This window comes from Hypomesus nipponensis, chromosome 28, assembly GCF_054491055.1.
Source record: "Hypomesus nipponensis isolate SF chromosome 28, ASM5449105v1, whole genome shotgun sequence".
In the NCBI taxonomy this organism is placed as follows: Eukaryota; Metazoa; Chordata; class Actinopteri; order Osmeriformes; family Osmeridae; genus Hypomesus; species Hypomesus nipponensis.
The window spans coordinates 9612694-9740281 of NC_140388.1; the positions used below are offsets into that span (position 1 = coordinate 9612694).

The window sequence follows — 127588 nt, forward strand, 5'->3', positions numbered from 1 at the left end:
TGGATGAGGAAGAGAGTGATTCTAGAGAGACTTGGACGATGACATTTGACAATGGCAGCAATTAACTTTCGTTCTACGACAAACACATTAACGTGTTTGCTTCCGACTGACCTGTGATCCAACTACCACTATCTGTGGAAGCTGAACGACGTCTGCACCCACAGTGAGGAATACCTCTTGCAGACGATTGATGACGGGAATTAGGGTATCCATTTTTCAGGTCTGGGCTGTAAAAAAGGGGAAATGAGAGGGAAAGAGTTAGCCCCATTTAAGCTTACTCCCCTAATTGTTGCATGTACTTGGTTAAATTGATATAATAGGAAGGATTACCTCACTTATCAAGTTAATTATAAAGGTAATTTGATTAACTCTACAGTCTCGATAATCCAAATATCACTTGATCAACCATAACATGATAGCAGCAGCACGAATCTCGGAATCCTTAAGAGCGCGCTAGACAGCATATGCTGCATGCGGTACCGCTGGAGTATTATTAGTAGAGATGACTATATATTTATTTAGCATGTACACGGCAGCTTGGTATCCGTGATATAAGCACAATTCAAACACAGTGAAGCTGGAAATACCATAACGTACGAGTCATATAGCTAGCTCTAGACTAGCTATCTAGAGCTAGGTGATGTTAGCCTAGTAGATTCAGGATAAAATAGAGGGATGTGCCCAGCCAATTCCAGAACTGTTTCCTTACCGATTGATACACTTAAAATCGCTTTATTTATCCAATCAGACCGTCTTCACTTCATAATTAAGTATTGCTCTGGACTCAGTATGCTATATGGGCACCATCAACCGGTTTGTTGTGCTTCCAGTGTCATTGAAAAGTGGGCAGAGTCCTACGTCATTCTCTTACAAGATGGTTGGTTACACTGTAAGCGTCTTGTACAGTCCACTATACTGATTGGTTGAAGTATCGTTCTATCATTATTTTAACATACTGGTCCACACCCAGTACTCTTTCCGTGTTTGTCTTCTCCTGGTACCAGAACAGCCTTTTACCAACCTTTCTCACAATCAAAAATCTAAATACAATTGAATTAAAATGCTAGTTAGAATAACATTACCATCAACACAGGTTTGTTTGGTTTATTTGTTTGCTTATAAACACAATATTTACATATAATACAATTAATACCAGCAACCAGAGAAAACAAGCATCACAATTCGTTTTTAAGAGATTTTTTGGGCTTTTTCAACTTTATTGTGATATTGACAGAAAATGTAGTGGGCGAGAGGAGATGGAGTATGCCGGGATGGAGTCGAACCCGGTCCCCTGTGTTCAAGCCGTAGCCTATATGGTACAATGAGCCACTGGGCTCCCATCACTAATCCTTTCATCAGACAACAATCATCCAACACTCATAAATAAGAAAGTCCTAAAAAGCCACACCTCCTGGAGTTTGTGTCTAAAAGCCTGACAGCTTCAGATCACCAGTCCAAAAGGGATTTTCTTGTACATCCACTTTCAGAAAAACAAAAACATCCTATCAATTGACAAGGAATGTGTGGATATAAACAAACAGACTGTAATCTGCATGGCGTCTCGGGTTTACAATCAAACCTGAAAGCTATCAGTGTACACTGAAACCTCCATCAGACTCTTGTATTGAAATCATTTGATTGCAGCTCCCTTGCTATGCCCTCTCTGATCCTACTGCTCTCCTGACCATCACAAGACCACATGGGGGGTGCTCTCAGTCCATGTAGGAGGTGTCCATGCCATCGCTGTCTGGGTGGAGCAGGCGTCCAGCCAGGCGCTCTATGTCATCCAGGCTCAGCTGGCGGAGGGCGCGTTCGTAGTCCTGCAAGAGGAGCGAACACCGTTTATCAAGGGGTCGTGTAGTAGTAAGTATCCCTGAATGAATGAATACAACTTTTATTTATTTTTATTAAACCTTTATTTAACCAGGCAAAATCATTAAGAACAAATTCTTATTTCCAGGGGGGAGGGCGAAGGAAGAAAATAAATCTGGTTAAAAAGCACAACGGCACAGAACCGCAGCAATACAGACATACAGGAAAAACAAGCAGGTTAAACAAAACTGTATACAATGTTATACTGGGTTACTTTTGAAGAAAAAATTTGTGACTGGTGTAAAAAGAATCAGCTTAATAAGCCAACGAGTGAAACAAGTACTCCTAAACATGACTTATTTGCTTTTTGAGTGAGGGGTGAGAGGTTCACTGTGCACTTCTCTGGTCATCAGAAATACCTTGATAAGCTGCTCCTGCACCTTGGCTGCGTCTGCAGGGCTGAAGTGTTTTGCCAGGACGGTGGACAGAGTTTGCCAAACTCCACCGGGAGGACTTCTACTGCCGCTAGCTAGAGCCGGCCCACCTACCTTCTCCCCTGCAGGACGAACCACCAGGTTCAGCTTGGCCTCAGGCCCAATGGCATAATCACTCAATCTGTGTTCATCTGTGAAAAGATCATTGAACATTTTGAATAGCAAAATAATATGTCAGATTAGATGCAGCAGCTGATGGATGTGTTATTATGACAGACATCTTGGAGTGTGAAGGTTGGTACCTGCAAGAGCTTTTCCTTTATAAAGCAACCGCTGCTGATTGGCTGGTATATTCAGACGTTCAGACACCAGTTCTTTCACTGTGGAAACTTTTTCATCTTCTGTGACCTACAAGGATGACATAGCCTATAAGATTAAATTAAATGTCTTTCGTTTAAGTGATCTGATCAGATGAACAGCTGAAAATCAGGTTATATTTCACCCTGCAGTACACCCATACACATAATCAAACTACACACGATTTCATGTCCACGTTGTAACATCAGCAGCTTTATAGTTGCCCGATCAATCATTTAGATCGAACTAAACCAAAAACGGTTTACTAATCGGGCCAACCACCACATAATTGAAAGTGACAGTTTGTGAAGCCGTCATTGGACATGTGAATAGCACAATCAATTTAGCCAACCAATGTGTTGACTTCGCTGCATGATGCAGCGAGTTCTTCGCAGTAAAGAATATGCGTGATGATTTTGATACCTTCCAATTTAACTCTCATGGTTTCCAACTCTAGAACAACAGCCCTCGTTAAATGGACAGTCAGTAACACTTTTTCAAAGGTAGTGTAACTAGCTAACTGTAATAAAACAAGACATAGCAATGCATCACCACAGCACACAAGGAGCCACAGTAGTTAGCCTACTGTAGCTAGCTTTAGCTAGTAAACCGACTCTTGTTTACCTGTAGGTTGCATTCCTTTCCTTGAAGCGGTTTTACAGTGATAATCATGTTGCTGTCGTTCCAACCCCTAACAACTAAAAAACTATTAAACGCTATGCTACAACGTTTTAGCAAATATATATATTTTGTTGATTCTCTGTCAACGGCAATTTTCTGTCAGCAATCCATTTCCTATGCTCGTCGTGGACTCGACGTGAGCAGGGCTTCAGTATTGAGATAGTAGCTTCATGGCTAGCTTTGTAAAATGTGATTACTGCCCCCTGGTGTTTGGAATAAGTCTGACACATTGCAGCCCCTGGTATGCATCCTTTGGCCATAAGGCTCGTCCATCCTAGATGGAGTAGACATATAAAGTTAATGTTATGAATTGAAATAGTTTCAGGCCTACGAAAACCACACGGTCACAGGCTCGGGGTAATAATACGTGTTGTTCTATCTACATAGTATTTACATGTTAGTTAACGTATTTAGTTCCATTCATTTATTCTTGTATAAAGTATAATTAAATCATATTTATTCATTGTAAAGATGCACTGGCTTGAGTGGCGGAAAAAGAATCCCCAGAGGAGGTTTGAGACGACCGTCCTACGTCATCGCCGGAGTCTGCTTCGGCATTCAGACCATTCAATAGTAGACTCAGTAAAGCAGGGTGTGTGTCGGCACCTGTCCGCGCGCTTCGGGAGAATACTGTTCTCCGTATGCCAGTGACACACGGTTGGATTTCACGTCGTTACCGTGGCCTCATACAGGTACTGTAAATGATTTTGCTAATAATATAATGTACAACAAACGTGCACAGATATTAAACGTAACATACATCATTTTTTGATTGGATAGATTTAAACTAACTAATCCTTCAGAACATTTTGGAAATAACAGTCGCCTTGCAAAATATTTCATATTTCAATATTTCTTTTCATAATTCACAATAAAAGTAGGCTATTGTATAATTAGTTTGTAATGGTATTCAAGACCATTGGAATAAACTTGTCTAAAGTGGGGATGTAGATAAAACAAAACATCTTCTGTCATAACCACTCCTTAGTAATGGGGACACTTCGAGATCTCCAGTTCGCCCTGCAGCTGAAAATTGAGGAGCTTCGTCAGAGAGACACACTAATAGATGAACTAGAGCTTGAGTTGGATACCAAGGATGACCTCATTCGGAGACTGCAAGGAGAACTAGACCGCTTCAGGGCCACCATCTCACCCCCAGGACACTCTGCATCCAGTTCAGGTAGGCTGACTCAACTCCCACAACAACAAGCATCTTTTGTGGTCTGATACATACATGTATAAATATATATATAAATATATCTATATATATATATATATATATTACGTTGTGTTTAGGATGCTACATACAGGGATGACATATCAGAAATGCATCTTTTTTTTCCACAAAGGAAACTCTTTGTGTGTTTCAGGGTACTCAGAGCAGTCTCAGAGATCAAAGAGGAAGACTATATTTTCAGAGCCTCTAAACGTGGACCCAAAGAAATTTGCAGCGACAACCCAAAACACAACATGCAATATAACCCAGGGGTGAGAAAACCTTGTCTGTCAACTCTGCAACAACCCCCTCCCTCCCCGAAAACACAGTCTAAAAAGCCCCTCAGGCTGATCAAGTGGTTAGTGCCCAAGCTCCAATTCAATAAGATTTTCATTGATCTAGAAAACACTGTGTGACACTTAGCGTAAAGTCTTTTATCCCTTGTTGTCAAACACCAGACACAAAGACATTACTTATTGATTGAACACATTTTCCTCCTGCAGGGTACGGGAGCTGATACAGACAGCCTTTCTGGAGAACAACTTACTGAGACATCTGGAAAGTGGTCAGATCCTGGCTATGATGGACTGCATGTACCCTACCACAGCCGACCAGGGCATCCTTGTCATTCAGGAAGGAGCTAAAGGAAATCTCGCCTATGTGCTCGAAGGTAAGATACGGAGGTGGTAAAAAATGCAGGAATTCATCAAATCTCACCCTCTTTACTTGAATTATCATGCGCTGTGATGGTCCCAAGACTAGCGTTCTTCCTCTTACCTAGTGTATAGTACCAGCTCCAGGCTTTAACTTGAATAATTCATCAGAGCGATTAGTGTTGCCCTTAATGTATACAGCCCATTGGGGTTTTTTAATTAGCTGGCTTAGAGAAGTGCCAAAACGTTTCCCTAGTTACTCAACACCTCTTTCCTTTTCAACCCCCCCTTCCTCTCCCTCCTCCAAGACCTTTTGGTATGCCTCTCTTGTTAATTAAGAGCCTGCTTTCTGGCCCAATGAGAGGAAATGTTAGAATGACCTGTTTGGAAGTGGGGACTGTGGCAGCATGATAAACAAGAGGAACACTGTGTTTGACGGTGAAATGCCGTGCAGATCCAGGAGGAGGGAGGTCGGCCCCACATCCGTTTGACTTTGACTTTCGGGAGACGTCTCCTGTCCTAATCCCCATATCAAATGTAACTGCTGACGGTCGTCCTGTTTGTTTTTCTCGTCAGCCGAGCACCAGGCAGCTCTTTACTGTCGTCTTACGTCCTCCTCTACCTCCCAGACAGCTCTTTACTGTCGTCTTACGTCCTCCTCTACCTCCCACACAGCTCTTTACTGTCGTCTTACGTCCTCCTCTACCTCCCAAGCAGCTCTTTACTGTCGTCTTACGTCCTCCTCTACCTCCCAGACAGCTCTTTACTGTCGTCTTACGTCCTCCTCTACCTCCCAGACAGCTTTTTACTGTCGTTTTATGTCCTCCTTTACCTCCCAAGCAGCTCTTTACTGTCGTCTTACGTCCTCCTCTACCTCCCAGACAGCTCTTTACTGTCGTCTTACGTCCTCCTCTACCTCCCAGACAGCTCTTTACTGTCGTCTTACGTCCTCCTCTACCTCCCAGGCAGCTCTTTACTGTCGTCTTACGTCCTCCTCTACCTCCCACACAGCTCGTCTGATTGTGTGTCTGTCAGTCACACGTTTCAGCGCCAGCGGCGGCAAGCGGGGTGGGGCTGAGCTGAAGTGTGCTGACACCTGCTTGGCAGATTTGCCCCGCCGTTTTAGATTGGCGTTGTCGTCGTCGTCGTCGTCGTCATCGTGGTCGTCGTCATCTGTTTAGATGGGAGTAGGGCAAAGGTTCAATTGGCACGCAAATACGTGCGTGTGCGCACACACACACCCACAAACACACGCACACACACACTGATACATTGTGCTTGCTGTGTTTCTTACAGAGGGGAGGATGGAGGTTACTAAGGATGGTCAAAAGCTGCTCACCGTCGAAGCTGGACAAGTGTTTGGAGAGGCTGTCCTCCTGTACAACTGTTCCTACACATACTCCTTATCAGGTAGCCAGACATGTAGCTGCAGACTGCATGGCCTTGTGTTGTGTGGTCGTTCCACTGTACAACAGCAGTGAATGCTCATAGTGTCTACCTGACGTGTAACCAAAGAATGTCTTGGTGGTAGCAGAGAATTCTTGTCGCAGAGAACCACACAATCTCCGAAGGGCATATTCACAATGGAGTAGATGTGAAGTCAGATAACTTCTGTCGAATTTCAAATCAAAAGAACTTTTCAACTGCCGTAGAACCTTGCAGCTTCAAACGCATCTCTATGATATGCGGGGAATACAAACCACATGTTGCCTTGCTCTGACTCTCTCACTCAGATCTTTTCACCCTACATTTGATCGTCACCTTTATTAAAAACAGAGACAGATTATAAATTCAGATACATTTGATCTGGTCCCGCCGTTCTCTCACCACACACACACCTGAGCTTCACGACAGACCAAATTATAGTTGAGTTGAAAGATGTTCTCAGTGATATTCTCCATGGACGGTGGAAAGTGTGCTATCGTCTTGCTGCGGCGTCTGTGCCGAGACTCATTTGGGAGAGCCCAGTCTACCAGGCCTCTGCTACTCACATCTGACCCGCTTTTTACAAATAAATAGCCTGAGGGGATGGACAGGATCAGCGCAAAGTGAAAAATCAGTTCATTGCTTTTCTGTCCTTTCCTCTTACATCGATTTCTTTCCCTCTCCGCGCGTGATCGTGTCTTTCCGCGCAAGGCCAGTTTCCTGTGTCATTGTGTGCCGTTTGTTTGTCCCGCAGTCGATCTCCGTTTCCAATCTGTTCTCACTCCAGACTCTCTCAATTTATGTGTGTGGCCTTTTTCTTTCCTTTTTTGGGGGGGTTCTTTTCTTCCACATGACCTAACCCCCCCTTTCTTGTTACCGGCTCTTTCAGTGCATCGGTGAACGTTTTTTGTTGTTGCTGTGGTCTGAGTCATTGTAAGTGTGACAAAGGTTGAGGTGAAAAGAATTCTCATGACATTCGCACAGTATAAGACTGTGACAAAAATGCTGCAGCATGAATTCTCTCTCTCTTTCCAGCAATGTGGATGACGTCGGTTCAAAATAAATGTTAATCTGACATGATCTTTTCAATTCAGTAGATAACATTTAGCTGTTGTCAGATTAAGGCAATAATGACAAAAGATGGCCTCGTTTTGAAAATGAGGACAAATGGCAAATGGAAATACCAAATGAGCTGAAATATACAGCACAAACCCCCATTCAGTGGAGAGTTGAAACAGTGGGCTAATGTACCTGATGTGAGCAAACCCTCAGTATGTAGAATGGACCAAGGCAGGATTCACACTGGTTCTGCAGGAAACACCACTGATTAATCTAGGACATTATTAATTTACGACAACTTCTTCAGACATTCCACCTTCTTCCTTTCATATTCCTCACCCTCTATTAAAACTGACTAGAAGAGAAGTTGGATTAAAATGGACGGATGCTTCTTAAACGATTTCTCTTTATCTTCTTTTCCACTTAACCCTGAGAGAGGAAGCACTTATACACGGGGTTTGTAGAGAGCAAGGAAGAGAACACGGTTGTCTTTGCATGCTTTAGTCTCCTGGATGTGAGAATGTGTCTGCATATGCAGTACCTAGCACCAATACTAACCATTAAGTTCAAGAGAAGAGAAAGATCCTGTTGGGTTTCTCTCTCACCATACACACCCATCTCTGAAAGAATAGACCACATTCATCATTTACAATCTCATTCATCTCTGAGTGGATGTCTTGTCAGTAATGCTCAGATTTGAGCAATCTTCTTTGCCATTCCCTTTGACCATGTCTACCTTCCACTCTGTTCCTCTCTCATTCTCGCATTCTCTCCTGTCTCTTTCTCCCACCCCTCTCTCCCTCTCTCTCTCCCTCTCTCTCTCTCTCTCTCTCTCTCTCTCTCTCTCTCTCTCTCTCTCTCTCTCCTCCTCTCTCTCTCTCTCTCTCTCTCTCTCCTCCTCTCTCTCTCTCTCTCTCTCTCTCTCTCTCTCTCCTCCTCTCTCTCTCTCTATCTCTATCTCTCTCTCTCTCTTTGTCCGTCTCTCTCTCTCTCTCTCCTCTCTCTGCCTCTGCAGCTCTAACAAACAGCAAGTTGTGGGTTATCGACCGCGGAAGCTTCCAGAGCGTCATGATCCAGAGTTCCCTCAGCAGCCTGTCTCGTTCCATGGAGCTGCTCTGCAGGTGAACACGCACGTCTGCTGTTGTAGGCCGGACAGGCAGCAAGCCGCCCTCACAAAGCCACTCTGTATTCCAACTGCTGCCCCACAAGGGTTGAAATGTCACGTTGTTGGCCGACAAGCCTTGCTCCCATGATGCACATCCTTCTATTCTGTCTGTGTCTGCAGTGTGTCCTTCCTGCGTTCTCTGCCTGAAGACGTGCTGATGAAAATGGCCGACATGTTGGAGGAGGTACATAACCTTCATGTATTATTGACGTTTTATCTCTCCTGGTCCAGCTACAGGCCCTGTACTGTACATCGGACACGTTGCCCAAACAGAATTCCGCACGCAGATCCATCCCTGTAAACAAGAATATTTACACAACTGCTGGATATACTGCTTTCCCAGTTTGCAGGTGTATTTGTACCGGGGACCTGAGCAAACAGACAGGTCCACCTGGATTCTTACCCGACCTACATCCAGTGAGTAATCTAGATCTCCTCTGACCTGACCACTTAGTCAACACTGTACTTCACAGGCCCACTACACGGAGGGGGATTACATCATCCGGCAAGGAAGCTCAGGGGACACCTTCTACATCATAAGCAAGGGACAGGTGAGATTGAAGATGTGTGGGGCATTTGGGGCACGCTTCTTATAGTGGAGGTCGGTGGTATTAATTGTCAGCGGGGTTAACGTAACCAAGAAAGCAGCACAGATGGGGCCAGAGAGACGCACAAGGTCGTGGGTGCTTAACCTCCTCTGACGCACCGCAGGTCAAAGTGACAGAGAAGAAGACAGCCAGCGAGATGGTTGAACTGTCTACGCTCTCTCAAGGACATTGGTTTGGTGAGAAAGCTCTGAGAGGGTGAGTCAGAGAGCAATTATTTGCTTTCAAGTGCTGTTGTCAGGCTGTGCATAACATCCTACTACAGCATGCAACGTGTAATTTATCACGTAGCTTGAAATCCATAGAGACAAACCTCAAACTAATCCGGTGTGAATGAATAGTTTGTTCAGAAAGAATCCCAGGGAGGTGACAAAGTGAAAGGAGTCTGGAGATTATTCCTTCATCATGACATCCATAACCATCCACCCCAACACAACATCCCAAAACCGGAAATGTTGTTTTGATCATTCCCAGTCACAATAATCATAGCCACACCGATCGTCAATGTCTAGAGTCATAGCTGGGCAACACTTTTACTGTCTGCCTAATATTGATGTTTTTGTCCTGGCTCACCACTCAACGCTATTTCGTTTTGAGAGGCTTTCTATTTGCACCCTTCTCTCTGTCTCCAGAGACGACGTGAGAACAGTGAATGTGGTTGCCGCGGGAGATGTCACGTGCTTGGTAATAGACAGAGAGTGAGTAATTACGTGAGATTTCTGTTGGATGTGTGAGCATATTGCCTGACCATGTTCTCTTCCTCACACCTCCCCCCCCCCTTTCTGCATCCATATCCAGATTTCACAGATAGCCATAACATAAATGCCCCTAACCAAATCACACGGTAGCAAATAGGAAGGTAACATGACCAGAGGTCTGAGTCATGTCGCATTTCCGACTGTTGACCTTCAGACATCTCCTCAGGTCGTTCAGACAGATCATTGGCGGCGTGGTGGACGACAGTAATGACGGCCAGGAAAGCATTGAATCAAAAGTCAAGTAGGTGCATTATTATGTGCAGGGCTTGTTTGAAGCGTTAGCAGACCTACGTGGGCATGGTAGACTAGCGTCTGTGGTTCTGTGTGTGAGCAGGGCCGAGGAGGAGGATGCTGTCCTCTCCAACGCGACACTCAGTGATTTCCAGGTCATCTGCAATTTAGGAGTGGGGGAGATCGGCCACGTGGACCTGGTGAGTCAGGGAGCTGTCAGACACCGTGTCCAATCAAAAGCACGGACTCCTCGCTCCTCTGAAATACAGTCGGATCTGTGATGATTGGCTGCACTGATTATATGCTCTGTCGGTCTGAAGGTGAAGTTACACAAGGGCACCACCAGGGGGCCCTTCGCCATGCGGGTGTTGAGGAAACGCCTCCTGAGGAGCTCTGCGAGGCAGGAGCACATCCTGAGGGAGAAGCACAACCTCACAGACGCTCGCTGTCCGTTCATCGTCAGGTGGGTGGCTGTCGACCAATCCGCGCTCATGTCAGAGGTTTGGCCACGACCTCGTTGCGGCCTGGACGACACGAAATGACGGGACTCGATTTGTTTTTGTTCTCATTCGAATGCACGATAAGGGGTGCCTAATGGTGTGTCTGTTGTTGTGCTGCGTCAAGACTGCATCGTACCTTCAAAGAAGCCCGGTGTCTGTACATGCTGACAGAGGCCTGTCTGGGAGGAGAGCTATGGAGTCTGCTACGAGACAGGTACTCAAAATGGTCCCCCGCGCTTCTGTTCCTGGAGCTGAAACGTAAAAAACGAACGTCACGTTTTTCTCTTCCTCTGGGAGATGATTGATTATATGCAGATGAGCTGCCTTTTTCCCAGGGCCAAGCTAAGGACTGCATGTCTTCTCCTACGTTCCAGAGAGATGTTCGACGACCCCGCCACCAGGTTTTACACGGCGTGTGTTGTCGAGGCGCTCGTCTTCCTGCACCGCCGAGGTGTCGTCTACAGAGACCTCAAGCCTGAGAACGTCATTCTGGACCAGCGTGGATATGTCAAACTGGTATGGATGTACAAGTGTATAAGGAAAAAATCGACCTGTTATTTGTGAAGCTGACCTCTACCCTCCTCCCCTTCCTTTTCCTTCCTAGATGGGACTAGGATGTGCTAAGAAGCTAGGCTTTGGGAGGAAGACCTGGACCATGTGTGGCACCCCTGGCTACCTGGCCCCTGAGGTCATCCTAAACCAGGGTCACAGCCTGTCAGCAGACCTCTGGTCTCTGGGGGTTTTCGTGTTTGAGCTCCTGAGTGGAAGGTGAGATTATTTTCAAGGAGCCTTTCAGTGATCCGGAACATTCCTCCTGCTGTTTACTCCCATCTGCTTGTCAGTAGCCGTTGATGTCCTCTCTATAATCTCACCCACTCCAGCCTCCCATTCTGTGGCCCTGACCACGTGAGGATATTCGCCGCCACCCTTCGAGGCATCGACCTGGTCGAGTTCCCCAAAACGATTAGCAGGAACGCGTCGAGCCTCATCAAGAAGCTCTGCAGGTGACACACCGAAAATTACCTGGGAATACCAGTAATGAAAGTCTGCTATATCAACTTTGGGGGGGACAATTACCTGATATTTTCTCAAAAGCAATTCCTGAGGGGTACACCAAAATTGGCACATTAAAAAAGCACCATCATGTCCATAGTCAGCAAAGCGCTTTCATTGCGTATTATTAATATGATTGAAATTACATAGTAATGTTTACAGTGATTTATTGGGGGGGACCAATCATATTTTCCCCTGGATGGGGGGGGGGGGGTCGTGTGCCCCCCGGGATTTCCGCCTATGGTGAATACTGATCCACAACCACATCCACATCAGTCAAAGAGAGTGAGATGCAGGGTGTTAGTTGTGTGTAGTCATGTTCCTCTGCCTGGTCCGGCCGCTCAGGAACAACCCCTCAGAGAGACTGGGAAACCAGAGGAATGGGGCCAAGGACATACAGAAGCACAAGTAAGATGAAAGCTCGGAACAAAAGCACAGGTATTGAGCCTTGATTCAATTAGCTGAAATGAACTACACTGTTTCTCTTTAGATGGTTTGAAGGGTTTAACTGGGAAGGACTCAACCAAGGCACGTTGGCACCACCCATCATACCCAAAGTAAGACATACTTGCATGTGGATATGATTTGACAATCCACTATTCCTCAGACAGTGCAAATCACTTAACACACTGAAACATTAATTACATTTCCTTTTTTTTCAATCATTATTCTGCCTGAATAGAGAGCACGGACAGTGTGGCAGGATTTCCACACGCGTTTTATGTTGTCTTTCAGCCCAACAGTCATTTGGAAACCAGCAGAATGGATCCTGTTCCAGATAACCTTGAGGAGGAACCATCAGAAGTGGACTCAGACTGGGACAAGGATTTCTGATGGGAAAGATCAATGTGAACAGGATTGAATAACACTGGTGTGGAGCTGTTTGTTAATTTTTTTCCACTGCAAACAGTAACATTGAGGGAATGAGAAAATATGTTATTGTTCAGTTTTAAAGTTGTATCAGCATTTAAAGTCACCAATTTAGAAAGATGTTGTCTGATAGTTTGTCACACTATGTGCATCGTGTGTTTTTTCCCTAACTTATTTGTAGATTTAATAAATATATTATATGAATTTAAGACAGTATTGTTGGATTTTATTTCAATGTTTTGAGTTGTTTAGAATTGTTTAACGTTTAATAACACCTTAATTAATCAAGCTGACGTCGGTCAAAGGGCTGAGGCAAGGGCTGTGTAGCATCACGCGGCACCAGCTTTGGTGTATGCGGGTGGGGTCTAGCTTATTCTGACTCAAGTAGAGGAGAGAAGTTCTAAAGAACATCGGGTGACCGATACTTTATTCAGGTAAGCGTGGGAAAGACTTATGGCAAAGTTTATGTATTCTTAAACTGCGCGTGAAAACGTGTATCTTCTCTTTTTTGAGTATTTTAAATGTTGCTGTCTGTTTCCGATTACAAAATAGGATTTTGTTGCCGCTACTCCGCTACAAGGGAATGCAAGTAGCTCTTGATTCAGTAGTTGTAGCATTCTAGCTCCATTCAAGTTTATGTACGCTGGTTAAGAGAGTTAAGAGAGAACCATCCTAGCTGAGGGATGCGGCAAGAAATGATCAACTTCTAAATCTAATGCATTACTGCTGTTCGGTAAAGATAATGATTCTGACTGATGTTTTGCTAGTGCACATATAAAAGTAGGCTATTTTCTCCTTCAAGACTAGGACGTGAGCACCATTATGTGGTTGCACCACATTTGGCTGCACTATACATTCTTCTCAGTAAGGATAATTGACACGTTCAAAATGTATGTCCGTATGTATTGTTTTTCACTCGGATCTTCAGTCAAGCATCAGAAATCTAAATATAGTGGCTGCTTTGAGTTTGTTTTCACATAATCACGGTGTTGTTTTTATGTTTCTGTTAAAGCACCCCCTACATGTTTTAACTGTCAGGAATACAATTGAAACGAAAGGCAAATAAGACCAGATTGTTGAAGGCAGTGTTGTGCTAAAGTCCTTCAGAGACCACACTCGAATTCACCAATATACTATGTTTGTTTCAGAGTAACCTGCTGATTTTCAGAAAAGTGTTTACAGATGTAAAGTTCTTTAACGGAATTCTAGACAGGTCCATCAGTAATGGATACCATGAGAGTCCTTTGAGCGGTTATGAAAGACACCCTGTGTCCGGTGATTCTGACTGGAGATTTCTGCTACGGGACAGTTAATCTTCCCTGCTCATCAGCCAGCGTGACGCATGAAGCGTCTCTCCTCTTCCCCTCATCAGTGTCCCCTTCACCCAAAACCCTCATTGTGACTGTGTGTGTCCCTGTTCTTCACGCTTCGTTTGGGAATCACAGCCGGAAAACACGAAGTATTTCACTCAGTCCCCTGTTCTCGCGCTCACGTGTCCCCCCCCCCCCCCCAACTCTTTCCAGACCCCTCACTATGCGCATGGAAACGGGGACATTGTCCTGGGTATGGAACTATGAAACGTGGCCTACTTGTCCGCTTCTTCAGGGTCATAGAACAACTTTTCTGTAGAGATTGTTTGCAACTCACATTATCATGTGCTTGTGCATAGTAAGACCATGCGTTTTGTTTTAAAGTAAGGTGCTTTTGATCATTTGAACCTGTAAGCTATGACATCATCCTTTTTAGGAGGGTCTGGGAAGCTTTAATCATATTCTATTGTTCATTTCAGTAGCTGCTGTTAGTCCATGCAGGTCTTCATTCTGAGCACGGATAACTCAAGTCTTGTTAATAAGGTGAAATAAATACGATTAACACACATATCTGAAATGATTGTTATGCAACAGCAGTGTTGCACAACTAAGTTGCCCCAAAAATGCTAACAGTTAAACATGCAGGTAGAGAATAGACAGATTTAGCCCCAAGATCAAGTTGTGTGTTTGCAGCTGTTAAGTTGTATTGCTCCTGTACAAAGGTACCTCTGTTTATGTGTACTAGCAGAAGTGAATTTGCACCGACATGTTAAATGCCTGGGGCTTTTGTGGAGTGTCTGCTTGTTCCCTTTGAACTAAAGGCGTGCACTTTACCACACCTTTATAACTGTGTCCTGAGTCAGGCATGCTGGGAAATTCATTCCAGATGACATGTTTTTCTGACATCCCTAAATGTTTTTTATTTTTCTTGACTAGTTTTAATGTTGCTCAAGAAGGTTGAACAATTACGGTGATGGATTGTTTATGTAGAACTTGGGTAAGCTTAATAAAGCAGATTACTTTACATTCTGACTTTGTGACATCATGACATGCCCCTTAATTTCATATAATTCTGTAGTTTGGACACCACAAAGTGCAAATGAGTGAAATTGGAGAATGTGGATATTGTATACATGCAGTCGTTCTAATAATTTGTTCAGTAACTCTTTTAGGCATTTTCATGTCTCTTTCATTTTGTCTCTTCTGGGCTGTGGTTTAAGTGACAGCAAAGCACAATAGTGGCTGTCGGGCTCTGACAATAACCATAATGAATGGGAGAGAGGGAGGAAAGGATAATGCTTGTCTAGATAAAGAAAGACAGAGAGCGAGCGAGAGAGAGAGAGAGAGAGAGAGAGAGAGGGAGGGAGAGAGAGAGAGAGCGAGAGAGAAAGAGATATTCTTCTCTCAGTGAACCATTATTTTTTAAATATGCCATCTCTTGAAAGCCCACATCTTTGGTCTTTGTTTGATTCAATGAACCATGGGGAACCCAAAGGGCATCTGCAACATTTCAGCAGGTGTTGGTTCCTATTATCATGCAACACTTGGGCTGTTCGGTTAAACATCTATCACTATTCAGATAAATGGAGTGTCTATCTGTTTGAATGCCGGTCATTATTCAAACTTTGTCCATGAGATGACAGAGGCTCATAGATTACACTAAACAGTGTTACATGCTCTGGATAACGTTGCGGCAAAATTATTAGGTTGTAGGAAATGTAGTGAGAACTGTGATGATGGGGTTTGGTGGTAAAAAAATAAATACGTTGAAACAGTGTAAAGTCTAGAGGAGATGGGGGGGAGGAGGGGGGAAGGCATCAGTCTTTGTCTCTTTCACTTTTGGTTGAAGGAAGGTGGGAAGTGGGTGAAAGGTCGAGGGGGGAGAGGGGGGGGGGTTATTTGGTGAAGTGAATTCCATGGAATGAAGAAGAGAATCTCATACGAGCTAAACGTTTTGTGGGAGAAATAGTGATACAAAAGAAATAAATCAAATGCTTATGAATGAAGTGGGTTTCAGCAGTTTGCTGCCGAGATGGATTCACGTGTGTGTTCTTACACGGGTTTGTCTGCAAGCTGTTCCAGACCCGGTCTGGCAGGGGATCATGAGGGTGGATCTGTCCTGTCACCACACTGTCCCTCCCCCTCACCCCATCTCATTACAAAACCTTACTACTGTACGCATCCAAGCTCTTCTCTCTCTCTGTCTCTCTCTCTTTATCTTTCTTCTTCCCTCCCTCCCTCCCTCCCTCCATCTCTGCACAGACTGGTACAGCGTGACTGAAAGTAACCTCAGCGCCTGTTCCTGTTTAACCAATCCCGATGACTTCCCTGGTTCTCCCCCCAACATACACCCCAGACATTCCTCCTCTCCTTTCTTCTCCTCTTTCTTCTCCTCTTTCTTCTCCTCTACCCCCTGCTCTGCAACACCCGGTGTAGTTTTCTTGAACACTGCTGTTAACTGGTTTAGTTTTACTTGGTCTGTTTACTCGTTTTAACTGGTATTTTGTCGACTGTCCTTCAAGATAAAATTAGATTTCACTTTTGGTTCTCCCATCAATGCTTTATGCTCTGGTTTGTGAGCACAATAGGACATTGTTGCATGACTCAGGGACATTCCTGTATGTAATTCTGGCTGCCCCTAGTCTTGTATTACCTATCATGCATTTTTTGGTAATTCACTCATTCTTCCATTTATTTAAGTGCAAGTCTCTTTCTCCCCACCCCTCTTTCCCCCCGTCCTCTGCCCCCCCCCCTCTCTCTCTTTCTTTTTTTTCTCTCTCTCTCTCTCTCTCTCTCTCTCTCTCTCTCTCTCTCTCTCTCTCTCTCTCTCTCTCTCTCTCTCTCTCTCTCTCTCTCTCTCTCTCTCTCTCTCTCTCTCTCTCTCTCTCTCTCTCTCTCTTTCTCTCTCTCTCTCTCTGTCTCTCTCTCTCTCTCTGTCTCTCTCTCTCTCTCTCTCTCTCTCTCTCTCTCTCTCTCTTTCTCTCTCTCTCTCTCTGTCTCTCTCTCTCTCTCTCTCTCTCTCTCTCTCTCTCTCTCTCTCTCTCTCAGCTATGCATGTGCAGGAGTGGTTGCGGTCCCTGCGCTCCAGCGGGGGAGGGGACGCCGCCCAGGCGGAGGACCTGTGGCGTCTTTTCCCCTCTCTCCCCCTGTCCTCGTCCTTCTCCCTGTCCTCCCTCTCGCTGTCCCCCTCCTCTCTGCTGGGCCTGGGGGGCCTGGGGGCCCTGGCCTCCCTCACCGCCTACTGGCTGGTGACTCGGGCCCGCCCCATGAGGCCCCCCTGTGACCTGCAGGCCCAGTCTGTCCCCGTGCAGGTGAGAAGGGATAACCCCACGGTATACAGTGGCATCAATGTGTGTGTGTGTGCATGCGTGTGTATCTGTGTGTGTGTGTGTGTGTGTATATATGTCATATGTGTGTGTATGGGTATATATGTCATATCTGTGTGGGTGTGGGTGTGTATATATGTCATATCTGTGTGGGTGTGGGTGTGTATATATGTCATATCTGTGTGGGTGTGTATATATGTCATATCTGTGTGGGTGTGTATATATGTCATATCTGTGTGGGTGTGTATATATGTCATATCTGTGTGGGTGTGTATATATGTCATATCTGTGTGGGTGTGTATATATGTTATGTCTGTGTGGGTGTGGGTGTGTATATATGTCATATCTGTGTGGGTGTGGGTGTGTATATATGTCATATCTGTGTGGGTGTGTATATATGTTATGTCTGTGTGGGTGTGGGTGTGTATATATGTTATGTCTGTGTGGGTGTGTATATATGTTATGTCTGTGTGGGTGTGGGTGTGTATATATGTCATATCTGTGTGGGTGTGTATATATGTCATATCTGTGTGGGTGTGTATATATGTTATGTCTGTGTGGGTGTGTATATATGTTATGTCTGTGTGGGTGTGGGTGTGTAGATATGTCATGTCTGTGTCTCATAGGGAGAGCCTACCTGGAGGCGCTCAGCTCTCCTGAAGGACGACGCTCTGCTGGAGTTCTACTACGAAGACACCAGGACGGCGTACGACATGTTCCAGCGAGGAGTCAGGATCGCAGGTGAGCCGGCCAGCCCGGTCTGGAAGCCTCATAACAAGCGCCTCCCTGTCTGGTCTGGTATGGGGACTGATTCAGTTCTGCTGGCCCACAGGAAATGGGCCGTGCCTGGGATACAGGAAAGCAGGGGAGGCCTACCAGTGGATCTCCTACACTGAGGTTCCGTACAGTCGCTGGTCTTCTCATCTCTATCACTGTCGATCTCTATCCTTCGAATAGGTGTTCTATCTCTTTTACTCTTACAGGTGTTCTAACACTATTTCCTCTTAGTTTTTTTCATTTTCTTCTATTAGTCAGCTCTGTGGTGGAATCATGAGGAGAGTCTCTTAAAGAGACAGTGTCTTAAGGAGCCCGTGTCTTGATCCGTGTTCCTGTCTAGGTGGCTGAGCAGGCACAGGTTTTAGGCTCTGGGTTGTTGGTCAAGGGCTGCCAACCAAGCCCGAAGCAGTTTGTAGGAATATTCGCACAGAACCGACCAGAGGTACACCCTAACAACACACCCCATCACCCGCTCTGCGTCTTATGATTTAACACCGGAACGACCTCACGGTTCTGTTCAGCTTCTGAGCACCTGTGGCCCGCAGGAGATGAGTGGTGTAATCGTGTCGCTTTGTCTCCCCCTGGTGGTGACAGTGGATCATCTCCGAGCTGGCCTGCTACTCCTACTCCATGGCGGTGGTACCCCTGTACGATACTCTGGGGGTGGAGGCCATGGTGCACATCCTCAACCTGGGTAGGAGACAACACCTCTTCAGAGCAAAGATTTCCCGTCAACATTCGCGTTCGTGTCCAAGACTCCTTGACTCCGAAGCCGCGTAGAAATGCCGCATAGATGCCTGATTTGACAGTCGGTGCCAGGGTCTGACTGTCGCCTGTCTCCTTCACAGCTGAGATCTCCCTGGTGATCTGCGACCGGGAGGAGAAGGCCGAGTCTCTCCTGGGGAAGAAGGAGAAGGGCGTGACCCCCACCTTGTCCTGCCTGGTGCTCTTCAACGACTGCCCCGACGCCCTGGTGGAGCGAGGGAGGAACTGCGGGGTGGAGGTCCTGCAGCTGTCCCAGCTGATGGTGAGGGGAGGAGCCGCCAGCGTGGAGGGGGGAGGAGTCCGAGTCGGGAGGGGGAGGAGCCTCTGTGGATGGGGAGGAGTCAGGGTAGGGGGCTGAGGTTGAAGGGGAGGAGTCGCGGCGGGGAGCATGACAGGAAGGGCCACGTTGAGCTACAGAGCTCTACTGGATCCTTCAGTATTGATCCACCTTTTGGACCATCTGTTTACGGCAAGTAAAGATGTGTCCCTTTGCCGTGATCCTTTGGCGCTGCGCTCATGTTGTCGCTCTGTGTCGTCTCTGCAGGATCTAGGACGACAGAACCTCAAGGATCCAGTGGTGAGCCCACCCCCCCCCCCATTCCCCTTACTTCTGCCATACCAGACTTGAGCTCATGCATGGCTGCTCTGCTGTTGGATTGACCTGTGCTTCTCTCCCAAACCTGGCAACCCCCTCCCCCACGTTGTGTCTCCGCAGCCCCCCAGCCCTCAGGACCTGGCGGTGGTGTGCTTCACCAGCGGAACCACAGGTAGCGCGTTCCACCAGGCCCCTTCGGTGCTCCGCCTCCACGCTAATGACTGACCTCCTCCACGTTAATCACACAGCAAACATTCTCCCCGCTCCGCCCCGACGGATGCCTCTGACAGCCTCTCATTACGCCATGAAAATGATGAGAATGATTGGCCGCGGAGCGCTGCAGCAATGGCCTTCCTCCAAAACTCTTTGTGTTGTTTATTTGACCAGGGAAGCCCAAGGGGGCCATGATCACCCACGGCAACATCGCCTCCAACACCTCCTCTGTTATTAAGATCCTGGAGGTCGGTAGCTCCGCCCCCCTCTGCCGCCCCTCCCGCCTCCCACTGTTGTCACAAATCCATTTCTGAATCTCACTCTCTTTGACTCACGTCTCCCTCAATCTTTTTCTCTCCCTGCTGTGTCCTGTGGCATGATAAATTGGATGTTTGATTGCCCATGTAACTGCTAGATAGTGGGCCTAATTGTCCCTGTTAAAGATATCGCGCTTGTAATTGCCATCGTAAAAAGCTAGATTGCATGTATAATAGCTTGGTGGGTTATCCGTTTGTTCCCGTTTCTCGACCGGCGTTTCCCCAGGGCTCGTTTGTGATCCGCCAAGAGGACGTGTCCATCTCCTACCTGCCCCTCGCTCACATGTTTGAGCGCATGATCCAGGTAGTTATGCCCCCTCTGTGTGTGTGTGTGTGTGTGTGTCTCAGTGTGTGTGTGTCACAGTGTGTGTGTGTCACAGTGTGTGTGTGTGTATTGATCTGTCTGGATCTGAGCATGCGCTGCAGGTGTGTGTGTGTGAGCGTGTGCAGACCAGTGCCTCCTGTGTTCCAGGTGACCATGTTCTGCCACGGCGCCCGCGTGGGCTTCTACCAGGGCGACATCTCCCTGCTCATGGACGACATCAAGACCCTGAAGCCCACCTTCTTCCCCGTGGTTCCTCGCCTGCTCAACCGCATCTATGATAAGGTCAGCCCGCCGGGCCCTCCACCTTCCCATGGAGGAGCACAAACCTGCCTGAGCTGGAGGCCCGCATGCAGTCATGGACTCCCATTCCCTATTGAGCGTGTGTGTGCTTGTTGGGATGCTTACGTGTGTGTGTGTCTTTGTGTGAATATGGGTGTGTTTATGGGTGTGTATATGAACATGTGTGTATATGTATATGTATATGAACGTGTGTGTGTATGGATATGTATATGAACATGTGTGTATATGTATATGAATGTATGTGTGTGTGTGTGTGTGTGTGTGTGTAGATCCTGGGCTCTGTGACGTCTCCTCTCAGGAGAGCGCTGCTGCACTACGCAGTGAGGAGGAAGCAGGCAGAGCTGAACAGCGGGGTCGTCCGAAACAACAGCCTCTGGGACCTGCTGGTGTTCAACAAGATCCAGGTCATCTCATGCGCGTCCCAGTCCAAACACAACCAGAAAGATGCTCTCTCCGTTAGCGCTGTACTCCCCCGACACATCGTTACGTCACTCCACCCGTCTAACTGGCTCCTGGTTGTGTCTGTGTTTCAGGCCAGCTTGGGAGGTAATCTGAGGTTCATCCTCACTGCCTCGGCCCCCATCTGCCCCACAGTGCTGTCCTTCCTCAGGGCCACCCTTGGATGCCTGGTGAGTGTGACGCCGTGTGTGTGTGCGCGAGTGCGTGCGTGAGCTTGAGAGCGAGGGAGCACTCACGTGCGACTGCGCGTGCGACAGGAAGTGTGCTGGCGAGCGTGCGTAACCGTGCTGTAACCCTGGGTGTTGCGGCGGGCGTGTGAGTGCAGATCTTTGAGGGCTACGGGCAGACAGAGTGCACAGCTGGCTGCACCTTCTCCATGCCGGGAGACTGGAGTGCAGGTATGACGCCCCGCCCTGCTAGCCTCATCTCCGAAGCCCCCAGTGTTCCTCTGTCAGCTTCCCTGACCCTCTGCAATCCTCAGGTCATGTCGGAGCTCCCCTGCCGTGCGCCATGGTGAAGCTAGTCGACATCCCTGACATGAACTACTACGCCGACAAAGGAGAGGGAGAGGTGAGGCTGGATCATTTGAGGAAATGCTCGACAACAATGAGTCACTTTTGGTCCGTGTGGCCTGGACAGCTCATTGGTCGTGTCTGTGTTTGCCTTGGGCTGGGGTAGATCTGTATCCGGGGCCACAGTGTGTTCCGGGGCTACCTGAAGGATGATGAGAGGACGGCCGAGGCCCTGGACGACGAGGGCTGGCTCCACAGCGGCGACGTGGGCCAATGGCGGCCGGTGAGTTGGCCCACCGTGGGCGACCGTAGGAGAGAACGGAGTTCCGAGGCCCCGCTCATTCTGCCCTACTGTTGTTTTTAGGCCCGGAAGTCACCAAAAAAAGAACTACAAACATGGAGACAATTCGACAGCGAGCCCCCGGGCTTTTATCTGGGATTTTGAGTTCCGATTTTACAGACTTGATATCAACAACATTATGACAATTCTATTGTGCCTGTGTAGAAGCTTGGTATTACAGTGAAAGTTTCTTTGCTTCTTCTCCTTTTATGTCAGAAGGTACATGTGATTATTGAAGAGGGCTTTCCTCTCTGAAGTGCTCTCTGAAGACTAGCTCTTCTGTCAACAACCTTCTTCCTGTTCTTTCCTCCAGAACGGCACTCTCTGCATCATCGACAGGAAGAAGCACATCTTCAAGCTCTCCCAGGGAGAGTACATTGCTCCAGAGAAGATCGAGAACGTCTACATGCGCTGCGTGCCTGTGCTGCAGGTGTTTGTGCATGGAGACAGCCTACAGGTACCTGGGAGCAACCACCTTCATACTTGGGGCGCACCGATGGGGAAATCACGACTTCGTACCATACATAACAAACCGCCGGCACAAGCAAAGTCACATTGCTATAACGCCTGGTGTTGCTTGTGTGTGTGTTCTGGGTCCTGTGCGTGTCCAGTCTTACCTGATCGGCATCGTTGTGCCAGACCCAGAGGTGCTTACTGATTGGGCCAAGGAGAGAGGCATCGTCGGATCCTATGAGGAACTATGCCTGAACCCAGTATGTGATATCACCCTTATCACCGTAGTCCAAATGCTCAATGAGTGTCTGTCACTAGCTACTACCAAATCATTTGACTCTTGTCCTACATTTACATTTACATACATTTAGTCATTTAGCAGACACTCTTATCCAGAGCGACTTATTGTAAGTACAGGGACATTCCCCCCGAGGCAAGTAGGGTGAAGTGCCTTGCCCAAGGACACAACGTCATCTGGCAACCTTCTGATTACTAGCCCGACTCCCTCACTGCTCAGCCATCTGACTCCCCTTGTCTTACTGCAGGATGTGAAAAAGGCGGTGTTAGAGGACATGACCGTTGTGGGTAAAGAAGCTGGACTGAAGTCATTTGAGCAGGTAAAGAATTTCCACACAACACTATGAACGAAATCGTTTTTTTTTTTCGTCACCGACCCCAAATTCCGCCTGACGCCTGATTTCTCTCCCCACCTGTCCTCGTCCCCAGGTGAAAGACCTGCACCTGCACCCAGACATGTTCAGCGTCACTAACGGCCTGCTCACCCCCACGCTGAAGAGCCGACGAGCTGACATCCGCCAGTGTTTCCAGGAACACATTACAAACATGTACAGCAAGACCTCCACTTAACAGCCTCTCCCACATACAGAACATTCACACACCACTGGCAAACTGTATTGCAGTAATGATGTTTTCCATCGCAGGGCTAAGAGTCTGCTGGATAGTATTAGCAGTAGAGAAGTAGGTACTTTAGCGAATGTGTCGTGTGTGTGAAGTTCACAAAGTGACCTACTGACCTTGGAAAGCCAGACGTCAAGCCTCACTAAAAACTCACCCTGTCAGACAGTTACTGACCCCTCGTCCATCTTGGGAGCGTGTTTCTAGTTTGAAGTCACACACTTGATAGCACAGTGAAGGAAGTCCAGTGTTCCAAGGTTCTTACAGTTTATAGATGAAGAGAAACGACGACATGTGGGACCAAACTCTTGTCCTAGATCTAGCTGCTGGGTGAGTTTAGCACTAGAAATCCCGCTCAGGGACAGACAGCACATGGTACAGGAGATCGATCTGCAGTAACGGCCTAAACCACACATCCGTCCTCCAAGTCAAACCGGTGACTTGTTTTGTACGGTATAATTCTAGAAATGTGGATGTCTAGATAAATAGTAAATGTGTTGTATAATGAACAGACCTGCAGTACTTTAGTAGTTATATCTGCAAGGGAGCTCAACCCCCTTCATTCTTCCCTACTCTGTCCACGGTTATGAGGAATGACACTGATTATGGTCTACATTACATAATTTATGGTACGGAATTTGTAAATGGGATATTATGAAATGTAAATATTGAGATTGGTGCTCTATGCTGCGAAGGCACTACTTAGACTAATTCCAGCTGTAGAAAAAATAAATCACGATCAATGATTTGAATGTGTTTTGAGTGATGTTTCTGACTAACTAACTGAGAAGCATCAGTAACTGGTAAAGAGGAGACATACATTAAAAGAGCATTTCATTTATTGCATGATTGTACATAGAAAATGACAACGCAGCTTGCCTAAAATAAGAAGCTAAAAATATTTCTGATAAGTCAAACAAACAACATAATTAAGCCCACACTACCATTAAATACGCAAACAATAACAACAATGTTAAACCAGTACTACATTTTGGAAAGAAAAAAAAACTGTCATTTAGTAAAATACCTCTGCATAGCGGAACAAAAGGCACAGTTCACAAAAGCGTTTCCTTCAAATGATGCTCTTCAAAACCATGTTTTAGATTTTTTTTTATCAAGAATAAATATTCCTACATTACCAGGTACATAGATTCAGTAGTTTACTAACACCATTTACCAAACATCATCTTGCCTGACAGGAGATTTGGAAGAAAACGGACATTTCGTTTTGGTCCTCAAGCTCTGCCGGCTAAACAGGCCAGTCTTAATTTGATGAGATATGACGATATGTTTGAATTTCAGTATGTAGAAAAAAACAAAAACAAAACTTGACTTTAGAGTTCTAACAACGTGAAGAGGTCCTACACAATCTGCTTGAGCTGAGCAACACGACAAACAATAGAACAAAGAGCCACTTGTGGCCTGTGGAACTGTGTAATGTCTACCACTAGAGGGCGATAGAGCTCAGCTTTTGGAGGGATTTTGTGTTTAATGTCCTTCGACTGTTCAGTCCGAGGACAGGTCAGCTTTCGACCTCTGATAAGGAGGAACAGGGAGGACTTGACGGTTGCTAAGATTCCTTTTTCTCTTTACCTATTAGCAGGTAACAGACAGGGTGAAACGTATCTGGGGACACCGACCTTGGATAGCGAAACAACGTCTCTGAACGGAGAGAGCGGATGGAGAGAGAGAAGTGTGACAGGCTAATTTGTTCTGAAAATAACGTTTTCATTCCGTGGTGTGAAAGACAGACACATTGGCTGAGGAGGACAGCACTCTGCTGATGGCTTAGTACATGTGGCATTTTGAACGTTTTAAGTTGCTGAGTGTTTCTATAAAGGAGAAGGGGGAGGGGGGGGGGAGGAGAAGGGGGAGGGGGGGGGAGAAGGGGGAGGGGGGTGGAGAAGGGGGAGGGGGGAGGAGCGGGGGGACCCCCCCCCCCCCACAAAAAAAAGTCTAAATCAAACAGATCATGACCACAGCTGCTGTCCTGTTTGAACCGTGAGGAGGTCCTGAAGGGGCGGTCCGTCCAGGGCGGTCCGTCCAGGGCGGTCGCCTGGCCCCCCCCCCCCCCCCTCCTCTCAGTCGTCGGCCACGATGGAGAGCGCCCGCAGCTCGCCCAGCCTGGCCTCGTTCTCCCTCTCCCTCTGCTCGTCTGTCAGCCCGGCCTGGTCGATCTGCTCCGTCAGATCACTGAAGATCTGGTGCATCTCTGTGAAGTACACCACCTGAGAGAGAGGGAGAGAGACAGAGAGAGAGACGGGGAGAGAGGGGGAGAGAGGGGGAGAGAGACGGAGAGAGAGAGACGGGGAGAGAGAGGGAGAGAGACAGAGACGGGGAGAGAGAGAGAGAGAGAGGGGGAGAGAGGGAGAGACAGGGAGAGAGAGAGAGGGAGAGAGAGCGAGAGAGAGAGCGAGAGAGAGATGGACAGAGAGAGAGAGACGGGGAGAGGGAGAGAGGGGGAGAGAGGGAAAGAGAGGGAGAGAGAGAGGGGGAGAGAGAGAGATGGATAGACAGAGAGATGGACACAGAGAGAGATGGACAGAGAGAGCGAGAGAGAGATGGAAAGAGAGAAAGAGATGGACAGAGAGAGCGAGAGAGAGATGGAAAGAGTGAGAGAGATGGACAGAGGGGTTATCCTGTTAAACCGGCGGCAGCCTTCGAGAAACAACAGACCAAACGCAGACAGTCAGCGCGCCGCTCCACTGGGGTGCAGCTGGAACCCCAAACACATCCAGGAGACCGCAGCAGCGCTCTGGAACGTGACCACACCCCCCCCCCCCCCCCCCCCACCACCCAACAACAACCTGACCACAATTGACTTACACCAATCAGGGGGCTTGTGGTCCTCCAGCTCGTCACCTTCGCTAATGACCGGCCCTCCTGCCTCCCAGGAGCGGTGGAGGATATCAGACGGCGGAACGCAAAGCCCTCCCAACTCCCGGCCCCTCGGCGGGCAGTGACCCTGCCGTCTCCCTCCCAATCTGAACACGAGGTAGCGAGTGTTCGCTGAAAGCTTTCTTGACACATCCCACCCCCTTCCTCCTACCCCCCCCCCCCCCCCAAGTTCATGAGTCAGGATCTCGGGAGAGTTGCTTTGATGATTAATAGACTTTAATCACATTACAAGACTCCAGAAGAGTGGGCAGAGAACGAAAGTACTGGGAAATACAACCCCTTAAAACCCCCCCCCACACACACACACACACCCCACACCACCTTCATATTTATTCATGTAGCCATGCATACGCTTGTGTGCTCTGACAGGGGGCATCCCTGATCTGTTTGCAGGCGTACGAGTTGAGCTCTGCTCGGCGGTTCAGAGGAGAGGATGGATGCCTGCAAACCCAGTGGCCCCCCCCGCGGTGGGGGCTGGGGCAGAAACAGCCCCCCCCCCCCCCCGCTCACACAGTCCAGATCTTTTCAGTTCGGTGAGAACCATTTCAAACAACGGTGTTGCCGGTCGGTGCTCTGAAGCCCGGGTGTGTTTAGACCCTAAACTCAGCATGAGTGGCCCGGGGGGGGGGGTGTGTGGGGGGGGGTCAGGTTAGCGGTGTCCGCAGGGCGAGGCTCCTCATCGGGGGGGAAATTGGCTTGCTGAAAGGGCCGTCGAAAACGTTGCGGTGATGTATACAAGAGGACTGTCTGGACTGTCCTGGACTGGGGCCGATCCTCTGCAATTACAATTAGCCCAGTAATCATGTGGCGTAGACGCAGCTTTGAGTCGCCGGGGGACCCCCTACTGTACTGAGAGGACATGCTGGACAGCCCCTCAAGTCGTACTTAGGAGACCTCTTGTCAATGTCTTGGTTTGTTTAGACAGCAGGGTCTGGCTGTGACTCACAGGAACCCGAACCACTTCATTCGGCACTCGGCTACTTGAAACACACATACGTGGGAGAAGAGGGCCAGTGATTTTTTGGGGGTATTTGGCGCGATCCCACGTAACGACGCTCGCCTCCGGAGGAGGGCGGACGAGGGGAAGACGAACGAGTTTAACGGCGATGTGACGGAGAGATGGCGTCCAGCGAGAGGAACAACAGACGCTGCTCGGAAGACGGCGTTTTACTTCTTTCATCGTGCGTGCAGGTGGACGAGACAGGCTGGGTCAGTGACGGGGGCTGGAGGGGGCCTGGGGGTTGGCTGGAGGGGCGCTGGAGGGGGCCTGGGGGTTGGCTGGAGGGGGCCTGGGGGTTGGCTGGAGGGGTGCTGGAGGGGGCCTGGGGGTTGGCTGGAGGGGCGCTGGAGGGGGCCTGGGGGTTGGCTGGAGGGGGGCTGGAGGGGGCCTGGGGGTTGGCTGGAGGGGTGCTGGAGGGGGGCTGGGGGTTGGCTGGAGGGGTGCTGGAGGGGTGCTGGAGGGCCCCGGAAAACAATGGGGGGCTTTGTGAGGGAGCAGCCTCTAGAGCCTTCTAGCATGTCAGAGGAGGAGGGCGAGAGAGGTAGAGAAAGAGGAACAGAGACGGAAAGAGAGAGAGTAGAGGGAGAGGAGAAAGAAAGAAGGGAGGAGCAAGATATACAGAGAGAGAGAGAAAGAGAGGGGGGGGGAGGTAGGGCGTAATGAGAGGGAGAGCATGAGATGGACAGCAGTCTGTGGACGCACCGCTGACCACCCAGGAGTGGCTGTAGGAGTGTTCAGTACCTCTGCAGGCCGGGGTCCAGCCTTCCTCTCTGGCCATACACCCCACACCAGCCCCCCAGCCCCCACACCAGCCCCCCAGACCCCACACCAGCCCCCCAGACCCCACACCAGCCCCCCAGACCCCACACCAGCCCCCCAGACCCCACACCAGCCCCCCAGACCCCACACCAGCCCCCCAGACCCCACACCAGCCCCCCAGACCCCACACCACTTCCCTGCCTCCATTCACACTGTGGAGCACCGTGATGAGCTCTCTATACTCATGACTCATCAGAGCCTGACTATCTGGGTTTGTGAGTGTAGGTGTGTGTGTGTGTGTTGGGAGGACGGTGTGCGTGTGTGAGAGTGTAGGCGTGTGCTTCTGTGTGTTTTCGCGTTTGTGTGTGTTCGCGTAGGTGTGTGTGTGTATTGCACCAGCAGTGAGTCAGAGTCTGTATTAACAGATGACTCCACACAGACCTGCCCCCCCCGCCCACAGAGGAGGGGCCATGATAGTGGGTTCCCCCGACGTGTCACTATCAACCCCCTGAGCTGCTACAGCAGCGGCCCGCTGTTCTGTCGAGGCAGCCCCCCCACAGCCCTGCACATCCAGGATGTGCTGCTCTGTCGAGGCAGCACCACAGCCCTGCACATCCAGGATGTGCTGCTCTGTCGAGGCAGCACCACAGCCCTGCACATCCAGGATGTGCTGCTCTGTCGAGGCAGCACCACAGCCCTGCACATCCAGGATGTGCTGCTCTGTCGAGGCAGCACCACAGCCCTGCACATCCAGGATGTGCTGATGTACTGAGTGTGTTTACTCCGGGAGAGATTGTGGGCCCGCCGGGGCACCTGGGTAAAGGACAGACTCCACCTCGGCAGCCCAGGAACGGGGAGACACAGAGGATAGCCTGGCAGGAGCAGATCTGGTCAGCTTCACACAGCTATAAGAGATCTGGGGTTCTGTGTTTGTGTGTTTGTGTGTTAGTGACGACAGGACGTATTAGTCCACCAGGTTAGTTACGGGGGGTGGAGCAGTCTGAGTCTCACACAGAAATACAACTCTCTCTTTAGGTGTGAGGTTATCTTGTTTACTGATTAGGGGAGAGTCTTTGAGAGGAAGAGGAAATGACATCGTAGGGTGGGGTGGAGGGGGGGCATGATCAGCTTGTTAAAGGGAGCCAGACTGTTCAGGTTGGAGCCAGAGACAGACCTAGCTTTCCTGTGATTGGCTCGTCACTGGGGCCTAATCACATTAGGACTGGGTGGAGGAACTGGAACACGCGGCCTGCATAACACTCCCTCTCTCTCTCTCTCTCTCTCTCTGACCTTTGACCTGCAGCTGGGATTAACGCCGGATCCAAACAACACCCATGTACAGACACACGTAAAGACTTGTGGGAATCAACACAGCCTGGATTCGATACCCTTAGAAATACTGTCCATACATGTTCGGGGCTGTGTGTGTGAGTGTGTGTGTGTGCTCACCTGCGCCCTAATGAGAGCCTCGAAGCTGGGCTGGAAGTAGTCGATGCGGCTGTCGTAGAACTTGGGCATCTCGTCCAGCAGCTGCTTGTTCTTGGCTTCGAAGTCCTCCCTGACCGGCCTCAGCTCATCTTTAGCCTGGCGGTGGCCGGAGAAGAGGGCGGAGGGCAAAGGTCAGATGTCAAACCACACCCATCATCACCACCACCACAACAACTCTCATATGCGCCGTGTTTTTCACAACAATGAGAATGAAGCTCTTTTTTTTTTTTTCTCCCTCCAACAGAAAACACTGCGGAGGAGAAGAAGAAAGAGAGAGAGAAAGAGAGAGAGACAGAGAGAGACGGAGCGTGCGGTTCTAATCACGACCGGGGAGTGAGGAGGAGTGGGCTCCGTGGGCAGGGCAGGGCCTGGGCGCTCGCCACCACTGATCTGGGGAGGTCCAAGTGGGCAGTCTGGTGGTGGGCACGCCACTGACACGGCACGATGAATATCAGCACACGTCTGTGTGTCTGTTTCGCTCGGGCCTTTGTGCGTGTGGCGTGTGTGAGTGTGTGCGTGGTGCCTCTTTATGTTCAGGCCTCTCTGTGTGTGTGTGTGTGTGCGTGCGTGTGCGTGCTTAATGACCGATACCGTGTTGGGATGGTCTCTCTGGGAGCGGGGACACTCAGAGGGGGCAGGGCTGTGGAGGTCTCTCTCCCCGCCGTGCCCCCCCGACAGTGCTGCTCTCACTGTGAGTGGGTGGGCGGCACACTGAGGATGTGTGACTATCTGTGTGTGTGTGTGTGCGCTCAGACGCGTGTGTGGGTGCTTGTGTGTTACCCTGTATGCTTCTCTCTCTCTCTCTCGAGCGTATGTTTACGGTACTGAATGATGTGCCTCTGTGCGCTGCCTTTTGAAAACGCTGAAGAGCCCGGTAGCTTGCGTGGGTGAAGCCGCTCACATGCACAGTGTGCATGTGCTTTCCCTATTTTTGTTCACATCCAGTCAGCATCCGTGCCTTGTTCACTTGCTGCTCTTTTTCCCAGAGCACTGACTCAACTGTACGAGATGCTGGGGCGGAGGAGGGGGGGGGTTCTAGTGGACAAACACACACACACACGGAGTCACCTACCTGATGGAGCTTGACCATGTTGGGGCCCGTCTTCTCCTTCTCCTCGTATTTCTCCACCTTGGACTGCAGTCTCTTGTAGTCCTGGAGCGCCTGCTCTCGTCGCTTTACGGCCATGTTGAGGCTGGGGAACACACTGCTGTACCTGGGGGGGCGCACACACACACACACACACACACACACTGATGCTCTGGAACTGAGACAAGACACACGATACTGACACACTTCTGAACCTGACACAAACACACACACGCACACACACAGACAGACAGACAGAGCCAGGGAGACACTCAGCCCCCTCCTCACTGTGTGAGGTGGTTTGAGAGGATAAAGGCTCTGCGTCCTCATCCTGATGTGATCGAGTACGGCCACTTCCACCAGCTGCACGATATACACGACCTTAGCTCAAAAATCTATCATCGAATTACTGGAGTACCAATGACAATTCACGACTATTCATTTGCTGTCAATGACTTCCCTCAAAATGAAAACACACTCTCCCTGTGACTATCCTCGTCCCAGAGACCTAAAAATAGGAAACATTCATCTGTAACTTAGCAACAGGAATCGGCACTTCATACTGGGCCTTCTTTACTGTACTGGTCTCTCGTCTGGTTAGACTGGGGAGAACTCGCCGTACTGCTCTACCGTGTGGTTAGACTGTGAAGCTTAGTACCGCAGGCCCCACACCTCTGTCCTAACCATGCCGTGGAGACGTGATGGACCGATTCAAGTGGAAAACACTGCAGGGGCCAAGTGTACCTGCACCGTACGGTCGCTGTTACACTCAAGGTGTCACTCGTACAATGCTCGACAGCTCCGGGGCTGTCTGTCTATCTGGAGGGAGGGAGGTGAGCTGTGACAGGGCCAGGGCGCAGTCTCAGACAAGCCGGGGATTGTTTTCCCCCGCAGGAAGTGGAGCAGGGAGCGGTCCCGTGCTGACTGAGCCACGTCACAGAGCCCAGCCCTTCGGCCCACGCTGCCTCACTTCGGGACAAAAACGTCACGTCAGCTCAGGTTACGGTGGGGGTGGGTGGCCGTCCTCCCAGCTACTGTCAGGCCCGTCGTCCTCGCATACTTGGAGTGCCAGCGGATGACATAACCGCCCCCCGAGGCACAAGAGCACGTGACGCAATCTGCTGGCTCGCAACGAGACACACAGCGCGCGCTGCCTTGTGGAGACACAAAAGGCCTTTTCCCCTCAGAGCACCTCTACACACACCCCTTCTCTGCACATGTTCACAGGGCACCGAGACACTAATCGCTCCTACTTCACCGGGGAAAAAAAAGAAAGAAGTAATCCGACCCTCCCTGACACGCCTGGTGGACTTCTCTCCCTTCTCTACTCTCTCCTCGCTGACGTCATAACAGCCCGAGACGTGAACCTGGAGGGGGGGGGGGGGGTTTAACCCCCGGGAGACACCCGATACGCAACCCCTCCCCCCTCCCCCCCCCTCCCTCCCCCTCTTCCTGAGTCACGGTGACCTCTGCCTCACTGGCACAGTTTCATGCTGGCGGGCCCCACACTTGGCGTGTGAGCCACCGCAGCAAGCAAGACTGCTGGAGTCAGAGAGAGAGAGCCCCTTTACAGCACAGCAGGGGGTCAGTGTGTGACAGGGCAGAGCCAGGGGGTTTCCCCAGGGTCAGCGCCCGGCTGAGGTCAGACGCTATCCCTCGACGGCCCTGTCCTCGACCGTGGAGTGACCGCTCAGCTAGCTAGAGGGATCCAGGGCTATATTTACACCCCCCTCTGGTCTGGCCCCCGGTCTGGGAGAGGGCCCAGGGCGCACCACTGTCTCTGTGACAGCAGGTCTGGGTGTGGTAGGGCTGGATGGCTGGGTAGAAATAGCAGCTTGGACGTTTGGAGAATGTTTATGACCCCGACGCCGGCCGGCCGGCCAAGCCCCAGTCTGGAACAGAGGCCGAGGACAGCGATGTCGGTCTGCGAGGTCACTCCACTTTACACTGTCGCTAGAAACACACCACCAAAAACTCGCCATGCGGGGGGGGAGTGAACCCTATGACAACTTCCTCCTCCAGTGTGGTGTTGAAAGAAAAGAAGAAGAAAAAAAAAAAAGCTGGGATTATTCAGTCACGAGGCGATAAAAACAATGGTGAGTATGACCGTTAGGGTTAGGGTTAGAATAAAGGTTAAAATAAATAAAAGTTACAAAGTGATTTCAGTCAGTTGTGCAAGAGCTGAGAGAGCCAAAACAAAGAGAGTGTGTGAGAGAGTATGTTTATCTGTGTGTGTGTGTGAGAGAGCCCTTAGTCTTGGTAGTCTCTGTCGAGGGATGGTTGGCCCTGCTGGAACTTGCCTGGCTCTTTGTTTAGCTCAACTAATGTTGATTCAAAAGTTCCAACCATCCCACAGCCCCTCACGCTGGGTACCAGACACTGGAATGAGAGGACAGGCCCAGGTCAACCAATGAGGAAACAATCTTTCCTGTCATCATATAAGACAGTGACCAAAGCGACAGTGATCCTGTCTGGTGATGCCATCTGATAAATAAGTGGAATGTTTGTGTGAGAGATGCCAGCACTGTGGGAAAGGCACTTCCCTCTGTGGCGTGTGTGAGAGGTGGGGCGGGACGGGGGCGGCTGGGCGGGAGGGGGGCGGGCGGGCAGGAGGGGGGCGTGGCAAGAGGGGTGTGGGGCGGGACGGGGGTGTGGCAGGAGGCTGGAGGGGGGCGGGGCGGGAGGGGGGTGTGGCAGGAGGCTGGAGGCTGGAGGGGGGCGGGAGGGGGGTGTGGCAGGAGGCTGGAGGCTGGAGGGGGGCGGGAGGGGGGTGTGGCAGGAGGCTGGAGGCTGGAGGGGGGCGGGGCGGGAGGGGGGTGTGGCAGGAGGCTGGAGGCTGGAGGGGGGCGGGAGGGGGGTGTGGCAGGAGGCTGGAGGCTGGAGGGGGGCGGGGCGGGAGGGGGGTGGCGTGGAGTAGAGCTGGTTTGCCGACTCACGGCTTGGCCAGGGACCTGCTCCTCTGCTCCTGTAACAGCACTGTTTTTGTTTCCTGTGCAGGAGCAACGGTGCAGAACTGGACAGGTCAGGGGGCTGGATAACACGCATGCCTCAAGCCCACGCCCCCCTCCAGCCTCCAGCCTCCAGCCTCCAGCCTCCACCCCTCAGCCTCCACCCCTTCAGCCTCCAGCCTCCAGCCTCCAGCCTCCAGCCTCCACCCCTCCAGCCTCCAGCCTCCAGCCTCCAGCCTCCAGCCTCCACCCCTCCAGCCTCCAGCCTCCACCCCTCCAGCCTCCAGCCCTCCAGCCTCCAGCCCTCCAGCCTCCAGCCTCCAGCCTTCAGCCTCCACCCCTCCAGCCTCCAGCCCTCCAGCCTTCAGCCTCCACCCCTCCAGCCTCCAGCCTTCAGCCTCCACCCCTCCAGCCTCCAGCCCTCCAGCCTTCAGCCTCCACCCCTCCAGCCTCCAGCCTTCAGCCTCCACCCCTCCAGCCTCCAGCCCTCCAGCCTTCAGCCTCCACCCCTCCAGCCTTCAGCCTCCACCCCTCCAGCCTCCACCCCTCCAGCCTCCAGCCTTCAGCCTCCACCCCTCCAGCCTCCACCCCTCCAGCCTCCACCCCTCCAGCCTCCACCCCTCCAGCCTCCAGCCTTCAGCCTTCAGCCTTCAGCCTCCACCCCTCCAGCCTCCAGCCTCCAGCCTCCACCCCTCCAGCCTCCAGCCTCCACCCCTCCAGCCTCCACCCCTCCAGCCTCCAGCCTTCAGCCTCCACCCCTCCAGCCTCCACCCCTCCAGCCTTCAGCCTCCACCCCTCCAGCCTCCACCCCTCAGCCTCCACCCCTCCAGCCTCCACCCCTCCAGCCTTCAGCCTCCACCCCTCGAGCTTCCAACCCTCCAGCTTCCAACCTCCAATCTACAGCCTCCACCCTCCAGCTTCCAACCTCCAGCCTCCACCCTTCCAGCCTCATAAATACCCTGATGTTATTATTCAGTGACCTTGTTGAGTGGATGGAACTCATGGCGGAGAAAGAGGAAGGGGGGGTTGTGAATTACCGTTTTTTTTTGTGTTTATTTCCTGGATGTGTTACACTGAGTGTTAATTAACTAACTAAGTGCAAACAGCAAATAAAAAACAATAATTGTTAGACAGTGACAGACACACTCACTGTAAGGACAAACAGACCCTCCATTAACAGGCACAGGTCTGGGCCCCTTTTTAGAAATCTCTACAAATTATCTTACCAACGACATTAAAATAATAAAATTAAAATAAAGAATAAAATGAGCATTATAGGAACCGAAGAAAACAATTATCAACATTCACTTACTGATGGACTAATGGAATTTTAATGGATGCCTGATGTATGGTGTCTTAATAGACCAGCTTTCTATAGAACACTTTGATATGGTTACAGTTCAATGTGGCTTCATTTCCACACCAAGATTTTGAAACAAGGCCGTTTTAATTCGCTTCCATGCTGGTTGTTTTTGTTGCTTTAAAAAGTTGTTTACACACTCACTACTTCCAGACTTATTTCAAATTCATTTGGGTACTGAGCTCGATCGGTCCCGTTCTGCTAGAACAGCGGCTTCCCACAGTATGTTTGTCCAACGTGGTCTGTATGTGTTTGTATGTCTGTGTGTGTGTCCAGCGCTCCAGCCAATCACGGCCTGCCCTGGCCCCAGGAAGCTGGGCCCACTGCCATATTCAGAGCCCACACATCCGGCCGCCGCCCACCAGGAAGAGGAAATTAGAACCATTCCACCCTGTCACAGTCCAGCACACACACACGCGCACACACACACTACCTTCTGCACTCATGTCCCCTCTCTATGACAGGAGCTCATGGCCGATAAGCTTGTCCTAGTGTAGGAAAGTAGGGCAACAATGTTCCACACAAACACTAGCTGATAAGACACACACCATTATACAGTACAGTAAAGACACACCAGAGTACAGTACACACACACACACACACACACACACACACCTCTAGGGAGGGGCCAAGAGGAGGAAGCAGGGCCTTAACAAGCATTCGGAAGAAGGGTGGGATCCTAGCTCCCGGCCAGGCCACTCCCTCCACCGCCTCTGCTTGTGTGTGTGTGTGTGTGTGTGTGTGTGTGTGTGTGTGTGTGTGCGTGTATGTGTGTGTGTGTGTGAGGGCCAGGCTCCAGGAATGGAATAGCGCTCACTCCTCAGGCGCAGACGGGGGCGAGTACAGGGGAGGGGAGCCAGGGAAGCTTTCCTCCAGACACCACAGCAGCCCCATGCTCTCCCACCGCCTTCTACTGTCCTCCTGCTCCAACACTGGACATCGTCCAGGCCCGGCTCTACTGTTCTAAGCCTGGCTCTACTCTAGACCTGGTTCTAGACTGTTCTAAGACTGGCTCTACTCTAGACCTGGTTCTAGACTGTTCTAAGACTGGCTCTACTCTAGACCTGGTTCTATACTGTTCTAAGACTGGCTCTAGGCCTGGTTCTAGACTGTTCTAAGACTGGCTCTACTCTAGACCTGGTTCTATACTGTTCTAAGACTGGCTCTACTCTAGACCTGGTTCTATACTGTTCTAAGACTGGCTCTAGGCCTGGTTCTATACTGTTCTAAGACTGGCTCTACTCTAGACCTGGTTCTATACTGTTCTAAGACTGGCTCTACTCTAGACCTGGTTCTATACTGTTCTAAGACTGGCTCTACTCTAGACCTGGTTCTATACTGTTCTAAGACTGGCTCTAGGCCTGGTTCTAGACTGTTCTAAGACTGGCTCTACTCTAGACGTGGTTCTATACTGTTCTAAGACTGGCTCTACTCTAGACGTGGATCTATACTGTTCTAAGACTGGCTCTACTCTAGACGTGGTTCTATACTATTCTAAGACTGGCTCTACTCTAGACCTGGTTCTATACTGTTCTAAGACTGGCTCTACTCTCGACCTGGTTCTAGACTGTTCTAAGACTGGCTCTACTCTCGACCTGGTTCTAGACTGTTCTAAGACTGGCTCTACTCTCGACCTGGTTCTAGACTGTTCTAAGACTGGCTCTACTCTCGACCTGGTTCTAGACTGTTCTAAGACTGGCTCTACTCTAGACGTGGTTCTATACTGTTCTAAGACTGGCTCTACTCTAGACGTGGTTCTATACTGTTCTAAGACTGGCTCTACTCTAGACGTGGTTCTATACTATTCTAAGACTGGCTCTACTCTAGACCTGGTTCTATACTGTTCTAAGACTGGCTCTACTTTCGACCTGGTTCTAGACTGTTCTAAGACTGGCTCTACTCTCGACCTGGTTCTAGACTGTTCTAAGACTGGCTCTACTCTCGACCTGGTTCTAGACTGTTCTAAGACTGGCTCTACTCTCGACCTGGTTCTAGACTGTTCTAAGACTGGCTCTACTCTCGACCTGGTTCTAGACTGTTCTAAGACTGGCTCTACTCTCGACCTGGTTCTAGACTGTTCTAAGACTGGCTCTACTCTCGACCTGGTTCTAGACTGTTCTAAGACTGGCTCTACTCTCGACCTGGTTCTAGACTGTTCTAAGACTGGCTCTACTCTCGACCTGGTTCTAGACTGTTCTAAGACTGGCTCTACTCTCGACCTGGTTCTGACCTGGAAGGGCCCGCCCCAGACCACTGTGGAGCAGCTGGTGCGGAGAGAAGAGATTACACTTACTTCTTCAGAGGGTCGATTACAGTTTTCTGGATCTGGTTCACCTAGGGAGGGGGAAGGTTGGAATTAGATGTAATTTTTCAAACACATTTTTTTTTCTTCACCCCCCCCCCCCCCCCAACCCTCCAGTGAATGATTTTATGAATTGTAATGTGTTGTCAAATTGAATTACATCAAGGAGTCAAGTAGAACAAAATAGCTTCTCCAAGTCCCACTCATTATCAGCCCTACACGGCCTCCACACAATCAACAATTGTGTATTTCAAACAGAGCACTCAACATAATAGGGGAGGGGGAGGGGAGCAGGGGAGGTGAGGGGCGTGAGGTGAGGGGGGAGGGGAGGGGGGGGGGAGGCAGAGAAACTTTCTGGAACGTTCCCTCCTTTATTGTACACAAGCCCCGAGGAGAAACCGTGAATATTCATGGAGCTCACGATACAAAAGTATAGTTGCGTCTGGGGACGGACATGAAAGCAAAGCCCCGCTGATTTCAAATCCTGTGGAGGGTGGGCTGCCTTACAAGATGAAAGTTCTTTGCAAACAAACATTTTAACAATAACAGTTTATATTTTCCTGAGTTCTTCTTCTGGTTGCCGGAGCCGACAGGGGAAGGGAAGGAGGAGGTGTGTGAGTGAGTGAGTGTGAGTGTGTGTGTGTGTGTGAGTGTGTGTGAAAAGGGAGGGGGGGGGGGGGGGTTAAATGGAAGTAAATGAACATCTCATCTTCTAGGCCTCAAGCTGAAGACTCCAAAGCTGAAGTTGAAGCGTGATTAATAAAAGTTTACAGTGCATTTACATTGCAGATTCAAGATGACTGCTGGATCCATCCATGTGACAGCTAGCTGTGTTGGCCTGGCTAACGCAGCGTGTCTGGGATCAGTGGAGACAGAGTAGCGGCAGGCGCACATGACAAGTGACAGCTGCATGAGGACTGGGGAAGCAACACCACTAATCACAAGTTCACTCATTATTGAAAGAATAGTCAATCACTACCAGCAGAGTTACTGCACAAAGAATCCGAGCCAAAACAAATGTTTCTCAGAGCGCTAACACACACACACACAAGCCTGTGCAGACACACACACAAACAGCCTTTTACAAAGGCTTGTTTCCAAGCACATAATATGGACGAACGTGGTTTGAGGGAAAACAAGAGCAACGATAACAAATAAGTACATGGGAATTCACGTTCCTTATTTAACATATTCACAACCCCCCCCCCCCCCCTTCCTTCCGACCGTGAGTCAAGCCGCGATGCTACCACTGAGGGAAACGCATGCAGCAAGCAGGGAGAACAGCACCAGCAGACCTGCTGCATGCTGGTGCTCTCTACCCCCTGCCCTTTCAGAGGGAGAGAGAGAGAGAGAGAGAGAGAGAGAGAGAGAGACACAGAGAGACACAGAGAGACACAGAGAGAGACACAGAGAAAGAGAGAGAGAGAGAGAGACACACAGAGAGAGAGAGAGAGAGGCAGAGAGAGAGAGAGAGAGAGAGAGAGACACACACACACAGAGAGAGAGGGGGAGAGAGAGAGGGAGAAATAGAGAGGGAGAGAGAAAGACAAAGAGAGAGAGAGGGAGAGGGAGATAGAGAAAGAGACAGAGAGAGAGAGAGGCAGAGAGACAAAGAGAGAGAGGGGGAGAGAGAGAGAGACAAAGAGAGAGGGAGAGAGGAGCGGTGCTCCTGGGAGGCCTAGCAGAGCCTGAGGCCTGCGCTCCACTAGCAGGCTCCATGAGTGAATCACGGGGCAGAGATCAGCCCTGTACACAGGCCCTCCCAAAAATACACGCAGATCGCAGAGGAAATCAATACCCTCCCCCCTCCCAATCCAAACGGAGCCTCCTCAATCACTCTGCCGCCATCTTCGCTCAGGCTCGGTGCGCCGGGGGGGGGGGAGGGGGAGAGTGCGTGTGTGTGTGGGGGGGGGTCTACGCGCCCTCCTCAGACCCAGAAATAAACACACAGGCCTGGGCCGCTGCTGCCTTCATTATCCCTGCACGTTTTTCATCCTTTTCACTCTCTCTCTCCTTCTCTCTCCCTCTTCCTCGCTCGCTCGCAGGGCCCGGCGGCGCCGCATCTCGTCTTCAGCAGCCGGGGAGAGCAAAGGGTGTCTTGCTCGCTCTCTCTGCTGTCTGCTCCGCTTTAAGAAGAGCCCGCTCGCCCCGCTCAGTCAGTGTGGAGCAGCCAGCTTGGAGGGAGAGCAGGAATAGGTTTGGCCGGCCGGGAGCCGCGGCGCCGGTGCTTCTCCTCTGTCAGGAATCCTGAGGTGATGTTTCTCAGAGCACCGAGCGAGCAGGGAGCGCGTGCGACTGCTCCGTTCGCTCCCCCCCCCCCACCGCCCCCCCCTCGGCGGGCTCGGGGCCGCTTTCCAGAACGGAAGCCCTCGTCCGGCCAGAGGGGCCCACGAGGTGGCCGTGTGAAAGCCACGATAATAAAAGTGAGACTCAACCCAAAAGTTAAGACACGGGAAGGTGTACCGCTGGCATGATCGAGCGGGGAGCCAACGTTTGGACGTGTCTCTGAAGCTGAGCTCAGGCGATGACTACTGGCTTCCAGGGAAAGAGACTGTGTGTTCTGGGCTCCACCATGGCTTGACTATGTCCAGCGCCCCCCAACCCCCCCTCCCCGCAGGAGAGCAGAGCTGAGATTCCACCCTCCAGACTCCCTCCATCCCACACACCGCACCGCTGAACCTGACCCTTTGGTTACTGACCGGTAAAAAAATAAAAAACGGCCGACGTGAGGAGAAATAAATACAAATAAGTGCAGTAACAGATCGACATGGAGCTGCAGCTACCTGACCGTATAACAGGCGGCAGGCGGATGCTGGAGCTCCAGTCGGGTGCGTGGCGATGAGCACCGGCATCCCAGGTTGGTCCGAGGTAAAGGTCACAGGGGTGACGAGCGTAGCCAGAGGGCTCACGGCTCACTGGAGAACAGAGATGTTAATCACAGCCCTCGGTTGAACTAACGATAAACTACCGGCTCAAAACAGAACAGAAACGGAACAGAAATACAGATTGGGAGGGGGGAGGGGGGGGAAATAGGATGATAATCAACCACGTATAGGCAACCGGATGCACTTTTGCTAAAAATCGATGCTTTAAGGGCTGGGGGGAAAAAGGAGTGAAAATGGTTCAAACTGGAGGAGAGGAATGTTTCTGGGCTCCTGCTGAAGGCTCGTCGACATGGCTACAGAGTTACGGCCTGGCCTGGCTGCAGACCAAGCCAGACTCTCTGGAGCAGACCTGCTCAAGGGCCACAGGCTGAAAACCCCACAGAAAAACAGTCCTGACCGCGCTCCGTCCAGACTGCGCAGAGCCCAGTCACTCCAAACGGCGACTGTAAAACATGATGACCACACGTCCAGCATGTCTGAAAGAATGTGTGTCGCTGGATGGAGAGCCTTGAGGTCTCCAGAACGGGTTTCAGAGCAGGAGGGAGTCTTCCCAAGGCTCAGACGCAGGGCCTCGGCATATCCTGGGCCCTCCTCGCCGGCAACTCGCATCGCCACGGAGAACGTTCTGACCTCACGGGACTCGCCCCCCCCCCCCCCCCCGTGCGATGCCTCCCCTGGCTGCCGCGCGCATTTGTTTAGCTCGCAATAACCCGCAGCCACGATTTGAATCAAACAGTGAAGCGCACACGGCACACCAAACAGGAGGAGAAGCGTTAAAGAGGGAGATGGGGTTCTTGGCGGAGAAGGACAGGGGGATGATCAGGGGAGAACCGAAGCCATTAAAAATGAGCGATGACATTCTTGAGCGAGGCTCTTCGATGGTTCGAGTTATTTTAGATGCTAGTGACTCACAGACGCCCCCCCCCCCCCCCCACACACACACACACACCGCTGTGATGAGCAGCTAATAGACCAGCATGGTGAAGGTGCTCTCAGAAGAAGACAAGGCCCCACGGAAGAGGCTTTCTTTATAGTTCACAGGTTACGCAATACTGGCAAAGATGAAAACGACACTTTTGCAAAACAACGGCGCCTTTTGGGCCCGGTGTGTTTGAAGTGTGAGGCTATATGCCTGGCAGGACGCTGAATGTGAGGCTTGTGTGTAGAACAGTGGGAGCTACACAGGGGGGGAGAGAGGAAGAGAGAGGAAAGGAGAGAGAGGAAGAGAGAGGGGATAGAGAGAAAAAGAAATAAAAGGAGAGGGAGAGAGAGGAAGAGCTAAACGAGAGAAAATGAGAGAGAAAGAGAGAGGGATAGAGATAAAAGGAGAGAGAGAGAGAGAGAGAGAGAGAGAGAGAGAGAGAGAGAGAGAGAGAGAGGGAGAGAGAGAGAGAGAGAGAAGGAGAGAGATAGACAGACAGAGAGATAGACAGACAGAGAGATATAAAGAGAGAGAGAGAGAGACAGAGAGTCAGGCATCAGGAGAGAAGGCTGACCTTCTCCAGGTTGAAGGAGTCCATCCTGCGCATGGCTGTGTCCAGGGCCGTCATGGAGTCCAGGAAGGCCTGGTCCTGTTCACACAGAGGGTTACCCAGCAGGTCCCCCGAGATCTTCACTGCTGCCTTGGACATGGCTGAAACACACACACACACACAATGGCGTTATTAATATCATGGTAAATATGGCCTGGGAAAGGAGAAAATTAAGAAAGGGCAGAGAAGGGTTGTTGTGTGTAGAGTGACTAAATCAAAAGGAGATGTTAGAAAACCTAGAGAATACAGAATTTGACAAGTCAGTCCATCGATCATTTCGTTTTCTTTCTTATCAAGTCTTAAAGACATTTATCTTCTTACCTGACACACCTAGTGGAGCAGTGTCATTCGTGAACAATTATGAAAAATGGCTTTAAAAGCTATCAGACAGTCAGACAGTTGAATAGCAAGCAGCATCCCCTCCTGCTACACCAGATGAATGATTGCTAGTGTTATTGGTAGTCTTGTTCTGCGTACTGCTCTAACATGCTGTGCAGGTCGACTGTTTAGTAAAGAGAGGACCTGTGCAACAGATGGAATCCATTAATTATAATGAGGGTCTGACAGCTCTGATGCTTTGATGAGAAGTCCATATTGCAGAGCACAAAGCAGAGGAAGTGAAGATGCTCTTCACCCATCCCCTCCCCCTCCCCCTCCCCCTCCCCCTCCCCTCCCCCCTCATCTCCCCCCTTTCCTTCCCCCATCTCCCCCCATTTCCCCCTCTCCTTCCCCCCATTTCCTCCCCTCCCATCTCCCCCCTCTCCTCTCCTCCCATCTCCCCCCTCTCCTTCCCGCCCGTCTCCACCCGCATACCCCCTCTCCTTTCCTCCTTCGCCCCCTTTCCTCCCACCTCCTCCTCACCTCCTCCTCCTCCTCTCCTGCCTCCTCCACCTCCTGCAGACAGGCACTCTACCCAGGGCAAAGTCTGCTGCTCTTCCTAACACCCAGATCAAACTTGACAGATTCCCCCCCAAAATCTGCTTGTTTACGCAACATGCAGTGTAGATTGAACGTGGAACTATTGGGATGAATCAAGATGATCTAGGCAATGATTGCATGAGTCTCAGCTCAAATGGAACGGTACAATCAATGACACATCACGTCAACATGATCGATGTTCTATCCAGACAAACTGGATTAGCAGAGTCAAATTAAGTTGTCAGTTAAGGTTGTTACAAAAAGGCTGGGTGGAATAGCTGCAATTGTGAAAGAAGCCTGCGTAAGCCCCAGAGGACGATCCTGTCTGTCTGGAGGTGAGGAACACACCTATGTCGGCCTCTGTGCTCTTCTTCATGTCTTTATGAAGCTTCTTTGTCTGGTCCTCCAACCTGAGAGGTCAAAAGAAGGAAATGACATGATCGGAAACATGAAGGTAAAGAGGGGTAGTTACACAGCACACGCGCACAACGTCGTACACAAATCGACCCGTCACATTCTGACATTCTGTTGGCAGACTCCAGAGCAGACACCCATTGGGAGACCACTCTTCCAGGGAAAAACGCTGTCACACCTGGATCCTGGAAGTCGTGACTAATCGGAGTGGGAATGTGAAAAAGACAGGGGGGGGGGGGGGGCCTGGGCCCCAGCCTGATCAAAACCCTCTCATCTGTCCAGCTTCCCCTGACGGCCGTTCAGAGATATCTCCACCCTACCCTGCAGGCTGTACATAAACACACCCTACTACACAGAAACCCGCCTGTCAATGGGATTACACATTCCATTGATTTCATATAAAATACACTATTACGCCATTTTGCTTCATTTTTCTTTGCTAATTAAAAACAACTAGGATTTTTTTCCTTGTTGTCGGCAACTCGATTTAGCCATAAAAGCATTCACGTCTTCAATCATACCTCTGCGTTCATACAAATTACGGGTGTTAAAAATGCCAATTACCAGACCATGGGGGCTGAAACGTGCGCTATTCATTACATCAATTAAGGCAAACGCGGGGCTGTTTAGCAGCTCCCGCGGGGACCGCCATCATATCAGCTCCTAGGGACTGATTGTGGGTGTGGGTGTGTGTGTGTGTGTGTGTGTGTGTGTGTGTGTGGAGGCGAGGCGGGCAGGAGAGTGTGAGGTGCGAGGGGGAGCCTGTCTGGGAGGGTGCCAGGCGAGGCAGAGGTCCGTCATGGCGAGGTGTTAATGGGGGCCCGCTGGAGCAGCTGCTCCTAGCTGGCCTCTGCAGGCTGCCCTCAGCAGTCAGACTCCTCTCCTCACCATCTGCTCTGGCGTACATGCCCGTGTGTGTGTGTGTGTGTGTGTGTGTGTGAAGAAAGAACCAGATTCTATCTCAGGTAGAATCACAGCTAACCGCTCCCCAGCTTGGTGTAAACAGGATTCATTCAGATCCTTATCCAGGAGAGCGCTGAGGTGTTTCTCCTGGCTGCACACTCTCGACTCAGGGGGGTTCGTTCTAGGAGCGTAGCAGGATAGGACACACACACACACACACACCACGGTTCTACAAACCCCCCTGTTCCTTTCCCTGGAAGGTATTCACTTAGCAGGCGCCTTAATCCGACTCCAGAATGAGCCGTTATGGAGGGGGAGGGAGGGAGGGAGGGGGGAGAGATGCCTGTACACGTCCGCTCCAGAAGGTGTGTGGCTCTGTGAAAAGGAGCTCCTCCTACTCACTGGAGCCTGTGGAGCCGACAGCTCCCACTCAGTCTGCAGGGCCCCCGGGGGGCGCGGCCCCCCTCGACCCCCCGCAGGAGAAGACCCCTGGTCGGGCCCTGTCTGCCGAGGCAGTGAGGTAAGGGCTTTGAAAAGCTTCTCTCCTTTCGTTCTCAAATGAAAATGTATGACGTCCACACGTGCCGCCTAACTTCCTGATCGGGCCGGATGAAGACTACAGGATGCTGAGAGAATACACCTAAACACTTTGGTGCCACACACTGTTCTGCCAAGGAGGACTGAACGTGTATACAGCCTTGATTGGAAAAAGGGCAATAATAAGTCCACTTCAACATATGAACTGCCAGATGAAAACAGGCCTTGAATAGTTTTTTTTTGTTTTGTTTTGCTTTTAAACTGTCCCTGTTTATTGGAATTGCAGGGACTTTTGACCACTAATGAGCCACAGAGAAAGACATTTAGCAAGACTTCTTTCAAACTTACTTTTGGAGCTTGTCATACTCTCGTTCGAAGTCTCTTTCAACCTGGAACAGAACAACACCACCACATTACCGAGAGGGTATTTGGTACCAGCTTACAGTCATGTTGAAAGACAGTGTTGACAGACACACATACACCACCCCCCCCCCCTCTCCTTGCCAGACGGCCCTGATTGTACTGGCAAACTGCGGTTCCAGTAGGTAGGTCCTGTGTTTAGCGTTTTCCACGGTCATCAGGGCAGCAACGTAAACACGGACGCAGGGCCCGTCCGCTGGTCCGGGGACGCCACAGGAAGCAGTGAGCCCGCGCTGACAGTGTCGCCGGCCCACAGACACATTACTGGGGAAGTGGTTTCCACCCCAGCCGGCGCGACACCCACTCACCGGCCCTTTAATGTTGCCCTCTCTGCCCCCTCGTGTGGCACAGACAAATTGGCCACCCCCCCCAGGCCACCACCCTACCCCTCCACCCCTCCAGCAGAGCGACCCCCCCCCCCCCCCCCCCTTCGTCTTGGTGGCCCCTGTGTACCAGCCAGCTCAGTCTCCAGAGGGCTCCGGCACCTACTGGGGGTTAAAGGTCGGAGAGGGAGAGCGAGGCTCACCGTTTTGGAGACAATCTGCTTCTTTGGCTGTCCAATCTTAAAAGGCATCCTGAAACACAAAGACATAGGAGTGTGAATGGGGGGGAGGGTCCTGAACGTCACCGACACGCGATGGAGTCAAGTCTCTCCAGGCGGATACGTTGACCTGAAGGGAGCTTACTTCTGAGGAGCCTTGTGGAGGGGAACCTGGAGTGTTAAAGGGCTGTGCGAGAGAGAACGGTCCTCTTTCTCAGCCCCGCACGCCCGTCAACCTCCAGCGCTGTTAACCCCTTCCCCTCCGCAGCGAGGCGTCCACAGCCCCGCGCGCGTTGACTTCCTGTCATCACACGCCACATCTGGCTTCCATTTGGGGCGGATGTCACTAATTAGAAGTGGCTGTCCCCCCTCTGCTCTGTGTGGCTTTGCTGCAAGTCCGCCCCTGCTCCCCCCCCCGCCCCCCTGCTCCCCCCTGCTCCCCCCCCCCCCCCCCCCCCCCCCTGGCCACCTATCAGCCGCAAGCTGTGCCTGGTCTGGCCTGGCTGACTGCTGCGCTGGGGACTAGAGCACCCCAGCACACAAGACCCCACCCTGCCCTAACACAGGGCCCCACCCTGCCCTAACACAGGGCCCCACTCTGCCCTAACACAGGGCCCCACCCTGCCCTAACACAGGGCCCCACTCTGCCCTAACACAGGGCCCCACCCTGCCCTAACACAGGGCCACACTCAGCTCTAACACAGGGCCCCACCCTGCTCTAACACAGGGCCCCACTCTGCTCTAACACAGGGCCCCACCCTGCTCTAACACAGGGCCCCACTCTGCCCTAACACAGGGCCCCACCCTGCTCTAACACAGGAACGAATGATTTTAAGACGATACCTAGCCCACATCCATGTCATAAAACACATCACATGAGTGTCAATGGATGAATTACCTGGTATGCAAAACAATATCTTTGGAAGGCGTGCATTCATCAAAAGGGCTCAGCCTGTTGCCAGTAGGCCCATCCCATGATTTTAATGGACCTGAACACACACGCTTCATTTGCTTTAGCACATGTAGTTATGTAGTCAGTTAGAGATGTTGGGAAACCCGCTGAGAAAGAAAGCCCTGTCTCTGTTGGCCCTGCACACCAAGAGAACTGACAAGGCTGGTGACACTCGAGGCTGGTGACACGCGAGGCTGGTGACACGCGAGGCTGGTGACACGCGAGGCTGGTGACACGCGAGGCTGGTGACACGCGAGGCTGGTGACACGCGAGGCTGGTGACACGCGAGGCTGGTGAGCGACGGCTTCGTCTGACAGCCAGGCGCAGGCAGCAGCTGTGTCAGAAGAAAGGTGTGTGGACTAATAAGATGGAAAGGAGAGCGTGTAAGGCAGGGCCTCGTTGTGTAACCGGGACACACACACACACGACGTGTGCATGTGTGTTTGTGAGAGAGCCGTCGTTTTCTCCGATGACAGCTCAATTAAAATATCTAGCATTGTCACGGAGAACATGAAACAGTCTTTATGAAAAACTGTCCCCCCCCCCCCCCCCCCTTGTTGGTCTAGGCTCACCCTGTCGAAGCTAGACTGATCACAATACACCCCTTTGAGTTACTTTTCCTTCACTGTGAGTAGCATGTCTTTTTATTTATTTTTAAGATATGTGGGTGGGTAGTCTCAGTGGGAGAGCCTTTGACTGCAAGAGGTTGCAGGTTTCAATACATCTGCTAAATGAATACATACGTTATTTGACCTATTTATTAGTAAAAGCCTACGACTACAGTACTAGTACTGGGCCTAGAAACTAATGTAAGAACCATCCCTAGTTATTAGACACAGGCCTACAATGAAATATTCACAGCTTCACAAGAAGTAGATCCCTTTCACCTATGTCATACTTGCTGGTGAGCCAACACACCATCATGGAAAACTACAATCTCGTCACCCACTGGAATTCCTCAAGTCCCTTTGCGTGACTCATCTGCCTACAACTGCTGCGGTAAACTAGACTGCACTAAATAAATAAATACTGTATATATGCCAACTATTGGGGAAGTAGATAAAAGGCTTTGAGGGGAAAGAGGGTAAGGCCATTTTGTTTGTTTAATCTTATACAAGACGGTGAGGTAGACTTGGAGACTTCTACAAACTGTCTGACACAGCACTGGGTCATTATTACGCAACCTCTCAGGATGACGGCTGAATCGGCGTTGATAACTGAGCTATGTTCTGTGGCATACATTTGAAAATGTTCATTTATTTGTCAACTCCTACGTCATGACTGGAGGACAACTTACTCTCAGTAAGACAGTCAATCAAAAAACACGGGGATCACTGACAACCTGCAGCACAATACAGTAGTTGCAATGTGACTGATTCGCTGAACTAAATAGACTCAACAAAACCATAAGTGCGGGAGATGGTGTTTTTTAACACGCAACAGACTGACGTGCAGGCTCACAGAAAAATATGCAAGGCGACCTTGACGCAGGGCTGCTCAAAGTGCGAACACAAGCACGCCTGTGCTACATGTGAACACTACTGCCATGTTCATCCAACACAACACATGAGCACAGTACCAGGCACAGCGGGCGGCTAACCTCCACACATGACCGTTCCGTTACCCTGCAATAACAACACAAAACCCCCTTTGACAGGAACAACTGATTTTGGATAAGCTCCAAAGATGGAGCCACATGAATCCATAATGAGCAGTAAAGCAAATTAGCTGCTGCAGAGAGAGGCCTTCACAGAGAACGTCTATACCCTGGCAAACGTCACCGATCTAGTCTTGGCGTACCCAGGACAAAGGAACGTGATAACCCACCAGCATAAATTATGCTCAAACAGGAAGCAGCAGTGGACTTCTTCGTTGGTCATACAAAAGTGCACATCATCAGTGGGGTGACAGCGTAGCACTCGGACTCTGCAGTCCTACACAGCACAGAGGACTGGTTGAGTCCATTTAGGGGTTGTGATTGTTACCACGCTGACCCAAAGTCAGATCTCTCACGTCACGGAGGCGAATGTGAGGACCTAACTGGTATGCGCCAGTCAGCAGAATCCATAAAGGACCCTTTCACAGGCTCCGTGGTCCACTCTTGACCTTGCGCTTTGCAGTGCGTGCTGGGGGAAATGTCGCCTGCCAGCTATTGATCCACCGACTGGGCAGAGTGATGCTGTCTTGCTTCAATTATCACAGGCACTTGAGCTCAGAGTCACTGACTCTCATTCTCTACAGACATCCATGGAGGTTGTGAATGAGACAAGAGGCACTTAAGCACGGCCCCTGTCATGATGTGGTCTCCATGCTCAGTTCATGACATCCAAATTACTGCACCATAAATGTGCAATCATCTCTGATTAAAAAAGTAGCAGGCTTCAGAGTTAATCTTCTCAACGTAATCTATGTGCTTTTATGTTGTGGTACGAAGATTGTATCAAGCAACTGATTATGGTCTAGTTTGGTCAAGTGCGAGTGGACGGGTGTAATTAGCTACTGAATGCAGCCTAGTCTGACTACTCTACCAGCAATAACAATAATATGTTTTCTGAACATGATGCTGACTAGACTGATGTTAGGAAAACCTACCGACCACAAATGCGGACAATTGACAAACTTGCTTAGTTACATTACAAAGCAATTAGCTCTAGTAACCTAACATGCTCTTCAGTGAGAAAGCATAAATACAAAGTCTAGCGAACTACTTCGACTCATCTAACGCTAAATGGTCAAATATGTAGACTAGATGTATAAGCAATGTGTATGGCTAGCTATTTGGTAAACATTCAATTATGGTCAAAGCCTTTCGGAAGCTTTAGTATCAGCCTAGTTAAGTAAACAACAACAAACATTCGTATGCTCTACTAGCGTGGTTACCGAGCCAGCTCAGCTGCTACTGTGCTAACGACAGATTGATAGTTTAAGTTAGCAAGATGTTGCCCAGCTAGCTTGTAAGAGACTTGTGTTTCCACCTCAGGTTAGCTTAAAATCGAGTTCAGATATAATTTTTGGTAAGAAAATACGTACCAACTCATTTTGTCTGAATTTCTAATCCAGTTTCATTGAGCAGTTGTTATCTCTTCAGGATACCTCATCCCTTTTTACAGAAAACTCACTCTCGAGTCTGTAGCTAGCTTGACAGCTAAACAGGAAGTTCCTTTCAGAGTTTAAACTACGGAAAGCATATTGGCCGATCGACGGGCGCACAGAGTTGAGTGCATCTGCTAAATTGTGCTTCATACCTTGCAATAATTATTTCTGCTCAATAAGCTAAACATCCTAAATAAAAACAGAATGTAATGCTGATACATATTAGTTCCAATAAACATGTCATATTCTGAAACTAGTCTTGAGGGAGACATTCATAACCTCATAGGCCTACTTGTTAAACCTCAATAATTACCCACTCCAGTTTATTTTGTTAATTTTACATTCACCTTGATGTGGGCTGATTCTCAGCGTTATGTGTAATTCTTGTCATTATAAAAACGAACTTTGTCATTCATAATAATAAATACTCTGAATACAGCCATTCTGTTTTATTTTCTTTATTCAAGTACTTTACATAGAAAGGACAAAACAATTGCATCACAATAAACCGAAGTGCCAATTAAACAACGAGGAGCACATCTCCCCATCGCAGAAGATAGTAATAATACAGTTCATTACAATATTCAGAATTCATATAAGGACCTTATTATAAGGTAATTGAAACAAGTAAAAACATCCACAACATTTTCAACAAGACCTCTTGTTTTTTTTAAGTCAAAACAAAACAGTTATCTAATCCCATTGATTTTGTCCAATTGTTTGTCCGTAATTGTTGTTCAACACTTTGTCCCATTGATATTATTCATGTTTAATGTTCCCATTGTTATAATTATTACCATGCATTACAAAATTATTGAGCTCCACTTTTAGAATCGTATAGTGGATAAAAATGTTTGCAACACATTCCGTGCACATGCAGTCATGAGGTTATAATGAAAAGGAAATACAAGAGATAACAGAGAACAGAAACAATTGATGTATTTTGTAGCCTATTCACCATGTTGATAATTTCTGATACCAGCTTCTCATAACAGCTGCAGCACCTTTTAGTACCCAAGATAAGCCTGTCACAGTCTACACTTTTTACAGTATTGAGCCCTCTAGCCACAAAGATTATTTTATGTATTTACTTGCCATTGGAAATGACCTCAAACAAAGAGGGCTTTGCTGGGAGTAAATTAAACGAGTAAACACAGACATTAGCAAAGGCCTTTCTTGAGCTGTAAACTGACTCGAGGTCACATTTACGTTTTTTGTTTCTTCAGTGAAGCTCTCATCCCATATTGTTCCTAATCACCCGGCCTTGCAACCTAATTTGGCACAGAAATGACTGCTGAGGTTGGCTCGCATCCAGAATGGAGCAGAGAACTGACAGCATGAGACAAAGATGTGAGGCAAGCTCTCTAATCCTGCCCAGTTACACAGGAGAAACTGAACAAAAAAAATCCACCATCATTAGAATGTCCAAATAAACAGAATAAATGGACTCAGATGGAGATCATGAATTCTGACAGACTCAATCTGGGGAAAAAACAGGTCAAGGATGTGTCAGATGGTGATTGAGATTGCATTGCTGTAATGATAACCCTGCTTTCAATGACAGATGGGTGTTTGTCATTTTCTCGATGTCAACATACACCTTCCTAATTAGATGTAAGGTTTTCTGCAACCACAAAAAAAAAGAATTTTCTTGAAATCTTTGTTACAGCTGCATGTATCACATAGAGCAATGACCTTGTGTCAGCTAGCTGCTGAATGTAGATTTTATTTAACACCACTGTAGTTTTAGTGGCTTCATGTGCTTCAAAATCCGAAATAAATTTGTAAACATTAAGTTGATACTGTATGCTTGAAGTATGCCAGACCGCAACCTGCTCATCTGACCATGCTGAAGTGGAAAAAAATCGGACCAAATTAATTGGGGGAAAAAGTGGACACTTTCCAGAAAGCTGGTTTGCACAAGACAAAACAAATGTGGAAGCACTGTTTCTCGGAGGGAGTCCTCTAACAAATACTTTTTGTCTGGGTTTGCAATTCGTCCTCAAGGTAATGCTTTCTGTTAGAAACAGAACGTGAATGATTTTCTCCAATATCAGTCCTGTGGTAAGTGACATAGTCAGTCACACAGAAGCCACATTGATCTGTGCACAACAATGCATAGAGCTTGGTGGGGGATGGAAGCCATTAACAAGATGAGGAAAATACCTACTCTTCAGGACAGATTCTACAGACATTTCCCAACTTCAGCTGACCAGAGCACTGAGAACAAAAGGGACTTTACATATGAGTGTATACATGGATAAGGTTTTTGATTCCCATCCCTCGAATGGACTGCCATTCATAATCATTTATGAATAATAGGCTAGGACATGTTTTGGGAACACCTTGACTTACAACACCTGGAATACATTCACAGTTACCCTACAGTGTTTTGAAAGATGTGCCATAAATAATATTTAACATATATTTTTGCACGACCAAGGCTTATTTTTGGACTATTTTAATTAATTGCCAAATAAGTGCCATATTTTCTATACTCATGGAACATTTAGTTCTGGATTTCTTTCCGAATAAATGACGATTTTATAAACTTATGATGGCTTTACAGTCAGAGAAAGATTTGTGTGTTCATTTAACTTTAGTATCTGTGAAAATGCACCCAATTTAGTTTAAAACCAAAATATGTTTTTGTATTGCAAGTTTAAGTATTACTCATACCACTGACAATTTAAATAAGTTATGGTTTAAATGAAAAAAGAAAAAACATATTTGGCACAGTAGTGTTCTATTGACTTTGGCTATGAATTATGATCTACTAATATTCTGCCTCATAACTAGGCCTACGTCACAAAAAGTACGAAGAAACTTTTCGCACAAGCATTCAGTCGATTGAAATTTAGTGTATGTATACATTTGTATTTACATACTGTGTACACACACATGCACAATTTAATACTGAGTTATGGTGCCATTGACATTCAGAGTAAAAAAGTGTATGTCATAGCTACCTGTATACAATATACTACTGTACAAAAATAATAATTCCCTTAGTTTTCAATTGAGAATATCTCAGTATAGTAAAAGATGTAAACATGACTATATATTTTAGGTACAGATGCCGCTCACTGCTGACTGTAATAATAATATGCTAAACATTTGCATTTTACCTTAATATGTCTAAAAACTAACATCTGGCTGGTCCTAGCCAAGCACTGATAATTCATTGTAGCACAGAGGCACAGTTTTTAATGTTTCAATTGTTTTGGCCCTCACTTTAATTGTCATATTGTTTGTCTGTCCTAGATGTCCACACTACCCTGCATCTGCATACATAACTACAAAGAATTTTGGAAAGGTAGAAAAATACAAAAAACTGACAATGGCATGTATAAGGGTATGCAATAATAACAAATAAAAATAAAAACGTTTTCCAGACCAAGTTGTTACTTTTTAAATGTAATTTTGTAAAGATCTCCCATCATTTAACCTGCAATCCAAACCTTCCAGCCAGGTGATTCATGAGCAACATGGTCAGATGTTGATAGACAACGGGGGTACAGTCTATGGCAAAGACCCTGTGATCTCAACACTAATGCCTGAAGCTCAAACACGTATGGGTAAGATGCCAGCATTGGGTTTGTAATGTGTGTCCATTTGCAAATAGACCCTTAACCCACCTAATGTAGTTATTTTAAATAGAAGCTCACAATTGCAAAAGCATAGTGGGAAATCACATGAATGTTTTGGCCTCCCAGTTTATCGATGCCTGAAACTTATTTAAAGTCGTTCCTACGTTTGGTTAATCTCAGGCACAATGAAGAGAACAATGTCTGTAGTATTATCACAACACATTTGGCACATTCTTTTGTGGAAAACAATGACAATAAAATATAAAAAATACTTTTCAACAAAAAGACAGGCATTTGCAAGTGCAGCTCAAAAGGTATCAATAATAGTACACAAATACAATTGATTGCACTTTAAAAACAACGCAATGAAATCAATGCATACATCCTAGATATATCTCAAACTCTGTGAAGCCCCATTGTATTCAGTCTACTTGAAACCCAATTAGATAAATTATGGTATCTTTACCTGTCTGGGATTCTTAGTGAATTTCACCTTAAACATACAACAGGACACAACTTCAGACACTCAGACATGCCATGTCCTCTTGGACCAAACGTGCCCTGATGCTCTCTGCTTGCTGGTTCTGTCTTACACTAAGACAGAGCCACAACTGTCGCTTGAATATGAAATATGAGAGAGAGAGAAGAAAAAATATATCCTTTCTCTCTCTTCTTTTAAAACAAAGGTTATCTCAAAATAGAGAGATGAAACATTACCTGTAAATGAAAAATGAAAAAAGGAGAACTATGAGAGAAAGAGAGTCAGAGTCACCTATTCGTCACATTGGATGAGATCCATTTCCTCCTCAGTCTCTTCTTCTGGAGTTTGGTGAGAGTCCATTCTATGCACAGGTGGTGACGGTCATGATATTGCCGCTGGCAGCCGCCGCACTGCCACAGGAGTTAGGAGGAGAGGTGTGGTTACCCGCCGCCCCACTGCCCTTGTCAGCGGGCTTCTTGTCCTTCTGTTTGAGGTGAACCTTGGCGTGTCTCTTTCGCTCGTCGCTCCTCGCAAACTTGCGTCCACAGAACTCACAGGAGAAGGGCTTCTCTCCCGTGTGCGTGCGGATGTGGGTGGTCAGGTGGTCGCTCCGGCTGAAGGAGCGCATGCATATCCGACACTGGAAGGGTTTGTGCCCGGTGTGGATGCGCAGGTGACGCGTGAGTTCGTCCGAACGGGAGAACCGCCTGTCGCAGTTCTCGGCTGGGCACGCGTGCGGCCGTTCGTGCACGGGGGTTTTACTGGGGCGGTTGGGGTATTTCCGCGGCCGGATGGGCTTAAGGGTTAGAGTCTGAGGCGGAGGATGGTGCTGAGGAGTATGCTGCTGACCTCCTATGAACCCTGGGTGGATCTGCTGCTTGTCTTTGAAGGCTCGAATGGTCTCCAGAGGGGTGATAGGAGGGGGGTTGACTCGGATAGGGTCCATGGACTGGAAAGGCTTGTGCTCCATCACCCCAACCTCCCCCTGATGGTGGAAGAGGTTGTAGTCAGGAATCATGGAGAACAGACTGCCATCCATGGGGGGCTTGGAAGAGGAGTGGTAGTCATTGGCAGGGTAGGGGAGGGTGGTGCTGGTGGCTGGGCTGTGGTGGAAGGACACTTGGTCCTGGTACAGATCGCCGCAGGTGGAATAGGCGGGCAGAGGCGGGCCGTACACCTGCTCCATGTCTGACGACTGGCCGCCCATGCTGGCTCCAGAGGACGATGTCTGGGTGGTGATGGTGCCGGGTGAGGGGAAACACCCAGGATCCCTGCGCTCACCAAGCTGATGATGTTGTTGTCCGAGCACCAGCCTGAGCCTCCGATTCCACCAGACGGAGGCGTGTCAAACGCAAACTTCCCCAGATAGGTCACCGTCTGTCCGCCGCGGTTGGGCTGGAAACTGGAACCATACTGAATCTCTGCTGAGCCCTTTTCACTTCCCATCCCCAAGTCCATGATGTTATCTGAAGAACAGGGAATCAGCAGACAGTCAATTAAGAGTCCAAACATGAACATAAAATACAACAAGAAATATAGCTTGATTGTAAAATTTAACTTTTACAAAACTCATATGATAAAAAAAGTAAAACCTGTCGAGAAAGGTCGAGAGGTCTTGAAGCTACTTCTACAAACAATTAGAAATGAACATGCTTGATAAAAATGACAGTCCTCTGTGCTTCGAAAAATTAAGATTTCCTGCGTATATATCTGAAAAGAGTCTGTCAACAAGTGATCAGAAAATAAAAGTAGTCCAATTCAATGCATAAAGAATTTGTGAGGGCTGTCAGACCTGTGAGTTTGTCGACTGACTAGTGCCTCTGAGAGTGTTCGCTCTCTCTCTCCCTCCCTCTCTCTCTCAGATCCCACAAGCTCTCATAAATCAAGACCTAAACACCCCCTTTGATCCAATGTCCCACAGGAGAAGAGCCACACTGAATGGCAAGATCTGATTTCTATACAGCTGGGTGGGAGCCAGACGCCGCTGCTGACTCGCTTAAAGACACATTCTAAGAAGCGTTCAAAAAAAGAAAATACACAAATCAGTCCACAAACAAAATGAGCTCAATCCTCAAGACTTCTCCTGTCCAACAGAATGGTCAATATTGCACGTGTGGAGACACTATGGGCTATTCATTATCTTTTTACCTTTCTCTCTCCTTTATTTGTGTTTTTCATATCTTACAGTATTCTAAAATGGAGGGCATACCTTTCACTCAGATCCGTGCATCTGATTTGAACAGAAAACATTCATCAACAGAGATATAACGGACAATCCTTCGTACAACAAGAAATTATACACAGGACTGCTTATGTATTCACTGACAATAGTCACTATCTGTTTAGAATTTGGCTAAGGGCAATTTAGGTTGATACAAACAAAACCAAAATTACATATATTGTGCACAACTATTTAACACATGAGGTACACACCAAGCCTTAGCTTTCTGGCATATGTTTTAACTGTTGCGGACATGGAGAAAAGAACATTGGAATACTTAAAGCTGATATTTAAAATGCGGATTATGTTTTTGCAGAAACACATCCATGAGGATTGAGGTGTTACTTCAGACTGCCTTGGACTGCCTTGCTGTACTGTAAGATGGGGGCTCAAGCTGTATCTATTTGTATCTGTGTTGTCAGTGAGATTTCTTATCATGACTACTTATAATGTTGCACACATTTAACATGGGATGCAGGTAATTCCAGACTAATAGTTATCAATTGTGATAAATCCAAGTGTTACTGGATACATTTGAAAAAGGATCTGAGCAGACTTTGCAGTCAATAGATTCCATTGGCAAAATTACATGATATAAGACATTTGCTTTTGTTTTGTTTCATATATCTTTTATCAAAATGCTTAAATATAAGATTTGTTATTCTTATAGCTGCCTCTGTGAACGGTGGAAGGTGACCACAGGTCATGTTAACGCATCGTCAAACAGTGTTGAACTTGTGGAGGAAGACATTATAATTAATTATACTGGTATATTGATGCTGGTTAAACCAATGTTTTTCTAATATTTTTGAATAACTAACGGAGGAGAAATTTACATGAAGGCATGGACATTTACGGAGGGCATATTTCGAATTCGTTAAAGGTAACCTATTGATTGCAGCCAACACATTTTTACATCTCTGATTACACTTTTTCGTATTAAATTGTTCAGTATTAGATGTGTTGGGAGAATAATTTAATTTGTGAAATAAGAATAATCAAGACACCATTTTCTTGCAGTAGCCTAATAGGTATTTCATCAGCTATTTTGATATTAATTAGAATTAAAAAATGTTTAACGTTTCATCAATCCAATTGTTTGTTCACTCTTTAAATACTATTCAAACATAACTGAGTGAACATTTTATTTATTTATTAATAGATCCAACAGGTGATTAGTTCGATGTGGTCATGGATTGAATGGGGCCTTGTGTGACAGTTCTTCCGCATTTGGCCTATACATTTAAGATTTATACGCCCACCATGGCCTTGGCAATTTGGCCTAAGCATTCAAAGTGTCAAGTTCAAGGACTCAGTTTACTTAGTAGCGTAAACGTATGCCATCAAAGCAAAATGTTCAATGGATAGTTTTATACAACAGCTTTGCATTAATCTTGTTATGTAAATTGTTGCACGATCAACTAAACAGGATAAAGCTTCCAAATAAATAAAATATGTTGTAATCAGGACTGTTGCAGGCGACCTGACTAGCCCAGCCAATTGCACAGCCTACAGCCTACTGGATACGCGTGGTGCGAGCCAAGCAAGACACCGAAGTTTGAAATGCACCGCCGAACGCCCACTATAGGAGGGCGGTCAGGCAAACCCTCTATCATCCCCTCATCCCAAAAGACAATAACTGAACTATCATTAAATACAAAAAAATGTCAGATCTTTTCACTGAGTTATTAAAACCCATTTGATCACGGTAAAGACGGGTCGTGTATCTTAATGAAGAGGATATTGACGCAGTGATCCTTTCAGCTTAGTTTTAAACAAAACCTTAAAAAATATTATCTTATAGAATAACAGTAGTCTATGACATACACTTGGGACATTTTTCTGAATGATCGCAGATTATCATATTGTCTACATCATTATGAACAGATTATTGGAGGGCTTAATGGCAACTGTCTTTTAACTAGGCTAGCCAAGCAATATTATGAACCGCCTTTATTAACTTAAACTTAATTTTGCACAACAATTTAAGTAAGGCTTTGACAGCAGTTTATGAAGTTGTATCTAACTGAACGCATAGCTTATCCGGACACATTTGGTCCGCTCGGACAGACATAGACACGGGTCATTGGCTTTGTGGATAGAAACATTCGGGTGACGGTCGGTATGGTCCATTGACAAGTAATCGATATGCTTTCGATAATGCTCTTATCTCCAAACAGTCGGCCTATCAGCTGTTTACAGTCCATGGCTCTTTTGTGTGCCACAGCGTATTCAGTGCAAACAGGTGCCCGTGAGGCGACGCGACGCGCTCTCCAAGCCTGACAACTGTTGCCTTGCCTGCGCGTTTTCCAACCGAGACGCGCGTTTTAACTGAGCATAAATGGAGTAGGTCAGCACAACAAACAGCATAACACATAAAAAGTAGTGTGTTCTTACCTGTATTCATTTGTGAGTAATGATTAATAGAATCCGTATTGGTGAAAATGTTCATAGACGTCGGAATGTCCTCTTCAGAGTACAGACTGTCAGGAATCGTGTTTATTAAACTGCTCATGGTAAGAGGGAGCTTGTCCGCTAGTTTCCCTGTCATAGCAGTTACTCAGTCTGACATAAATGGCAACGTGCACGTATCCAAATAGATACGCCAGTACTCTCAAACTGAAAACACGGCACGACGATCTAAGGTTAGCGGAGAAAAATATCCTATGATGTTGTATCCAAGTTTCCAGTCCGAGACAGCGCTGGTATCTCTCCGGTGAGACAAGCCTGTGATCACAGGCTTTGTTATAAATAAAATCACAGTGATAACTGTTTGTTTGCTTGTGGGGAATTTGAAGTCTGTGAATCAATGGAATGGTGGTGTTGGTTGCACAGGAGTAGCGCTTCTCGCTGTATTGCTCGGATAGGGAACTCCAAGCGCTTTCTGGTATTAAATAGGGGGATGGAACATTGATGTGACGTAGATGACCATTTATGGATACACAAAGCCAGACCGTCCACAACACGTCAGCAATGGAACTTCATAGTGGAACATTAGAGGCTGTAGCGACCGATGCAATCGAACGATGCCTGCTATAGGGTGAAAGGAGCTGTAGCCTATACTATTGTACCGGTGTCCTAAGCAGGCTGAATCGATTAAAGGAGAAAGATTGTATGTGCCTTCTTACAGATCATTGTAATGCCGTCGACACGAAAACTTTTATTTTACTCGTTTCAACTTATCTTGGGTTAGTGACTGTGGCAGATGTGTGTAATAATTATTTGAATTTAAAGCATTATAGCCTCCAAACCATGACAAGTATTCATTGACAGTAGTGGAAAATACGCTATCCGGAGCAATTAAGAGTCCGTTTTCGCGCGGACACCAGGTCCATTGTGTGAAAACATTTACAGAATGTGATTAAAATGTTGGCTAACTAAAAACGATGTAATTCCACCTAATACAGAATTGTATCGACTCAAGATTGTATCACCTGTCAGATTAAATATGCTAAATGTGCCAGACCACAATTTGTTTATTTTCAAAAATGGTTTTGCCCGACAATGTTAACAGTTGAGTGTTGGTTAATATCCCTGACCATGTTGGTTATTCGTCACATATATTAATTTTGTCACTTTGGTTAGGTTGTGGCTTACATTGGTGTGACATAGAAGTAGGCAGTCTTATCGGAATACCGTAGGCCACTACCTCTTACTTTTCAACTCAGGCAAGATCCATTGAATAAGCCTATAAAGACAGTAATTGTCAGAGTTAATCGCTTGAAAATATTGCAAGCGCTCAGTAAACCCAGAGGCTTGGCTTGCAGGGCGACAAGCAGTCGCAGTAGTGGAAGCTCCAAATAAGGCATTGATCCGGCACCGCCCCTCATGCTCTGTATTTGGTTTGCAAAGTTCCGGTTAAGCAAACTGGTAAGTGGAAAAGTGATCGGAACCCGCAGCCATTAAAGGAACCGCAAAGACGAAACGTCATGGGACCTGTCACTAATGTAGTAACGGTTACCTAATTTATAAGTGGTATCATATCACATTTGAGGAGTGATACAAAGGTGAGAAAAGCTTATGTGCTTAAGGGTAGCTTAGTAGCACACACTGTAGCCTGTAGACATGCACTGGCTAGCTGGTGCACCATAGGACAGCTTTACAAGATTGTGCATTAAAAGTTGAACATTCTTCTTTGGGTACCTACCTTGCTGGGACTTGCTGAAGTCCAATGGAGGAGATCCAACAGGTGTAGTCAACCAGTCACATGCCTACAAATCCTACCTTACTTAAGACATGAACACATGCCCTTGTGAATGTCTTTTGGTTTTGATTCCTGCTTAAATTGGGCCCTTAAAGTCATTATTGCTACTGAAAAGAATTCCTAACTGACTTTGGGAACACTACAGAACTATACAGTAATAATATGAAAGTGGTATTTATTTATAGCACCATTAACTCTGAATATCATGAATGAAATATCTTGGGTAATAACACAATTTATATAACATTTTACCTCAATGAAATGACACTGAAAATAGAGTGTGTGGGAGAGTCTGAATCACGCTCGATGTTCAGGGCGCTTTCATACCAGTCAGGGAACCCTGTGTCTCCTCTCCGCGGTGTGTAGGTGATCCCGCTGGGTGACGAGGGCAAGCGAGCTGTCATCTGTGGAGTTCGGCGGAACCTCCACCCAACACTGTAAATACAGTCAGGTCAGCGACAGTGTTCATTTGTAACTACTTTCGATGAAAGTGCCAGGATGAACGTGTCCGCGGATGAATGTCACACACACGCGTGTAATCTGTCAGCTAGATTCCTGCCTGATAGGACAGACGGGGGGGGGGGGGGGGGAGCCCAGTGTAGCTCACCTGTTCACTGATACAGGTATGGATGTGAACCTGCCAGGGGATTCCCCTTGACCCAAAACACTGCAGGGACACTGGACACTGCCACTATCGTGACTTTCCTCCAGGGAAGCCTTAGTATGGGGTGGAGGATGGAAACTCAGCCAGCTGGAACAGAATACCTGTTGTATTTCCTCGACTGTCAGCTCCATGAGCTGTCACAGAGGAGGAGGTGGCGTCCAATCGGAGGCCCCCGCTGGCTAGAACTCTGGCACTACTTTGCATATGGGGATTCCATAAAAGCACATGTTTGTCCTAGATGGATATCTATCTCATTTGAATACTGCGGAAAATATAAAGACACTATGGCTATATAATCAAATTAGTTGTGCTTTTCCAGCTTTGTGAGGGCCCATTCAAATGTCGGTTCCTCTTTGTTAGTGCATCTCAATGTGTGGAGAAATATAATCAACAGATCCTCATGGAACAACAGTTATGAAAGACTGGCCTGTATATCTTCCCCTTCTGTAGGAGGGTTTCTGATGACGTTTGTGTTATGTATTGTAGAAACAAATACACTTGCATATATACATGCAGAATAAAACAATGACGGGTCCGTATTAAAATCATAGGGAAAAGATCACAGATTGAAATGACAAAACGCTGTTCCCGGAGAATTGAGTGCAAATCTAAATCATTTTACAATCAATGACAACGTACAAGCACTGTACAAGGTATAACCGCTGCCAAACAAGACATTAGTCTGCAATTGTTCATCTAAAATGGATCCTATCAGAGGACTTAGTAGTTGGGAAGAGAGCACCGAATCCTGGCATGCACTGAGAATGTCACACTCAATCCACTGCATCCCACTCCTCAATAATGACATGATTTAACTAGGCTCAAATCCGAGTTTGCTGAAAGACAGAAAACAGAAACTGAGACTTACTCAAGTCATTATGCATATTAGATCACTACATACGGTTAGGCAATTGAATTGATTACACAAATTCCTTTTAATTAATGTTAGTTTGAATAAATTAAGCCGTTATTAAATGCTTTTCCCGTATTATCAGGGGGATCCGGGATATTTTAAACACAATATATTGCACATATTCACTCATTTTAAACTACAGCTGTCACCGTTCATAATCACAATATCTCAACCCTCTTGATAATTAGAATCCAAATAACGTATTTGTTGGCACACAATAAAGCTGAATACCAAATCCCAGCTGTTTTAGTGAGTTTAAGATTTGATAAGTTAACATATTTTATGAAAAAACATCCAATAGATCTGGATGACCCGAGGTAGAAATGTGAAATAGATGTCATGCTATGGCTTTGTGCGTGTCCCCCCCCCCTGTATGAACTGCCACGATTAAGATCCTCTACGCTGACTGATGGATGCATCGTTGACCGATGCAAAGACTTTGTATGGGTTGAATGCTTTGTTTGTTTGTTCGTTTTACCCTGTTTTGTTTGTCTTGTTTGTGAAGTGGAGCGCTTCAACTTGATTCTGGGAGACAAACAAAGTGAATGCAGGACAATTGATCAATGATCTCCCAGAGTTCATCGAGAGGCCACAAAGAGGTTTACCAAGGCTGGCTTAACCACCAAAGGAACAAAAACCTCCATTACCTACTACAGCTAGCTCACTGATGAGACACCAAGCAGGGTCAATGAAACCACCAACAAATCATTGATCATCAAAACATCAAAGGCCTTCATGTAAATCCAGCCTTTTTCAGACATCTGGGGTATTGATACAAACTCTTCCCATCGGGCAGGCACTGGTAAGAAACCAATATTCCTTATGGGGGGGGTCCTCTGACCCTGTCCTCTACAAAGGCCTGTGGAAGTCTGAAAAGTGGACGTCATAGTCAAAAGGTTGAGAAGTTTATCCGTAGCATCCTCTACAGACCTGCCAGGTGAGCCCTTACGCAACCGCCTAAAGTTCAACACGGGTTCACCCTTCAGAAGTTGAAACCCACCCTTGTCCTCCAAACGGAGACATCTCTCTCATCTCTCTGACACAGATGCACTGGCCCAGAGAGAGAGAGAGAGAGAGGAGTGGTCAGTGGAAACATTGATAAACGCACGTCACCGAAAAACAACACAAGCCACAAGCCCCTCGCCATCTCCCGTCGTGGCCTGACACTGTCTGCTGGGCTCAGTAGTGCCAACAAGTATTTTAGTTCAAGTTCCACTGTGGCTTCCGGTTGTGTTGTGGTCTCGGTTTCACCTCCCACTTCCTTATTCGGCCCTGACGTATTTCCTCCACTGATTTAGAAGCAACTCTTTCCACTTACAGACCCACGATATCAGACCAACTTCCCTTCCTTTCCAAAAGGGTTTGGAAAGTCGAGTAAACCCCCCCCGGTTGAGGACAATATTGAGACCTTCATCAACACTCACAATCTGTCTCTTCATGGTGCCACAAACACGGGGAGAACCTGTCATTACAGCACGTCTACAAGCACGCAGAGAACAATCCGAGCGTGAGCAAAACCCTTGTTCAACTCCCTCTTCCGATTACATTTAGATATAAGAGATCCCGGGTTCAAATCCCCCTGTGCATCACTCTGGATACAAGCGTCTGCTAAATGAATGCATTATTATTATTATTACTACACTATTAGATCCAATATGTGGATGTATGGTGTGCATATAGTATGTTAGAAGACTCTTCCTAAGACCTCCTGGCGTGGCTCCTCAGCTGCCTTGTTCAGGTGATCCAGCACACCTGCACAGGTGATCCTGAACGTCTCCTAGTCTTTGTGGTTTTGGGTGAGGAACTGCACGGCAGCCACAGGTTGTCCCAGGTGAAACCTTCTGACGAAGTCCTGGGGGTCCCAGTTACCTGCATCAACAGAGAGCAAGAAAGTCACAGCACCTGTGTTCCCGGTCGTCGCTGATCGTCACACGGTGAGTGACAGATCTCGGGAGGAACGTTTTCTCAATCACAGGGGAAAAAACAAACAAACCCCAACAACTTTGACTTTGAGGGTGTGAAGAGCAGTGACAGAGTTCACCGTGCGCACGCACACGTCACGAGCACGTCACGCGCCGTAACTCCACACGGCGACATCCGAGCAGGAGAAACGAGCATCTCGTTTGCGAACGCACGAGGAACGCGGCTCCCCGCTCTCTCTTGGGCGCTTCGGGGAGGCAGAGCACCAGGAGAGGAGCACGTGGCCGCGGGGATGTGAGTCACCGAGAACAGCACTGCTGAAAATAAAACATGTTTCTGTAATGATGGAGGTGGGAATGAGAAGACTTGTTGGCAAGAAGATATGATTCAATCTCATGGACTGTTTTTCCTCCCTCCCCTTTTAAACAAACACCAGACGGCCGTCCGGCTGGTATCACAATATCACTTCATGGGTTTAACAAGCCTCCCATCCCTCCTAGCTCAACCTCCCGCTACCAAGACGACAGTAGAACCAGCTCTTAACGTGGCAACATAATTGGTACCATTTTATTGTTCACTCTCTTGTCTTGTGTGAACTTATCCCTGTAAACAACACATCATGGTCAAAGGGGAAGGATTTGAGCTCATGCAGCAACTCTATGGGCAGGGAGCATGTAATGGATCTAATAATAACGTTATTGTCATGTATGTTTGTTTCACAACAACTGTGTTGATACGTTAAAGGACGTTGCGACTGAGGAGGTATATTAGGATGTCAAACCTTGCGTTGTTGTATAGGGGGAAACCCCACATGAGTCAAGTTCACCACAGAAAACAAAAAGCAGGCACTTTGTGTATATGTCTGTGTCTATGTGTGTGTGTGTGTGTGTGTGGGTGTGTGACCTCACGTATTCGTAAGCTTGAGAATAACCACAACGTATTTATTGTCTTGAAAAGGAAGGGTCCAGCAGCTGAGTTCATCTGAAGCTCAAATTGCACATGCGCCCGAATCTCCCTGTGAAGAATAACAGCATAAGCAGCTGACATCAGATAGCTCGGGACTCCAAGAACCGAATCTGTTCCACATTTACAGAGCGAAGGTTTGTTTTCCACCATGATGGGGGTGTTGATAGACACATCACTCATGGCCCCTCACTGGGATCAGGACTCAGGACCTCTCTGTGTTGCGTGTCGTATGTTACTGTGTGGAACAAAGAATCACAACCAAGGAGATCGATTCCTCTTATTGGGGCGTGACCGAGGTCTTGTCTTTGGTTCCTAACACACAGACTGCCACACAAACAATGTCCCACCTCTGAGATGCCGATAAATGTGAGAATCCATGTAACAGTGACTCACCTTTGATCAAAACACATTTACAAGAAACTTTGTGAGGCCGATGTGCATGTCTTAAAACAACCTAACATGCTGATAAATTGCTAATAAACTGCCTCTGAGGCTGTAAGTACTGACATCGGTGACACACTATCCGCTCTGCTGTTCTGCTGTTTCTCCCTCCGTCGGTAGCGAGAAGAAGCTACACTCTGTGGAAGTCACGGCGGGGTCACGGCGGGGTCACGGCAAGTTCGGAGCTCAGCTGGCGGAGATGCAGAATAATAACCTGGAGACGATTGGTGCTTGGGTATGTGCCGGTCCGCCCAGCGCATCAGAATAGCACCCAGACAGGCCTTGTGTAATTGAGGGAGGGCAATAGAGTTAAGTGACCTGCACTTATGAAGTCACACAGGCCCCAGTGGCCCCCGTAGCCCTGAGCCCCAGGGGAGATAATGCAACGCCTCTGCAGATCCCAACCCCAGTTTGGCTCACCTGAGCGGGGGCCATAATCCCAGTGACCTGCCCCCCCCCCTCGCTCTCCTGGAGGATAACCAGCTTCAGGGCAGATGGAGTTGGAGCGGATTCAAATTGGATTTTTGAACGAAGGAACTTTGTATTTTTACGTTGTTTGTATCCCATTTTGGGTGAAAATCAAAATCACACATGGTTCTGTTTAACGATGAGAGGAGTGTCACCGATTTTTGGAATACATTTCAGGATTATACAGGTCACAGAAAAAGGTCAGTGCAAAGGGCCTAGAAAGCCTCATGAGGTCAGGTCTAGACTCTAGTTCTGCCGTGTTCGGGCACAGACACACAAAAACACCTATAAATGACAATAGCGGGTGCTGTCACCCAGGCAGGGCCTCCATCCTGCAAACGCCCATATTTACACATGACCTTAAAATAGTCCGCAGTCTGTTTCTGCTCATTTGCGGGCCTGCAACGTGTTTCCACCTCTCTAATCTGCCTGCCAGTGGAAAGGGCTGATAGGACTGTCTCCCTCACCCCTCCTCCCCCGTTTACGAGGAGCAGGGAGGGGGTGTGGCCGGGTAAGGTGGCGGCACTCCACTGCCACAAGGAGGAAGCCCCTGTTTGACTCCCTGGAGCAGGGCCTCAACCCCAGATTCAAGATACTAGCCCTCTACATCTAAAGGAGGACGGATTACCGCCTGAGCTAATGACATGTGACCCACCACATCAAACAACAGCATAGGCTCGACACACAGTAGCTACACGGCACCTGCTGTTGAACTAGCAAGTGGCCACACGACCTCCTGGAGGGGGGCCTTGCAGACTGTGTTTGTGTAGGGATTCCTGGCTCCAGCTCAGGGGCCTAGTGTGGCTTCAGCCCTGGCACCTCCTCCTGACTCGAGAGCTTTGATTAATGGCAGGAGCTGTGGGTGGGTGGGAGACACAGATCTGACCATTACAACACTGCAACATTGCAAATGGCTTCAATTACTGAGGAGTGTGCTGAGCTGGCAGTACGGACGCTGGGAGCTGGGGTTAGTATTGTTCACCTCCCAGCAGATAGCCTGGCTCCGAGGAGAACAGGGAGCCCCTAATCCCCCCCTAGTCCTGTTCGCTGCATCCCCCGGCGGGCAAGACGCTCTGAAAGACGGTCCGATTAAGGACGAATAGAACGGCAACCTCCTGACGTGGGTACGTGTATGTGGTCGCCAACGTTTCCCGGGTTCTCGTCGAGAAATATGTGGGTTGGACAGTGAAAAGGAGGAAGAAAAAGAAACTTCCCCTCTCACCATCTGTTCGTGCCAGCTAAAACAGACAGGTCCACCCCTCCCTACTTCATTGTTACGGCACCACCTCGAAGCCAGCACACTGGCCCTGGAGCATTGAACAGCGGCGTGCCAAGTGGAGGCTTTGCCAACTGGCTGAAAAAATGTCACCAGGGCCTGTGTGCCCACGCCTGCCCTCACCCGGGACGATGGGAGCCCTGGCATTGGGGCACATTCCGAGAAGGGCATTCCCCACCAACATGCCCCTGTGCCCGGTGCCAGAAGCAAGGCACGCCCACTCTTTCCTCGGCCACTTGTGTAACAACCAGCTGTCTCCATCCGGCCCGCTGACCCATATCTCATCACCTAAACACAGGAGGCACGGCAGATCCCCCCCCCCCCCCCCCCCCCCCCCCCCCATGGCGGGCCTCACCAACGCTCCGCTCCACCTCGCGACACACACACCACCTTGTTAGCTGAGGGGGACGTGCCGCAAGATGAAAAAGACCAAACGACGACATATTCAAGATGAAATTGAGTCAAGGATCGAGCCACTGGAAGTGGAAAATGATCATTAGGAGTCTCTCCCACCCACGGCTGAATGCCTTCCCTTCGCAAATCACATCAATTAATGTCAGAGGCTATGAGAAATGCTCTCTGTGTCATACCACATGCAGGGAGGACAGACGCTAATCAGTGAACATACTTATCGGGGGAGGTGGGGAGATATGGGAATCCCCCTGCTCCTCACGTCTAGGAGGAATATCAGTTTGTGGCCGTGCTAAAGCTTGGCTGATACATTGATTGGACGCGCTATCAAGAACACACCGACGCATTTGTGTCTATCAGGTTCAGCGCACCGAGGAACAGCGCTGGTACCAAGGAATTGAGAGGACAGCTTTCCCGCGACACGCACGGCTATGGTCTTCTCCATCCCATCCAGTGTTTTGCCATGCACAGACAATCATATTTGATTATCGGAGAGGAGCTTTGATATCTTAATTTCATTTCCTTTGGAGGGAGAGCAGAGTGTTACAGAGAGGAAGTGTTTGAGAGGGAGTTATGATGGAGAGTTAATGAGGGGTGGATTCAGTCTCATCTCTGGGCTCAATTGGATCACTGAGTGTTGTAAGGCCAACTGCACCTCTAACAAACATGGTTCTAAGCCGAAAGCAGGGGGAATCTGAGAGCAACGTCAGCAAAATAACGAATATATCAAATGTTAGCGCTAATGTCAAGGACGGTTTATGAACTTGAACTTACCAGCATGTTTATGCTTCAGTGTAACCTAGAAATGCAGTTAAACTCCGGCGTATAATAAATAATTAACTGTAAATATTGGGATATTATTCATACCGTCAGTTTTTCTTTGCCTAAACTGCTTTTGACAAGGTGAATACCTTGATTAAAAAGACACATTTTCAAGTCAATCACCCGAAAGGCAAGTTAGATAAATAAACCACTCAAAGGGTGCATCAGATTTGACACTCACTTTCTTAGCATCTCAACATCAAACAATCATCAAGCCTAATGTAGTGGGATTGTTTGCTGACAAAGCTGTCAAAAACTTCAAACAGCCAAGACTGGCAGCCCTGCTCATTCAGACCCTCGCTCCTTGAAGTCTCAAACACCCTGATCTCTCCTCAAATCACCAGCAAGGCCTGCAAGCAGAGCCGACAAGTCGACACGCCCCTTATGAGGTGCCTCCGAGTGCCATCACTCACTCCGGAAGGTTTTTGGGATAAAAAAAAAGAAAGAAGAAGAAGAAAAAGAAAAAAAAGAAAAAAGAACTTACAGAAAGCAACTCCCCGACACCATTTTCAAGGGCCTTTCATGAGCAAGGCTCATCAGTAGAATAATCACCAAACTCTAAAGAGTGATAAAGCTGAGATAGATAAAACCCAGGAACTATTTCAACGATAAATGAGTTTCATTTCATAACTGTGTCTCTCTTGGCAATTTAAAATGGAAGACATTTGGACAGGAAGGTGGCATCGCTCCGTCACAGGCTCCTGCAGGTGTGTGCAAGATGCACAAGCACCTGGCCCAGAGTCTGCCAGAACATGTGACGCAAAAACAGTCTCGCTAACCTCATTAGAATGTTCTTTATTACGTTGAAGTGCTTTGAGAAAATGGTCTTCGGAAACTGGCTCAAAACGCTTTAATTAAGCACTCGCAATTATTGTAGCGCGTGCTATTTTACCTTTGCACAGCAGACAGCATATGTCGAGTGTATGAATAGAGAATCTTAATGACAAATAAGCAGCAACAGAGCACATGCTTTACAGTTCTGTATGCTAGTGATATAAAGATATTCACTTTGGTAGAGGTATATATAGTTTACATATGGTTTGAAAGGTAACAGGTTAGAGTATAGAAGTTGTGAATGTAAGTGAGTGAGCAGCTGTGGTACAGTGATGGTAGTTAAAGTTATTAATAACTGGAACAGACCAGAGACTGGGTTTTGAGGCAGGCACGAGTGGAGGTCTTACCCAGGGATGACGTCTCCATCTTGGTGAGCTTCAGCCGTTGGTTGGCGGGCTGCTCATACACCAGGAACTGGTAGCGATGCAGACCAGACTTCTGCGGAGGGGTCGGGGGGGAATAGTCTACAGGAGGGAAGACAAAACCGTCACATCTGCGGAAAACCAGAACATGTATTTCATATTCAAACTGAGAGAGAGTAAGGTGAAGGTATTATCCGTTTGGTTGTGCAGTAAGCGGGCCTGAGACGATGCGTACCAGACAGAGTGGTTCCCCTCACGTCCCCTCTCCTCAGTGAGGCACCCTGTTGGGTCAGGAACAGCAGTGGTCAGACCTTCAGGGGGTGAAGAGTCCAATGTGTGTGTTTCAAGTTTCAAATGGAAGCTTCGAGATAGTAAGGTTCCATTAACACACTACAGCCAGGGGAGTGATTGTGAGAAGCCAGTCATTCGTCACCTGAGGGTTGAAAACCCTGGCTTAGACGAAGCTGGGCTTAAGCTCCTGCTGTTCAGGAGACTCCAATCTTAGGCTCTATCTTGGCTTTAACGTGTCAGCGCTTACTACGTTAAGGATCCGCAATATTTAATATCTGGAGACAAAGACAACTCCCTGGCAAATTAAGTCTGTGATTGGATTCCAGGATCACACATTCCTATATTATTAATTGTATATTAACTTCCTGTTGCCTAGAAACAAGGAACTGTGTGGACTGAAAAGAGCTGAGGATATTTTTTCATGATCATGTCCTATAATTGTCAGGTTAAACTGATTCACTGGGAACGCATGGTCAGGATCTTCCCTGCAAATAGCACTGTGGAATGTTAGTTTAATAAACTTGATTGCTTACTGTAGTAAGACTGCATGCTTGTGTGGGAGGAAAATACCAAAATATGATGTTCGTGAAAGCTTCCGAACCCTTTGAGGTTACAATGGAAGTCCCCACGCCATCAATTACAGTGCTGTCGTTATCAAGTCCAAAATATATTGACAGATATTTAAAAAGAAATGCAAATTGAAAAGGAAAACTGAAAAAAACGTTTTTTTGTGTCTTTTTTTGTCATGGTAGTTTGTAGAACACTGTCCTGTACTTTTTTCCAGCGAGGAACAAGACGACCCCATCTTCCTGTTGCTGTCAGACCAGGTCTCAGCACTCAGTCCTCCACGGTGGTCCGTTCACCACACACAGGCGCCCCCCACAGGACAGCAGAGGCATAGCAAAGGGATTGAACACCACACACGATGAACCAACCTCCGTAGCTGCCTGTCTCATGAACACCTATCCAATCTTAAACACACCATAAACACAATACCACAAGAAAGCTGAGAAAAGAAAAACAAAACAAACAAAAAAAAACCCGCAAGATGATCAAAAAAAAAAAAAATCGTCCCCAGGGCTCATTAATCACAAGCGGTTGCAGAGAGCTCCACACACTGAGGAGGTTTGGAAAGCTGTTACCCAATCTGCTCCCTGTGACGTGCGTGTGATCATGAGGGAAGCTGGGTGACTGCCACAGGGCACGTAGGCACCCTGCCTGACCGGGCCGCGGGCCGTCAAGGCCCAGCGAGCTGGGACAGGGGCCCAACACGGCCTGCCTCCTCCACCACCACGGCGCGCTGGCGGAGGGGGTGGAAAGGGCTACGGCACTAATTGCAGATCACGAGGCTGTGAGACACTGGACGGGGCGAACCCTCCGTATTCGACCTTTCACCTGAAGTCCATGGAGGCGGATCGGCTACTACTGTTTGTGCTCCTGGGGATGCGCTCGCAGACCCATTGGGAAGGCAGAGAGCGAAATGATGATTTGTTATTGATGATACTGATGAATGTTTTGTCTCTGCGGGTCCTTGTGGGTGCAGATCGTGCATTTGTTGTCGTGAGGTCATTTCCTGCTGAAGTGAGTGTGTTCACTTGGATCCTTCCATTCCAATTGTCTCTGCTGCTTTGCTTGATGCATGTGGTGTGTTAAACAAAACCATACTCCTATCTTTCTTGACAGAAAATCAGTCCATGACATGATTCACTGATCAATTAATTTGTCTACACAAAAGTATTGGGAGATTCTGTCATTCGTTCACTATAAAAGCTGCACGTATCACTACATAAAATCAGTATAAACGGCACAAGAGCAATGCTGGCGCTCAAAGCAAGACAAAGTGCTGCTTCTGTGGAATAGTTTCAAACAGAACTTGTAGCCTGCGCTGATCAGCGCGAGATGAAGCTTTATTTAGAAACAGGCAAAGAGACCCAAAGCCTGCTGGATTCAAACCGATCGCCATAGCAACAGGTAGTCAACATTTGAGCAATGCAACTCATATTTTCCTCACTTCTTCGTGTTCTGTTCTAGCTCCCTCTCCGTGGAACCCGATGCCCTTTAGATTCACGGCAACACTTAATAAACAGCCAAGGAGTCATTCGAAAAAGACAGCTTGTGAAATTGAATACAAAAGACGTCAACGTGCACAAAATCGGTCTTTGACATATATGTTTGGTCATTTAATCTGACATTTTCAACATGCAGTATAAAGGCATACCATGTCAGGGAAGTGACTTGCAGTGGATATTTGAACCTGTAATCTCTTTATCTGCAGTCCAATACTCTCCCACTGAGCTGTACCTATCGTCCCTAACTATGATAAACAAAAGCTGGTCAGTGGTCGCAGTGGCAGCTAACTTTCAAGTGCCAGAGTCGATGTAGTTGATCTGAGGTAGTGGAGGTGACGTCTCGCTGTAGTCTGAGTAGGTCTGCAGGGAGACCAGCTCACACCTATCTCCATGACATTCTCACCTGCTGGACGCCCCCCCCCCCCCCTCCCGGGGGGGCTGTCACGGGGGCGTGTCTCTGGGTGTGAAAGGGCCTGATCACAGTTTGACAGACAGCAACTGGCTGTGTTAATTATTTGCAAGTCAAAAGAGGGCGTGGACAGCACGACTGTGAGATCCAGGAGTGATAATTGATTTCTTTTTATAATAGAGGTAATAACAGGGTATATGTCTCTGGGCTTTTCACAACAGTCTCCGTGTACCTCAGAGGTACTTAACATCATTCAACGGCAAAGTTAAATTGGAAGTTTTTGTCTGTGTCCAGTGAGAAAGAAAAGCTGTACTGAACATGAACAGATGTTACAATAGATGTTGCAGATGCGGAAAGGGTTCTCATGTAGTAAATCAATGAGTGTTTTGTAAGGGGGATTCAGGCACTACATACAGTATTGATGGAGCTTAAATCTTTGATCGATGCCATCATAAGATGGACATCTACTTTGAGCTCAAGGTAAGAAAAGAGCCAATCATTTGAATGCACCGGCCTTCACATGCTGTTGTACAGATCGGTATGCAATACGTGTGCTCGGTCAAGGCCCATCATTTCATATTACTATCAGATTTACAGACAAAGAAATACACAATTTTTTTTAATGGTAGATCAACACAATCAACAAGAACATCATATGTCAGCATTAGAAGAAAAAACAAGTGTACAGTATCAATCAACTATCAAGTTGTTCACAATGAATGACAGCGCAACCGGTATTGAAACAGTACAACAGAAAGCATGTGAAATGTCCCTCAGCGGAATTTCACACGCGTTATAAGGAACACAGAGATCTGCTCCAACATATTAGAACAGAACGTTTTCGGCCTGCGTGGATGCAGAGGAGTTGATATGACAAGACACATTCACTGCGGATCCCTGCGAGTGGCGCTCGGCGTTCCTGGCCCTCTTGTTGATATAAAGAGAGAGGCTGCATGGGCAGGAATCCTCAGTCAGAACTCCTTAGGTGGGTGTCTGGGTGGGTGGACCGTGGAGGGGTATCAGGAATGCCCGCTTGCCCAACCACCCTTCTCTCCTCGTCTGAGTGGGTGAGTGCTTCCCTTTGTCAGCAAGAGTTACTCATCCACCGGTCCCCCCCGTTCTCTCTCTCTCTCTCTGTCTCTCTCTCTCTCTCTCTCTCTCCCTGCTTCCTCCACCTCCCTCCCCCCCCCCCCCCTTTCCTGCACACCCCTGAAAACCCACACCTACGACACTCAGCACCCACGTCCTCCTTCTAATGCAGTTATGAGAGCATCGCTCTCCTTTTTCACTCTCAGGCAGGCTAACAGACGGGGAAGAGCGAGCAGGACAGATGGTGTTCACAGCTCTATTTCTGAGGCTGGACTGTACCACCACCGCCACCCCTCCCCCTATCCCGCTCACGCCAAGCTCATGAGTGCCTCCTCATCTTCGCCTCCCTGAAGTCTCCATTCATCGCAGGGGTATATTGTGAATTAGTATTCCGTCTCTCTAAAGAAGCACGCAGTTTAGCGGATTCGATTCTTGTTTGAAACTTGCTGACAACAAAAGAATGCAAAAGAGAAAGGGAGAGACAATTACGTAATCCCTCTTGAATATAACTTGTTCATTAGAAACAAAGAGCGCACGGTAGATCTTGCATTGAGGCGCGTTTTGTTAAACGCGGTAAATCAATAATCTCTGTAACAAGTGAAATCCACATTTGTCTGATGGCCTTGATACAATGAAACACAGACCATCAGTATTGGATTTGTCTCTCTACATTGATGGAGTTCTAGTAATTGCGGAGACAATCCACGTTCAAGCAGTGCATTTCTTGCGATAAGATGCCCTGAACCTTGGCTAAACATTCTATTAGAGGCCAAATGAAGTTGAGTAAGAGATGGTGGTTTGGTAAAGCGGTAAAGTAGCCAAGTAGACCGCGGTGACGCTCAGTCGAGCGTGCGGGGAGGAATGTCTGGCTCCAGAGGTGAGAGACGGTGGGTGTGACACTAGATCTGCTCCAATGCATCAGCAGTTCAACAAATTAACTCACTTAACAAGTCTTCCATCGAATTAATGGCTTTTCGGTAAAGAAGCTCATTTGAGGCCGTGGTAATGAACATAAACAGTCCAGTTATTAAGTGAACTCCACGGCTACGCAGCGCTGGCTGACACACTATTACTGGCCAGACCACACAACCTCGGGATCGTCTCATTAAGCAGTACCACTTTATTACTCAAACCACTGACTTAAGAAACGGTTACCCAAACTCATTACTACTTGTATCTATTCAGTCTAAGCTGGAATACATTAGCTGCACAGCCAGGCCTGGCGGCTATGGCGGACTGAGCCGGACGTTCAGTTGTGTTTCATCACCGCAGCAGATTGGGCCCAGCAGATTGGGCCCAGCAGGGTAGGCTATGCCAGCGCTCGGCGAAGCTAATCCCTTCTCACCTGTACGTCTGGCTCGGAGGCTCTCAGAGTGCCACAGTCGCAGCAGTGGCAATGTCTCTGAGCGCAAACCTGACGAGGGGAAACCCCTAGCCTGAGTTCCCAAGGTAACAGTCTGTTAGACTGGGGGCTGGATGACTCATTTGGAGGGAATCCTGGAACGTGGCTGCCCACTCGCCCCACCCCCGGCTTCATCAGCACAACAAGCAAACAAGGAGCTGACATGTCCCAACATAGGGCTTCCTACGGACGGGGGTGGCTGTGGAGAATCCCAGCCTGTGCAGAGGGAGCGACATCCATAGAGCGCACGCGGCTCCTTGGTTACGGCCATACTACGAATGTGTCTTGTCAAGCAGGTTACATTTATCGGCTTCATATAATATCATATGATTATGTTTATAAAAGGCAACGGACATACTTCAAACCTGTGGGCTTTGCTGTTTTTCTGTGAAGGTACTGTAGAGACAATGGGAGGGGGAGTGTGAGGGTGTAGGCGGGAAAGATCGTTTAAGAGCTTTTGCGCAATTAAATTAACGATTCAAATTTTTAAATGAAGACCAAAATAGATAAGGTAAAGAGACCTGTTGGGCTTGAGGGAGGGGGAGGAGGGGGAGGAGGAAGAGGAGGACATTGGAGGTGGACAAGCAAGAGAATGGACTTCACTTACGGCCAGTCAATTAATTAATTAACTAGTCCATTAGGGGAGATCAGCAGCCGTGTAATTGAACACTTAATTAGTTCAAGGTCAATCTCATTCTGTAACAGTTTGGAGGGGAAAGGGGCACAACTTGGGGACAGGTCAATCCAAATTTAAGATCTAATCAATTTCGAGTTCAAAGGGCCAAAAGCAGAAACATATTAAAAGCCAAACCTGTATGTTGATCGATGTTCTCATTCTTCTTATTTTTTTGCTAAGCTGCCCTAGTAATATAGTCAACTTGATATGACAAACCAACAACGACCTGTTGTATAAATCGTATTGTGTTGTATAAACCGCCCCATGAATCTACAGTGTTTATATCCATCAGTACAATGGGCAGCATCTGCAGACAGCTGTGTGTCCACTGTCTTTAGTCATTAACAGCTGAGAGCAGGTACAAAAGAGATTTAAGAGGCAGCATTACTGTTTTGAATCACTGTCTGTTTAATTCTTCTATTATAATTGAAGCAGGAACAGGACAGAGGTTAGCGTAACTGCAGGTAACCTGGTCCACTTCATCCAGGGGTTAATGAACCTCACTGTTCCTATGGGAGATGGAGTATGCCGTTAATTCGACAAACGTGGGAAATAAATGCTTTTATGCTTTTATTGACGGTGACCAATAACGGCCTTTGCTGGAATGAAAGGTTTTAGTCTTTCGGGGTGCTTTGCTAACAGAGGCAAAACAATATGTGGAATGCATTTGTTGGAAGAAACTAAGTACATAATTGTTTGAATAGTAATTACGGTCCGAAACGCATCTTTATTAATTCCTACTCTTGTGGAAAACATACAGCGTGGTGCACAGTGAGTTCTGCAGTCACTGTCTGTGGAGTACATTTCTGGCGGAGGGGACATTTTCCACGTTCCTGGGCGCGTATTTCCATATTCCATCTCATATGGGTCTGGCTCAGATGTGATGCAGATCAGAGGGTACGAACAGGAAGATGATCAGGGTGTCTGCAATACCTCAAACAGAGACTGAGGGTTAGGCGCAGGTCCAGCTAACCCAGTATGCATCCGCATAGTATGCATAATTAACAGATTAAATGGATTATCTACTCACTGTTCTAAAAGCCCCATGAAAGCAGAGATCTCTCTCTTGTAGTTCCTCTCTACACTGCAGACTGCGCCAACATTCTCTTCAGAGCTACGTCGGCTGCATTGTTTTCCGTGCTTCTACCCAACCCTGCCAGGAGAACACCCAAGATTTCCAGCTCCACAATACCTCTTAACCTTTGACCTCTGGTTTATTGTTACCTGTGAGCAACGCAGTGGCAACCGCGCTGTGCTCTCCTGCTGTACAGGCCTGCGAGCTGTTTGTGTTCTGCAAGAATGGAGAGCAGGGGGGGGGGGGGGGAACACGAAGAGAGGGAGCGATTTAATCCCCCCAAAGGAACTCCCCTCTCAACCCGTATCGTGAACTCGCAGGCAAATTGCGTTGCTGCGAGGCACAGCACACACACACTCTCTGCTGTCTTTTTAATTTCATCAGCTGGAAGAAATCTATACAGTGCTTTGGAATCTGAGCAAGCTGCAGAAGGAAGTGAACTGTGGCACCCTGGAATGTAAACAGGTTCTCATCCTCCGGAGCGTATAAATGCTACACTGTAACAAAGACAGCTTGTGGCTATGATAATGGTCAATAGTACAGATCAGAGGTCTTTCAGCAAGTTTACCGTTGTTAGGCCTATAGAATAATGATAGGAAAAACAGGCACAAACCCAAGAATAACTCTGTTACTCTGTTTCAAATGGGAGGGTATATCTTATCTTCCTTCTTCCTGGAACAAGTAAGTGCACATCTTCATTTAACATCCTGTAAATGCATCTTTACTCAACTTCTGTGTCGTTATAAAGTACCATCAACCCAAAAACAAACAAAATTAAAAAACCAAACATTACTTTACTTCATTTAGCAGCTAAACGTGCCCTAAAGATTGAGAGCTCAGGGGACAGTTGGTTGGTTAGGGACATGCTGAGGTTCCAATATCGCCATGGCAATCTGCTGATCTGTTGACTCATTGTTCAGTATCTGTGGCCAAGTCCTCTCATCACTAATTAAAACACAACAGTCTCAATTACAACTGCTTGTCCAACAAAGTTTGGTATAAACCATCTTTCAGATGTACTGTAAGAGCAGCCGCCAAAATTCTTCAAATCTGGATATTCAGATTCATGTTTCAACATCATATAGTCCCTACAGAACTACAAAGGAAAGGACAGGTTGGTATAATATTATTAGTCCTCTGGCACAAATAATAGCGTGATTACAACAATGGTGAGCAACATTGTAAAATGTTTACCTTTCAGCATGCAATGCACAAAGATTCATTCAAGATCATCTTGATCTTTGAGCTCATGCAATCATCAGTCGTGATAATCAGGAAAAAAGGAAAAAACACCACAAATTCTTCCCGCTGACGTGTAGGGCCACGAGAGGCCTTCAGGGTCTGTGTTGTGTGTGCAAGAGCTGGCAGGCATCTACTTTGGGCGAGGGCTATTTTAGGGGAGGATAATTGTTGGGGAGTTGTTTGTAGCAGCGGGTCTCCCTCCTTTCTGCCTCACCCCCAGAAGAGACACAGTGGCCCCCCCTCTGAGAGTGCGCTTTCCTCGCCTGCCCCGTCTCCCTCCCTCCCTCCCCACCCACCCCCCTCCCTCCCTCCCTTCCTTCCTTCCTCCCTCCATTCATCCTCTCCCTCTCTCTCTCTCTCTCTCTATCCCTCCTCCGTTTTTCCTTTCACCCTGCTCTCCATATCCAAGATTGACCAGCTTATACAGGAGCAGGTAGGCAGACTTCATTGAGCTCCCACCTGCCCTTTGGAAAACAGAGCAGGCACTCAGACGAGAGCCAGAGATCCTGCTTTACTGACTAAGGGAGGACGACAAAGACGACAGCTTGTGTGGGGGAACATTGTCTGTAGCTGCGAGTAGAAATCTTTTCAGGAAAAACAGGATTTAAACACAATGGTTGTGGGTGTGAAGAAAGAGGGCACATATTAAAAGAATCTTTATGTGTGGAGCTACTGGTTTTTAAAACAGTATTTGCATGGAGAGGGTCCAATCTGTGTTTTTTTTTACTAGTCTTTACTATGACAGACTGGATTAGAAAGGGCTTTCAGGGCTGCCCCTGTTTTCTAGGGGAGTTGCTGTAATACATTCAGGACAATGTGCTGGGTGAAAATTGAGATAACACACTGACATACAAAGCGATTGACACCGTTCCCTCTATAAACACTCTTATGAGCCTAATCTAAATAGGAGACAGAAGCTAAGGCAAAGGACCAGAGGCGCCACAAGAATCAGAACATAAACTAAATAAGTGATGCTAAGGTGCTAAGAAATGCCTCTACGTTGAATCTATCCTATCTAATAATGCAGATTAGTATTCTTATCTCTGTGTCAATAATATGCCTACAACAACCTTCTTCAGAGATAACTGAAACTGATTCGACAGTGAAACATCCTCGGTCACCTTGCCACGGCAACCAGAAAAAGGCACTTAAGGGGGGGTCAGTTGTTATAGCAATGAAGAGAGACTGCAAAGGTTAGAAACATGAGTGTGTGTGTTTGAGCGTGTGTGTGTCGGTGTGTGTGTGTGTTTATGTGTGTGTTTGTGTGTGTGTAGACGGGGGATGGATCTGACAATTGAGCGGAGGACTCTTATGTAACTCTCCCTTTAGGTGGCAGAGAGCAGCAACAGAGGCAGCCCACACTGAAGCACACAGCACAGCCCTGTTTGTTAGTACGCCACTGAACCACACAGCACAACCCTGTTTGTTAGTACGCCACTGAAGCACACAGCACAACCCTGTTTGTTAGTACGCCACTGAAGCACACAGCACAACCCTGTTTGTTAGTACGCCACTGAAGCACACAGCACAACCCTGTTTGTTAGTACGCCACTGAAGCACACAGCACAACCCTGTTTGTTAGTACGCCACTGAAGCACACAGCACAGCCCTGTTTGTTAGTACGCCACTGAACCACACAGCACAACCCTGTTTGTTAGTACGCCACTGAACCACACAGCACAACCCTGTTTGTTAGCACATTTACATTTAGTAAATGACGCTCTTATCCAGAGCGATTTTATATATATTCCCCCAAGGCAAATAGGATGAAGTGCCTTGCCCAAGGACACGTCATTTGGCATAGCGGGAATCGAACCGGCAACTTCCTGATTAATAGCCCGATTCCCTAACCGCTCAGCCATCTGACACACACAGCTCAGCCCTGTTCATTAGTGAGCCACTAAAGCAGGCAGCTCACAGGAGCCTGTGACGGCCATTCCTGAATCCGTGTGAGAGTGAAAGCAGGCCGTAAACAGGCCGTAAACAGGCCGCAAAGTGGAAGCGAAACCACATACACCGATGAATTTCCACCCAACAGACAAAATCAACAGGCAACACATCTGGTCGGATTTGTGGCGTACAAACAGACGCTTGCGCACACACGCGCACACACACACGCACACACACACACACAACCTCCCTGAACTCACTCCAAAAGGCTGCGTGTGAAGATTATGGACGGGTGGGTGGAGGGAGAGGCTTGTTCGTTCCAGTGGGGCGATGACTTCCTCAAGCTGAACTCCATTTAGCAGCACCTCTGACACTGGTCCGGCCTGAACGAGGACCAGGACTGGAGCCTTCTTATCACTAACCACCTCCAGATGGTCTCCATGTTAGAGGCTATTGTTGACCTACACCATGGGACATTTCAAATCCTTCGAAAAATCTTTTTTTTATTGCACAACGGGGGGGGGGGGACGTTTTTAGCCTTGATTTGTGTCCTAATTTACTGGAAGAACACAAGATTGAGAATGAACTTCTGTACAATGAATAATTTATTATGCTTACAAAGTAATATAATAAAAAGGTATAGGTCAATAAAAAAAGATAAAGCAATTTTATAATTGACTGTAAAAACAACAACAATTTGAAATGTTTATGTGGTAAATAATTGTTTTTATATTGAGGTGACAGCCTGTACATACACTTTTTATTCTCATTACTTGGCACTGTTAAGCCCTTCTACAAAAGTTTTCAAAACCCATACACATACAAAACTGTTAACCTGGGTATGTGTGTGTTTAGCAACTTAGGAGCAGAAAAAAATGCAATTAAAGGGAAGAAAAAAATGGTTCAATTACTTTGCGCCCACCCCCTTGTCGTAAGATATGGATGTCCCGTAAGGTTACCCGTGTTTGTTGGGAACTGAAGTCTTCGGCTGGATTAAAAAACACACTGCATATGTTTGGAAATCTGTTTCCCTGGGCGTGCGGATGGAGTAAGCGTGTGCTGAGCAGCAGCTTGTGTCGTCTACGAGAGAGAGAGAGGGCAGACACACTCATCATTAGCTGGGCTGCAACGTGCTCCGCTACCTGCTCCAATCTGTACAGCCTGGCTGCACACAAGCACCAGACAGATGTTCCCAGCACCAAGTGCAAAAGTACTGAACGGCAGAACCGTCGCTCGCGAGTGACAGAGGAGGAGAGAATGGAAATATTTAGGAGAGCACACAATAAGAGTTTAATTATGAATAATACCGCTGGTTTCTTTGTTCTCGCGTTGCTGGTAACTGTAGTCTGCGTGGCCTTTTGGGAAACTGTTTTTGGCAGCAGTCCGGGGGAAGTTGTCTGTCAATATTTCTTAAATAATAGCATGCATGAGAATACATCTAATTATGTGACCCCTCCCCGACAATAATTATTTTCCGTTCCAAGTGGCGACTGAATGTTGAGAAGTACATGTATTTCAGTAAAACACATGCTGCTTTCGTTTCCTAGAAAGAGCGGGAAAAGCAAGCACCTCGAGCAAAACACTGTGTTCGTACCGGGGCCATAGAGCAGCAGTCAAACGACAAAGAGACGGAACTGTGTCGCTCACGGCAACAGCCGCTAGCTGGAAGTTCTGGTGCTTGACACGCTGACTTCTCGAAAAGCGCAGCCCTTTGAGGGGGGGGGGGGGGGGGGGGGGGGGGGGAGATATAATCCCGTCTCCAGTCAAAGGACATCTCGCTACGCAGAGGCTGGAAACCCACGAGGCTGCAGGCAGCTCACAAAAACACAGGAGCAGCTGGTGGAATGCAGGCACAATACCTCACTGTTTGTTCAACAGCTGATCACCGGGTTCAACTTCCCTCCGGGACCTGTTGGGAAAACAGGACGGATTCCGAGGCATGGACTCGTCCCTGGTGCCCCGGAAGAGTCGGAATATCTAGCCGAGGTCAGACGTGTCCACCTGGCCACCTATGAGCCGTGGAAAGGAAGCAATCGTGTGATTGGTCCCCGAGCACAGGTCATCTAGACTCAATCAACGAGAAAAGCAGCTGATTCAAAATGCAGCTGACGGAAAACAGTCAGGTGTAAAACAGTCAGATCAAGGAAAAAACGGTCAGATACGCTCTGTGTGTGTGTCGGTGTGTTGTAGCAGTGTGAACATTACACTGCTAAAACACTGTTCAAACATGCCAAAGGGCTCTCACGTTGGGACCCAATAACTGCTACGAATGCAAACGAACCATTCTTGAAAACAGTTCCAATCATCCCTTATCCAACAGCACTTGTCTTAGAGATGCATATTAAATTGAAACAACGCTAAATGGTCATTCCCTGTATTCCCACAGATTGGTCATGTTCAGATTATCTGCCATCCATGAGCACTGTATCAGGGAAAAACAATTGTCTCCACACATTTTCAAGTTGACGCATATTAAAAGTTCATGCAACTTGGCTGACCCGTGCACAGTTCCCACTGTAGCCAGGGAAGGAGGGCTAACATAAAATGCCCAACAGTCCATTTACTTAAGGAGACTCTTTAGATACTAATGACTTGCTTGTTAATTATCGCGGCTAGAGCAGAGCCGAACATCTGCATTGATTCTCTAGGAGAGGAGAAAGGGGGAGGGAGGGATTGGGGCACAATCTGGAGGCTCACTAGTTACTGAGAGAACAAGCTGTTTAAGAGTATTTTGGTAATTGCCCATGATTGATGCAAAACACTGCAAGTGTTGCAGATAAATTGTAAATTGCAGTTAGCTCCAGGGCGTCATTAGCAAAGGATAACTGCCATTTAGGAATTATCTAAACCAACCATCACTTAACGGGAAAAGGTCAGAAGCCATTTTGACTATCTCAATGAGCCATCACATGCTTAGAAACTTAAGGACAAAAAAATAATAACATACAAGAAAAATACAAAAAGATACAGGTATCTAATAATGAACACACTCCACAGGAGTGTTGAAAAGATGGGGTGTCTTAATATTTGTGATAGTGGGATGTCCAGCATTGTTCTTCTGTGGTGGACTGAGAGAGAGACAGAGAGAGAGAGAGAGAGAGAGACAAAGAGAGAGACAAGTGAGAGAGAGAACAATAAAATATTCCATCGAGGGAAAAGCGAAGAGAACAGGACTTGGAGAGAGAGAAGGCTGGGAGAGAGCAGAGACCCAGACACCTGCTTCTACGCCGCCCTTTCACTGAGAACTGCTTCACTGTTCCAATCCCAGGAATGCACGTCTCCGTCGCAAACTATTTTTGGAAATTGTAACATGATCACAGCTGATAGCTCAGAATTCATCAAAAGGCCTCGGACTGGTTTCTCACCATAGTGTAGGTTACAGTAAACAATACAATATGTCAACAAATCAAGAAAAAATGAGAGCTGTGCCTAGTTCATGGAGCGCGTCAATATTTCAAGTACAGAAACTCAAATTGACTTCTGTTTTGTTTGTGTTTTACTGTCTCATTAGTGAAACGACCATCAACTCACATGAAGGCAAAAGATCATGTTAGTGACGGGATAAGACGGCTCCTGTTATCAAATCTCGGTGTTTGTCTTTGCTCTGCTACAATGCTTTCTGTAATGAGCACTGACTTAAGAATTCAATTTAAATGTGCATTTCAGCCTGGAAACTGACCTGACCCCTTATGTTTAGCAATGGAAGGAGCTATTTTATACCTTCAAAACTACAGCCAAGGATAAAGAATACAAGCTAATTACGTCAACGTCCTCAATCCGGAACACCCATGGATGACCCTGGATTAACAAATGAGCATGGCTCTTTCATATTTACTGGTGAGAATCTCCAGGTTCATCAATTTGACCTTTGATAGTTTGACTTCCAACCCCCAGTTTTAATATGAAAATGTGTCTGTTTATAAATGTCTATGTCCAAACACAAACTGACTACACATTGAAATAGGTAGGGGCAGAGAAAAATCATTCTTTCAATCTCATTAAATTCTTTGTCACCAACTGTGTTTGCAGGGGGTCAAACCATGGCTTTATTAAAAAAAAATCTGAGAGGCACCATTGCCAGGATATTAATTTGAACATTAATGCGTCCAAATTAGGTTACCCCCCTAGGGTATTTAGACATAATCCAACACATTCAAACACCCTAATATAATAACTAAACCGAGGTTATATGGTGTCACCTCTCTATTCCCAGCAATTAAACACCTCCCACTGACAATACGAATCACTCAGAATCCTCATTAACCCCCCAGACCAACCAGCAACCAGCATCAGCCAAACAGCCTTCTCCATTGGCTAGTCACTCCACAGGTAATCCATGTCAACGCCCACACAAGTGACAGGACAATGAATTGCTGGCCGGTACATTGTCTGCCGGAGCACCTGAAAGATATGTGTTTATTCACAGCAGGTCAAATGTTCAGTCAGTTGGGCTCCACTGAAAAATGCACAGGCAGGTATAAATGGATTTGACAGTGGTGTATGAGCAAATTAAGAGAAATTGTCAAAAATTAGGTCACAGCTATTTTTGTTAGTTATTAAAAAGAACTAAAGACAACAGGTTACATTTTATAAAATCGTAAAAAATTCAAATATATATATATATATATATATATACATATACATACACCGTAGTTATTTATTTGGTGCCGAAACACAGTATCAGAGTTGTTCTCAAAAAATTCTCCATTTGTAGTTTGCAATAAATCTCATTGACATACAGCGCAGGAAATAATTGGCCAGACGTATCATTTTTTTCTGTACAGAGTATCTATGTTCCATTTAGACAGAGTAAGCTCCTGCTTCCAAGCATGATGAAAGGAGAGTGGATGTACAGTACATTTTCAAAGCTTCTTCTTTGTATGGTTGGTTCTGAGAACACTCGCTCTAATCTACTGGGTTGATCACCGGGTTGCAGGGGGGATTAAAACATGTCTGCAAACCTCCAAATATTTGAGGCAATCAACAACTTAACACGCATTTGGCGTGAGAACGCAAGAATGTGGAGACACACAAAACGGATGGATGAAGAAGAGCGAAATATGAAGAGAAATAAGGGGGGAATCGGAGCGGTGCCCATTTTCGGGGGTGTAAAATATGGAGAAGTGTGGATCATCGAAGGAGATGCTCTGCCTGGGGGAACAGATGAAGGCAAGAGTCCGTGCCAAGAGCTCTCTACTGCAGGGAGAGAGCTGGGGGGGGGGTGAGAGCTGGATGGGAGAGAGGCTGCACCGCGCATGCTGCTCTCCTCTCCTATAACAGTCTCACACGCCTGCATCGACACGTCGCAGCGCTGGGATATTGCCGCTGACAGGGCCCTCGAAAACTTTCACAGCCATTTAGGGCGACTTCCTCCCACTGTTCTGTCATGGCCATTTACCGCACAAGATGCATGATATGAAAAGCAAACATTTTTCAGACCCCCCCTCCTCTTGTTCTGACGGCATTAGTGCCATTCATAATTTAGTTCCCTCGCAACAGACAATACTATCAGAAAAGGTAGTACGGTGAACATAAAAAACAGAACAACGGTTGTTGCTTTACACTAGAAGATACATATAAACAACAAATATATCTATGTAAATAAAAATAAAAAACGAATATAAAAAAAATTATATTAATTTGCACGTACACATCTACATCCTGGATGATAACCTTGGCAGGTTGCCTCTCTCTGGTCAGTAAGTGGGCCATGGGTCATGGTTAACACAGTCTTCTCACCTCTATGTCCACTACCAGCCAATGTCTCCAGTTAGCTCGTGTCGGCTTGCTACGGTTTGGAGCATCTGGGTCCACCATCATCAAAGCATATTTTTTCCCCTGGAAAAAAAAGAGAAGTCAAGAGAAAACAACAACTATTATTCTATAAAAAAAAAAAAAAGTCTCCTCATTGTGGCGTGGACAGTGTGGAACTGCAGCTACTTGTGAACATATTCACGCCATCATTCTGCCCGTGCCAGGATATCTTTATGCCCTTCAATCTGTCAGCTGAAAATTCTTGGAGACAACTTACTGTAAGTAATCGCATGATGATCACAGTTATTGGACACTGACTTGGAAGCTTTAATTGCACTAAATATTCCATTATGTCGGTAAAAGTTTGGGAATTACAGAAGCAGATTGAATTATTGAACGAGCACATTTGTCAACCCTGGTCATGTGCCCAAAATCTGCCAGACCATATGATGGTCTTTTTTTACTCTGTTCACTTCCTCTTCAAACATAGATGCCAATCAAGGCTGTTCCAGTCCAACAAAGTCCCCTAGCAGTAATTATAACTGGCCTGGTCGGGGATAAATATGTGTTGCCGTGTTACAAGCAGGTATGAAAAACATGTTATTGTAGCGGTAACAGCATGTCGTAGCTCCTGCAACCTCGGGAGGGGGGGCATTCATAGAAGATAAAAGAATACGCTTTTGCTCCAGATACCAATAAAGACCTCCAAAAAAAACGATCATATTCCGATGCACATGAATAAGATAAGACAGGAGTCATGGATTTATACTGGAGATGCTTCCCCCCATTCCCCCTCCCCCCTCCCCTCTCAGTAAGATGCTCAGGGTACCTGACAAGCAGCAATAAGCATAAACAACTAAGCCTAATAACAGGATAATACTGGCGCCTCAGCGATAGGGCCTGCAGGTAATACCCAGACACACCGACAACAATGGATCCTCCTCCACAGCCTGTCAGAGACTGACTCGCTATCGCTGACCCCTCCGGGCGGCTCACATAGCATGACCTGTTGCCTTCTCAACGCTTGTAATCCTCGTTTATACATGTGTGCTACGAGGCAAAGACAGCATGATAATGTAGTTACACTAATATCTAAGTCATACATTGAAGTATTCAAAAATAGCACAGCTTAGAGAAAACAGGCCTCGGGGCATTCACATCAATCTATATATTTGAATAAGAGAATCTTGGATATTATTTGAACTCCACAACACTGGCATACCTCAAAGAGAAGAATTCCAATAGAAGATTCAGACTGAACACAAAATCATATTCTGCAGCACATACTTGGTCACACAAAGACAGAAAAAGTGGTCAGTTAAATTCAATTGTTCGTTTCAGTGCTTATGTGCCTGGATCTACCTATAAGAATGTGGTTAGTCCAGCTGGCACTGTGGGAAAAAAATTTTTTCGCAAGAGGCGCTCCCTCCATGCTTGCAGTTCACACATTGTGGCATGTACCCTTCTCTCTCTTACAGGGATTTTTTTTTTTCTTTTTTCCTCCATCTGTCAAAATCCACATTAATTACACACAGATAAGACTCCAGGGAAAAAACAGATACATACATAATTCCTCCCCGTCTAAATTAAAATAACCATGTATGAAAATAATGAATATGCTACAGTACAACCAGTGCTTACAGAACACCATCCATCTCACACCACTTCTCCCTTACTCTACCCTGTCCAAGTTTCCTCCGAATTACTAATGAATGCCATCCCTGACACAACATGCTAGATGCACACGGCTATTTAAACTCTAAGTACCATATACCCTCCCTTTCCTTCAGATAACCATTGGCTCCCCTCCACCAGATATATTATCCGCATGTTATTCTCATCAGTACTAAGTGGTTCCTCTCCATTAACTTCTGTGTTGATATGCTTTCTGCTCTCTAATCTCATCAGTCCTGGTGGGTTGTAGCTGGTCTGTTCAGATGACGGCAGGAGGTGACGGGGGGGGTCAGGGGTCAGGGGGGTTCTGCTGCCTGGTGGCGGGCGCAGGACCCCACCGCGTCCCAGCAAGAGCGCCCCGCCGGCCCGGGGTTGGTGGGTGGGTGTCAGCACGGAAAAGCGGCGCTCCGCTGGGCCTTCACACAGAACTGGAGCCTGGGCCCGGGCCTCGGGGGCGGGGGAGATTGAGCTGCGGTCTCCTGGGATTAACCTCCCACTAGCCTGCTGTGATCACAGCAAAACGGCCCTCTGGGAGAGACGTCTCGAGATGCCAGGCGGCTGTAATTAGCCCTGCTCCCGGCTGGGTGGCTCTGTCATGGCTGCTGGCCGGTGTTGGAGAGAGCCTGGCTGGGTGGGGGGGCTCTTTCTCTCTCTCTGCTGGAGGAACTCGATTCTCTTGTGGCGGGAGGCAGGGAACGATCGAATGAATCCTCTCCCAGTGGTCAAACTCCACAAATGGCCGTAAATGAAAATGATAAGAAAGGGCCTGATGTCTTTTACCAACTGTTGTTTTTGTCCTCCCAAAAAAACAAAACAACGACAACAAGATGACCTTAGTTTTAATATCGTCGAAGAGACATCTACACACCCATGTTGCGGCAGTGTGAATGCTAGCAAATGGCCGACTAGCCGACAGCATCAAACGTGTGCATATCTGCAACGGTGAGGAGGACTGCAAAGAACAAAGGGTGTAGAAGGCCGTTGTCTCTGAGGGTTGTAAACTCCTGGCTTACCTTTGTGTGAACTCTGCTGGGGCTGAGAATCAGAGAGAGGTCTAATCGGCCTCTCTCGCAGATCTGCCTGGGCTCTTGAGCCCATATCTCTGCCTAGGGATGACACACTGTACCGGGCAGGGGGGAGGCAAGGCAGGAGGAATGGAGGAGAGAGAGAGGCCCCACTGTGAGTTTACAAGTTCACGGTTTATCCCTGACCCAATACCAAACCGTGTCGTCCATGCGGCTGCCTATTAATATCCCCTCTGCTTATCCAGCTGATCCTCGCTGTTCTCCTTCTCCATCAGCCGCGGCTAGCAGAACTCACAGCGTTTCATTAAACGGTCAACTGCGCTCTTCGCTCAACCCGGAGCAAAGCAGCGCATCGATCTCAAATCCCTCTTTAAGTAGCAAAAACACTTGAACTCGTTGGGTAATTAACAGGTATCTGTGTTGTGATTAAGAGACGGCAAAGGCTTAACAACCATCGACTGTAGCTTCAAGCAAGGTTGGAGGATTGATCTGTAAACACGAGGAAAAATCAGTCCGTACACACAACTCAGAAATTTCAACGGTAAAAAAAAAGAAAGGGAGAAAATGTTGAACTGTTGTCGAGAGTGGAGCCGAATGCTTCACATCAATGTACACAGTGAAAAAGCACACGTTCTATTTGCCGGGTGAAACAAACCAAACCAGATGGCAGGCGTTTGCTTCTGCCTACACGGAGGGCGAGCTGTACGTTCTACATCTTCCATACAACAGGAAGTGAATCCCATGGCTCCCGTTACTAAACCGGCGCGGCCAGGGTCAGATCTCCCAACACGTTTGACTGACGAGTACGCTTTGACGGGTTTTTACATTTAGTAGACGCTCTTATCCAGAGCGACTTACAGGAAGTACAGGGACATTCTCCCCGAGGCAAGTAGGGTGAAGTCCCTCGCCCAAGGACACCACGTCATTTGACTCGGCGCGGAATCAAACCGGCAACCTTCTGATAAATAGCTTGATTCCCTAACCGCTCAGCCATCTGACCCCATCATATGCTGGATATTACACTGTATTGTATTTGAACTATAGTGTATAGCATGTCTGAGGAGACTAATGTACAACGACTTCTGCAGTGACTAGGGTTTCGGGTTGAGAAAAAGTGCATACGCATTGAAGCCCGATACCTATGATGTGTTGAGAGAGAGATAGAGGGACCAGGGAGGGAAAGCAGATGGGGCAGCAACCCCGGACAGATGCTTGGGAGAGGTTAACCGTGGTCTGTAAGACTTGTTCTATCGGGGTCAGGAGAGGAGGTTCGCCCAGGTCAAAGGTCACGGCAGACGTAATTGAATCCTGTCCAGGGAGTGAAAGATGCGGCCGAACCACAGATGAGATGGAGATGGAAGGAGGCCAGCGCCAGGCGGCCCTGTGCGCGGCTCACGGCTGCTCCTCACCTGGAGATCACTCACCTGAGAGGTGAGGAGGTCCTTATTGTCATTAATAACAGCTCCCCCTCACATGCACAGAGGGTTCGTAACCTCACTCCTTCCTCTCACACCCCTCCCCCAACCCTCAGCCAGGCGCAAAGGGCAGTACAGTAATCTGCCCGAGAGGAATTGGGTGAAGGAAACCATTCTGACAATATTCTGACAGGTCTTCCAAGGAAAGCCCATCTCTGACTCCAAAATGGTTTCTTGGGCCATTTATTTTTCTGCATGGCCCCCTCTTGCCAGGGGAAATCGGATCTTTGTCAACAGAGTGGTGCTTTGTGGATTTCTGCTTGTCTGTTGACCCTTCTTACATTTATACTTCGGAGGAACCAAGGAACATTCTAGAGTCTAGACCATACCTGCTCCAACAAGCCAACCAGGTTGGACAACACTTGATAAAAAAAAAAAGATGAAAGCCATGTTGTTTTTCAAGGCACAGTTATTGAAGTGAGGATGTGTCAATTAACAGACACACACACTGACTGCATGTGACATGCTGTAGATGTCATTAGACCTGCAGTGTAAAGGCATAAGACGAAGTTGCTGCCTTTGTCTGTGAAGTGTGCTTAACTTAATGCTGGTTCAATTAGAAGATCCAGACGCCCTGCCAATCAAGCTTGAGAAGACATGTTAACCTTTATCACCATAATGAAACTGAGGAGCTTTCCTTTGTCAAACTATTCCTCCAGCTATTATCTGCATATCAGGACGTATTAATCTTCAAATTATTTTCCCCACCCCCTCTCATGTTTTCAGTTTTTTACAGAAAACTACTTTGCAATAGATAACTCATGTAGCATATTTAACAATATATATATATATATATATATATATATATATATATATATATATATATATATAAATAAATATAAAACATATATTTAACATGTATGATGCAAGACTGCCCACTACCTTCACTACCTATTTTTAACTCAAGTCTCCCTCCCACACAAAGGAGGACTGTGAAGTGGCTACTGAAACACCTCCAAAAGCCAGCGCCACATGGCCAAAGTAGTGTGACACCTGGAACAGTGAAAATCCAACAGCAGTCTTTACTGGGACACCAACCGCAAACTCCCAGTCTGTCACTGAGGAGCGCAAGCACAAGAGGCGCCAGTTCAAGAGGAGGCGAGCACATTGCAGGAAAACGTGAAACACCGGTATAATTGCATAATCCCATTAACACCTTTTCTTTTTATAAAATGCCATGCCAAACGACGACTTAGCAATCTAATACCAATCTACCATCTAATATAACTAGTTCTGTGCTAGTAGACAACCCTGTAGCGCTTGTTGTGTCGTAATCCATCGGGCTGTGCGTCACGGATCACAAAGTACAGATTTTTCGGTTCACTTTCCCTCTGAACTTCACAACGTTGACACCCTAACCAACACAAACTTTTACTGATATTCAAACCGTTACTGATACTACCCAAGATACTCAATATTTTCCAAGAGTATTTTTTTCTTTCTTCCTCAGCTGCGAAAAAAAGAAAAGGGTAGGCTATGCTTGTTCACAGTCTGATTCAGACTTGGGGTGTGATGGAATTAGCAGAAGCCTAGGGAACTACCCCTGCATTTCTCTCAACGCTGAAGCCTCTCTTTAACCACTACATGCTTGCAAGCACGGTAGCGCTGATGCTAAGCGTGTTAGTCACCCTGGATGCGATCTTGCTAGCTGGAGCTTTCAACGCTTTCTAGTGGTGGCTTTACACATACACCTACTCACCACCATGACAGCATTTCTGCAAACGCACACGCTCATACACAGTTACTGGCACTAACAGGTACTCTAACTAACAGGCACTGGCTCATTCCAAACATCCCAGATGCAGAAACTACCTATGTTAAATGGAGCAGAGAGAAATGTATTTGACATATGGTTCAGCATTGGAAGGAGCTGAACGTCAGGCTGATTTACAGGACATGACTGCTATCCATAATTATCTACCCATCATGCCTTATCTTGAGGGGTCATGTTGTTGCCATTTTATTAAGCTGTTAAAGTGCAAAGTAATGGTGTGTGTGTGTGTGTGTGTGTGTGTAAACATTGATGTAAGTATTCGTTTAAACTTGCAGTGAAACTTGAAGAGATTCACTAATGAGTCTATTTAATCTTTTTACTGGCATAGTCGCTACATGAAAAGTTCTGTAACTTTCAAAGTCACAACTCTGACTGACACATAGAATTTCTGAGAAATACCTGCCCAAAGAAAATACAAGGTCTCTTGAAACTGTGATGTTTAACCACTTAAATAAGAAATATATTGGAATGGGATTTTGGTTTGACTCCAAGCAGCTAAGACTGTACACAGTTTCTATGGAAACCCAGTTTGTTTGTGATAATAAGAGGGGGAGGGGGGTTCACAACAGTGTTGTCTATAAAACAATATTCATCTCCACTGTGTTCTTCACAGTGGACATAGTTAGCACAGCGCTTTAACCTTGAGTTCCCCTCTACCGCAGTCTTCTCCCTTTACTGTATGAACACATTCGTTGTATGAACACGTTTGTTGGTTTAACGGCAATTATCCTTCACGGGAACCGTCTGGAAAACAATACAGATCCCGGCCCTCTGTAGGGAACAATAGGAAACGTCCTGCTATGCAAATCCTGCTTGTCCATACTGTGACACCGCTCCTTTTTGGCCACCAGAGCTGTCAAAGGTGTCAGAGCTGTTCACAGGCACGGAGTGTCTCACCAGCTAGGGAGGCTTCCACATTCTCTTTTTCTTTTTTCCCTTTTCTCTCGCTCATGATTAATTATGGCCTCTGATGGTAGTACAGTGGGCAAGTGTAAACGATTCCCACATTTTCTTGTGCCCTCAGTTTACTAATGCCTGTGTAGGAAGATGCTATTGACGCCATCCTTCTTGGATACTAACAGGTTTCTGCATGGGGTGGCAAACTCACTCCTTCAAGTGGAGGGAAGGGTGGGAGGGAGGGAGGGAGGGAGGGAGGGAGGGAGGGAGGGAGGGAGGGAGGGAGGGAGGGAGGGAGGGAGGGAGGGAGGGAGGGAGGGAGGGAGGGAGGGAGGGAGGGAGGGAGGGAGGGAGGGAGGGAGGGAGGGAGGGAGGGAGGGAGGGAGGGAGGGAGGGAGGGAGGGAGGGAGGGAGGGAGGGAGGGAGGGAGGGAGGGAGGGAGGGAGGGAGGGAGGGGAAAGAGCGGGGCACTGTAGGCATGTGGGCAGACAGAGCCAAGTCCAGACTGCCAGTTGACAAGGCCGGATCCTCCAGTATGGGAGAGACGATGGCTTCAGTGGGTGACGCCGGGTGTTGTGAAGAAAGGGCGGAAAAAAGACTGCCCAGGGCTCGGAGGCTTGACGTATTTAAGCCAGACAAGCACAGTCTGTGTTCAGATATCACCAGCCCACCAGTCTGACAATCAGGCCATGTCATCGCTCATGCTCCGCCCTGGGAGCACACATCTCACCTCAGAGCATGAGCACCGCTCAGACGTCAGCAGGAGCCCAGAAAATGACACACTGGAAGGAAAATAAATAAATACGGACGTAGAGATTTGCAGTAAAAGATCCTTTTCCTTGAGCTGGGCGTGATTTCAAAAAATCTTCGAATGCGCAGCAGCCTCATTTTGAAGGGCAGGAACCCCTCGTTTTGCTAACCGTCGATATATTTAGCTGTGTCAAAAAGGAAAACGAAGGCCTGAAACGACATTGATCACAATGCCGAAAACCGTTATCAGAGGAGGTGCAGGTTTATGGTTCAAGGGCTTGTCCATTCACACGGAGCAAGCCTGCCCCTCTTCCTGACACACTGATAAAGACAGGAAAGCTAAAGCCGCTCCTGTGCCGGATCTTTAACTCTCCCCAGGGGGAATCACACATCACCCATCTGAATGATCCACAAGCGTCGTCGGAGCCAACCTCCACGCTTCATTTAAATAAAGCATCTTTTTACTTCATCCCATTGATTTTTATTTTTTTTTTGTACAGAAAATACAGGAAAGCATGAAAGTGTCAAATGTACATAGAGAGTACAAGACTGCCGACGGGGAACAGCCGAGTCACAGGTCTGAAATCTGAACCACAAGAAGAAAAGGAAAATAACAAAATCTAAATTCAATTACCCATGCTAGTATCCTACTGTAGGCTTGGTAAAAAAAATAAAAAAAAACATGTCATTTGAACCCTGTGCGATGTTCATCCCCAAACCTGTCGTCCGCCCATCAAGCAGGCCGGTGCTGCTCCAGGCTGATGCCGTCTGACCCTGGACAAACACGAGGCACAGACAACCCCTTCAGGCCGCCAAAGCAGTGGTCTCGTCAGATATCCCCTGTTCCCTGCTCAACCTCTCTCTACACTGACCATGAACTATTGACCAACGCTTTGGCTCGTGAGCAATTTACTGTCTACCGTCTTACGAAGGTGAACCACAGCCAGGAGAGAACTAGTTCCTAATGCCATACACTTTAAATTTCAAACCCACTCCCCCCCCCCCCTACTCTTATGGTAGGTTCCAAAAGAGAGTTTGAATGTGTTCAACACAAAGCTGAAGACGCACAGGATCAGCCTAGCGGCAAGTACGAGGAATCTGTGGCTGGTGCACAGAAAGGGTTAATATCCGCATTTAGGCTGAAAGACATACTCAAGCATACACAGACACAAATCCTGTTGAGCAGAGCAGAGCAGAGCAGAGATACCCTACATACTACCAGCCCTCCAAGGCACAATTAGGATTTCACGGATGGAAGAAATCCACAATTCCTGCAAACATAAAAAGTCATTTTTCCCCTCATTGCAATAATATCAACTTTTTACCCAAGGAACAACCTAAAGCACCTCTCGATAGGATTTGGACAAAGAAATAAAAACAAAGTAACGTGTTTTGCCAAAAATGGTTGCTACTTCAAGCCAGGCATGTTTTGTTGAGGAAAGGCAAAACCTTTCTTTTTATAACCTTCCACTCTCAATCAATTTTACCAGTTCCATGAGCTATAAGAAGAACTACCACCTGCCAAGGGTTTTAAAAGTTGTGTGCAGTTCTGCCTTGGTAAAGATTGGTACGGATTGGCACAATTGGCAAACCACCATCTCTCAGCTGAGAGAGAAATGTTAAAGGTTGAAAATTTGAACTACAGGATGAAGTAGATATGAGTGACAGGTGGAGAGGGTCATAACTGAGTGAAAAGGGAAGCAAACTAATCTCTTACTGTAGTGTGCGAAGACATTGAAAAAATTACATTTCAGGACTGCACAAAGAAGGTCTGGCCCTGAACTGTGCAATAACTGACCGTTTTTACGTTCAACATTATACTTTCTTGGGTATTTTATGCAGACATAATAATTTGTGTTAAGCTCACTTACTCCTCTCAGTATCTACAGCTGTGTTAGTCAAAGCACCTTATGCACTCTAAAGATGCACAGTAGGAGCAAATCAATGCAAATTAATTGCATTCCCTAGCAACAACATACAAAAACAAGAATTTGAAATAAAAAAATAAGTTATTGTTTACCGACATTAACCTTATACTTTCCCACGCTTCCAAGGAAATTATAATGATTGTTTTTCACATATAGTGACATCAACATAACGTTTCATTATTCATATTAGGTGACATGATTACAAAGAATAGGTTCATAATATGAATTTACAGGCCGTCGCTCAGTTTAAATCTGCCCTTATGCTGATGGGACTGAGACGAGGAGAGGCCTGGGGCAGGTCCAAAACAGATCACAGTATATTATGACTCAGTTGTGTTTGACCAACGCACACCAAGTGTCCGGTCTGAGGAGCCGAGATTGAAAAGACCACATTGTGACTGTCCAAAAAATTACGTCCTAGAGCATTCCGCTGTCTAGCGAAAAGGTTAAGAACATTTTGCACAAATGCCCAGACCTATTGGAACAGTCATAAGCTGGCACCAAGAGGAATCAAGCTAACATTGTGGATCTGGTTCAGTTTTCTCATTATTCATACCTCTCCTGACATTCACAGAGAAGGGGGGACGGGGGGGGGAGGACGACAATGAATTCTGCAAACACCTACATTATGAGAAAGCTCTTTCAGTGTGGCTAAATACCGCAGAGCAGAGCACCTCTACTCCTCAGAGTGGGCAGTGCTGGCTGGTGCATAAGCATCCTGAATGAGTGCAACAGTTGGAGTATCAACAGTGAGAGCAACAAACAAAAAAAATGACAAGTGCAGGAGAGACCAAAGCTGCACCTCGGAAAAAGTTGAATCCTGCCCACCTTTCCCAGGGATTGAAGGCCCACAATGCCTTTGCAGGTCTTAGTGCATTAAGAGGGGTGCACTTGATTCAGCTTCAGCCACTTCAGGGTAAAGCAAATCACTTTAATATGTTAAGAAGATTAAACTGGATAAATGTCTAGATACATTTTTTGAAAAGCTACATAAACCTCAAGTGTTTTCATTTAGGGAGGGGAGGTTTGTTAGTCAGTGGAATCTATCGTCACAAAACCCTCCGAAAGCTATGTGATTGGCTAAGGAAAATTAGGCTTATTTGAGATTTTGCATTTTAAGCTTCTTGAATGTAAGACCCTCCCACCTTTTTCCGTATTATCTTTAACACCAACCCTTAGGACAACAAAAACCGAGACACACAGGTCACAATCTTGCAGAGTATCTCAGCTACGAGGCTGTTGGTCTTATACTGAACATGCCAACATGTGGTCTTAATTCTTAACATCAAACGTTTTCTATAAAGGCTGGTAATCTGTTTGTAAAAGTATCTGTGAGAAATCTATGTGTCACATGCAAAGTCGAAATGTACACCTTTGAGAAAATAAAAGTCTTAGATGTTGTATTTTAGTATCAATTAACACTTGTTATGTATACTATTTACTGTTGTACAACATTACACACAATATACCTTTAACCATTTTAACCTATTTATGGCCTCTCTTACAATGGATTTCGACTGTTTTATGTTCATTGCTTGGATTAATCCCAAACAGTCAAATTAAATAATTGGATCAGGTGTCTTTGAGAACAGGATCGATTGATTCTCCTGGATGTGAGGGATTGTAAATCCCATGGCATCTTCTTGTCAGCTAGCAGTACTTTTCCACACAGAAACTGTGCTAGAAATGGTTGAGTGTGGAAATGAAAGGGAAAAACGGAACAAAGTAATGTAAAGGGATTAACTCATCATTTGCATACCAATGTCACTGCCTCCCAACGACGGAATCAAAGGAACGAACAGGAAGTGATCACTTCTAGCTCTTATCAGCTGCATTCTCTGGGAAAGAGAAATCAAGCTTTGATCAATGAAATAAATTAACATTATGTGTCTCTGCGTTTTATTGCGGGTGACTTCTGGTGACAAACCAATGTGTTTATACATTTATTTATTTTTAAGCAATATTGGCATCAGACACAAAATATGCTTCCCCCTTTTGAAAAAGCTCTGACTTCGCCAACTCTGCTAAAACGCGGCGTTAAGGACTCGTCTCCTTCCAAAGTTAAGACAACAAGACGACTGGGGAATGGCATTATGAAGAGTTAGCAGTAAGAGAAGCCCTGTGGCAGTTCCTAAAGAAGGTGAATCAGAGGATTTGAACAGGACTGTAACTAAGCCATGGCTCATAATGTGAGCCACCACATTAACTTTGGTTAAAACACAGTACACACAGCCAAGACTTCCTTTAAGAATACAAACTTATTTTCTGTGATTACCTCCAACTTCTTCATCGCAGTCCAACATAAACAACAGGAAATAAGGCAATTACATGGGTCTTACGTGTTATGGGTTAGTGTCTATAAGAAGTTTGGAGTGTGGAAAATATCAAAATCACCCTAACATCCATCCAAGAAGATTTCTGAGTTGCACACAAAAAATAAACTTTCTTTTCTATATCTATGTACTTTACAAACAAGAGGTAAGTTCAAACAGCAGCAGATACCAGCAGACTAGACCCTCAGCTGGTGACGTAAGCAAACTAGAACACGATTTTGTTTTAAATTATCTAATATCAACGGGAGAAATGGTGCACTGTAGGTTGCAGGCCAATTTCAACTCTCAAGCCTTTTCCGAGTGAACAGTTTTCATCAATATTTCACGAGTACATAATGCCAAATTACAACTTGATTGTGCTACCTTTCCTTGAACATGACAAAAGCTGATTACTTGGGCTGTCTGTGCTACGATATAGCTCAGGCAAACGTTAGATACTGTTTCTATCTGTGCCTAACATAAATAGAAATTTAATCTTGAGTGTTTGTTTTAGCATCTGGAGCAGCAAACGCAAATCATGAATCTCTGTTTGAACAGATCTTTGAGTCAATGTATATGACCGGCTGAGAATCTGTCTCCATATGAACACTATTCATAGACACCACAGGTTTAGAGGGTCTTTATATTTCCCATTTACTGCCTTTGTGTGCTAATTACATGTTGCCCTGCTAAACTTAATAAAATATTATAATATTTAAAAAGAATTATAATCTGTTACCATGTTAATGACATAATACAGTATAATCAAGGGAGTAATTGCCGGTATGAGGGCAAAGTGTGTTCCTACAGTCTGTCTCCTCTGGCTGTTCCACCTAGGAGGTCCATGCAGAGAAATCTTCCCCCAGAGCTTTAGCCAGGGGGCAGACATCTATCTCCAGCTCTGGCCTCCAAGCCTCCGCACAGCAGCTCTTCCTTGCTCTGTCTCTCTCCCCCCCCATCCTCCATTGATGATGATAGAATACGTTCTGGTGCTTAATTGAAATCGTATTTTACTCTCTGCCGCTCGAAGCTCTATCGCTGCCTACACCCTTATCGCACTGCCGCTGAAACAGAACGAGAGACGAGAAAGAGAGAAAGGAAGAGAACGATGCAGGCGGGTGACAAAAAGGGTGACAAAGTCACGACGACGGAGTGGGTGAGTGCAGAAGAGTGATCGAAAGAGGAGAAGAAGATGAAGAAACGGAAGAACAATCAAGGCTGGGTCGTAGAGAGGGAGAGAGAGAGAGGTAGAGGGGCTGGGGTAGAGATGTGTGAATGTTCTGCTTCGAGGGTCTCTACAGTCAATCCTCCATCTCAGCTCAACCCAGCACAGGCTCCACGCGGAGCTACGGGTCTAACCTAGTGACCCCCTACCTCATCTAAACCCAGCTCTGGTTATGAGAATATGAGGCTGTACAGTGTTCGACTGACACCTCACACAACATGTAAATCACCCCCTCTTTGTGGAAACATGGATTACGTGGCTTATTGCTTTTCTCCATTCGACTGAATATGCATAATCAATCCTGCGCTTGTGGTAACACTGGTAGTAATTCCTCACTCGTCAGAAGCTCCTGTGATTCACACCGTGTTGTGTAAGAATAGGCAGTGACTGAACCGAATGGTTCATGGGTCAGCTTTACAGGGTAGTTATTATGACAAATAGGAACATTAGCTAGGGAAATAGAAACACTGAATCCAGGCTAAATGAGCTTCTGTAATCCTACGTGCCAACACCACCCACCTGATGACACTGAATTTACAATTAGACAGACATCTCACGTTGCCTCGGTAGACCCCAGATCTCCTCTTACGGCCGGGGATGGGGAAGCATGCCTTCAGCCCTTCAGGTGGACGGAATCGTGGATTGCGTCCACGGCTATCCACAAGCATTGTCTCCAAAAGGGACATGGAATGCCTCTGGTGTGGTGCTCGCCAGAATTCCCCCGAAAAGGAAGACCTTTCAGGAATCCTTTCACGAGTGGACAGGCAGGGTTTCCTGGGAATGACGGGGTCTGATGGAAAGGAACCCCCCACCCTCACGTTCTCTACCGTGCCAAGGCTGGGTAGAGAGTGGGCAGCTTTTGAGACAGCAGCCTGCCGTGGGTAATGCCAGTCTCCCTGCCCTGTCGTCATCAGATCCTTGCAGAAAAGAACACCAACCTCATCACAAAAAAAAAACACACAAAAAAAAATTAAAAAATAAAGAGGAGGAGGTGGGGGGGGGGGGGGGGGTCGTCGTTGTGCTTAAATCCTCTCTAAACGCCCCCACATGGTTTTAGCAAAGCGTAAAAAATCATTCACACAGAGGGAGACAGAGAAAGAGAGAGAAGAAGATATTGAGAGGAATAGAGAGGAAACAGCTATTAGCAGCAGTAAGCAAGCTCAAGAGATCATGGTGAGGCAGTTCTAATCGCGGTAATGGTTTAAAACCTCATACCGTCCACCAGACGCAAGAAAGTCTCCACAAAAACTAGGCTCTGTAATCCCCCCTGCTTAAGACTATGCCCAGTGGCACCAAACAACCTCTCAACTGTCTTCATTTTCAGCAGAGAAAACTCCTGTGGCCCGTGGTGCTGCTTTTTAAAGAGAAGTCAAATTTATACTTGAACTGGTTTCAAGTTGACAACCACCTCCGTGATCAGAAGGCTGTGTACTTTGTACATCCTCCGCGTCAGTAAGTACACGTATCTTTGTGTAGTCCGGACACTGCTGTGGCCTTTATAAATGGGAAACCTCACCTCCTGTGGGGTTAAAGTCAACAACACAGGACTAAGAGCTCGATACTGTGCTTGGCCTGTTTAACATGTGAAGAACTCAAAGCGTGTATTCTTGCCGTCACCATACAGCAAACACCAACATAAGAACACTCCTTTGCAATCTTGCTTTTAGTGGTCCATAGTGAACCATGACTTCCCCCTCAGTGGTTTTCATATATTTCCCCCTGAGACTGGAGTTGTGATATAATTGTCACTTTAAAAAACAACAAGAGGGGTTTCTACCATGAGTGATAAAGTCATGTAGAAATTCAATAACCACAAGCATATCTCCTCCTAGTTGTTAGCACTCTTCATCCCATTATAGATGCTTATGGTGCAATTAGGGCATCCAAGTGCTTTACAACAACACACTGGCCCTGCTAAACAGTAAAGTAAGTCCTGTCGTGAACTATTACTGTGAAGCTTAGATGAGGCGTTCTTTCGCGTCGTTTCTGTGGCCCTTTGCTTTTGTTTTGGGTAATAAGAGGCTATTTAGAGGTGGGCTTGCTGGACCTCTGCCCACTTCGCCTCGTTAGAATTCCACGCAGGCGTTCTAGAAGCGGAATGAAGTGGGTGTCACAGTGGGGAAACTCTGAATGACCACGACTGCGTCGCTGTGGCACTGGGCAGAGTGGCAGACAGGACCACACAGCAAGCATGGATCAAACTGAGGCAGATCCACCACACACACACACACACACACGTGCACAGCTTCTATTGCATCCTAGACTAGTCTATCACATCCCAGAGACCTGGCTTACTGAGTGTGTGCATGTGAAAAGTGTCAGGGAAACCAGGCATTACATTTCAAAGCCCAGTAAATAAAGTTTGTATTGATTTGATCTAACATGTAATCTGTTTTGCTGTCTGCCACTGATTCAGGCAGTAAAAGAGAATCATGTAAGACAGCGTTACTGTTAATACGACCATACATCAATTGGAGTTTGGGCAACAGAAGGGCAATAGATCATGATCAAGCTAGACTGCTTAGGTCTGGAATTTATAAAATACCTTCTAAATTGAGGTGGCTTTCAATTTAAGTTTTCATTTTAAAGACATAACATTTTGTCCAAGATGATTCCGTTTCTTTTTCAATTCTACCCGGGGTGCCCAACTGTAAATGTTTTTCCAGATTTACTTCCATCCAAATATTCTACATATTTGAATATAATAGCCCTACAATACCAATAAAATTGTAATAGGAATTTTCAATTACTTGTATTTTGAAAATAATGGTAAAATAAAATGCCCTATTAAGTCGTACCTCTTCTTAGATGGGAAGATTATTTTATTAAGACTCGCTTGAATCATGAATCATTTTAATCTCTCTTAAACTCTCTCAAATCTAATCCTTCATGCTTTGTTTTTTCCCCTGTTTGTCATTTGAAGATGTACGGTATACTGTATATTTTATGGTTTCATTCTACCGTTGCCAATATGCAGATAAGAAATATGGAATGTATTTGTTCATTTTATGCATGGTTATAATACTATAATCTTTAAACTACAGTCACATTTCTAAAATATGTCTGGGCAGTTTGGAATAATCATTTAGGTTCACAATTTACAGCAGGGAAAGATAAAAAATAAATAAATAACATGGGGTTCTTGTGCCACCTTCTGGTGACCTTAGGTTACTGCAGCATTGACGATGTGCACACAAGAAATAAACCAGTGATCCTCAAACAGGTTGAGAAATGATGTTACGTGAATGCACTTGGGTTGGTTTGTTCATTGCCATGAAGACTAACTATTAAGCCAATCTTCACTGTAGGCTATAGATCATTTCATGTAGCCTACTGCACTTTTTAGACAGATTAAGAACAGTATACCTTGTCAACTGTATTAAGACGGACACGCGGAGCACCCCACTCTAGACTGATCTTCTCTCGGAGTCGATGTTCTCTGGAAATAACAAGGCACTTGTTGATGTCCAGATCTGGATAGCTCACTTGCAATCCGCCGCTATAAAAGCAGAGTTTGTTACAAAGTCAATGCTATTAGAGCCCATAGTCTCATATGGCTTACTGTAGCAGTATTGATACTTACTTGCAGAAAGAGGCATCAGACCGACTCAATGGTTTTAAGCCGGATTCCGAAGTGCCCCCTGTGATCTGAAGCATCCCAAAAGGGCACCCCAAAAGGGAAGCAGAAAATGCTAACAGTTTGGGCCCCAGCATCATGGCCTAAAACAACAACGCTGTTAGGAGACGTCGTGAGCAGATTCAAGGGATTTAGTTTCATTTTTTCAATTTCAGCCCACTTCTTAAATCTGTCTGAGAAAATGTAGGTCTTGGGTGACAGGCTATATACTAACACCAGACATTTAATGCTGATTGACGATTGACAACGTATACCATATTCTATACTGCCACCGTGTGGAACATACAGGAAATGTGTAGGTTTAAAATAGCACTGGTGGTATTTGGTTACCAACCAACAGCTTGCTTTTGGCCAGTATAATACTGTACCATAATTAATAGTTAGTTAGTTCTGCCTTGTACCTTATATACTATGAGTGGAGGCACCAGACCTACAACATTGTCTGATGAGTCAGTAGCCTAATTGTTGACTAAATATTAGTCCTTGATTAAGCCAGTGTGCTGGTCCAGTTAGCAAGTTATAACGTAGCTGATAACCTACCTTGCGTTCAGGAAAATGCAATAGGCTACGTCAACGATACCGGATAGTATTGAGAAAACTAAAAACAATTTTAGTCTCTCCTCGAAGTATAATAGAAAAAGTCGTGAAAATGAATGTCAACGTTGCAGAGTGGTGTCGTAGATGACAGCGTAGTTTACAAGCAAGTGCAATTCTCGCGCTAACAGTTGCTTACTAAATTTGTCAAGATTACTTGGACAACTTCCCATTTGTGGAATAATACAGAAATGGTTACGTATACAGTTGAAAGTGTGCTACTTTATTATTAAATACACATTATTTACAAATTGCAAGACCATGCTACAGAAATCCACATTTACTGCTCTCAAACAATACAAACTTCAAGAACAACTTAGGCTGTTGAGGACAAATGTCGGCAAGGCTTTTAACACTGAGAAAACATTCAAGTTTTAAAACCAGCCATTTAAATACAATGCATCTTAAACTATGCAATTTAGTCTTCAGAATATCGATATATATATATGGGCCTATGTTGAATGCTATAAGCTCCCTTTGGTTTGTGCTTTGCAGCGGTAAAATTAGCACCCAGACACATGGAAAGGGGTCTCTTAGAAAACAAATAATTTTTCTCGCCTCTAATATAAATCCAAGCATGAGCAGCCGTATAAGGCTAATGCAAATGATCAGGCTACATTACTCAATGTGTAAACATACCAAGACCAAGCCAGCATAGTGTTCTTCCAACTGACATTGCCCTTGATCAATTATTTTGATTCTAATCAATGTTTAATGTCCACAAATATGCATCCACTGTAATGATAACATTTTAAGTTAAGCTAATGACTGAGGCAATTTTGAATTAATCCCTGCTTTAATTTAATGGAGGGGGAGGGGGTTTCCAAACTTATTGTAAAATGTGTAATTTCTCAAATTTTAGCTTAAAAGACTTGAAAAACAAAATGACAAAATATTTAATCACAGTTGAAGCTAACAAACAAAGCGCACTACGATCCCCAGTGTTCACACTGACTTCACGCTGAGATATGTAGGAATATGTAGCCTAGGGTACACTAAAGAACACAACATACAGTACCATGGTGCTGGTACATCCTAGCTAGTAGGCTATTAGGCTACACAAACTCGGAACCAGTCACAATATTTACATTCAGTGTCACACACATTAAGGCATGAGGTGTCTGACGCAGCGCATCAGTAGAGGAGGGCACATTGACCATTTTAACTTAAATATGAATTCATAGACGGTAAAAGATTGTCACGTGGAATAAATCATCTCAATCTAAGAAGAGAAAAAAAGAAAAATTTAACTGCTCAGGTCAAACTGTCTATACATTCTATTGAGTATAGATTAAAAACAGTAATACCGAATTTCTCAATTAAATGGCATTTTGGAATGATTACTAATACAGAAACGTTTCCCACAAAATAAACACCTCGATAGTCTTGCATCATTATTTGCCATGACCAGGGTTCTAGTTTGGGGGGTCCCACAAAATTGGTGTTTTTCCATAATGTAACAGATTTGTGGATATCGTTTTCAGGAGTGAATGTCAGTTAGGCTAATCATGAATTATTATTGTTCAAAATGTTCAAATTCGAAACATAATTACATACAAATTTGGAAAATATACAGATAAGACAGCAAGATAGTGTTCAGATATTTTATGATGAACTTTAAGGGAACCATCCAAGAGGGATAGTACTTTTCAAACCCTTGTCATGACAAACATTCAGAAGTAAACATTCACTACAAAACTGTGTTTTTACATACAGTACATTATATTTAAAAGTGAACTGCTAATGGATTTTGAAAGTAGGCAATGTTAAGTAATGTTTCATTTCATGTTACACTTTACACATATAAACACTGTCCATACCAGTCCTTTCCTTGTAATCTTAATAGTGTACATGGTATAATTCACTTTAAGAGTCTTGTTCATGCAGTCTAATAAGCAGGTAAGGATCACATCTCCTTACAAGCATTCTCTTCTGCATTGTTGTCACGGTAACGCTAAGTTAAAGGTCCTTGTATGGACTTCTTCAAGATCTGCTTTATTAAAAAATAAATAAATCTGAATTCTATTCTGTCCCAGTCCCATCTATTCTATTTTAGACAGCCTTTCGCAAAGTATCCTAAAAGCAATTCAGCAAATACAGGGAAAATGCCAATCTAAAGAATCACCCTATGCATTAAGATGCCCACATAGCATTTTGCCTTATGGGATTTCTCTGAAAATTTGTAGAATGAAACTACAGAGCAGTTCAAAACAAGCTAGTGTCATATTCAACCACTCCTCTGCGAGTCTATTTCTATCAAGTCCCACCCTTAGTGGGCACATAGCATACTTCTGTGTAATTGTACTCTGAGGTAACATTTATGTTAGATTTAAGCTATGTTTGTTAATTAGCTTAATATTCCATTTTACGTAAATATATAAATACTCTAATGATTCAATGAGCACCGTGGGTTTAAATCTATATAGCTACAGTTGAAAGACAGAGCTAATGCACTTCAAATATATTCTGAGAAGATTTGACAGCACATCAATATGTCCCTGGTTCAAATTACCCCTGCATTTTGCTTTAGGTAAAAGCATCTACCAAATGAATACATAATCATTACTACATCAGATTATTCTACGTTGAGAGCAGTCCTTTAACAGCCATGGCTTGGTCAGAGGGCAGGTCCAAGACACAGTTCTCCCCAGGTCATGCAACAATCATACATAATATCATCAAACACAAACATATACAACGGGCTGTGTTCGATTAGTGATATGTGTGCCCTGGACATGAATGTCTTGCTATTAATATCAGTGGCCAAGTTGAAGCATTCACCATAATGGTATAAGAAATTCTTCAATCTGATCTGTACAATTGATTTTAAGGGTAACTTGACAGTGCAAAGCAAGTCAATATTCCAACATTCCAGATGCTTCCAAAGTTGAACATTCCATATATACTATTCAGGCTGGCATTTCTGTTCAAGACAGCATTTTGAACTTGAACTGAAACAGATATTTACCGTAATTCGATTACATTATGTCTTGCAAGAAGATAATAGGTTTGGAACTAAAAAGAAAGCCCTTTTGTGACAGTCAGCCACACATCCCAAAGAGAACACAACATAAATGTAGATACTCACTCAAAACAACCTCAGCTGTTGTGAACACAAACATTCAAATAAACTGTACAAAAGAGAGCAGGTCTTGCTAGACCTTCTATAATCAAAGTGGTTTTATGCAGAAACATAGCTATTTGGAAGATTGTATTTCTTGTTGAACGTATAGATCAATTGTACTGTATATATTCTGTAGTTTTATAGATTTTACAACACTTATGGGTAAAGTGTTCTACATCACTGAGACTGAGTGTGCTGGTTGTTGGGTGTTTGTCTGGTGCAGCTGATAAGCAACACTTGGTTGTTAATTCAAGTTAAGCAATGATTAGATGGGAGATGTCACAAAGCCTACTCATTTAACCTCACTAAGAACACAAAAAGCACTACAGTTTTTTTTTTTTTTACTGATCTTTGAAATGCGAGTCTTGTGGTCTTTGCTTTCCAATGAATGCGCTAGCAAGAAGAACGTGTGAAATGTTTCTTCATTGTTAGACTTAACTCACCCTACAAATCTACAGAGCGCAGATCAATCCGTTTGGGCCTACAACAAAATTTGCTGATCTTGTGTTTATAACCCTTCTTTGCCATCGGTCCCGAGAGGCCCTGCCTACACCCTGAGGACCAATCAAATGACAGCCGAGGAACCAGATGGAGAGTTTGAAGAAGGAAGGTTCCAGAACAGCCACTTGCGTTTACACTGTCTGCGCTGATACAAGTAGTCTTCCTTATCCCGCTCCTTGCGTGTCCTCTGGTAGTGGTCGTCCTCCTTCAGGTACCATACTGGTGGCCAGCGATGTTTCTCAAAGTATTCCTGGTTCTCTGCAAGAGACATTGCTAACATGTGTGAAACCCCCGTAAAATTAAAAAAGGGCAGTGAATCAAATGAAACCTGTAGGGCCACTAATGTAAGAATTAGCGCAGGAAAAAGTTAGCATTGCACAAACACAAAAAGCTTGCGTCTCAAAATGAGTCACCGGCCCTTTAATGCGGTTCTTGCATTACCTGGGGACTTGGCCTTCATGTCTCTGGGAAACTTGCGGCAGACACTGTTGTAGTTAGTGCAGATATGGTGGAGGCACCATCCAGTGAGTTGCTGAGCACAGTGGAACTGCCAGACACAGGATATAAATCACTTAATGACAGATAAGGTAAAGAACAGTATCACAAGAAGGGTGCATTAAAGCCGTTAGTCCATTATTATCTCGGAGGTTTTCTCGTCATGGGTCCAAAAAATATGACTCAGCATTAGAAACGCATTAACGCAGAACAATGGATTGCATCCAGCTTCGTTTTACCTGGGCCATCTCCAGATACAGTAAGACATCTCCGTCAATATCAGCCCCCATCATGGCAGTCTCCATCAACACCGTCACTGTATAGAGTTCTACAACAAAGGGGTCCTATTCATCAGACCAGCTGTTTACCTACATTCGGGTGAATGTACATACAGTATGTACAGTATACTCGTTAATGAACTCAGATAAACAACACTGCACAGACGATACCGAAGCAACAATGATTCTTTCGATCTATTTGTTCTTCGCTTTAGTGGTTTAGTGATGATTGGAGAATGATATAATATAACTTTATATAATAATGTCTGTCTGTGTTGTCTGACTGTGTCTCTAAACTGTTTGTACGAGATGGATGCCTTGTGTCACTGCAAACAAAATCTACCTACGGGGTACAAACACAGTAACCTGAACCTGATTAACACTTCAATAACGTCAACCGGTTCAATATCTAAACAAGCTGACAGGACTGGAGGGGGACACTTACCGGTCAGGGCAACGAGGTGCGGGAGGCACAGCCGGTTGGCCAGAACGATGAGTTCCATGGCGTCCAAATCTGCCCGGGAGCAGAAGCGGCCGGTGTACAGGTATTCCAGCACAGCCCTCATGCAGCTGCGCGTCGTATTGGGAAACAATACCTACGGCACAGAACACAGACAAGGCGCAATGCAGCAAGACTTCCCATGGTTTTATATGGGGTTCTGTTTGCCTTCAAGCTGTAAAGGATGGGTTGGAGATGGGTTTAGCTCCGTGGCAGAGCTTTTGACTGCCGATAAAGAAGACCCAGGTTCAAATTCTCCCCTGTACGTCACGTTGGACAAACATGTCAGCTAATTTCCTAACATTTTGTTACATTACTAAAGACCAGTTTAGACAAATGAAGAGGATGAATTTACCTCTTTGGTGCAACTCTCCACAAACGGTCCTCCAAACATGGCTGCCATCCAGTCACAGCTGGAGATAAGCAAGGGTTTATGGGCCATAATTGTTCCGTCATCCAGCTTAAACACAACATCTATAACAAATATAAAAGATAAATGAGTTATCCTCTTTTCGTTTGTATTTTTCCAATGATTTTTCTGTTCTTAATCCTTCAAGGAGACAAAGTCAAGTCCTCTCACCAGAAAACGTTCCTTTGGCTAGGCATTCTTTAACTCGGTTGGTGCGGCGGACGTGAAAGGCTTTGGTGATTTCCTGGTTCATGAACGCTTCGTTGTTGAGAATGTTGGCCACCATCATCCGCAGGTCGAACACTTCCAGCAGCTCTGCAATGTGCGCAATGTGCATCAGCTCCTTCTCGTGCTCGTCCAGCTGACCTGTGTACAGGTAGCGCAGCACAGCCCTGAAAGGCCCCAGCTGCATGGACTGGTCCATGTGCACCACGGTCATGGGTCTGGGGCTGTAAGTCACTGGGTCGTCCACCACTTCCTCCTGGATGCTGACAAAGGCCCTGCTCCAGGACGACAGCAGCCGGCCTCGACCTTCCAAGTCCCTCAGGGTTCCGTCGCTGGTGCAGGCTCGCAGGTTAGCCCTGCCGCCCTCGGCGCTGCTCTCACACACGTCGAAGCTGGCGGCGCGCATCAGCAGCTCGCGTCCGGAGAGGGGGGCCGGCCGGGGGGGCCTCTCGGCCTCCTCGGGTCGCGTGTCCATGATGAAGAGGTCGTAGAACTTGGAGGAGGACGTGGCTAAATAGATCTTGTGGGCGAAGATCTTCTGTCTCTCCTGTAGGACTAAGATTACGTCAGCACACAAGGAGTCTTCCAGAAGGCGGCCCGGGTGCTCGTCGGTGGTGGTCGGGGGAGGGGGCACGGTGATTATGGGTGGGGGGGGTTTGGGTGGCAGGAAGGGGGCCTGGAGGAGGGGTCTCTGAACGTTGCGCAGGTGGGACTTCCAAAACTGCAAGTGACGTCGTGAGATCAGGGCTGCACGGATGGCGTTGTCAAAGACATCCTTGACTCCGAACTGTGCCACAACACTGGTCTCATAATATGGCACTCCCAGTTCCTTAGCAACCTCCCGGCCTTTCTCTGGAGGCAGGATCTCATTGGATTTAATGGGTCTGAAAGAAATTTGAACAAAATCCACGACATTCATTTCAGATAGCTTCCACAGGCAGAGCAAGCAGAAAGTAAACGGGAAGACGCGATGAATCGTCAATAAAAACGCAACCTTGCCAATGGCCGCCGTGCCCTGTTGACGGCCTCCAGGTCGGCGTAGCGCAGGTCCAGCTGACAGCCCACCAGAATGACAGGAGCGCGGGGGCAGAAGTGCTTGATCTCAGGGTACCACATGGTCTTCACGTGGTACAGGGAGTTTGGGTTGGCGATGGAGAAACACAGCACCACCACATCAGACCTGAGGGGAGATGGGGATAGAGAGAGGACATACATGTACATGCTAAGGGTGTAACGATACACTCAGCTCACGATTTGATACGTATCACAATACTGGGTGTACGATACAATACGTATCACGATATTTTGAACATCATTTTTAATGAAACAAATTCAATTACCAGCTTTTTTCCAAAACATTAAACATTTGCAATAATTTTCTTTGTTGTACATACAATTGAGTTAACTCAGTTCAAGCGATTCCTGTGAATGCAAAGAATGCACGCATGATGCAGGTGCAGAGTAGGTTGCGTGCTGGTAGCTCAACCAATAGGATCAAACGGACATCATATTGTAAAAATATTGCCATAACTCTACGATACATACTGTAACATTTTTGTATTGCAATATATTGTTCCACGATATATTGTTACACCCCTAGTACACATACACACACACACACACACACACCAACGCCGTTCACTCAGTAGAACGACATAGCTCTACGCAGATCGCACCTGCCGTAGGCAAAACGCCGATCCTTGTGGTGGTCCCCGAAAGTGTCCCAGAGGCGCAGCGACACGCTGACCTCGTCCACCACATCCCTGGAACGTTCCAGAACCTGATCGAAAGAAAGAGGCCGAGCCTTAAAAACAGTCGGCTTCATGTCGCAAAGAACTGATCTAAAATGTAAATGCAGCGCCGCCCCACTCACCTCCTGGCAAACCCTGTACTGATCTATGGCCCAGACAGTGGGAACGTGAGTGGCGAGCAGCTGATACTGAGTGAGCGTGGCGTTACATGCCCGGGCGCAGATAAGGCGCGTCTTTCCCACTGCGTTGTCCCCGACGACCACGCACTTGATAGTCTCAACATTTGGCCTTTCATAGTCCATGTCAGAATCCATCAACTGGGACCTGTTAGGGAGCACAAAAGCAGAGTCTAACCCAAAGCCGGATAACTAAGGAGAGTCAGCTACTTAGAGGTGTCAAAAAGGTACTTGTCAAATCAATAATCCATGACCTCACACCTAAACTATTCACCTGAACTTACAGATGGAAGGGATCCAGAGGCCCTCAGAGTCACATCTGCATTGCTCACACTGTCTGCAGTGCTATCAATGGCAGGTCATGTGACCTGCTCCCAAAAGCATCTGCCTGTGCCAGTTCAGAAGATCCCTGTCATTACTTGTTAAAAGAAAATGTTTAAAGGGAGGGCAAGCACCCAGGGATATAGGGTTTAAAAGTAGAATGTGTTCACGCCGGTGCATGCATGGCCTACATCTAAAATCAGGCAAAATACAACCTTCACATAAAACAGCATGTCAGCAGCACATCAAATTGCACACAGTTATGTTCATGTCAAAAGCTACTATTGTCACCTGGTCATAAAAATGATGTTTGTGCTTTTGCTACCAATCCTGTATTTGTCTGCTTTGCCCTTCACAAATGTCAGCCTCACGCAATTGTAAAAGGTTGCAACCTAAGGTGCTGAGATTTCTTCACTCACGTCACGTTAAAGCAGACTGTGGCAATTATACCTCTTGTTGTAGACCCTAACTGTATATCTGTTTCTGATGTGTGATTATTGGTTCATTTCAGTAGTCTACTGCCAGCAGTCAAGAGTATTCTCAAATAGGCTCTTCAAAATGAAAGAACAATCTGTGCATATAGCTGCAAAGTCAGCCTCGGCAGTAGCCTATTACTAAACACTGTATAAAGGTTGATTAATTTCCCCTTCTAAAACGATGTGTTCAGGTAACCAATTTTCGTTACAGCAACTCTGGAGAAAAACAACGTTTGGTTGCGGTGAGATTAACCCGTCAAGAGGGCAGTCTCGTGATAAATTGTAAAAAAAAAAAAAAAAAAAAAACTAGACGAAAGCACCTCCTCTATGCAGTTGTGTTTCCGCGGCTTGCTGTTTGTAATCCAGTTTATTCATAGTGCATTAAGCTATTAGGAATTCAAAAACTTCCAAGCTAGGCTATACATTTCACATGATTGATTTATGATGCAATGACCCACGAGCATGAGTTAGCGAAACTGTAATAACCTCTTGCGCGAGTTTGCAAAGGTAGCATAATCAACGTCATGCAATTGCAGAACGTTAGGATGTGATGTCTGAAAGGCCAGATGCCTATATTATTGTTTGCAGGCCCCATAACTGTTCTGAATCCAGTAGTATAAACTGAGCTAATAAACATCAATTATTTTAGGCTACCGAGCCAATTTACTGTAATTCAGCGCTAGGCTACTGCTTCTGGCGACATGTTATGTAACACGCAGTGTGTGGTTTAAATGGCATGTAATGGCCTGGCAGGATTTTCATTTTGAATGCATACGCATTTTGCTAAAGTAAAGTAATCGTGTCTCCTTACCGCAACATAGGGAAGTGGTGAATCGGATTGACCGACGTTTGAGACCGAGAGGGAAAGAGCTCCATCGGATGCGGCTTGCACCTGACGGCAGCTTGAATTTACCTTCATCTTCGCAGCAAGGTTACCCGTCTTTAATGCAGGCGGTCGTCCGCAGTTACCACAAATTGTGTATATTATTTATGACGACGAGTGCGTCCAACATAATCGCAATGTTTGCTGCGAACACTGTTCACCAGGCTCGGTCCTTAGCCGAACGGCCACGTCCACCCAGCGCCGAAGAACCACCTCCTGTTACAGTCTACGTAACTAATAATAGAGGCACGCGCACTAACTTCAGTTCATTCATTATTCATACAAACCTTTCTCTCTCTCTCTCTCTCTCTCTCTCTCTCTCTCTCTCTCTCTCTCTCTCTCTCTCTCTCTCTCTCTCTTTCTCTCTGTGTCTCTGTCTCTCTCTCTGTCTCTCTCTGTCTCTCTCTTGCACGCACACACACACACACAGCAAATTCACATAGCCTACACACATTATATTACAGTACTATTTTAATTTGTTGGGGTTCCAGTCACCATTTGACCTTCTGAATTGACTTTGAGAAAGAACTGTAATAGTCTACTGCCTTGTTGGATATTTAATTTGACATGTTCAAAAACATGGTATAAACCTGCATTTCCATCAAGTCGCAAACATTTCCCTTTCAAAACTGTTAAACCAGGCCAGCTGAGTACATGGATGTACCTGTAATGTATGGTCTGATCCACTAGATGAGGCTGCTACACCAACTTGCTTCCCTGTGAAACATTTCTACAGGACTTTATAATGACAATCCTTTTCAAGTTTTTGTATTTGTACTAGTCTAACATAGTATTTTTAATAAGCATCTTAAAAGGGCTCTAATACATATGCTTATTACAAGCACTTGTATTTGAAGTGTTACCCAGATCATTTAGAGTAATCCACAAGGGACCATATACAGTAAATGTACAAATGAGTTATTTGTAAATGTTAGGATGGTTATATAAAGGGTAACCTTTTTTTTCTTGTCACCATTACAAGAAAACATTAAAGAGATACAATGCTAAATAAATGATGTGCTCCTTGATCCTGCCTTAGTATGCACTCTCACAACCATGAGACATGGGTTTGTGTAACATCAAACAGTGTCTAAAGGTCAAATACAATTGTGTAACAAAAGCTTCGTTGACAGTGGTTTAGTCTGGACTCTGTGCTAGGGTCCAGGCAGTTTTCGTTTGCTTGTTGTTTTATTGACTCAAAGAGCTTGAGGGATGTGGCGCTCATAAGGTTCCATTAACAGTCCCAATGGCCACTGCTAGTCCAGACTCAGAGAGACTCTCCCTGGAGGCTTACCACATCTCAGCAGAGTTAGGATTCATCCTCCCTGAACCTTTGGTATGTAAATATGTTTATTTGTGTGTAAACTTTGTTGTATTGTACAACACACGTTACTTTTGCCTGTTAAACTTGCTCCGGTGTGAATTTCATTCTTGTTTTTTTTTTTTTTTTACTGTTTGTTGAATGTAAGTAGTGTTGACTGCAGTGAGAAATTTCTTAAAGAGTTTAATCTTTGAATGTGAAATCAGTACACTTTGACCAATAACCGAGGCCGACAGACTGGGTAGGGTTTTTTGACAGTTAGGCCTATGGACGACGTGCTCAGTGTGACTGGCAGCACCTTGACCTTGACTGTTTTACGATTTTACGTCTTTAAAGTTTAGAACTCCTGGAAGGAGATTTGTTTTTTACTCCAGGCAAGGTAGAGAAGGAACGTTAAACTGGCGTAATTTATGTTTTCGCCAAGTCAGCAAACTTGTTATCCTCTATCCTCAAGTGAGATTGATGTTATGATCAACTACTCAACTATTCAACTACTCATCAATTCCTCAACCATATACGTAATGTAAGTTACTTGTTTTGGGATTTCATACTTATCTTCTTATCATCCTCCCCCATAGACACAGGTACCTCCCTACTACCAACCATGGATGGAAATAGCTCAACATGTCACGGAACTAATAGAATCTCACATGTTGCGCTCCAGAATTCTCCAGGTACCCTAACCCCCATTTGGACTTGCAGTAAAAACCGTCCTGCTTTGGATTCACATGCTTGAATTTTTTGAACATAAGAAGCGGAATGTGACCTGAATGTGTCTTCAGAATTAATGTTCTAAGAACGACGAGGGAATTCCAAGTTCTAAGTGCACTGCTACACAACACGTGTGTGTTTCATGCATGTGTCAGTCAGGCTGTGTGTGTGTACTTTGCCTCCCAGATGCCCATGTTGAACCCTGCCTTCCTGGAGAGCCACAGAGATCTTCGCATGGCCCACTTGGCCCTCAGCATCATGACAATGGGCTACATATGGCAAGAGGGAGAAAACGACACCGTCAAGGTTACCCTCCGTCCGTTTACAAAATGCCCTTCAGTGTTTTAGGCTTACCTTTTTTCCGTCTTTGAAAACTTGGAATCGGTTTCAAAAGGACTGCGGAGCGAGTGCTGATCACCACTATGTCACATGGATACCCTCCTTAGATGCTTCCCCGGAACCTGGCTGTTCCATACTGGGAGGTGTCCCAGCGCCTGGGGCTGCCCCCCATCCTTACCCACGCAGACGCGGTGCTGGCTAACTGGAGGAAGAGGGACCCAGATGGGTATGGACACTAGTCCAGGAAGTCCAACCCTCTTCCTGTGAGGTCACTTCCTGGGAGGCCACCCTCCAGTAGGTTTTCATCTGAACCTCAGTTGTTGTAACAAACCTGATTCAGCTTATCAGCAGTGAGATCATTATTAGGTGCAGTATTAGGTGCAGTGCATTAGAATTGGACCAGACAACTACAGGGTGCTGTTCTCCAGGAACAGGGTTGGGTCGCCCTGCACTAGACTTCTTATCTATTCTGTTCTAAATGCATCTGCTAAGGACCTTTTCCGTGTTTCTTTTTTTCCATGTTCTGCCTCGTTACTTCCCGCTTCAGACCATTCGACATGGAGTAGGTATCTTATAAAGAAGATGCATTTGTTGTTTGTCTCTGGTAGTGTCTCCACACTCTGATGGAACTGTTGGAACGTCATCACAAATGCACTCAGACAGCTTTGGGTTGTTGATGAGGATGTTGGGAAGTCAGCCATGTCGACAATGTTTTTTTGCCCCCTCCCTGGTTAGCAACCTGGAACTGCTTTTCTCCCTGCCCGGGGGGGACAGCGTGCGGGGCTTTTTTCTTGTCACCCTGCTGGTGGAGAAAGCTGCAGTCCCTGCGCTCACGGTAAAGTCTGTTCAAAACACTTTGTTGTGGATGAGGCACGGCCGAGAAAACATCATGGTGGATCTTGTGGGTGGCAGCATGTCTTACTCTTGCGTTTCAGAGCATCCCTGTTGTGATTAATGGGGTTCGGGATGGTGACATCAAGGCTGTGACCAGAGCCCTCGAGGACATCAGCCAGGGCATCAAAGACATGACAGACAAACTCAAACTAATGCATGGTACGAAGAACCGCATGGCCTATGCACCCACGCCACTGTGCCACAGAGCACTAACCACTGTCACATGTTCCACATTTATTTCCTAACCTCTCTGCTCTCCTCGGAGAATATATTTGGCTGTTTGTGTCGGGTTCGTGCGCATTCTCATACTGGGAAAGTGTCTCTGCTGTTGTTTCCAGTGTATGTGGATCCATCAGTGTTCTATGGAATCGTGAGGATCTATCTGTCGGGGTAGGTGAACAACTGCTCTCTAAAGCAACGATGACGTAACACGTTTCACGTTAAAACAAGTAAACATGTGTGTGTGGTCAGGTGGAAAGACAACCCGTCCATGCCAGAGGGTCTGGTGTATGAAGGAGTTCAGGAGGAGCCCTTGGAGTTTTCAGGAGGAAGTGCTGCCCAGAGCAGTCTGCTGCACTGCTTCGACCAGCTCCTGGGGATCCAACATGAGCCACAGAGTGGTATGACACCCCAGTCAATCATGTTAGTGTGACAGATCCTGGAATAATGTAGAGGGAAGGGCATGCTCACATATCGTATCCCGTACGTAGGTGCCTTTCTGACCCGCATGAGGGACTACATGCCCCCCGCCCACATGCGTTTCATCCGGGACATCTCACGGCAGCCCCAGCTGCGAAGCTTCGTCCGGGAGAAGGCTAGCGAGCCCCTGACCCGGGCCTTCCAGCTGTGCGTGACCAACCTGCTGGCCATGCGCAGCTACCACATCAACGTGGTGAGCCGATACATCACGGTTCCCGCCGCGCGCGCTCGCCAGCTCCGCGCCCAGGGGAAGAGCTCAGCGGGGGACATGGTCAGCAGGGCGCCCACCGTGCTGGAGGACAGGGGGACCGGAGGCTCGGGCATCATGGACTTCCTGAAGTCGGTGAGAAATCGAACCCGAGACGTCTCCCTGCCCGTTAAGGCCAATAACGACGGGCAGGGTCTCAATGGATCCTCATAGGTCACGTGACCTTGTCCAGTGACCACACAATGCAGCAAGCACACAAACAAAGCAAACACAGAAGGTACTAAACGAGGTGAAATCACATTGCACTCAATGTTTTATATCTGTTCAATCTTTTAATAAATGACTGGACCTTTCTGAGAATTCTTTGTAAATGCTTTGTTCTTGAGTGCTGTCTTGGTAGTAAACAGAGCTCTGTTTTTGCTCAGCAAGAGCGATGCCACTCAGTCAGTCCAAGCTATAATATAAACCATCAGTGTTTGAACGAATGCAACCGCTAATCTCTTCACTTAACTTCAAGTAGAATCCAAAGAATGTCGTTTGTGTGCTCTCACCACAATCCACAAATCCTGGACGACAAGTCCAGGACAATAATTGCTGAGTTCTTCTCAGCAATTATTTTTAGTAGGACCAACAAGTTTATAATCAAGATTTTGTTTCGATAGGATGTAGTAGTAGTTGATGGCGACTAGAAAGACACTGCAGATTTAACATTCTGTATAGTTCAAGTTCACTGATTTAAATACTCACACGTTCCTTTTAAACTCTGTCTTCAGGGAGTCAGGTGTCTGAGCGGTTAGGGAAGCGGGGTCAGAAGGTTGCCAGTTCGATTCCAGGCCGTGCCAAATGACGTTGTGTCCAAGGCACTTCACCCTACATGCCTCGGGGAGAATGTCCCTGTAAGTCGCTCTGGATAAGGGCGTCTGGTAAATGAGTAAATGTAAAACACCAATAGTTTTCCCATAGCAGCGTGCAGTACCCCAAGACACCAGAGAGAGGCAGTGAAGAGGCTCCCTGAGCTCAGGAGTTTCTGCCTCACTGACAGCCAAGGGACTGAACTGTATGTCCTACACTTCACCTGGCACACATGCTCCACACAGTCTTGTACGGGGTCTATAAATAACCAGGTCTATGATCTCGGCTTCTGTTTAAGAGATAGGCCGTAACAAGATAAGATTAGGTTATGAGACTTTATGAATAGAAAGACTAATGCTGCCTGTTTAACAAGCAACACATTAGTCAGACTAAGACAACTTTGTGTTTGTTCGTGGTTTGTACATTTCAGAATGTTGATGGATAAGAGCTCTCCTTTGTCATAAGAGGCCATTGTCAGGCTTTTACATGAAGTACGTGAGGTATCTCTGAATGGAGTTTTTATACTGCAGTACAATGCACAATGATGTGGAGATACACCTGTAATCAGAGGTTCCTCTGGTCAACCTGCCATCCTCCAGCCCACATCCAGCCCTCACATGCCCAGTGCTTCCTGGAAGGAATAGAGCATGGAAATCCCAGAGACAGAAAGAATGGGATTGTGCCACAAATGGCTTGAGTCGTATCATCTTCACCTCTCCTGGCTTGTGTCCATTGGCGCATCATTAAAATAATAGTTTTACAATCAGATAAGATGGTTGATGTGGCACTCTGCCATGGAAATATTATCGCACAAACCTAGGCGATCTACTGTATCTCACTCTTTCTTTCCACATACAGTAGAGTACTTTGTAGACATGCCAAAAATGTTTATAGGTTAAGCCAATCTTTTTAACATTCTTTATTGAACACACATGCAGCGTGTTGCTGGTTTACACAGATACTTTACGACAATCCCAATATTCAGATACCAATGTGTGGGTGTTGAGTCATGAGGATGATTAGGCTGTTCCGAAAGATCAGTCAGACAAGCCTGCTTCATTCATATTCCCTGTAACTCACCCTCAACTCAGAGCCCCTCTACGATCTGAGACGTTGCTTTTAATCGCGTCAAGCAGCAGGAGAGAGAGAGAGACAGAGAGAGAGAGAGAGAGAGAGAGAGGGAGAGAGGTGAGGGGAGAACGGAGAGGAGAGAGGGAGTGCTGGGTGGCGAAAAGGACAAACCCTCCGCTCACATGTCCTAACTGATCTGATTAGAACCCTTCTCTGCAGCCAAAGCAAATAATCCCCTTCCTTATTGCCCGATTGTGGAGGAGTCCCTGACAACCTGGAGGTAAACAAACCATCTCCAAGGATGTGTTCATTGTGTGGCCGAGCCTGTACTGTCTGGGAAGTTGGAAAAGGTTCAGGATCTTGTAACAGTGGCTGGTTTCGGGAGAGAACGTGACACACCAACACACGCCCTCTTTTCTCTCCCTGCCCCACACGTCGTTCCCTCAGTGCGACTGAAGAATGATGTGTGTGTATCTACTGCTGAACACGAGTAGAATTACGTTGCGTCAGACAACGGGGAGACAATGCCAATGGCCTCTTCTTTGTCGGGTCATAGGTCACCGGGTACGTCGAAATCCAGAAAGCTTTAAATCTGTAGCGTGTTTAACCGCAGCAAACAGACAAAAACGTCAGCAACATTCGCAGTTTGCGCTGGAGAATGGTTACCCCAGAGATGTTCTCCTCCTAGTATAAAATGAGACGCCAGTAGAATGAAGACGAATACTCAGCATTCAAGGCGGTTCCCCTCGCAAGGGCTCGCTGGAATCTGCCCGCGTCACGGCCTTTTGTTCGAAAGGTTAACGCAGTCATGAGAAGAATGACACGCCCGGTGGGCCTCTCTGGCACACTCCAATGGCTGACTCACCCCTGGCCAGGTGTGGAACAGAAGCACAAACACTCATCATCACGTCACATCCCTGATTGACAACATGGCCCTGAGTCTGACCTGTCGCCGTTGAACCTCATATTCCCCCCCCCCCCGCCAGCCCCCAGCACTTCCTCCCTCTCCCCCTTCCTGTAGCTGACATCCACCTCCTTCCTGCTCCTGCTCCACCAACTTCCTCCTCCCTCAAAGGTTGTCTGTAATGTCACCTTCCACCGCTGGCACCCACACACTCACGGTATCACCGACCTCCCATCGAGGGCGTCGAACCAAGCAGCAGGAAGTTCCCCCCTCCGGGGGGACTCTCCCGCACACAGAGGGAGCATCCACTCCTCCCTATCTCCCTGTCAAACACACCCACGGACGCCTCCGCTCACTGTGCATACAGAAACACAGAGATAGTTTTGCTTGATATAGAGAGCGTGACCGGACTCGGGGTGTAGGTTACACAGCAGGTAATCGAAGATAAATACTAATCACCTATCTACGGGGTGGCGAATTTGCAAACACTCAGGAACTGGAGATTCATATCATCAGGAGGCTGTTCACACCTGCCTTTTTAGTGTCCATTAAACTCATCCTGCTGTTCGCCTGATTGAGAATGAGTGGCAGCTGTTTAAAACATTGTCTCTTTTACAGCCAGGTGATAAACATGCTGTGATACTCTATGTGATTACTTCATTTCAACACATCTCCTGTAGGCATCCCACAGGAGACTCCGGTAACATGATGCTCTGCATATACGATTTCGACACCCTCCAGCGAGTAATCTATATGAAAACTGTGCATATCTACAAACCATTGAAAATAATTGGACTCTGTGTAATTTATAGTCAGTGTTCTTGTACAGCATCAGCTTTGACTGTAAAACTGTAAAGAGACATGAGAAAGACAGAGAGAGAAGATAGAGAGAAAGAAAGAGAGAGAGAAGATAGAAAGAGAGAGAGCGACAGAGAGAGAGAGAGAGAGAGAGAGAGAGAGAGAGAGAGAGAGAGAGAGAGAGAGAGCGAGAGAGAGAGAGAGAGAGAGAGAGAGAGAGAGAGAGAGAATTAATATCCAGAAGAACAGGCATGGACACCCTGTACTATTGTACACTGCATAGTTTCCTGTTCTGCTACGTGGACCTCATTCATCCATACAAATGACTTCCATAAGAATGGGGCTTCCTTTGGAGTGAAGGTGCATGAGAAATTGTATGAAAATCCTGGAGGGGTCTTCTAATCCCAAACTTCCCAGAGAAAACATTCCTCCTCCCAGGCGAGATCCGGACTTGTTCACAGAGCTGTGGAAGAATCTGGGTGGGCTGGGACCAGGCTAGAGGAGGGTCAGGGCCAGAGGAGGGTCAGGGCCAGGGGAGGGTCAATGCCAGAGGAGGTTCAGGGCCAGAGGAGGGTCAGGGCCAAGGGAGGGTCAGGGCCAGGGGAGGATCAGGGCCAGAGGAGGGTCAGGGCCAGGGGAGGGTCAGGGCCAGGGGAGGGTCAGGGCCAGAGGAGGGTCAGGGCCAGGGGAGGGTCAGGGCCAAGGGAGGGTCAGGGCCAGGGGAGGGTCAGGGCCAGAGGAGGGTCAGGGCCAAGGGAGGGTCAGGGCCAGAGGAGGGTCAGGGCCAAGGGAGGGTCAGGGCCAGGGGAGGATCAGGGCCAGAGGAGGGTCAGGGCCAGGGGAGGGTCAGGGCCAGAGGAGGGTCAGGGCCAGGGGAGGGTCAGGGCCAGAGGAGGGTCAGGGCCAGAGGAGGGTCAGGGCCAGGGGAGGGTCAGGGCCAGGGGAGGGTCAGGGCCAGAGGAGGGTCAGGGCCAGGGGAGGGTCAGGGCCAGGGGAGGATCAGGGCCAAGGGAGGGCCTGGAAGGGTCAGGGTCAGGGCCAGGGGAAGACCAGGACCAGGTCCAAGGCCAAAGTGAACTAAAATGAGTGAACAAGGCTAGAAATGAATAGATGACCTACAGTAAGACACTCAAAACTCTCCAAAGCTTATTTTTTTATTTTCTTTTTTAAGTAAAGTGTTACTAATATTCACCATCTCAGTACTTTGCTATGGGTCACTACACATGATGCATCATTTGCAAAATTGAATTGCTCAGTTTAATGAGACCACTTTCCAAACATATTTTTCCAAAATGTTCCACTATTGTCCAGTAACGTCAAGACAGAGTGTCTAGCCAGAAATAACACACAAGTTTTAAATAGCCTGATAGTAAAAACGAGATGACAAGTTTTCCTTCTTAGTATTTTCTTTTCTCCATGCCCCCCAAACCTCCCCCACAGAAAACACACACACATTTAATATAAACACCCAATAGGGTGGCATCCAGTCTACAAACCAATCTATGCGTGCGTGCGCACACACACGCGCGCTCAACAGGGGTCAGAATATTCCCATTCCAACTCCAGTCTTCAAACAAGAAAGGTCTATAAAATGCAATTACCCAGAAAAGAGTCTTGTAACACTGCAACGTACTGTGACCCGTTCTGTTCTTTATTGCACATATTTGCATGCAGAATAATGAAGATTTTTAAGGAGAAAGAGCTTGCACTAAAGTATACTAAACACGACCAAGCATTTTTCGGTGTTTTCACTTCCCTGCTGTTTCAATGATCACCGAGTTCGGATTTTCAAGTCATTCTGCTCCGTGTCGTAGAGGTCTGAACGTGCAAAACAATTTCGAAGAGCCCTCGTAATCTTGTAATATGTGGAAACAGATTTGAGTCTAACCCTGGATTTAAGTGTGGCACGCGGGGAGGCTCCATTAACGGCGGAGACACAAATGGATTCGAAAGCCGTGTTTGTTTCTATGAAGAGATTTGCTCGGACTGGATGGATCCAGTGCCAACAGGAAAATGGAGGGAAGAGAGCGGTTCGTTAGTTTGGAGGACAGTTAGATAAAAGATCGATAGGCCCACGGAGCGAAATGGATGCGAAGAGAGTTGGATTTCATGGCGCTAAAAGAAAACCATGTACGCTGGGCAGAAAGCTGCGTGTGCCAAAGCTGCCCTGGTTCGTCATTTTCCCACCCCGAACCCACTGCTCTGGCCCCAATCAGGCCTCGGAGAAATTGCCCCTCACGCAGGAGCTCCACAGTAGCTCGAAGTAGACTGTCTCACGCAGGGGAATGGAGGCTATTCCAGAGCTCTCCTGTTGAGTCTGAAGCTTGAAGGTAAAGTGCAGGATGTTAATTAGAGGGTTGAAGATGTGATTTATTTGGAAATTGTCTAACAAGATGCAGCACGAGTGCCGTCTGTGCTGCCTTTGAGAAATCACTCCTTACTGCTTTGGTAAAAAAAAAAAAAAAAAAATCCACTTTGTGCATACATGCAGGAGAACCCAGTAAAGAGTCTGTCATTGAATCTTGTTGTTGATGGCAAGATAGCAGTGGAACACAGAGAGTCCGTTGCACCGTTAGGAGCTAATGGCATCTTTCCCATGGAAAGAAAAGTGAACCAGCTCTCTTCTGACTGCTGGGAGCCTCAGTCTGTCAGACACAGCCGGATCACATTCAGCACCACTTTTCCCACAATCTGGCCTTTATTAGTTCAGCTAATAGCAGCCCTCAGAACCAGGTAGATCTGAACAGCCCCACAGAGAGAACACTGAACTGTGGCTTTATTCAAAGCAGCTTAAAATACCTCCTGCATATCACTGAGGCCAAGAGCACCATGCCCTCGCTGGCTAGCTGTAGTGGTGCTGCTCGTTAGGTTATGCAGTAAAGTGTCTTATTACATGCAGTCATGAAACCACATATAGTCTGACCTAATCCAGTAAGACTGAATCTATCAAATGTAACAATCACAAAAACTCACAAAAAAATAATAAAACGTTGCCTACTGTAGAGCTGATGGATTCGGTCAATTACTTTGCTGATTGAATTCAGCTCAAAGGTGAACCAACATTCTTGAGTTTCTGCCAAGTCTGAGAGAATGGGCTTTGAGTAACCATTAGCACAGCGGGCCAGCGAGTCTTCCTTCATGTAAAGATCTAAGCACTGATTCACCCAGGAGACTGGAGCCTCTCAACACACCTTTGATTGCTAAATCATTCCTCAACCCAGAGGAAACCATCTGTACCACCTCAGTCCGACATGGGATGCCGTAAACTAACCGTTGAGTCAGAGAGGATGAAAGGAACGTGGAAACTTTCCCACTGACAAATGACTCGTCATAGTTTAGTCGGAAGCTATGTTTGGCCAAGATAAAGTACTGTTCTTTGAGCTCTATGTCCTCTGCTGGTTGCGGCTAGAGTCTCTGGTGTGTGTAAGAACAGCGTTCTCCGGAACATGCGCTTTCTGCCATGTTGCCAGAGGAGATACCCAGGCCACTTGTTTCCTCTGCTGTCTCTGACACGCCGCCTGCTCTCTCGAAACCCTCCTTACTTACACATTGCGTCAAAGGACACCCCGTCGCAAGCTTTCTCACGGTTTAATTTCCTGTCAAACAAGATGCGTCATCGTGTATTGTAGGGGATTTTTTCAGGACGACAGGCCAGGCAGAGACATTAATGAAACAACCATTACAATTTCAGGACTCCGCTATCCCATTTCCACATCCACCAGTGGAACAGCTAACACACCTCTGCCCCATGATCTACTTAGGGGAATCCTAAACCCTACTGTGCTATCTATAGCCTAGCCCTGACCTCCAGAGACCATGACTGTTCTAGGTAGAATGGTTCAGTTTTCAGCACTAAGTAAACAAAAGGCTAAATCGAATGTTATCTGCGAGAAGATTACGTTTCCAGCCAGCGGAGTGCAGAAAGCAGCTGGTCAGAGCGGAGACAGCCTCTGGGATGCTAATAGCCTGCGAGGGCTTCAAATATGAGCAGGTGAGGATTGAGCTGCTTTCCAAGCACATGGGAACCCATTTAGCAAAGTGTGAAAGAGACTGGCTATTTGGCACGGACAGGGGAGGCCATTTGAACTGTGTTGCACTATCAATATCTCCAATCAAGGGGGCAGACAGGCCTCTCAAAAAGACTGAATAAATGTGCGTGTGAACACAGAATATACATGCAGAGGAAGAAACACAGGAGAAAACAATGTGGCTCTAGCAACAGGAGAGGAAATGAAGTCAAGTGAACAGGAAGTTGAGCAGCTTCCTGTGTAAGCTGTGGATGATTAGCGTTGACGACTATGAGTGCTTGAGAGGGGCAGGTGTTCACAGGGCCCGATTCTTGCTGTTACAGTAGCTCGTTCATCCCAATACTGACATTGAAAACACAGTTTCTGCTGTAGGTGATTCACACAACAAAGATGCTGGAGGGTGCATGGAAAAGGTGTGTGTGCGAGCAAGAGAGTTGGACTGCATCGTCACTGATCGTCCTTCATTAGAGCAAAGACAAGTCTGATGAACTTAGCCCACAGTTCAGATGGACCCAGAAAGACCACAAGATAAGTTGACCTTTTTTTCAAAATTGGCAACTTTTTGTGTTTTGAAAGGCATCCTCGATTGGAATAGTCATTGGCTAGATCTCTACTCAGCTACCCTGAATCTGAAAACTAACACCCCACAGCTTTAGTCAAAGGTAGGACACAATGACCCGAAGGCAGTACAAGGGTTTAAGTTTTCAATATGAATCATAAACTCCGCTGAGACACATTTTAAGAGATACTTAAGATTTTATACTTGGGTTTTAGTATTTACCAAAAATAGCTTTTGCTCTCCAGGAAGATGTCGTTACATAACCTCTGGAATGGACCATTCTGATTGGGAACAGAAAATGAATCCCAGATTTTCACACCCTGTAAAGGCCACATAGAACAGAGAAATAGAACAGTTGAATAAAAAAAACAATGTTCTTATTTAACAAATGGTACTTTAAATGTTTTTTTTCTCTGGAGGCTTCCCACAAACTAATTCACCACATAAAATCTTTTTTTTCTCCCCTTTTAATGAAAGTTATATTGTATTCGGATTGTGATTATTTTCTAATTTAAGATTCATTAAAGCTTCAACAGTTTCTCTCATGCAAGTGAATTGTTACTGATGTACAGTAAAAGTGTAAATAGTTTATGGGCATTGGTGCTAACCTGCTTAAAGCAGGTTACATTTTAAGCTCGGATCATGAAGTAGTCCAAGGGAAGTTTTATGCATAGAAAAATATTTGATGTCAATGGTTTTGACATGTAGTTTAAATGATAAACGGATACTACATGTCAGCAGTTTCCATTCGGAAAAAAAAAACAATTTTAGATGATGTTGGGAAACAGTATGAGTCAAAGGCTATTAATAGACCAAATTCAGATTCATGGATTCTCACAGGTGGCCCTTTAAAGTTTATAGCATCCTCTTTGAAGTACAGAGATGACAAACGGCTTTTGTATTGAGTGATCTGTAACAGGCAACCACTCTCCAGTATACCTACACTGGGGCACGCACGCCCTCACACACAAGTCCAGCCTCAGTCTAGACGACGCATTTCACCTTTAGCTAGGCCTGTACTGTTAATACTAATATGTTTTTAATTACCCAGCCTGTTTTAAATTAAGGTGAAATTAAACCGAATACAATGAAATTAACATAAAAATGCTGGAGGCAGTCAATGAAAAGCAACCGTGTTCCTAAACAACTTTGAAACCGATTGTGATGTACAGCTTTTTAAATAGCTCACACAAAGGCCAGTCTGAGGATAGGGGTTACGGAAGAGGCAGAGGTGTAACCAAGGCTACGGTCCGTGTCCAAGGCTATGATGCTCCAGAGGGGAGGAGGTTGAGGAGGGAACAAACTCTCCGAGATAGGTATGTCCCTGAAAACAAAATGAGAGATATTTCTCACCAGACTGGCTGCTTATGATCCCAGACACAAGAGGCTTCCCAGAACAGAGGTGTTTACAAGCTCATGAATTTCTTAATGGAAAATATTTTCCCATAATACAGTCACCCCCCAGAGCAAAGGTCTGTTTCAGTTTAAAAAATCCCTTGAAGCTTTGACGCTTCCTTCCAAATCCTATATCAACATAAGCACAGTAACACACGATGAAATATTTCATCTTCAGGAAAACCTGACAAGCCATCCAAGAGATTTTGAACCGTCATCATATCAGTGACTTACAAAGGAAACACAGTATTCATGTCCATCGCCTTGATTAATGAATACATTGTGAATTTAAATGACTGCATCAATTTAGAGCTATTCACTTTAGTTCAAATTCCAACATTTCTTTTCTTCATGGTTTTATTTCATGAAACTTTTTATTTTTATTGAGGGCTATTGGAATATTGATGTAAGAAAGTGGCCTTTCTGAACAACACACTTCCATCCAAGAATTCTCTACTCTCTTTACTCCATAAAGGCAGCCGTCAAACAAGCCACTGCTGAGTTGAATGCCAAGCTCAAACCGTCCAGCAGTCTGGATACTGATGAAAGCCTCATATAAACACATATAAACAAGAGTTCATTCCTATACGATAAATTGATGTCAAATTACAGCACATTAAGTGCCACGTAAAATGAAATAATCGAATTGAGAGCTCTTAATCTTTTTTTTTTTTTACCAGAATAAACTTTGACAATACTTGTACTATGCCTCACACATAGAATTATTATTACTATTTTCAAATGATTAGTTTCACTGAACTGCTAGTAAAACAGGATATTCAAGGTGCATATCCTACAATGTTAAATAGCTCAATACTTATAAGATACCTAAATATCCCCACCCTATGTTGGTACCAGTTACATTTCCTGTTAAGTACTTTTCACTTCCTGTTAGTTCCCTACAAGGTGTAGGATTAAAGTTACAACATTCAAAGTAAGCAACATTAAAAACCTTTGTGCTACCTTGAGGTCATTGTGAGCCTTCGGGTCATTGTGACCCACTGTCGTGTTGCAACAACTTTACCTAATACAAAAATAAATTAAAATTGTATTTTAACCTTCGGTTAAAAGAAGGGTCTGAAACAGCGCAAGGAAAATGCTTCACTTTTTTTTTGTATGAGGTAAAGTTGTTGTGAAGGTTCACAATGACCCGAAGGTAGCACAAGGGCTTAGTCAGACCGCTGAATGATGTTTGATGGTTATTGAACATGACCGATCATAGACTAAGCCTGTATGGCTGCAGAGGACTTTAAGGAAGGCACGCTTTTGGTGATGGCGAACAGCCCCTGGCTTTCAATTGTGAGAAACTTTGTTTTTACACTCTCTGCAGTGCACAGAATGTACCTTAGTTATTTAGGTATTGAGCAGGAATGCAAACAAGTCCAGTGAGGACTACAATTCCACAACACAGCATCAAACCCATTGCTGTCCTCCACCTTTCTATACCTTCCTATCACATGACCCTAAGCCAAAATAAACAGCAAGGTAAACTCTGAACTCTGGCAGTGTGTGCTGTAACCTATCTTATCGTTGACAAACTCATCGTTCTGCAACTGCACGTGTCAGCGTTTTGTCAGGTAAGGCCTCAGAAGACACCAAAGGTTCTCCATGGTCTACATTTGCAGTCAGGGTGAGAGGAGAGATGATCTGCCTCATGGTGGGATCATGTCGTTTTGCCACACCCAGTCCTCCTCAGGGGCCACAATCTGTGGGCCTGGGAAGCCCTCCATAAGAGAGAGAGAGAGGGAAGAAGAGGGAGCGACAGAGAGAGAGAGAGAGAGAAGAAGAGGGAGCGACAGAGAGAGAGAGAGAGGGAAGAAGAGGGAGCGACAGAGAGAGAGAGAGAGAGAAGAAGAGGGAGCGACAGAGAGAGAGAGAGAGGGAAGAAGAGGGAGCGACAGAGAGAGAGAGAGGGAAGAAGAGGGAGCGACAGAGAGAGAGAGAGAGGGAAGAAGAGGGAGCGACAGAGAGAGAGAGAGAGGGAAGAAGAGGGAGCGACAGAGAGAGAGAGAGAGGGAAGAAGAGGGAGCGACAGAGAGAGAGAGAGAAGAAGAGGGAGCGACAGAGAGAGGAGAGAGGGAAGAAGAGGGAGCGACAGAGAGAGAGAGAGAGGGAAGAAGAGGGAGCGACAGAGAGAGAGAGAGAGAGGGAAGAAGAGGGAGCGACAGAGAGAGAGAGAGAGAGGGAAGAAGAGGGAGCGACAGAGAGAGAGAGAGAGGGAAGAAGAGGGAGCGACAGAGAGAGAGAGAGAGGGAAGAAGAGGGAGCGACAGAGAGAGAGAGAGAGGGAAGAAGAGGGAGCGACAGAGAGAGAGAGAGGGAAGAAGAGGGAGCGACAGAGAGAGAGAGAGAAGAAGAGGGAGCGACAGAGAGAGGAGAGAGGGAAGAAGAGGGAGCGACAGAGAGAGAGAGAGAGGGAAGAAGAGGGAGCGACAGAGAGAGAAAGAG

General features: G+C 46.7%; 9 protein-coding genes across 17 annotated transcripts in view; 3 read left to right on the forward strand and 6 right to left on the reverse strand.

The window, feature by feature from the left end:
* The window catches only part of LOC146219929 (dynamin-1-like protein), an 8424-nt gene extending 7565 nt beyond the window's left edge, over nucleotides 1–859 (reverse strand). For both annotated transcript variants that reach the window (XM_084694898.1, XM_084694897.1), the window contains exons 1-2: nucleotides 710–859; nucleotides 112–227 (exon numbers count right to left, since the gene is read on the reverse strand). In XM_084694898.1, the coding sequence (XP_084551024.1) occupies nucleotides 112–213 (102 nt within the window). In that variant the 5' untranslated portion in view covers nucleotides 214–227; nucleotides 710–859. The remainder of the gene's footprint in view (nucleotides 1–111; nucleotides 228–709) is intronic.
* Nucleotides 860–1089: 230 nt separating this feature from the next.
* On the reverse strand, nucleotides 1090–3452 carry ubl4a (ubiquitin like 4A). Its single transcript, XM_084695236.1, has 4 exons — nucleotides 3228–3452; nucleotides 2549–2654; nucleotides 2232–2437; nucleotides 1090–1820 (listed from the first exon to the last, which is right to left on the reverse strand). The coding sequence occupies exons 1-4, from the start codon at nucleotides 3273–3275 to the stop codon at nucleotides 1713–1715; spliced, it is 468 nt and encodes a 155-aa protein (XP_084551362.1). The 5' UTR covers nucleotides 3276–3452; the 3' UTR covers nucleotides 1090–1712.
* Nucleotides 3453–4274: 822 nt separating this feature from the next.
* Nucleotides 4275–13022, forward strand: prkg1l (protein kinase cGMP-dependent 1, like). The gene is made up of 19 exons (XM_084694750.1): nucleotides 4275–4464; nucleotides 4655–4772; nucleotides 5004–5170; nucleotides 6450–6563; nucleotides 8653–8758; nucleotides 8923–8986; nucleotides 9276–9353; nucleotides 9514–9605; nucleotides 10040–10105; nucleotides 10332–10406; nucleotides 10500–10596; nucleotides 10717–10859; nucleotides 11021–11110; nucleotides 11271–11412; nucleotides 11501–11664; nucleotides 11778–11900; nucleotides 12295–12357; nucleotides 12440–12506; nucleotides 12685–13022. The coding sequence occupies exons 1-19, from the start codon at nucleotides 4275–4277 to the stop codon at nucleotides 12781–12783; spliced, it is 2058 nt and encodes a 685-aa protein (XP_084550876.1). The 3' UTR covers nucleotides 12784–13022.
* Nucleotides 13023–13158: 136 nt separating this feature from the next.
* On the forward strand, nucleotides 13159–24174 carry acsl2 (acyl-CoA synthetase long chain family member 2). The gene is made up of 21 exons (XM_084694684.1): nucleotides 13159–13253; nucleotides 17178–17440; nucleotides 18082–18196; nucleotides 18288–18352; nucleotides 18573–18674; nucleotides 18827–18926; nucleotides 19081–19259; nucleotides 19542–19574; nucleotides 19713–19764; nucleotides 19980–20053; nucleotides 20349–20426; nucleotides 20595–20729; nucleotides 21017–21151; nucleotides 21281–21376; nucleotides 21532–21604; nucleotides 21688–21776; nucleotides 21885–22001; nucleotides 22372–22515; nucleotides 22670–22771; nucleotides 23057–23128; nucleotides 23238–24174. Exons 2-21 carry the CDS (start codon nucleotides 17180–17182, stop codon nucleotides 23376–23378), a joined length of 2163 nt encoding a protein of 720 aa, XP_084550810.1. The 5' UTR covers nucleotides 13159–13253; nucleotides 17178–17179; the 3' UTR covers nucleotides 23379–24174.
* Nucleotides 24175–25369: 1195 nt separating this feature from the next.
* bin3 (bridging integrator 3) lies at nucleotides 25370–49557 on the reverse strand. 3 transcript variants are annotated; one of them, XM_084695123.1, is made up of 9 exons: nucleotides 45564–45619; nucleotides 45404–45452; nucleotides 44806–44846; nucleotides 42952–43013; nucleotides 41650–41786; nucleotides 37260–37300; nucleotides 30644–30785; nucleotides 29533–29667; nucleotides 25370–25654 (listed from the first exon to the last, which is right to left on the reverse strand). In XM_084695123.1, the coding sequence occupies exons 2-9, from the start codon at nucleotides 45449–45451 to the stop codon at nucleotides 25508–25510; spliced, it is 753 nt and encodes a 250-aa protein (XP_084551249.1). In that variant the 5' UTR covers nucleotide 45452; nucleotides 45564–45619; the 3' UTR covers nucleotides 25370–25507. The 3 variants fall into 3 exon arrangements, with proteins under 3 accessions (XP_084551249.1, XP_084551248.1, XP_084551250.1); XM_084695122.1 differs by lacking the exon at nucleotides 45564–45619 and adding an exon at nucleotides 49401–49556 and having other exon boundaries at nucleotides 25371–25654; XM_084695124.1 differs by lacking the exons at nucleotides 25370–25654; nucleotides 45564–45619 and adding exons at nucleotides 28286–29386; nucleotides 49401–49557.
* Nucleotides 49558–52304: 2747 nt separating this feature from the next.
* Nucleotides 52305–58604, reverse strand: egr3 (early growth response 3). The gene is given in 3 exon segments (XM_084695134.1): nucleotides 52305–54791; nucleotides 54794–55000; nucleotides 58153–58604. Coding segments are annotated over 3 exon segments (1257 nt in total). The 5' UTR covers nucleotides 58307–58604; the 3' UTR covers nucleotides 52305–53895.
* Nucleotides 58605–62532: 3928 nt separating this feature from the next.
* Nucleotides 62533–102310, reverse strand: pebp4 (phosphatidylethanolamine binding protein 4). 2 transcript variants are annotated; one of them, XM_084694291.1, is made up of 7 exons: nucleotides 102171–102310; nucleotides 101577–101713; nucleotides 101360–101432; nucleotides 84919–85017; nucleotides 69272–69317; nucleotides 69022–69138; nucleotides 62533–63405 (listed from the first exon to the last, which is right to left on the reverse strand). In XM_084694291.1, exons 2-7 carry the CDS (start codon nucleotides 101708–101710, stop codon nucleotides 63314–63316), a joined length of 561 nt encoding a protein of 186 aa, XP_084550417.1. In that variant the 5' UTR covers nucleotides 101711–101713; nucleotides 102171–102310; the 3' UTR covers nucleotides 62533–63313. The 2 variants fall into 2 exon arrangements, with proteins under 2 accessions (XP_084550417.1, XP_084550416.1); XM_084694290.1 differs by having other exon boundaries at nucleotides 101360–101492.
* A 116-nt stretch (nucleotides 102311–102426) lies between these two features.
* rhobtb2a (Rho related BTB domain containing 2a) lies at nucleotides 102427–111583 on the reverse strand. Of its 5 annotated transcripts, none has more exons than XM_084695004.1 (11): nucleotides 111291–111583; nucleotides 109967–110070; nucleotides 109629–109830; nucleotides 109432–109535; nucleotides 108750–108935; nucleotides 107702–108639; nucleotides 107477–107595; nucleotides 107068–107218; nucleotides 106584–106672; nucleotides 106291–106396; nucleotides 102427–106107 (listed from the first exon to the last, which is right to left on the reverse strand). In XM_084695004.1, the coding sequence occupies exons 3-11, from the start codon at nucleotides 109818–109820 to the stop codon at nucleotides 105914–105916; spliced, it is 2079 nt and encodes a 692-aa protein (XP_084551130.1). In that variant the 5' UTR covers nucleotides 109821–109830; nucleotides 109967–110070; nucleotides 111291–111583; the 3' UTR covers nucleotides 102427–105913. The 5 variants fall into 5 exon arrangements, with proteins under 5 accessions (XP_084551130.1, XP_084551131.1, XP_084551129.1 ...); XM_084695005.1 differs by having other exon boundaries at nucleotides 109957–110070; XM_084695003.1 differs by having other exon boundaries at nucleotides 109967–110100.
* A 979-nt stretch (nucleotides 111584–112562) lies between these two features.
* On the forward strand, nucleotides 112563–115894 carry ido1 (indoleamine 2,3-dioxygenase 1). Its single transcript, XM_084694842.1, has 10 exons — nucleotides 112563–112698; nucleotides 113262–113357; nucleotides 113581–113700; nucleotides 113841–113959; nucleotides 114281–114295; nucleotides 114469–114568; nucleotides 114669–114786; nucleotides 114966–115017; nucleotides 115099–115247; nucleotides 115338–115894. The coding sequence occupies exons 1-10, from the start codon at nucleotides 112609–112611 to the stop codon at nucleotides 115745–115747; spliced, it is 1269 nt and encodes a 422-aa protein (XP_084550968.1). The 5' UTR covers nucleotides 112563–112608; the 3' UTR covers nucleotides 115748–115894.
* The last annotated feature ends 11694 nt before the right edge of the window (nucleotides 115895–127588 follow it).

Coding starts and splice junctions, on each gene's coding strand:
- bin3 (XM_084695122.1), bottom strand. Junction 37,301..41,649: donor ACTCCTTCAACCTGGAGAAG/GTCAGCCTTCTC, acceptor CCCCCTCCCTAG/GTGAACCAGATCCAGAAAAC. Junction 29,668..30,643: donor ACATGGTCAAGCTCCATCAG/GTAGGTGACTCC, acceptor GGCCACCGCCAG/GCTAAAGATGAGCTGAGGCC.
- acsl2 (XM_084694684.1), top strand. CDS start 17,180: ATGCATGTGCAGGAGTGGTTGCGGTCCCTGCGCTCCAGCGGGGGAGGG. Junction 21,152..21,280: donor TGGTGTTCAACAAGATCCAG/GTCATCTCATGC, acceptor TCTGTGTTTCAG/GCCAGCTTGGGAGGTAATCT. Junction 21,605..21,687: donor GCCGGGAGACTGGAGTGCAG/GTATGACGCCCC, acceptor TGCAATCCTCAG/GTCATGTCGGAGCTCCCCTG.
- rhobtb2a (XM_084695001.1), bottom strand. CDS start 111,355: ATGGAGCTCTTTCCCTCTCGGTCTCAAACGTCGGTCAATCCGATTCAC. Junction 108,640..108,749: donor GCACGGCGGCCATTGGCAAG/GTTGCGTTTTTA, acceptor AATTTCTTTCAG/ACCCATTAAATCCAATGAGA. Junction 106,397..106,583: donor TGTATCTGGAGATGGCCCAG/GTAAAACGAAGC, acceptor TGTGTCTGGCAG/TTCCACTGTGCTCAGCAACT.
- pebp4 (XM_084694290.1), bottom strand. CDS start 101,710: ATGATGCTGGGGCCCAAACTGTTAGCATTTTCTGCTTCCCTTTTGGGG. Junction 101,493..101,576: donor TCTGATGCCTCTTTCTGCAA/GTAAGTATCAAT, acceptor CTGCTTTTATAG/CGGCGGATTGCAAGTGAGCT. Junction 69,318..84,918: donor GGCTGGTAGTGGACATAGAG/GTGAGAAGACTG, acceptor CTGACCCAACAG/GGTGCCTCACTGAGGAGAGG.
- ido1 (XM_084694842.1), top strand. CDS start 112,609: ATGGCCACTGCTAGTCCAGACTCAGAGAGACTCTCCCTGGAGGCTTAC. Junction 113,358..113,580: donor TGCGCTCCAGAATTCTCCAG/GTACCCTAACCC, acceptor TTTGCCTCCCAG/ATGCCCATGTTGAACCCTGC. Junction 115,248..115,337: donor CCAACATGAGCCACAGAGTG/GTATGACACCCC, acceptor TCCCGTACGTAG/GTGCCTTTCTGACCCGCATG.
- prkg1l (XM_084694750.1), top strand. CDS start 4,275: ATGGGGACACTTCGAGATCTCCAGTTCGCCCTGCAGCTGAAAATTGAG. Junction 6,564..8,652: donor CTACACATACTCCTTATCAG/GTAGCCAGACAT, acceptor CTGCCTCTGCAG/CTCTAACAAACAGCAAGTTG. Junction 10,106..10,331: donor TGCTTGGTAATAGACAGAGA/GTGAGTAATTAC, acceptor ACATCTCCTCAG/GTCGTTCAGACAGATCATTG.
- ubl4a (XM_084695236.1), bottom strand. CDS start 3,275: ATGATTATCACTGTAAAACCGCTTCAAGGAAAGGAATGCAACCTACAG. Junction 2,438..2,548: donor TAAAGGAAAAGCTCTTGCAG/GTACCAACCTTC, acceptor ATCTTTTCACAG/ATGAACACAGATTGAGTGAT. Junction 1,821..2,231: donor TGCAGGAGCAGCTTATCAAG/GTATTTCTGATG, acceptor CTCCTCTTGCAG/GACTACGAACGCGCCCTCCG.